At 41.6% G+C, this 140,434-nt stretch overlaps 5 protein-coding genes and 1 long non-coding RNA gene across 8 annotated transcripts; 3 read left to right on the top strand and 3 right to left on the bottom strand.

Annotated features, from left to right (window-relative positions):
* Window positions 1-39,356: 39,356 nt before the first annotated feature.
* Window positions 39,357-40,016, bottom strand: LOC106412705. Its single transcript, XM_013853613.1, has one exon. It carries the CDS (start codon window positions 40,014-40,016, stop codon window positions 39,357-39,359), a length of 660 nt encoding a protein of 219 aa, XP_013709067.1.
* Window positions 40,017-40,052: 36 nt separating this feature from the next.
* Window positions 40,053-43,208, bottom strand: LOC106412704. Its single transcript, XM_048766747.1, has 5 exons — window positions 42,804-43,208; window positions 42,455-42,617; window positions 42,331-42,350; window positions 42,123-42,233; window positions 40,053-40,280 (listed from the first exon to the last, which is right to left on the bottom strand). Exons 1-5 carry the CDS (start codon window positions 43,206-43,208, stop codon window positions 40,053-40,055), a joined length of 927 nt encoding a protein of 308 aa, XP_048622704.1.
* Window positions 43,209-69,287: 26,079 nt separating this feature from the next.
* LOC125591461 lies at window positions 69,288-71,396 on the bottom strand. Its single transcript, XR_007327485.1, has 3 exons — window positions 71,299-71,396; window positions 71,162-71,236; window positions 69,288-71,089 (listed from the first exon to the last, which is right to left on the bottom strand). It is a non-coding gene; the product is annotated as an uncharacterized LOC125591461 (long non-coding RNA).
* Window positions 71,397-93,328: 21,932 nt separating this feature from the next.
* Window positions 93,329-96,205, top strand: LOC125591862. Its single transcript, XM_048766746.1, has one exon. The coding sequence runs from the start codon at window positions 93,329-93,331 to the stop codon at window positions 96,203-96,205; it is 2,877 nt and encodes a 958-aa protein (XP_048622703.1).
* A 29,212-nt stretch (window positions 96,206-125,417) lies between these two features.
* LOC106413957 (FHA domain-containing protein PS1-like) lies at window positions 125,418-128,284 on the top strand. Its single transcript, XM_013854678.3, has 6 exons — window positions 125,418-126,041; window positions 126,117-126,322; window positions 126,409-126,978; window positions 127,049-127,175; window positions 127,492-127,805; window positions 127,890-128,284. Exons 1-6 carry the CDS (start codon window positions 125,765-125,767, stop codon window positions 128,157-128,159), a joined length of 1,764 nt encoding a protein of 587 aa, XP_013710132.2. The 5' UTR covers window positions 125,418-125,764; the 3' UTR covers window positions 128,160-128,284.
* A 3,402-nt stretch (window positions 128,285-131,686) lies between these two features.
* LOC106415625 (protein SENSITIVE TO PROTON RHIZOTOXICITY 1) lies at window positions 131,687-134,201 on the top strand. Of its 3 annotated transcripts, XM_048765732.1 has the most exons (4): window positions 131,826-132,059; window positions 132,306-132,364; window positions 132,521-132,970; window positions 133,081-134,201. In XM_048765732.1, the coding sequence occupies exon 4, from the start codon at window positions 133,168-133,170 to the stop codon at window positions 134,035-134,037; it is 870 nt and encodes a 289-aa protein (XP_048621689.1). In that variant the 5' UTR covers window positions 131,826-132,059; window positions 132,306-132,364; window positions 132,521-132,970; window positions 133,081-133,167; the 3' UTR covers window positions 134,038-134,201. The 3 variants fall into 3 exon arrangements, with proteins under 3 accessions (XP_013711832.2, XP_048621689.1, XP_048621688.1); XM_013856378.3 differs by having other exon boundaries at window positions 131,687-132,059; window positions 132,521-134,201; XM_048765731.1 differs by having other exon boundaries at window positions 131,828-132,059; window positions 132,268-132,364; window positions 132,521-134,201.
* Window positions 134,202-140,434: the final 6,233 nt, after the last annotated feature.

Raw genomic sequence — 140,434 nt, 5'->3', positions numbered from 1 at the left:
TGCAACATCGATCAACAGTCCTTCATCTCCTCGACAGCTTCCTCTCACGAGGCAGACTGACCACTCTTCAGTAAAACGGGTATAACATCTGCTACAGGATGCTGATTGACCTCAAACCGGTGGCACTGGAAAGATAACTCAAATCTATATCCTGTGTAAAAATATGAGCCTAATATAACGGTGGGAAGGTCTCCATCTATAGCTAGATATCTAACGCGTCTGTGCAGTTCTGCACCTCAGAAGGCTCCAAAATCAATATATTTCTCTAGAACGTACCTGAACCTGTAAATACTATAAATAGACTCTATATAGTAGTAAATATATATTAAAACACTTACAGACCATGGCTAAAATTGGGTAAAATCAATGGTCTATAACAAATGTCGCCTGACCCAAGAAACCCACAAAGAACCGCCTGCCGCAAGTATCAACTAGATCAATTTTAATTCGAGGACTTGGTTCCATTCCTCCAACCACCTAAGACCCAAGCCTCCTTCTTCCTTTGGAGTGCATACTGATATCCAAGATACGTTTACTCCTCTGGCTGTTGTTGGAGCTCCTCTACAGAGAAATGCATTGCACATTTGTTCCAACAACTTTATACATTCTTTTGGAATGATAAAAATTGATCTCCAAAAGGAAATGGTTGAGTAAATTACTTCTTGGATGAGTTGAAAACGACCTGCAAAAGATAGATGGTGGACCGTCCATGAATTGAATCTTAAGAGGATTTTATCTAACAGTGGTTGAAAGTCGCTCTTCTTCATTTTCTTTGAAGACAGCGGGACTCCCAAGTATCAAATGGGTAAGGACCCTTGCTTGATTCCCATTCTCGCTGCCAACTCCTGACATCTGAATGTACATCCTCCATCTATCAAAATCTCAGTCTTTTCATTATTAATCTTAAGCCCTGAGACCGTTTTGAACTCCTCTCGTATACTCATAATACCATTAAGAAACTCCTCAGAACTGTCAAAAAAGATTAAGACATCATCAGAAAAGCTAAGACGAGTGATAAGAGGGGCTTCACATGATGGATGCGGCTTGAAAACCTGATTGATATTCCCTTTACCTAGCATCTTGGAGAGCACGTCCATGGCCATTACAAACAAAAGTGATGATATTGGATCTCCTTGCCTCAACCCTTTCTTCCCTTGAAAGTGACCATTCATCTCACCATTAACGATCACAGAGTATGTTGGGGTTGTAGTACATTCCTTGAACCAACCAATGAACTACTCCGGAAAATCAAAAGACTTGAGCAAGTTCAGCACAAACTCCCAATGCAAATTATCGTACGCCTTCGAAAGATCAATTTTCAGACAACCCCTCCGAGTTTCTCCCTCTTTATGAAAATATGTTACCAACTCAGAAGCTAGTAGCACATTTTCACACAGAAGCCTCTTCTAGATAAACCCTACCTGGTTCCTTTGAACTATGTCCTCAACCACTAGCTGGAGCTTTTTCTCCATTGCCCTCGCTATTACCTTATAGATAGTAGAGCAGAGAGAGATAGGTCTAAACAGATTTAGCTTATCTGCCCCCACTACCTTCGGAATGAGCGATATGGCTATCTCATTGAACCCTTTCAGCATCCTACCACCTTGAAAGAACTCCTTCACTGCCTGAATCAAATCATTCCCCACTACGCTCCAAGTCTCCCAAAAAAAATCCACAGGAAACACATCCGGCCCTGGAGCTTTACTCTTCGGCATAGAGAAAAAGATACCTTTAATATTTTCCTTGGAGGGAATCGTGATCAGTGCCTCCTTAACCCCTTCCGAGCACCAAAATTTCGTCATACTCCTTAGCTCTTCCACTGACATGGGAACTACTTCTCCATTAACAGCCCCAAGTAAATTCTAAAGAAGGAAACCACCATGTCCTTTATCTGAGCTTTGTTGGTGATTTTCACCCCCTGCGTGTCAACCAGGTACCTGATAGCGCTTCTCGCTTGATGAGCCATAACCGAGTTATAATAGAACTTGTATTTCTATCTCCATCCTTGAGCCATCTGACTCGAGATTTCCTGATGAAGAAAATATTTTGAGCAGCCTCGAAAATCTTACATTTCTTTCTTGCCACAAACTCTTCTCGGAATAAAGAATCTGTAGGCGCAGTCAGAAGACGCTCCTGAACACTCTTAAGACTCAACATAGCATCTTTCGCTTTCTGCTGAATATTTGCAAACCTCACTCTATTAATCTCTCTGCAAGCCTTTTTCGCTGCTTTCAATCTCTGCTTCAGTGAAAACATCTTCGAACCCGTTAGGATACTCTCACTCCAAGCTGATTGAATATCACCCAAGAACCTTGGATGAGTAGACAGGAAGGAGAAATACTTGAAGCTCGTTTTCCTTATTGTAGGGACCACATCAAAATCCACTACACACGGAGCATGATCCGAATCCCCTGGCACTTCAAACATTGCTATAACATCTGGGAACCTTTGTCTCCACAAATCATTACCCAGAGCTCTGTCTAGTTTCCTAAGTATAGGATCTTCTGGTCTTACGTTCGACCAAGAGAAGAATACCCCTCAAGTTTCTAGATCATCCAGTCCTCCATCTAACAAGCACTCCTGAAAATCCCCCATCCCACTCACCGGAAGCGGATATGAAGCAATAGAGAAATGTTCTGACGCTGTTCTGATCTGATTAAAATCTCCCAGGACAATTAAAGGCGCCTCCTTAACCACGCCCATTCCTGCAACCGTGACCAACTCCTCCCATAAATTTCTTCTTTGAATCTCAGTATTGTAGCCATAAACAAATATCGCCGTATATGATACACTTGTCTCCGGCCCAAACACCCCACAAACTACCATCTGATCCGATTTACTGTAAACCACCACCGAAACCACTGGGTCACAAACCACCCAAATACGACCTCCTCTGTACTCGAAAAATTTGTTTCATACCTCCAACCTGGAGCCACTGCCTCAAACACTGCAGCAGCATTTTCATGTCTGACACGAGTCTCAAGAAAGGCTCCAACTGAAAAACGACAACTTCTTACCCAATCTTTTACAACTCTCTGACGATCCGTACTGTTTAAACCCCTTACATTCCAACTAAAAATCTTCATTATCGTAAGCTTTAGGGGTGGGAAACTCGAACCAACAGATCAAAGATTTCGTTTCCTCCCTGAGGTTCCCCTTCGGTTTGGAAACGATAGAATCTTGCTTTTCATCAACTGTCCCGCTGAAGCATTCCACGTAGCTCTTTGCTCCCTTTGCTTTTGAGCTCGTCTTGCCGCCTTTGGCAATAGCCAAATATGCTCCTCAACCTGAGTATCCAAGAAGGTGGACTTCTCTATTTTGCCACTCAAGCCACTTTTATCTTCTAACTTCTTTCCCGAGTCTTGCATTTTCATTTCTCTCAATGGAATTTGTTTCGAACCTTCCGAGACCTCAGACACCACTAGCTCATCTCTGTCACTTCCAGAGGAATGGAAACGATGTGAAGGAAGCTGCGAAAGACTTCTTCGTCTTGCCCTGGCTCTGGAACGCGAGCGGGCTCTACTTTGTGTGTTTTGGGAAGCACCAGATGTTTGAACTAGATCAATCTTGCTCCCTTCTTCCACTTCCTTACCTTGAGGCTCCACTGGAGCGCATGATCCTGAGATAGATACTGAAGGCGGAGCCAGAGCAACTTTAACCTTCTCTTTCTCTTGGACTTGTGGCTGCGGCTTCCTCTTCATCAAGGGCTTGGGACAGCGATTCATAAGATGCCCAAACTTTCCGCAGTTACAACACTTGGGAGGGAGTTTCGGATACTCAATCCTAATTCTTACAGAGTTGTTCTCTGAGTCCCTCACCTCGACCACATCCGGAGGAGGAACAGACAAGTCAATCTCGATTTTAACTTTGGTATCCCCAAAATGTTACGGGTCCAGTCTTGACTTTTCAGTATGCAGTGGTTCTCCAACTGCACTTGCGACAACACTGATACCGTCCAGAGAATACAGCTGTGGCGGCACGTTCTTGAGAATTGCCCAAGTTGGTGCAAACCTCAGCTAAAGATCCTGCAGAGACCCTTCGGCAGACCAAGGGAATCCAGAAACTGCACAGTGGTCGACTTGCCAGTAACCAACTCGCAGAACCCACTCTCTCGATTGAACATTTGGAACCAAAATCAAGCATGACGTCTCCGACACCATTCTTACTGTGATGTCTCCAAATTTACCCTATACCGGATTCAAATCTGCGAAAATCTTTCCCGGTGGAGGACATGTTCCATGGAAGTGAGCCACAATATGGTCTTTCCATAGCTCAGCTGTCTTGAGAAGGATAGAGGCTGGCGCTTGGACCACCGGCGTTCAGTCTTCGGAAAAGGTAAGGTTCGAGATCTTTCTTAGGTTTCTGAGTGAGGATTTGAATCTTTGGGCGTTCGAGGGGACCGACGCTTCCGATAACGAGCCCTGAGCTGAGAAAGGTTGTTGCTTTGAATTTGTACCCGAGTTTGACAAGATGACTTTTGTGGGAGAAAGGGGGATTCCTTCAGGTGCTACCGTTGGTGGCGTACCAGAAATAGGCATCGATTTTGGATTCATGGGGACGACAGAGGATTTTCTCGGCCACCGACGTGAGGTCAGTGAGCGGCGCGACTCGGAAGAAGCCCTGATCACTGTTTTCGTCGCAGGAGAGAGAAATGACTTTTTCAGGAGCGAGAAATCCTTTGCTTTTCTCAGGTTAAATGTTTGAATTTTTCTTCTCTCTTTTTCCCTTCTCTTCTTATAGCTGTGTCTTCCAAAGATTGTCTCAAGCGCCCCCGGAGATCGTGCAGGACACCCTTGACCATACCACCTCGCTTCCTTTTTGATATTGGGCCCAATACTTCTCTTCAGCTCGATTACGGCCTTGCTATCGGTTTGACCAAATCATGCCCAACAATTATCACAAAGTAGTACGTGGTTCTTAAGTACATATGTACGCATAGACTGGTAGTTGTCCATTTATTTAAATCAATTCTTAAATATGTATTCTTGCTCATATATATAATTTTTAGATATGCGTATAATTGGAGACTAGTATGGGGATTCACCAGCTGCTTTGCATACTTACACATAACAGGTAAGAGGTGTCACCAAGTAGGAGATTGGTTCACTCACATGAACAATCGCCTCAGATTTCTTAGTGTAATGTTGAGATGAGACTTGATTAGTTGGGTGCTAGTGGGAGCTTGTTTTGTAAGAGTTATCAGTGTCTCCTTAACAAGAGGTTAAGATAAGATATGTTTTAATATCAATCATGATTATCCCAAAATCATGAATACTTGGGAGAATTGGATAAGTACATAATCAGGCGCTAGAGAGCGAGCTGATAGTAGCTTGATTCACATAGTGGTAATTGGTTTATGTAATTGACACATGCTAGTAAGGGAAGAGTTTACCACTATGACATGTGTGCCATACCACATGTTCTATTTACGACTATATAGGAAACAAGCGATTGTTTTATTTTTTTATCCATGTCCCTCGCATGTGAGTTTTTATTAACCTATTTATGGTTACAAAGTCACCCTTGAACCTTCAGCTATGTTCTTGAAGGAAAGAACTAATATTTACTACTTTAGTATTTTTTTCGACGGCGATGAAAAAATTAGCCTTATGGAACAATGCTAGGAAAGAAGTTAGTTCGGAACAGATGGACATGAGATTGCAAAGCCACTATATCACTCAGTTGGACTTTGGATATAGTGACCACATGATGTAGGAGAAGTCTAACATATGCTTTAGGGATCAGGTATATTAGACAATATAAAAGACAAGTGAGTTTGGGGAACAGAAAGACATGCTTAAAAGCAAAGTTTTTTCTAAGGGTTGTAGCTTGTATGCATCCCTAACAGGTGCATATAATTTACCTCTCAAGTTCATGTGTACTCAAAATGTCGCACGGTTCATTTTCCGTATGATTTATGAGTTAGGATTCTCGTGCTCGATCTATAAGACTTCTCTAGTATTAGACATGCTCCCTATCATGTGTAACTGGGACATATTAGTTCTGTTTTCGCCCATGATTAGGTAGCATACCAAACTGGTTTGTTTAATCGGTAGTGAAATCCAGAAACGAACAAACGCAACTCTTCGTTGAACAGATTTTTCTTTTTGTTGAATATACACGCTTTTCCTTGAACATATGTGACTCCTTACATAATGTTTTTTTGGTTGTCTATATATATGAGATATTGAAAAGAGAAGTGTAGTCAACTGTGATAATCTGTTCATAACAAGCATAATTCTAGAGAGAGAGTAAAATGCTTTAGATAAAGAAAGCTTCAATGAATCAATTAGAAGGGAATTTGAACAGTGACAAGTGGTTGATTTCCATCTGTGATTTGTTTCCTGACTATTTCATTCAATTTCATATTGTATCAAACAATATTCATCGCTAAACCGGGCTAAGGTATGTTTTCGGTTTAAGACGCTTCCGCATTAGAATTTCTAACAGAGGGTTTGGCAAACAAACTGATATAAAGTCCATAAAGACGAAGAGTTTCAGTTACCATCCTTTCAGGCACTTTTATAATGTTATATATTGAATTTGTTGCTAGGTGTGAAACAATATAATTTGACTAGGTGGGTATGTCAGCAGATGTTAAAATACAGGCTCTTATCGGATATTCTAAACTTATAACATTTTGATGTGAACTAGCTATAGATTAGGGAAAACGGTTCAGTTCGACAGGCTGCTTGGAAGGAAGCTAACTTGGTCTGCTTGTGAAGGAAGCTAACTGAATCTCTCATCCGAGGGTATGGAAAGAAGCTAACTTGGTCTGCTTGTGAAGCTAAGATGAAAGACTCGAATTTGTTGTACCTTCGTTCACCGTTGACATCAACTACACCGAATTTGTTAGACCGAACACCTCTGTTGACGACGGGGTCGAACCATTCACATTTGAAGAAGACGTATTTCAGCTTCAGTATCCCCGGAAATTCGACTTCAATAATCTCCGTCAAGATCCCGTAGAAATCTGTTTCCCCTTTCACACATATTCCATAGTTACTGGTCGCCCGCTGTCTACCATACTCATATGTGTGAAAAGTATAGCCTCGTGTGAAATACATCTGTGATGTGGTGACCTTTACAAGTGGAGATTGAATTACTTCGTGTAACCACTTTGGATAATCTGCATCGTCGTCATAATCAACCTGCAAAAATAAAGAGAATGTTAATGAAATACAGATCATGTATGAAAAAAGAGTTTGAGTTAATACCTTATTCCGCAACTACTTAATGAAGTGCTGATCTTTCCTTTTGTCTACGTCACTTGTGGATATACCAAGAAATGTTTCTTCGACTTGAGAAACAAATAGGCTGTAAAATCACATTTTATAGGAATGAATCTCTCGCAATTATATAATTAATTATACTTATATGTGTTTTGAAGTGTCCATATATGTTACCTTTCAAAATAACACATCAATGGATCCTCGCAATTGAGTAGAATATAGGTGTGTGCACTATGAGCGTCTTGTTCACTCGACCACCAAACCTCTTTAGACTTCCCACCGAGTCGCCCAATCTGGCTAAAGATGTCTGGAACACCAGCAACTGCATATGTTGGCGCAGCACCACCATCATCATATCTTCTTGGAGCTCTTCTCCGGGTACGTACTTTTGACGCAAAGTAGTACGATGTGAAGTGAGAAACTTCTTCCGTCAAACTTCCAGCAATAATAGAACCTTCAACTTTGGCGAGGTTCTTTGCTTTTCCCTTCAAATATTTCATGGTTCGCTCATACTGATACATCCATCCGTAATGTACAGGTCCACGAAGAAATGCCTCATATGGGAGGTGGACAGCTAGATGCTCCATGACGTCAAAAAATCCGGGAGGAAATATCTTCTCCAAGTTGCACAATAAGATGGGAATGTTCTCCTGAAGCTGTTCCACAACTTCTTCTTTAAGAGTGCGTGTGCTCAGATCCATGAAAAATGCTTCAATGCCTTTTATATTCCAAAAAAAATTAAACACATTGTTAGTCATATATTATTTTACAAATTAGACCGTTATAAAATTATTGTGATATAATACACTACGTACCTGCAAGTGCTTCATGTACGTTTGTTGGAAGTAACTCCGCAAATGCAAAGGGCATTAGTCGTTGCATAAAGACATGACAATCATGACTCTTCATCCCGGAGAACTTTTGACCATTTTTAACACATCTAGAGAGATTCGAAACATACCCATCGGGGAACTTCACTTCTGATGCCACCCAATTGAACAACACCGACTTTTTTTTCTGAAGATAATCTGAATATCGGAACGGGAACTTGTCCATTGCTTTTAATATGTAACTCGCTTCTTGAGCAAATATCCGGCAAGTCCAACCTCGATTTTATGTTGTATTTTGTCTTCCCTGGGACATTCAATATTGTATTCATGATGTTCTCAAAGAAATTCTTCTCTATATGCATCACATCGAGGTTGTGGTGCAGAAGAATATCCTTCTAATATGGCAACTCCCAAAATATACTCTTCTTGTGCCAGTTGTGATGAACACCGTAAGAATCAGGCATATTACGAGGGACATGCCAATTACCACCCCAACGAACTGTTTCGTTAGCTCCGTAGTAGTCGATTTGCGCTTCAATTTGTTCTCCAGTTAGATATGGAGGAGGAGTGTCTCTCACAACCCTTTTGTGCCTAAACAAATTCTTGTTTCTTCGGTAAGGATGGCCAATGGGAAGAAATCGACGGTGATAATCAAACCAACTTGTCTTCCTACCATTCTTCAGTTGAAACGCATATGTCGTTCCATTACAGTATGGACAAGCTAATCTCCCATGCGTAGTCCATCCAGACAACATCCCATAGGCAAGAAAATCACTTATGGTCCACAAAAGCATCGCTCGCGTCGTAAAATTCGTCTTCGTTGAACAGTCATACGTCCTCACCCCTGTTGACCACAAATCCTTCAACTCTTTTATCAGTGGTTGTAGGAAAACATCCAGGGACCTTTTTGGATGGTTCGGACCAGGTATTAATATGGTCAAGAATAGCAACTCCCGTTGCATGCACATCTCCGGTGGTAGGTTGTATGGTGTAAGAAAGACTGGCCACAATGAATATTGTCTCCCTGACATTCCGAACGGACTAAATCCATCTGTGTATAGTCCGAGATACACATTCCGGCTATTGCTAGCGAAATCCGGATGTACTTTGTTGAAATGTTTCCAGGCTCTTGCATCTGATGGATGAGTCATCTCACCATTCGTCTGAGTATGCTCGGCATGCCATCTCATCTTTCCAGCAGTCTGCTCTGATTGATACAATTTTTTCAATCTGTCTGTAATTGGTAGGTACCACATCCTTTGGTACGGTACCCTATTACGTCCCCGTCCTTGCGGCTTGAATCGTGGCTTCTTGCAGAATCGACATTCTTCTAGCTTCTCATCATCTCCCCAATAGATCATGCAGTTCTCGGTGCAAACATCTATCATCTCCGAAGATAACCCAAGACTATAAACCAGTTTCGGAATCTCATAATAAGAATCAGCAGACACATTGTCTTCCGGCGAATACTCTTTAAACAAGTCTGCCCATTCGTTCATGCAACTTTCAGGTAGATTGTGTTTAGTTTTAATATTCATCATTCTAGCAGCTAACGACAATTTAGAGATACCTTCTCTACAACCACTGTAAAGTGGTTGATTCGCTGCGTTTAACATTTCGTAAAACTTTTTTGCATCTATATTAGGTTCTTCATCTTCATCATGAGCTACGAATGCATCAGCTACCATATCATGAACCCTATCATAATCTACCATCTCCTCCTGATGGTAACTATGTTCATTATGCAAATGATGATCAACCGGTTCTTTTTCCTGAAAATTGCTATTACTATTACTAGCTTCATTCTAATCATAATTAAAACCTTCTCCATGTTGAAACCAGATATAGTAATTTGGCGTGAAACCTCTATTTATTAAATGCTTCCAACCGGTTGCATTTCCGACAAGGACAGAACATCTTACCACTTTCTTGGGCGGGCGGTGTTGAATTTGCTTGATGCATAAATGTCTCCAGGCCCGCAAGGTATTCTTTCGTCACTCTCCCGTAGCATCTCTATGCATATACATCCACTTTCGCAACTCGTAAATAGTCCCGGAGCCAGCCATTTTTTTTTCTTTCACTTTTTTGTTGTTGGTGTGTTTAAAATGATGTTCAAACATCCATATTTATAGAAAATTTTGAATCTGGTAGTTGTAATTTTCCTATGAATTTACAACGAAAATTAATTAGGTGGCAAAAAAAAACGTGTAACACCTACAAAGTTGGTGGATTCAAAATTTCCTCGCTAAATACACGTAAATTAATTAGGTGGCAAAACAAATGTGTAACACCTACAAAGTTGGTGGATTCAAAATTTCCTCGCTAAATATACGTAAATTATTTCTTCGTAAATAACACACGAAGTTTACGTCGTATTTACGAGGAAATAGTATTTCCTCGTAAAAGACACGTCAAATTACATCGACTTTACGAAAAAACGCTTTTGTCGTTACTTTACGAGAAAATAACGATGACATTAGTTTTCCACATAAGTTTCTCGTAAAATCGACGTAAATTTACGAGGATTGTTTTTCCTCGTTAAGCATGTGTTTTTTTGTAGTGTAAAGATAATTTTGGAAAACGGTATACACTACTGTTGTAAATCCATAATCATGATATCATCTCTACCTCTAGTTCCACACCTATTACTGACATTGACATTTACATGTATGGGTTAATATTATTTTTGATAATTTTTTTATTAATAAATTGATTTGATAAATTTTTGTTTGCTATTAGTTTTGTGGTGTGTACATGTATATAAAAATACCAAGAAGAAAAAGAGAGGAAGAAAGAGAGAGATGGAGAGTATATTGCTAAAAATAATTTTGACGTCGTTAAAACGTCAGCTAAACTATAAATTATAAGCTCTAAATCTTATATCCAATGGTTCACCCTCTAGAATTTAGGGTTTATGATTTTATTTTTACCCTCTAAGATTTAGAGATTATAGTTTAGGGTTCACCCCCTATAGTTTTGCTAACGACATTTAGGGTTCAGGTTTTTGTGTGTTAACATTGTTAGAGTTTTTTTTCATAATAAAACAGAGTATGATGTGGTAAATTTTTATTGGATAGCATTTTAACGGTAAACGCACCATGTTTGGAATTCAACGATTTCGATTGAACCCAAGAGTTGAAAAAAAAACTCTATCGTTTAGCTTCAAAAATACAGAACAATACTTAGGTTTTTGGGTTTGGGTTTAGAGTTTAAATTTAGGGTCTAGGATTTGGATTTAGGATTTAGGTTTAGGGTTTGGATTTTGGGTTTAGATTTTAGGGTCTAAAGTTTGGGTTTAGGATTTGGGTCTAGGGTTTAGGATTTGGGTTTAGGGTTTAGGATTTGGGTCTAGGGTAAACCATAGGGTTTAGGATTAAGGGTTTAGTTTTTCCAAAATTTAGTGTTTTATGATTTAGGTTTTAAGATTTATCCAAGGGTTTAGAGTTTATCAAATAGATTAGAGTTTATCCAAGTGTTTAGAGTTTACCCAAGGGTTTAAGATTTAGTGTTTTGCTGACGGCATTATTATATCCAGATTACTTTTTAATATCCGGTGAAAATTTATACATACATGTTACCTTTTTTGTATTAACTCAACCTGAATCTATAATACATTGTCCAATTATATTATCCATTTAAAGTACATATACAAAAACCTTATAGTATTATTTGATTATAATGTGCATTCATTAATATTATTGTAGCTAGTGTATTTTGACAAGGTCAACTCAAGATTTATTCCATGATTTATTGAAGTATAATTTCTTATTTTCGAATCAATATATTTACGAAAAGTTGGAATTTATGAATCTGGTTTAGTGTTTAGTTGTTCTTTATAGCCAGTTAATATTTTTGTACCATAGGTTTTAGATTTATTGTTCAGTGTTGAAAGTTATATAAAACCATGAATAAACACTTTACAGCTATTCCTTTTTTAAAGCCGGTTATTAATTTGGCTTCATAATTTGTGGATTGATAGACCAGTGATTTTGGTGTTGGGAAATCAGGCTGAAAGGGTTATTTATAGCGAACTGTAAGGTAAGCATTCGGCTTTATGTATACTTGTATGTAGATATCATATCTTTTTTTTTTTTTTTTTTTTTTTTGATATGTATACTTGTATGTAGATATCATATCTTTTTCATTTCATCTCATTAAAAGCTACAACCTTTTCTACATGTATCCATCATCACCATATAAAAAATCTAACAATATCTCTGAACGAAATAGTGACAATTCACTAATATCCACGCAAAGCAACAAAATATCTCATTTTATGAATTTGTAGTTGTCTTTGTCAAAACATATGCATGTTATCAGAAGATGACAAAATAACTGGCAACGGAATAAAAGTATTTCATTCTCAACGTAACGCGAGGATACTGGAGTCATTTTACCCTTGTCAATCACCTTGTTCCCAAATTAATTTAAAATATACACACTTTGTCAATTTCAAAAAAAAATTTCTATATTCACCTGATTAACCCTATGATCAAATCTTTCACAAGCTTCCTATCACCCTTATTAATCCCACCATAAATTGGTTTAAATTATTTTTAAATGTTATATTCATTCAATCACTTAGCTTGATTCAAATAAATTAAGAAAACAAGTCTACTCTGATTTTTGGTTTGCTGCTGGTTTGGTTTATCAATATAAATTTACACATAAAATAAAATTATATTCATAGTAAAAAAATATTTAAACAAATTAAACACATTGAAATATTTTAAAAATTAAAATGAAATCACATCACAGCAGAATTTGTCTCATTTCAACTACAAAATAGACAAAAATGTTGTTTCCGTTGTGAATAGAGAAAGAAGAAATCGGTTATTCTTATTATTATTCCATAGACAACATACATATATATATATGAATACATAACTAGGGTTTAGAACCGTCTATAACATGGGTTTATGGGCCTATGATGGACATCCACATAAATATTCATAACACTCCCTCTTGGATATCCATTATACAAAATATTTCCTAAAGCGCAGCGCATAAGATTCTGCCTCATTAAAAACCTTTCCAGGAAAACCCAGTGAGAAAAACCGTGGTGAAGGGAAAAAGAGTGTAGGTGCGCATCTACTCCCCCTGATGAGAACACAACTTGATATATCTGATAGGACTCAATCCAATGTGATGAATTAACTTCTTCTTCTTGGGGTTGGACCGGTTTACTTCTCTTGGCAGATTTGACACTCCTCATTAAACTTGAATATCTTGGTGACCGTAGGACAAAATGACTTCAAACCACTTGGAAATCGAAGCTAACATCCATGTATAACTTTAGGCACCGATCTGGCTCTGTTAAGATGGAAATATCGAGCGGTATTTTGAATATCATACGATATTAGGTATTCTGAGACAGCTTGTACATGTCCCACGAAAACAGCCATATCTCAAGTTCTGTAATGGAGAATGACTTGATTCAAATTGGAGATGAAAATAGATTGAAAGATCTTTCTCTGGACATCAATTTCATATTTTAATTCCATCTAGAAGGTCTCCTTTGATTGGAAAACTTTTGACCTTCGATTCTGTCTCAAGAATGGAATGTGTTCATACATAGATTCTTCTTCAAGTATGATTGATCTATCTCATTTTCTCCTGCTTCATAAATCTCAAAAAATACTTTGGAAGATTGATGACATTCCTCTTTAGGTGTCTATCATTAGCGTGTTATTTGTTGCCTCGTTAAAACCTTGACATGGAAAACCTGTGGGACAAAACCAATGATAAGGAAAAAGAGTACAACCACACGCATCATCATATTCTCCCCCTGGAAGCATCATCTTTGGGAGATGTATTCTCATCATATATATCATCCTTTTAGGAATTGCTATAAGCATATACTTAGTCAATAAACTCGTTTGATTGTCAGATAATCTCTTAGACCATTGGACTTATGGTTCGTACAAAATATCATATTTTGGTCTATTTGGTTTCCATGTCCAAATTTTGTTTTTATGAAACATTCATATTGTAATAATTGTACATACGAGTTATTCTCCCTCTAATAAATTTTACTAGTATGACCATTCTTCTTGTCATACAAAATCACATCTTTCATCATGAATGAGAAATCAGTAAGTTTATTACATCACACTTTTCACTACAAGAAAACATCAAGGATCTGAGGGAAAAAATCGTCGGAATTTCGTCGGAATATCGTTATTCCGACGACATACCGACGAAACACGTCGTCGGAAATAATTCCTCGGAATTTCTTTTTCAATTCTCGGAAATCCCTCGGAATTTTCCGACGGAATTCCGAGGAAATAAATTTCCGAGGAAATTCCGAGGATCACTATTTTGTCGGAAATGTTCTCGGAATATACCGAGGGAGAACTTCGTCGGTATAATTCCTCGGAAGTTCATCGATCGATGCGTGTTTGGACATATACATCGATCGATAGGAGTATACCGACGGACATTTTCCTCGGTTTATTCCGAGGAACTTTTCCCTCCGGTATATCCGAGGGACCATTCTCCTCGAATTTTCCGAGGGAGATGTCCCTCGGAATATACCGAGGGAAAAGTTCCTCAAATAAACAGAGGAACCTGTCCCTCGGTATAGCACGAACGTTTTTTAAAAACGCATCGATCGATGCGTTTTTGTTCAAAACGCATCGATCGATCAAGTGAAAAATATAATTAATTTCCTCGGAATGTAAAAAATATTAATTTTTTTAAAAAATAAAATTTCTGAAATTTAAATTCGAAAATATGAAATTAAAAGTAAAATTGAAATCATATTATTAATATTCAAAGTTTCACAAATAAAAATAAAACATTCCGAGTTTTTGGGAAAAAAAAACTACGGGTCTGGCACGTCCGGGAACACCTCGTTCGGGTACATCCTCTGCATCATCTCCATCATTTGCTGGTTCAGCCTCCTCTGTGCCTCATAGCCCGCCTGTTGAGCCGCCATCTGGGTCTCTAACAAAGATATACGATCATCTTTGTCCTTCAACTGGGCCGTAAGTACTTCTGGATCAACAAGGGCGGTGGTGCAGAAGAAGGGGAACCGACCGGGTGCGACGACCCAAACCGACCAAACGTCCCTTCTTCTTTGGAACTGACTGAATAGAAAAAGCCAAATTTAGAAATTTAAACCAAGAAATAAATGAATTGAACTTTTAAAAAACAAGAACTTACGGATTCAACGATTTCGTTGATTCGAAACCGGGACAAGTTGGTCGAGAGCCGTCGAAGCGTCATCCTCGGTTGAAGCTGAGACACTTCGTCTACCACCTGAGTTTGGACCAGGTCGACCACGTCCCTCACAAGACCGTCATCAATCTGGCCGGTCTTCTTGTTGGTATACGCCCTCCTCATTAGGGCGAGATCATCAACCGGCTCGCCATCATTTCTTCCGCCTTGAAAAAAAACATAAATTAAAGAAACATTAGAAATTAGAAGAAATGCACAATAAATTTAAATTCTGAAACTCAAATAATTGAAGAAAAAGCGTTGAACTTACCATGCGATCTCCGAGAGTGGCAATAGATTGAGCACCCAAGTTATGCTTGTAGATGCCCTTCCCTTTACGGTCGCTCTGCGGTTGGTGGAGTTGGTGGAAGAAGTTTCTTTCGTCTCTTCCTTATCCACATGCGCACACAACTCCTTCCAGACCGTGTCGTTCATCGACTTTGGGACCTTTTAATAAAAAAAAAGAAAAATTTAATAAATTAAAAAATAGTTTAATAAATTAAAAAATGGTTTAATAAATTAAATCGAACCTTATTGATTTCGCACTTCTTCCTCCACTCGTGGATCTGCTTCCCATAGTTGTCCATTACTTTATGGACGAAGTGGTGATAGATAAAGAGCGTCTCATCGGAATTCCAGTTGAACTCTTGCTGAAAAAAAAACACAATTAGTAGAAAATTTATATTAAAGATTAAAAATATAAGTAAAAAATTAGAATACTTACCGCAAACTGACGAAACCACAGAACCTGCTTGTCGGTTGGGAAGTGAGTGAAAGTCGGATGTCCACTGTCGAGGGCCGAGTACATCATACGGTTGATCCATGCGCTGATCCCGTTCCCGGATCGGTTGAACCTTATTAAAAGAACAAACGGTTAATAATGAATCCAAATTTAAAGAAAAAAAATGTTTAATTACCATGTTTGACCCCGTCCATGTGGATACGGAGTGAGATACGGAAGATGGTCACGACCGGGCTGTTGAACCAACTCCGCAACACGCATCACTCCCGGAGGACCCGGAGGACCCGGAGGAACAGGAGCGGATGCAGCAGCGGGAGCGAGAGGAGCAGGAGCGGGTGCAGCAGAGGGAGATGTATGGTTGGAGCTGTGGGGCGAAGGGGAATCCTGAAAATGGCTGGAATCCCGAGACTGGCTCCCCGTACCACCACGACCACGACGCTGTCGAGGCCGGGTCTGATCATCATGAGACCTGTAAATTTAAAAAATATATTTAATAAATACAGAAATATATAAATTAATTTTTTTTAAAAAAAAATTCCCAAATAATTTAATCACAAAAAAAGATTTATATATATTTAAATTTTTTAATAAATATATAAAAATAGTTTTAATAAACAAAAAATAGTTTTAATAATATATATATATATTACAAAAAATAGTTTTAATAATATATATATATTAAAAATATTTTTAAATCCCAAATAATAGTTTTTAATCACAAAAAAAGTTTTATAGATATTTAAAATGTTTTGTAAAATCCAAAAAATCGAATTTATATAGAATTTTTTTTTTTGTAAAGTCCAAAAAATCGAATTTATATAGAAAAATCGTTTTGTAAAATACAAAAATCGATTTTATATACAAAAATCGATTTTATAAATAGAAAAAAAAAATTATAAAAAAATTCTAAATCAATTCAACAAAACAAATCATTCAACCAAATCACAATTCTAAACCTATTATACAACCAAATCACAATCCTAACCAATCACCCTAAAAAAATCTATCAAAACCACACAAAACCTAACAAATAGAACCTAAGAGAGTGGGATAGGGTCCTTACATGATTTGTGTAAGAGAAGAGGGAGATCGCCGGAGATATCGTCGGATTTCAGGGGGAAATCGCCGGAGAGAAGAGAGGATTTGCGCAGAGGAAGAAGAAAGAAATGGGGAAGAAGAAGTGGCTCGTGGTTATAAAACCTAGGGTCCGACGGATATTATCCGTCGGAATTCCGTCGGAATTCTAATTTCAATTTTCGCGAAATATTTGCCCGGTAAAATGAAAATATTCCGAGGAAATACCGAGGAACTAGTGTTTGGGGTTTCAAAACATCAATTTTTTTTGCCGTATTTCATTTCTTATACAATTGTAATGCATACCATTGAGGATTCTTTGTATAGATGAGCATAAACCATGAAATAAAAAATTTCAAAACTAATTGAAAGTATTCCCTTTACCGTTCATTAAAAGGTATAAGTGTTTGTCTTATGTTGCGAGATTTCGTTCTTACAATCGGAAAAGTGTTAATTATACGGTAAGGAACAAATTTTTGACTTCATAATGAACGTAAGACACTTAATAAGGGTTATATAGGTGTTATTCAAATGGCAAAACGTTGTTTTCAGTTTAAAAACCCTATTTCCTCGGAATTTCCTCGGATTATTCCGAGGGAACTCCGAGGAAACCCTCTTCTTCCTCGGAATTTCCTCGGAATATTCCGAGGAAATTCTGAGGAACTAGTGTTTGGGGTTTCAAAACGTAATTTTTTTTAAATAAACGCATCGATCGATGCGTTTTTGAACAAAAACAAATCGATCGATTACAAAGATGGACCGGGCCGTAAGATTGTGATCGATCGATGAAAGAATCCCATCGATCGATCGAGAATCTCAATTGTTCCTCGAAATGTCCTCGGAAAATCTTGTATGTTTTTTTAAAACGCATCGATCGATGCGTTTTTGAACAAAAACAAATCGATCGATTACAAAGATGGACCGGCCGTAAGATTGTGATCGATCGATGAGAGAATCCCATCGATCGATCGAGAATCTCAATTGTTCCTCGGAATGTCCTCCGAAAATCTTGTATGTTTTTTTAAAAACGCATCGATCGATGCGTTATAGAACAAAAACGCATCGATCGATTACAAAGATGGACCGGGCCGTAAGATTGTGATCGATCGATGAGAGTATCCCATCGATCGATCGAGAATCTCAATTGTTCCTCGGAATGTCCTCGGAAAATCTTGTATGTTTTTTTAAAAACGCATCGATCGATGCGTTATAGAACAAAAACGCATCGATCGATTACAAAGATGGACCGGGCCGTAAGATTGTGATCGATCGATGAGAGTATCCCATCGATCGATCGAGAATCTCAATTTTTCCTCGGAATGTCCTCGGAAAATCTTGTATGTTTTTTTAAAAACGCATCGATCGATGCGTTTCTGAACAAAAACAAATCGATCGATTACAAAGATGGACCGGGCCGTAAGATTGTGATCGATCGATGCGTTATAGAACAAAAACGCATCGATCGATGCGTGTTCGGAAAACAGAATTATAAGGCAAAACCCGACCTTTTCTGGATCTAAACCTTAGAACTCTCATCCCCTCCGATTTCCCCTATAATTCGCCCCCCCCCTTTCTCTCTCTATAATCATCCGATTTGAACAATTTTGGGCTCCATTCCACTTGATTTTTCGAGCTCTACCTGATTCCTACACTCGTCTTCACCCTAAGACAGGTATACTCCGCGAATCTCCACATTCTGAAATCGTGTTCTTGAGCAATTTTTTGGGTTTTGTGAATTTCTTATTTCCGTGTTGATTCCTTGATCAAATATGCATGAAACAGATGTTTAAACATGGAATAGAACACAATTGTCTGTGATCAACGAGTTTGGAACAGGATTTGAGATGATTTAGGGATTGAGAATTTTTTTCAATTTGGTTTTTTTTTTATCACAACTCGATTTCGCTTTTCATTTTCATGTTGCTTTGAGTTCTTAATTGATTATAACCATGTTGAGAGCAATGATTCTATTTTGTAGAGAATGAAGCGCACGAAAATGTCAGCAAAAAAGAACACACAAGAAGAGGGTTCGTCTCAGCGAGAGAAGCAAAGGCCAAAGAAGTGGGATAAGTCTGATACCACCCACTACAACAACATGAAGAAGGTAGCCGTTCCGGCTACACAACTAGCATGTCCTGAGACGATGACAATATTGGGAATCCAAGCAGACATTGAAGGACTGTTCCAGAACATGGGTCTAGGCCAACTATGCAACCTCAACGAACCCACTTATCCGGAGTTGGTACGCCAGTTCATAGCATCCGCATACGTCACCCGTCCCGATGATAGCCATCAGGAAGGTTTTTTGGCATTCGTAGTGCAGAAAGTATACTATGAGGTATCTTTCACAGACCTCTGCAGACTATTTGGATTGAGTGCAGGGGAGAGGACATCTGGTCTTTATTGGACTTCAGAGCTGTTGAACTTCTGGGAAACGATTGGCACAGGGGTTTATAGATCTTCTCAGGCAAAGGAGTCACTTATCCGGAGCCCAGTACTGAGATATGCCACACGCCTCATTGGCTCATTGCTATACGGGACAACCACAGCCGCATCAGTCACGCAATGGGAGTTGTGCCTCCTGTACCAAGGTGTGAGGCATTTGCTACCGGCATTTGGAAACTCTACATTCCCACCTGCTACTGCCTTCAACATGGGAGCGGTGCTGGCCGCAAACTTAGCAGGATACAAGGGGAAAGTAACCAAATACAAGAGCAATGCATGTGGATTTGGTGCAGTGATTACTCGGATCCTTAGACATGTGGGTGTAGACTGCAAGAACCAGCAGGTAGCACTGGACAGATCGAACAACATTGCTTGGAACTACCTGGATGTCATTTCTCTAGTAAGTAAGGAGTTCATAGCTGGTCCCCACTCGAGGATCCATCGGGATGGTCCTTACGTCTACGTATTCCAGGACCGAGCGAAGAAAACACTCTACTGCCACCTACCTCAGATCGGTCTGACTTCTCTACTTTCAGAGGCTGCAGTTGAGTTCCTACCCCCTGCTACCGCACTAGTAGACAAGCCATCCTTCTTCACGCCAAAATATCAGACCAAAGGCAAGGGCGTGGTTGATGAAGAAGGAGAAGATGAGGCTGCACAAGCCATTCCAGATGATTCACAACCCCATCAGCTACTCCCATCAGACTCCAGCCAGTACAAGCTGCAAGAGCTTCCACCGAACGCCACTTCGCGCCAGCAACAACATTGGAGAGATCAGAGCATAAAGACAAACAACGACATGCTACACAAGATCTGGGCTGCCATTTCACGTATCAGGCCGTGTCGTTGCCAAAAGGATGATGTAGTTCATCGGGACAACTCTCCATCCAGCTCTGGTTCGGGTTCGAGTGGTACACACAGGGTAAGAAAGAGGTCCAAGAGACCCAACGATGCAGGAACATCTGGAGCAGGAGACGAGGAGTAGGAGCTATCACCGGCTATTTTATTTTCTTTTCTATTCTAACGTTTTATGGTCTTATTTTCTGTTAATTTTGAACTGAGTTTTTTTTTGGGTTTCTTAATTATGAGTTCGTATTTCTTTTACATGGTTTCTTCGTTTTATTTGGTTGTGTTCTGAGTAGTTTTTAATTCGTATTCAGCTTTGCCTTGCTAGATAAACCAAATAACTATTATCCGAGGAAAGAGGTTATATCAAGTGTTCCTCGGAATTTCCTCGGTATTTCTTTAAAAAAAAAAAAAATAAGTTCAATGGTAGTCTGTTTCCGAGTCATCATCACCAGATGAATCTGAATCTGGATCTTCGTGAAACTCTCCAATCACTGGTTCATCCTCTACGTGAACGACGGCTTCCTCTCCAAAGTCGGTTAAATCGACTACAAGGCCAACTCCAGCTAAATCTTCTGCTGCACTTAAGTTGCCGGATGTGCTTGGTTGTAGTGGGTCTTCCAGCTCAGAACTTCCCTGAACTCGGCCTCTCGGGTTGAGTCTTGTAACAGTAACCCATGGATCATCTCTGTTCCTTACCCGGGGGTACTTGATATAACAAACCTGTAACATTTAGAAAAATTATAAATTAATACACATGATGATGAATCATTCTGAATAATTAACATTTAATTACCTGATCGGCCTGAGAAGCAAGAATGAAAGGATCATAATATTGCAGCTTTCGCCTCGAATTTACTGATGTAACACCAAATGCATCTGTTCTCACACCTCGATCTGGGGTGTTGTCGTGCCAATCACAATAGAAAACAGTACAGCGCAATCCAACCATGCCCAAATACTTAATTTCCAAAATCTCATGTATGTGTCCGTAGTATACATCATCTCCTGATGCAGAACAAACGCCAGCATCATAAGTCGTACTCGAACGTCTCCTCTTCTGAGTTGTGAATGCATATCCTCGAGTACAAAATCTCGGATATGACTTCACAACAAAGTTTGGTCCAACGACCATCTCACGTATCCAATCGTCAAATGTTTCACCTCTGGCCAAACCAGCAGACACCTATTAATAGCACATATATATATATTATATCAATAAATGTGAATTAGTATAAATATGTGATAAAATATATTTTAATTTGTTTAAAGCACTCACATAAGTAAACATCCATCCACTAAATTCTCTCTGCTTCATTTCTTCTAGTTCGTCCTCTGTGGCGTATCTATACTCGAACCGCTTTTCTGCCATGAAAATCCTGTATATGATGACAATAATGTAATTAATTAAGATTTAAATTTCAACTTGTTAAAATAAAAATTTGTAAGCTCATTTATTTACCTCTCATATTGAAGAACGTCTTCGCAGTTGGTGAGCAAATATGTTTGCAAATGACTGCGCTCCTGCTCAGTAAGTCGACGGTCCTTTGGTTTTCCGCTAAGTCGTCCAACATCTGTGAAAATGTCTGGAACCGTAACATGATATGCTGCCCGTTCGCCTCTATCATCATGCCGAGCAGGTCTTCTGTTTTTGGTCTGAACTTCTGCTGGAAAGTAGTACTCGGCAAAGTTTGAAGTTTCTTCATTGATCATCTGTGCGACTATAGAACCTTCCACCCTACTTAAATTTTTCACCATCTTCTTCAAATGGAACATATACCGCTCATACAGATACATCCATCTATACTGCACAGGACCACCAAGTTCCAATTCTCTTGCCAGGTGAATAACAAGATGCTCCATAACATCAAAAAATGAGGGAGGAAATATCTTCTCAAGGTTGCACTGAATCACGGCTATGTTAGTCTTCAAATTTTCAATACCTTCAAGAGTCACTGATCTCGTGCATAAATCGCGGAAGAAACCACTTATCCCTGCAATTGCTTCATGAACATTTCGTGGTAATAGTTCCTTGAAGGCGAACGGAAGGAGGCGCTGCATCATTACATGGCAATCGTGGCTTTTCAAGCCAGTAAACTTTCCTTCCTTTCTGTCGATACAGTTACGCAAATTTGATGCGTAACCGTCTGGAAATTCCACATCGTTTGAAATCCAATCAAAGAACGCATCTTTTCCCGCTGCATCAAGTCGGTATATGGGAAAAGGAGCCCTACCATTTTCATCAACATGAAGTTCTGAACGAGCACATATATCGACTAAATCCAGTCTTGACTTCAAATTATCCTTTGTTTTACCTTGAACATTAAGGATCGTGTTCATGAGATTGTCAAAAAAGTTCTTCTCAATATGCATGACATCTAAATTATGCCTTAGCAGATGATCCTCCCAGTATGGCAGATCCCAGAAAATACTTTTTTTGTGCCAGTTATGTAGTTCTCCAACAGCATCTACCGGAAAACGCTCATGTCCACCGACTTCTGGCGTCCTTTCTGCACCAAAATCTCTTAGTTGTATCTTCAAATCTTTCCCACAAATTTCCGGAGGTGGACTGTCAAACACCCTCTTGTTCTTCGTAAACAAATTCCTACTCCTACGATATGGATGATCAGGTGGTAGGAATCTCCTGTGACAGTCAAACCAACACGTTTTCCTTCCGTGTTTTAGTTGGAAAGCATCAGTGTTATCTTGACAATATGGACATGATAGCCTTCCATGCGTTGTCCATCCAGACAACATACCATATGCTGGAAAATCACTTATTGTCCACATTAGTACTGCCCGCATTTGAAAGTTTTCTTTACACGAAACATCGTATGTTTCAGCACCTTGAGCCCATAGTTGTTGCAACTCATATATTAGTGGCTGAAGAAACACATCAAGTGATCTCTTAGGATGCTCTGGTCCGGGAACGAGAATCGAGAGAAACAAAAACTCTCGTCGCAAGCACAAGTTTGGGGGAGGTTGTATGGTGTAAGAATGACGGGCCATAGAGAATACTGTCTTCCACTCTTGCCAAACGGACTAAAACCATCAGTACATAATCCAAGGTAGACATTTCTTCTCTCATACGCAAAGTCGGGATACTTTGATTGGAAATGCTTCCACGCTTTTGCATCTGAAGGATGTCTGATCTCACCATCTGTTGAGTGCTCCGCATGCCATCTCATTGGTTGCGCTGTGCGTTCAGACAGATACAACCTCTGCAACCTTTCCGTCAAAGGTAAATACCACATCCTTTTATATGGCACTGGAACTCTTCCACTCGTATCTTTATAACGAGGCTTTCCACAAAATTTGCATGTAACCCGCTGTTCATCCGCCCTCCAATAAATCATGCAGTTGTCGCTGCATACATCTATTACCTGATACGATAAACCAAGACCAGCTACGAGTTTCTGAACCTCGTAGTATGAACCAGGAGCTACATTATCCTCGGGTAGAATACCTTTTACAAAATCAGCAATCGCATCCACACAGTCTTCAGCCAAATTATAATCTGTTTTAATGCCCATCAATCTTGTAGCAGATGATAAAGCTGAATGACCATCTCTGCAACCTTCGTACAATGGTTGCTTTCCAGCATCCAACATATCATAAAATCTCCTAGCTTCTGCATTGGGTAAATCTTCCCCTCTAAAATGATCATTTACCATCTGCTCAGTACCTACACCATAATCTACATCCGTTCTAATTGGTTCTTCTAATCTAACCGCTGGCTGAGGTTCGCTAGTACTACCATGTTCATAATCAGTTTCCCCATGATGATACCAAATTTTGTAACTTCGTGTAAACCCACTCAAATATAGATGAGTCCAAACATCCCACTCTTTAATAACCTTTCTATTTTTACAATTAGAGCAAGGACATCTTAACTTACCTGTTTTTGCTTCCGGTTGTCGGTGAACTAACCCCATGAATTCGGTTATACCTCGTTGGTATTCTTCCGTAAGCAATCTCGTGTTCGGATCCAAATGAGGTCGATCGATCCAAGAACGAAAATAATTTGAAGAAGACATATTTTTTATGAATCAAATTCGTGTGTAAATAGAGTAAGAGGGAGGATGAAGATATGGAGTAAATGAAGAGGAAGAGGAGTGCTTGTATATATAGATTAAATCCTGCCGACATACCAAGGAAATTCCGACGGAATTCCGACGGAAAAGGCTAGTTCGTCGGAATTCCCTCGGAATTTTGTAAAATCCCCCAACGGCTCTCCAACGGCTATAATATTTCCTCGGAATTCATCGGTTTTTTCCGAGGAACACATTGTTCCTCGGAATTTCCTCGGAATATTCCGACGGACTGAGGTTTCCTCGGAATTCCGTCGGTATATTCCGAGGAAATTCCGAGGAACCCCAATTTTGTGTTTCCTCGGAATTTCCTCGGAAATTCCTCGATATATTCCGAGGATTTCATTTTCCGTCGGAATGTCCGTCAGAATACCGCTGTTTTCTTGTAGTGTTTGTCCGCGCTACGCGTGGGATGTTTGCCATTTGTATTATTTAACAAAGAACATTTGTCATTAGATTCATTTGTTTTAATTCGAAAATCAAAGTTTGTAGTTGTTTTCTATGTTGATGTACTTCTTTTTATTAGTTTAATTATTGATCGGTTAATGGATCCGCTAGTTTTAGAGAAGCGAGATTATGAAATTAGTTCAATATATGGTGGCAGTGTGTATAATACAAAATGTATTTTGTTTTTTGTTTACATGCAGTTCAGGATTTATTTTAGTGCTAGTTTGAGTTTAAACGGGGTCGTGTTGACCTATTATTCAATGTTCTATTCATTCCAACAAAGAAAAGTCATACATTTAACCAAAATATTTAAGATGTATCAATAGAAAATAAAAATCTGAGACAATGATCTTGTTGTTAGGGATGGAACCGATATACCTATTTAGTCGACTAATATAACCGGTGGAAATGGGAGATCCCTGGTGGTAGCAGAGGTTTTTGATAACGTTAGAAAAACCGACCAAGGATCACATTCTTATAAACACTTCTTCCACCAACAACGGAGATTTACCTAGTTATGTAAATATTCGATTATAGAAATCTACATCTTCCCACCAAATTCTAGAAAGTGCCTTTTTGCGTTTACTTAGGCCTTGATTGGTAACCTTGCGAAATGGTGGAATGACATCTTAAACGCGATTCTGCAAGTATTTTACTAAAAAAAAAAGTTGCGGAATAAAAGAAAAAAAAAACTAAAACACAAAAAGTTTCATTAACTGAAAAAGTGAGTTTTAGTTGGTTATTTACAAAATTAAGACTTTCATATTATTAAGTTATATGATAATATCATTTTAAAATTTAAATAAATAGCGGTAATTTTTTTTATGCTAAATAGTTATGTTGTATATAAAGTTATTCTATAAGTTGTTTTAAAATATTATAAAATGTTAATCTGTTATTAAAACGTATTGAATAGCAAGTAAAATATTTATAATAAAAACTAAAGTATTTTTTAATAAATTTAAGTTATTTTAACATTTTGTAATAATTTGTTTAATTATTGATATTTGTATTTTCTTATAACAAAATAAATACCATATGAAATATTTTAATCCATTTATCATGTATTCTGTCAGTCTCATGATTACATGAATATTTGATATCATCTACAAAATGATTATGTTCGCACATTGCTGATTTGCCATTTTCTCTACAATTTTTGGCTAAGTGAACAGTTTTTTAATTTTATATATGTTAATAATAAACAGTTTTGGAAACATCATAATTACCATATTTCAGCTATGCAAATATTTGATATTATCTTATTTATTAATGTATTAAAATTTCTATTTGATTTTAGGTGAATCAATTATTTTAAGAAATAATTTAATAATATTTTATTAGATAATACACATTTTTAAGAAAAAGATGATAATTATCATTTACACAACTATTTGATATTATCTTATTAATATTATATAAAAATATTATTTTCTTATATATCATGAAAGGATTGTATCTATATTTTTGGTAATAAAAAGGTTATATATTTTTGAATTTAATATAAGCTCATCGATAGCATATACAATTTATTTTTATTTATTAGGGTTTAGTTTTTTAAAAATATGTTTCTACTAATTGTAAATTTTGCTAATATATGTTACCACAAAAGCTCATATTTATGTGCTACCAAATCAATATTGGATTACATGTCGTATGAGAAACATATAGAAAAAAAATTTGCAAAGAAAAAATTGAATCGTTTAAAACATAAGAGTTCTCCTAAATATTTTGAAAATATTGGAGGAATTATTTTTTATTGTATATTATATTTTTTTCTATAAGATAATTCTTATATATTTATTGGTGTTATTTGAAAAAAATATTTTTTTTCTGTTATAAAAATTTAAGAATTAAGATAAAAATATTTTATAATTAAATATTAATCAAAAAAAATTCTTAAAGAAAATTTTAAAAATACTTTTAATATGTGAATGTTTTAAAAGTTTTGACTCAGTAATAAGTATATATATTTTGATAAAAAACTTTGTCATATAGAAATAATTTGATGTTTGATTTAAGCCTTTCGAGAACATTTAAACTAATAAGATATAAACTAATAAATATGCGTAAAGTAATTAGACCCGCATGTGCGAGCAAAACACCTAGTTTATATATATATAAGCAAGAAATAAAATTGTCTTTTGGCTCTTTAATAAATTTTTTTTTGGTGATTTTCCTTTTTGATAGTTTTTTTTGTGAGAAAAATTTAAAGTGTCTATTTGGGAGAGTTGCCAATAAACAAATATATACATATATTAAAATAAACAGCAATACAAAACGACTGCAAAAAAAAAAAAATACTACACAAATTACTGCTTTGTATTTGTATTAGTGAATATTAACAATCTGACTTTATCAGTTGGATAGTATCGTCATTATTGAGCTTGCTCAGAAGCTATCGATGTTCGTCATCAGATATTTCCAACTCTTTACGCAAGTCTGATACCAAGACTTCTTTCTCCTAAGTTGTCAAAATGGTACGGCCAATAGAACCTATAGAGGTAGTCGTCATGAGACTGACAGAACCTTAATTTTCAAACCTTCATCTCCCCACCAAATTCTCTTAGTTAGACATCTACATAGCCACCATTTGATCAAATATCCTCATATTTCAACTCCGTCAAACCATTAACAAATACTCTCCAATTATTCAAGTGTTATTTAGTGTGTTTGCGTGTGTTTTTCTAAACTGAGAGGTTCAGGAAATGGAAAAAAAAGCAAAAGATGATCGCATGAGCTTCTTCCTCTTGAGCTTTCTTGAACCTGAATGGCTTGGACCCGTACTACAGATCCCTCGAGACTCTCCTCTGTTTGTGTCTAGAGGCTCCCCATTTTGATATAGGACAACATACGTAAAGTTTATTTCTGAGCATTAGAACAGTATAAAGATTCGAACGATGAGTTTTGGATGTTTTAGTTCTCTAAGAGCTTGAGTATTGTCTCTCTTCTTTATTTACTTCGTTGTGCTTGAGACAGAGGATCTCACTCCTGGAGAAATTGATGCCAAACGTCTTAAACGGTTTCTATTTTTAGCTCATTTTTAACTGATGCTTCATACTTGAAGCTATCAATGCCAACCGCAGCAACTACAGGTGGCGTTAGTTGCTACTTACCTCACAAATCAACGTTTCGAAAAAATCACCATAAATTAGCGAAATAAAAGAAAAAATATTTGTATTTAACTTTACTGCATCAACTGTTTTATGTTTTGACGGATCATACCTAGCTTGAGGAAGATGAAGAAGGTTCCCAAATAAAGAATACAGCATTCTCCTTGTACTTTGATTGCCTTCTTATGTAATAGATTTCTGTATGCTTTCCTATAAATGAAAATTTGCTCAATTGATATGTTTCAAAGAAAATGTTATTGAGAAACATTAAGGGTCAAGTATCAACTGGATTCTTTTGCATCAGATTGTTTAGTTGGATGGATTCAGCTCACCCGAAACCTCCAAAATTTGAGTGAGAAGTTTTCCATATAACTCCTCCTGTTTGAATACATGAAAACCGAGAAAAACGAAACTCAGCGAGAGAACTTGTGAATTGATTAGGAACATCAGACTAAACATGAATAGAGCTAAAGGACAGAAGTAGAGTAGTGAGTTACCGAGAGAGTCTATGTAATTGTTCCACATGTAATTGTTCCTCTCAGAAACACGGTCTTCTTTACCTCACTGTCATTTCACGAGCTTCTCCTGAGTACCATCTGCATAATAAAAAGTAAAAGATGCAACTTTATGGTTTTGAGATTTATAGAGCAACTAAAATATTATTTAAGCATGTGTGTGCGACGGTGGAACCTTGAATCAAAGGAAAAAAAACAAAAGAAAAAGTTTCTAAGTTGATAATGATTACGCAATAACAACAAATAATATGAATTAAGCTTTATTATGCATACCTTTTCCGTCTACTAAAACCATATAAGCTGGCCGCTTTTCTTCAGGTCTCTGGCCACCCAAAAGCATAGCAGACATGTGACCATCACTTGTTCACAACGGAGAGCCTTCATATCGGAAAGTGCTTTGGAATTATTTCTTCGATATGCTATCGAGAATTTGCAGTCGGCTTATGTAATGATGGTGGAATCCTGAAACAAATTCGAAGGGATTTCGTTTTGTAATTAATTGGTGGTGTTTATTATTGGAGTTGTAACCGAGTCGGCATTGAGACGATGAAGACGAAGTGGAAGAGTCAAGACGATAAAAATGAACATTAGGGTAAGACCAGATGAATATGGGCCATTTTGTTTTTTTAACAGCCCATAATTTTTGAATTTAATCTATTTTGCGTGAAGATGAGATGACATGGCAAAAAAAAAAGTATCTAATTGGGTAATTTACTTGGCTGACGTGGACACCCTCTCCTTTGAGCATATTTTCCTTTTATTACTTGTTTTATGCTTTTATTTTACGAGCCAATATTCAATTCTCCAAACAATAACTAGATGACGTATACCAATTTTTTTTTCATGCACCTTCTTTTATCTTATCGGTAACTAATTATATATCGATATGAAACATAACATATAAATGGTACTTATCTCAGTAAGAAGAACTATGGTAGGAGATGAGACTGCGGAAGAACTACGGTGGGAGATCTGACATGGTTTGGTTAGAATCTCATACAAAATCTCATCTCTTATAATGAAAATAATCCTGAAATATTCAGATTTACTCATGAAACATGGCTATTTATTCAATATAAGACATCAAATAGTGTAACCCCGTATAATTTCATGTCTAACGAGAAGCATTAATGTCAAATAACAGAACCAACATCTATAAAACAAACCAGCCGTAAATCAAGTAAATAAATTATAATCAAAGCTTTATTAATTAACTACTTAAAGACGAGCGGTTTCACTAAACAAACGATTTATCACAAACCGTAACCAAACCAAACAATAAAAATAAGTTTGTAAGTCTTTTGTTTTTTTAATTCTTAAGCAAACGTAGTCTATAAATCCTTCTAGCGTACTAACATCAATCTATCAGATAAATATATTGACAAATGGTAGAAGACAATACAATATGGTTATTTAAACTTATCTGTTTTGCGTTTGCGAAGGAGACATCGTTGGACTTGTCGTGAAAGATCTATATTCTACATCTCGATCTTGATTAGATAGACCTACGTTGTTGTTGATCTATTCACATCCTCAAACAATTGTCAATCCAATTTAAACAAATGAACCAATAAAAATAATATATAGATCAAGCAACTATAATAACAAAATCAATGAAATATACAAATATGTTTTATGGAGCAAGAGGAATGATAACACGATCACTACTAAACCAACAATTTGGCAAACTCTTAAAATATTGATTACGATAAGATATGATCTCTGAAAAAACGTGTCTTACTTGCTAACAATATTAAACAATGGATTCACGGTCATGACTTTATCAGAATTTATAATATCATATTTGATAGAATCTATGGTCTATAAATCAAATGATAAACCAAAACTATCCATATCAAGCGGACATGCATAATCAACACTTTGCTCTTATATGATCGTATGGTAAAACAATATAAAAATTAGCACTTATCTCGATTATAATGAAGGTGAGGAGATCGGAGGTACGACGACTATGGATAGCCACGCCGGTTAAGATCATTAGGGTGTTGTGAATAGAGAGATTTAAGAAATCAGTTATTTTTATTATTATTCCATAGACAACATACATATATATATATATATATATATGAATATATAACTAGGGTTTAGAACCGTCTATAACATGGACTTATGGACCTATGATGGACATCCACATAACTATTCATAACAATTTCTATTATTTTGTAATTTTGACTCTCTATTTTTATATCGAATAAGAAAGTCTTTTATAAATTTCAGTAATTTCAGAGGATTTTGATGACTTTGCGTGAAAGGTCTCAAGTTTTTGGGGCTCATCTTATCTCGCGAATTCATTAATTACATTTGTAATTCTCTATCTAGAAATTTTGACCCATTTAAATATAAAACAAAGTTCTAAAACGTGTGAAATATAGGAGTCGAGCAACAAATTTAGATTTAAAGCGTCAGACACAAGGAAAGTAAACATACAATACTAAAATATTGAAAATTAACATCAACTACAAAATATAGATAATAAGAGAGCAATAAAAGTATAGTTAAATTAATTAAAATAAACATAGACTGGCTTTGTATGTTTAAATTAAGGAAATACAAGAAACTAGAAAATCATGGAAATTGAGAAACTTTTTTAAACATTTGAACAATATATTTTACCAATACATCAAATTCTTCATAAATAATCTTAATAGCTAACATTAATATATCAAATATTTATTTATTTTTTGTTAATTTTTTTGGGTTAACCTAAATTTTCGTGGTCAAAAAAGAAACAATTGCGGAATTGCTTATTTTGTTTTTTAAAAAGATACTAAATTGGCTTTCTTTTCAAATTGTTTAAATTATAAAATTTAAGAAGAAATGTATTAAAAATCTATCAAATTCAGTAAAAGCAAATATTGTGAATAAGGTACAATATTTATATTTTAAATGAATTGTTTTAATATAGTAAAAAATATAATTTGTATAAGAAATAGAAAAAATAGTAATAATCATAATTAAAATAAACTAAAAATTTCATTAAAATTTAAAATATATTTTCATTATTTCATTAATTTTCTTACCCGCGACCCTAGTTACTAATATACTTTTGTTTTGATTTAATCATATGTTTAATATAAATTTAACTATGTTTGCTTTTATTATTTAGTATGAAATATACTATGTTTGCTTTTATTATTTAGTATAAAATATATTTACACTAGAATTATTTTAAAATTAGCATTTTGACATTTATAAATGTTTATTTATTTGCATTTTGATATTCATAAATACATAAATTTATAAGTTTCAAAATATTTAAATCTAAAAGATGAGAACCCACAATAGAATGTGATATAAAATTTCAAAATATTTAAATCTAAAAGATGAGAACCCACATAACAATGTGATATAAAGTTTCAAAAGCGACAATAACAATGTTTCGAAAGCATCGGTAACAAAGTTTTAAAGATAACAAGCTTAAGATATATCAGCTCGCAACCAATATTTCCATCATCAGTACTATCAAAACCAGTACATCTGCGCAACACTCAAAATTAACATTAACAGAAGTCTGAAAACCATGTATGTAGCTACATCATAGAGTCGAGATCATAATTCTCTACTGAATCTACACTAAACCTAAAAGAGATAGACAGAGATATATCAGCTCTCAACCAATATTTCCAGACAAGATCACCAGTTTCAAATGTTTGATCAAATTATATCTCAAGTCATATTGATATGCCATGGATTATATCAATTTTCAGCCATGGTGTATAAGTGTTTTAGTTATGTTTTGGAGTGTTTTTTAGAGTATTTACAAGTTTATGTATGTTTTGGAGAAATATGGTGATTATAGAGCATTTTGAAGATAAAGACAGAAGAAACTAGTAGCTGTTCTTTGAACAAGCCATGGTCGACATTCAGAGTCAACCGTTGATTGACAAACATCACTTGTCGTCGATCGACAGCGAAGCGCGAAAGCAGACTGCTTGTTCATGACTTGAAGTCCAAGTTCCACATAATTATAAAACTACCTTTGGCCGACTTTAACCTAATATTTATGTGCTCTGCCATTATATTGGATAACACACGTTTTTTATTTTCAATCACTCACAACATAAGGTTTTTAGGGTTTTTAATAGTTTGGAGAGAAGATCATCCAAGACTACTTCAGAGCTTTATATAAGAATTCCAGTTTTTCTACCTTATTCTATCCATGCAATTTATTCTGATATTTGCTATGATCTGCTTTGCTATGTCCGAGGAGTTTTTCTTGTTAGATTTAGAGTTTACTAGTATTCTGTCTCGTACTGCGTACGGGAAAAGAAAATGATTGGAGTTAAAATAGTATTATTTGCAGAAAAAAATTGATTGTCGATCGGATGTTAATTCTCCGAGTGGTACAATACTTGAGTTCTATTAGAATGATACTAACAGTATGTTCTTCTTTTTCATGACGGACAAAGTGATATTATACTTTTCAAATTCATTTTATTTGATTGCAAGGTTTGTGTAGTCTTTGGTATGTTTCTCTTACAACAGTTTACAGTGTTAGTTTCCGTGATCATTATGCTTATATATACATAAACTAATTCATGTATTATAAAACATTACTAACTGTGGAATTACATATACACACACGTTGCCGATGTACTTAAATTTAACTAAAGAAGAAAAAAAATTGATTTTCAGCTCCACCAAAGAGTTGATTTTTTATTTGTTCACACCACCAAAGAATTGATACGTACTTGCTTTATAGATACAAAGCCATTTCCCTCTAACAGTATAAACTTTTGGTTCTTGGGCCAAAAAAAACACTATAATACGGAAAATTCATTTCCCGTCAAATCTTCAAATGTCTTCTACTTTGGACTCTTCGTATATTCTTGAATTTTGTGTTTTGAACGTTTGAAGACATTATATTTTATATAGAAAGGAATATATTTCTAGTTATATAGTATAATTTAAAAAAAAACAATAAATAAACGAATAAATATATACTTGATATTCAAGTAGCCTTTCAAGAGAAATCACAAAATGATACTCTAAGTGTTATCTCATGACTTTTATTTTAATTTTGCAAAAAGCAAATATTAATCAGAATGAATTCATGTAAAATATGATACTTTTTTAGATAAATGTTTAAGTAGAATACAATACTAATACCTGTAATTTTATTTTGTTAATAGTATTTTTTGTATAGAGATTTTCTACTCTTTCCACATCTTTTGAAATCTGCATGAATCAATCATTATTTATTAGCCATGTAATATAATTTCTTCTAGCATGCAAATGCTACAAAATAAATAAGAGATTTTTGCAGACCAGCATAAGAGACATAAAATTTGTAGTAAATCCAAAATTATTTGCGTAAGCCGATAACATATAGAAACAAAATTATTCACTCTTCTTTTGAAAATAAGAGATTAAAGAAGCAAGTGAAGATGAATGATGAGTAGAAGTATAGGACACTTGGAGCTGTCAATTCATCCATTCCAATAGATTCAACTTCACAGAAACCTGAAAGTCATTCAAAAACCTAATTGAATATGCTGCGACGTGCAAAGTTTACAGAAGTCAGAATGTTAAATAGTTGAGAAAGAGCACTTAAGATTATTCAAAAAGACTGAACATAAAACCAATCCAATGTCTGAAAAGTACATACCTACTATAAATTGGTCAGACCAAAATACCTGAGACTGCTCAGTCGCGCCTGCATCTGAAAATTTCCACTCACCATACAAAGCACCTTCTCGTTCTTTTACACTGCACACAAAGTAAAGAAGTTTTAAGAATGATCAATTTCCTTGTCTGGTGTCTCCTATTCATTAGCACATTTACAATTAAAAGATTGTGTACATGACGAAAAAAGTATAACCTTGACCTTTTCGAAGAAAACATTACATGTGAGCAAGTGACGCCTAAACGATAAAAACCATAGCAGAAATAGAGAAAAGAGTGAGATCTAAAGAGATTAATGTAGAGTAAAATAAGATAAATATGATATGAATTAACAAATTTTCTCTGAGAATAAGCTTTGCATGTCCACATCGAGTTTGTGGATTACTGGATTAGAGAAGGAGAAGATCACCCAAGACTACTTCAGAGCTTTATATAAGAATTTCAGTTTTTCTACCTTATTCTATCCATGCAATTTATTCAGATATTTGCTATGTTCTGGTTTGTTATGTCTGAGGAACTTTTCTTGTTAGATTTAGAGTTTATTAGGGTTATGAAGGATTAGCCAAAACTATAGAATTGCTAAGGTGATAATTAAACAACCATCAAAGAATTGCTATTAATGTCTATGTTCTAGAGTAGCTAACTAGGACCTTGATTTTAGGATTGTGGACAACTACGATGGTAGGTTCTGCACCATAATAGATTCTCTTGAGGTAGAATTGCTAGAAACAAGCGACAACTAGTTTAGTTAAGACTAGTGAACATATCGATCATCTCACTAAAGCTTGTCTAAGGTAGCATCGATCGACGCTAACTCAATAGCATCGATCAACGCTAACTCAATAGCATCGATGACGATTGATCCGTATCAACGAGCGACAACTAAGATATTGGACTTAGTCAACCGATTTGATTTGCTAAGAAAGCTGGACATCTTATGCATTAGACATTTAGTTCTAGGGTTGTCATCTGCATACCTTAAGCATTCTATATCATTATAATCATGATTACCTGAACCCTAGATCTAGCTATTTTCTCTTATTGTTTACAAACCAACCAACCAATCAATCTGCTTAGTTATGAGTCATTTATTGCATTGTAATTTACTGCCTAGCATAATCATTGACTGCTTTAGATCTATTGTGTGCCATCGCTCCTTGTGGATTCGATCCCTATGTACTGCAACCGAACCTCTTATTTGAGAGAATAAAAGTCGATATTGGGTAATTTGAATGATATCAAATTTGGCTCTGTTGCCTGGGAACTTTGATCGCCATTAGACTTAATTAGTTCGATTTAGTCTAGGTTATTTTAATTGTATAAATTTTTCTCAAAAACAATTTTCTTGATCTTTTCAGGTGCATGTACAGTAGTATCAGAAGCAACAAATAAAAATCGCTACTATTCCCAGACCCTGCACTCGTGGAACGCACAATCCGCAAAGAGAGATGTGTCGCGTCGATCGACAACAACTCAACTCCGTCGACCGATTCCTGTGAGCTACTGCATATCGACACTTCTACCCAAACATCGATCGACACTAATCCGTGAGAAGACATGGTTGTGACTCTAGTTCTGGTTCAGCATGGAAATGGAGACCTGCATGACCAGGACGGTCATCTGTGCAAAGCAACAAGTCAGAGGTTAGACGATCATGGGGGTGTAATCCCTGATCCTGACGCAGCTAATCAACAAGCTGCTAATGCTGAGGAGAATGTTCAGGCCGTTCGACCCAGATCTTTGGCTGACTACAACTGTCCAGACAATTACTATGCCAATAGATCTGCAATTCGTCCTCCTACTTTCAGAGGAACAATTTCGAGCTGAAACTTTCATACTTCACTCTAGTGGGACAGACACCCTTTTATGGTGACCCATATCAGCATCGTATGGACCATCTCGAGCGGTTCGAGGATTTGGTTTCTACAAAAGCCAATGGAGTCCCTGAGGACTACCTTCTCTTCAAGCTCTTCAAGTACTCACTTGGTGGAGATGCTTCACATTGTCTTAAGCAGTTAGCACATGATCTCTTACATCCTGAACTTACATCAAGACCACATTCTTGCGTAACTTCTTTGATGATGCACGTCCTGAGGACTTGAGGAGCATAATTGCTACATTCACACAGGAGCCTACGGAGTCTTTTAGAAGCTCATGGATCAGATTCAAGTTATATCAGAGAGACTATCCACACCATGGATTCAATGAGGTACAACTACTTAGTACCTTCTTCAGAGGCATCAAATAGTAGATAGCTCTAGACATTGTTAGTGAGGAAAACCTCAACACTAGGAATTCAGAAGAGGCTTTGAGACTTATTGAGAACTTGATATCTAGCAATAGCACCAAGATCACTTATTTCAAGAGGAGAAAATTGGTTATTGTCTTCGGAAAAAGAGCAGATGGATGATGTTAAATCCAAACTGGACAGTATTCACAAGCTTCTTAAGAAGCATATTAGCTTTGCAGAGGATGTAGAAGTTGTAGACGTCGACGACGACGACAAAGGTGACGACAAGGATGTGAACTTCATCAGTGGTACCTGTTTTCATAATCAGATATATGAGAAGTAGAGTGGAAACAAAAAACTTCTATGGCAACAATCAGAGGGGTAACTACAACCAGAGTTCACAGTACCAGAAACCCTACAACAACAACAAAGCTAATGATATATCCTACTACCAGAATCCACAACCACAGACTCAAGAAAGCAGAATCAAGAAGATGCTCGATCAGGTTCTGGAGAGTCAGCAAAAGCTGACAGTGGATTTCAATGGGAAGATAGATGATGTCTACACCAACCTGAGCACAAAGTTTGAATCTTTGAGCACACATGTGAAGAAGTTGTAGACTCAAGTGGTTGCAACAAGAGAAGTTGTTAAGAGGCCGGAAACCTTGACCAAGGGCAAAGGAGAAGAAGCACTGAAACACCACGTGAATGTCATCATATATGATGATTTCTGTCAAGGGGTTAAGGAGGAGAAAATTCAAGAGGGATATTTCAAAGTTAAAGGCTTTCTGAGTTCTGATAGTTCACGTTGGTGTCGACCGACACCACAAGAGAAGGACCAGCCGATGGAGTCAGATGAGAACCGACCAACACATCTTGTCTAGCATCGATCGACACCATCTATGGAGTCAGTTGGATCGTGCGAGGCAGTGAGGATCATGACCCATGAAGAGTTCGCGGCTTGACACCCTCATCCACCCCAGCCTTACCATGTGACCACGGATGACCTCGATCGGCAACAACAAACAGTCACCGATCGACTGAAGGAGTCAAGCGACGAACGACAGCAGTTCTCCAGCAGCGATCGACACCCGTCTTCCACCTACCGAGTGCGGCTACCTAGCATCGATGTGGCCAGACTGAATGCACTCAGACACACATCTAAACCTTCAGAGAAACCAGTTCAACAATTTAAAAATGCAGTAGAGCCTATGATCATTGACCAGACTACTGAGGGACATACCTTGAGGAGAAGGAAATAAAAGTTTCCCAAGCATATAAGAAGATAAGCTAATGAGAAGGAGATGGATAGCTTTAAAAAAAAGGTTATAAGGATCTCTTTAGACAAGCCATTCGATGATGCTTACTTTACCCACATATTGTGGATGTTTTTCAGAGAAACCAAAGAGACTGAGGGATGTTTTGAGTTTACCACGGTATGAGGGATGTTTTGAGATGCCTATAAATCATCCTAGGGACAAGCTATTTGACGAATAGAAAAACTAAGTCTAATAGATTCAACCAAATTTAACACCCAAAACAAAAACGGCCATAACTTTCAATCAGTACCTAGTTTTGATGATCGGAAAGATGATCTGGAAAGTGGACAGCAAAACGTTTCCAATGATATCTCTCAAGTTTTCTGAGTCATTCTGGATCATGGGAAACCTCTAATGAATTTTACTGTTCACGGATCTGATCTGCAGAAATGAGTCTCGGAGAAGCAACAATAACTCTTAAAAATTTCCAAATGATGATCCGTTATATACATATATCTATTAGTTTAGAACATAACCTCAAAATTTGGCTTTGAAATTTTTGGTTTTGATCAGTCATACTTCTGTTCTCCCAAAACGTGTTTGATGTGCCTTAATCTCTCTTTACAGATGGTGTCATGGCGCTCCTTCTTCATTGTAGCTATTGGTGGCTTATCCAGTGATTTTCCAGCAGAGTTTCGCCATGCAAAATTCTCTTTCCATAAGGATCACAAAATCCTTTTTTAAATAAAAAACTTAGGGTTTTCTGCAATTAAATTGGGCATTACTGGGCCAAAGTTAATGGATCGTTACATGACTATTCTTTGTGTTATCAACGAAGTAGTTTACGCTTAACGTGATATACCGATACTGATTTGGACAGAAATATGGATAAGCGTATATCAACTTAAGAATATGTCTTCTTGTTGAGTAATAGTGTGATTACTAAGGAAGCAAGAAGTGATATTGTACAGCTACATTACAATGAAGATTGAGTCTATTCCATATTCTGCATAAATTTGAGAGATTGTATGGCTCATGAGATTCTTACATAGCTTACAAGACACGAAAGAGCTTTGTGTCCTATGACTAATTGTGATAGTCAAACTAGTATCTCTTGTGTGAAGAATCCCAAGTATCATGAGAGGATATACCACATTAAAATTGAACGTTAGTTTATAAAAGACATTATTGTGGATCATAAAATTCACACTAGGTATTTGGTAGTGATTCTTTTGTAAAGGATTAGGGATGAAATAATGTGGACAACGATGTAATCAGATTCCAGTTGACAAAAATGGACTGTTATTGATAAGGATTGATCGAATACAATGATAGAAATGAGATTGGGTTACAAATATTACGAAATAAGGTTTAAGTGAAAAGTATTAAGAAAGAGAGCGTGAGAGTTCGAGGTCGAGGTCGTTGTCTAGGGTGCTAAGTATCTAGGGTTTCCCATGTTCTTCTCTTTTTTTTTAACTACTTTTACTCCATTTAATATAACAGGAAAAAAACAACTTAACACCTCACAAGGCGCCCACACTAGGAAAATATTCAAAAAGCTTTTAACTGTACACAAACCTGCAAGTTACTCCCAAAAATTTACCTCATTCTTATCCTCACACCTTCAACGCTTCTACTCTTCAAAACTCTTCATTCTATCTGCTGCTAGAAAAAACTGAACCAAGTACCAAGCAAGGTGATGTCAGTCCTTCTAGAATTATGAGCTCTTGACAGCGGGTCTAGTCTCGCTTGTACTGTTTGCTTCATCTCAAGAATCACAGCCTGAGCCGGACGAGAAATCTGATTATGAATCCGAGCATTTCTCTCCTTCCAAATACTGTATAGAGCGGCTTGATACACAAGCTTTACTATCAACTTCACAAACTCTTCAGGGGAAGGATTCCTTAACCATCTTAGCCCATCTTCGAACAGAACAGGAGGGTTTATACTCAACCTAGAGCAAAAGAACACCCATACCTCCGAGCTGTAGCTACAGTCGAAGAAAGGGTGTTTTCTTGTCTCAGCCGCCTTGTTGCATAAAATGCACGTTGGTGGCACCTGCAATCCCCAACTCTTCATTCTATCTCGTGTCCCCAATCTGTTTCGAGCAATCACCCAGGTTATAAAGGCGTGTTTCGGAATCCTCCCTTGAAACAAAACCTGCCTATGCCTGAAAACTGGCTCTCCTTGCGGATGTAAAGCCTCCCAAGTATCCGCAGTGGAGAAAGAGATTGATGCAACTCTGTTCCCTGGCTTCCACATGTATATATCGTCCACTTCAGATGAGCAAATAGGATTTGCATCTGGTAGACTATCACGAATCATGGTGATTAGTCTATTTCTGCTTCTACTCCTACTTAATCACCAATTCCCGTCACGCAACGCTTCCGCAACAACCGCATCCACATGAAGACCAGTGACTCCTGGCCCTCTAGGTCCCGTTAAGTCAATCAAGGGGCCATGAGATGTCCAGTTGTTGTGCCAGAAACGAGCTAAATTTCCATTGCCTACTTCGCATATTATTATAGGTCGAGCAATATGCCTCAAGTTACAGAGACTCTTCCAAATCCAACTGTCAGATCTCTGCGGCTGTAACTCCAAAAAGTTTCTATCTCTGATCAATTTGATATCACTCAAATTACCCTAAGGAGTGATTTATACTCTCTCAAATAAGAGGCCGAGTTGTAGTACTTAGGGATCGAATTCACAAGGAGCTAGGAAACCAATTAGATCTAAATAGTGATTAAGCTAGGCTAATAGTTTATAAAGCAGTAAATAAATAGTAAACAAGTTGAACAAGACAATTGTTCAGCTTGGCAGGGAGTTGTTTGATGGAATGATGGTTTGCTAGATCTAGGGTTTCTATTCAGGAAATTAGGATTATAATGATATAGATGCATAAGATGTTTGTTGGATGCACAAGAACTCAAACAATAGCAATAATCTACCAGCTCTTGCATGTCTAGATTATCTATCACTAGATCTAAGATCTCAACTCTCGCATGTTGATCTGTAGAAAGTGTTGATCGACAATTCGATTGGAATGTCGATCGATACACCTTTCAGACCGTCGATCGATACAACTACCGAGTTGTCAATCGACGATCCTTCCAGCGAGCTTTACCGAGCAGGTTTGAACTATGTTCACTAGGTTCCTAGATCAACTCTCGTCTTTCTCTAGGAATCCTAGCACAATATGAATTATCAAAGGAGATAAACCATGCTCTCGCGTGCGCCTATTCATCCTAACATCATGGTTCTAGTTTGCGACTCTAGAACACAAGCAATAAGTGCAATTCAATTGATGGAGATCCTAACAACTTAGCAATCTATATTTGGGGCTAATCCTTCATCCTATCTGAACCCTAAACCTAATAGATGGATCTATTCAAGCATGAAGTTGTCACAGAAAATCAAAGATGAATAGATATAAAACTGATAAAAGCAATAAAGAAACCAAAGGAGTTCCAGGAGGACTCTGAAGGATTTCCTCCTTTCTCTCCTAACTAAGAACAATGAATCAAAGAAAAGCGTAGATAGCGTAGCCGTCAACAATGGCTTATAAATAACATAAATAGAGTTTCAGGTCGTCCAAGGGTATTCTGGTAATTTGGGGTTGATTCTGGGCTTCAGCAGTCATAAAATATGCTCAGCCCATATTCTGGCATCACTGTCGATCGACACCAATGCTGCAACATCGATCAACAGTCCTTCATCTCCTCGACAGCTTCCTCTCATGAGGCAGATTGACCACTCTTCAGTAAAACGGGTATAACATCTGCTACAGGATGCTGATTGACCTCAAACCGGTGGCACTGGAAAGATAACTCAAATCTATATCCTGTGTAAAAATACGAGCCTAATATAACGGTGGGAAGCTCTCCATCTATAGCTAGATATCTAACGCGTCTGTGCAGTTCTACACCTCAGAAGGCTCCAAAATCAATATATTTCTCTAGAACGTACCTGAACCTGTAAATACTATTAATAGACTCTATATAGTAGTAAATATATATTAAAACACTTACAGACCATGGCTAAAATTTGGTAAAATCAATGGTCTATCACAAATGTCGCCTGACCCAAGAAACCCACAAAGAACCGCCTGCCGAAAGTATCAACTAGATCAATTTTAATTCGAGGACTTGGTTCCATTCCTCCAACCACCTAAGACCCAAGCCTCCTTCTTCCTTTGGAGTGCATACTGATATCCAAGATAAATTTACTCCTCTGGCTGTTGTTGGAGCTCCTCTACAGAGAAATGCATTGCACATTTGTTCCAACAACTTTATACATTCTTTTGGAATGATAAAAATTGATCCCCAAAAGGAAATGGTTGAGTAAATTACTTCTTGGATGAGTTGAAAACGACCTGCAAAAGATAGATGGCGGACCGTCCATGAATTGAATCTTAAGAGGATTTTATCTAACAGTGGTTGAAAGACGCTCTTCTTCATTTTCTTTGAAGACAGCGGGACTCCCAAGTATCAAATGGGTAAGGACCCTTGCTTGATTCCCATTCTCGCTGCCAACTCCTGACATCTGAATGTACATCCTCCATCTATCAAAATCTCATTCTTTTCATTATTAATCTTAAGCCCTGAGACCGTTTTGAACTCCTCTAGTATACTCATGATACCATAAAGAAACTCCTCAGAACTGTCAAAAAAAGATTAAGACATCATCAGAAAAGCTAAGACGAGTGATAAGAGGGGCTTCACATGATGGATGCGGCTTGAAAACCTGATTGATATTCCCTTTACCTAGCATCTTGGAGAGCACGTCCATGGCCATTACAAACAAAAGTGATGATATTGGATCTCCTTGCCTCAACCCTTTCTTCCCTTGAAAGTGACCATTCATCTCACCATTAACGATCACAGAGTATGTTGGGGTTGTAGTACATTCCTTGAACCAACCAATGAACTACTCCGGAAAATCAAAAGACTTGAGCAAGTTCAGCACAAACTCCCAATGCAAATTATTGTACGCCTTCGAAAGATCAATTTTCAGACAACCCCTCCGAGTTTCTCCCTCTTTATGAAAATATGTTACCAACTCAGAAGCTAGTAGCACATTTTCACACAGAAGCCTCTTCTAGATAAACCCTACCTGGTTCCTTTGAACTATATCCTCAACCACTAGCTGGAGCTTTTTCTCCATTGCCCTCGCTATTACCTTATAGATAGTAGAGCAGAGAGAGATAGGTCTAAACAGATTTAGCTTCTCTGCCCCCACTACCTTCGGAATGAGCGATATGGCTATCTCATTGAACCCTTTCAGCATCCTACCACCTTGAAAGAACTCCTTCACTGCCTGAATCAAATCATTCCCCACTACGCTCCAAGTCTCCCAAAAAAACTCCACAGGAAACACATCTGGCCCTGGAGCTTTACTCTTCGGCATAGAGAAAAAGATACCTTTAATATCTTCCTTGGAGGGAATCGTGATCAGTGCCTCCTTAACCCCTTCCGAGCACCGAAATTTCGTCATACTCCTGAGCTCTTCCACTGACATGGGAACTACTTCTCCATTAACAGCCCCAAGTAAATTCTAAAAGAAGGAAACCACCATCTCCTTTATCCGAGCTTTGTTGGTGATTTTTACCCCCTGCGTGTCAACCAGGTACCTGATAGCGCTTCTCGCTTGATGAGCCATAACCGAGTTATAATAGAACTTGTATTTGTATCTCCATCCTTAAGCCATCTGACTCGAGATTTCCTGATGAAGAAAATATTTTGAGCAGCCTCGAAAATCTTACATTTCTTTCTTGCCACAAACTCTTCTCGGAATAAAGAATCTGTAGGCGCAGTCAGAAGACGCTCCTGAACACTCTTAAGACTCAAGCATCTTTCGCTTTCTGCTGAATATTTGCAAACCCCACTCTATTAATCTCTCTGCAAGCCTTTTTCGCTGCTTTCAATCTCTGCTTCAGTGAAAACATCTTCGAACCCGTTAGGATACTCTCACTCCAAGCTGATTGAATATCACCCAAGAACCTTGGATGAGTAGACAGGAAGGAGAAATGAAGCTCGTTTTCCTTATTGTAGGGACCACATCAAAATCCACTACACACGGAGCATGATCCGAATCCCCTGACACTTCAAACATTGCTACAACATATGGGAACCTTTGTCTCCACAAATCATTACCCAGAGCTCTGTCTAGTTTCCTAAGTATAGGATCTTCTGGTCTTACGTTCGACCAAGAGAAGAATACCCCTCAAGTTTCTAGATCATCCAGTCCTCCATCTAACAAGCACTCCTGAAAATCCCCCATCCCACTCACCGGAAGCGGATATGAAGCAATAGAGAAATGTTCTGACGCTGTTCTGATCTGATTAAAATCTCCCAGGACAATTAAAGGCGCCTCCTTAACCACGCCCATTCCTGCAACCGTGACCAACTCCTCCCATAAATTTCTTCTTTGAATCTCAGTATTGTAGCCATAAACAAATATCGCCGTATATGATACACTTGTCTCCGGCCCAAACACCCCACAAACTACCATCTGGTCCGATTTACTGTAAACCACCACCGAAACCACTGGGTCCCAAACCACCCAAATACGACCTCCTCTGTACTCGAAAAATTTGTTTCATACCTCCAACCTGGAGCCACTGCCTCAAACACTGCAGCAGCATTTTCATGTCTGACACGAGTCTCAAGAAAGGCTCCAACTGAAAAACGACAACTTCTTACCCAATCTTTTACAACTCTCTGACGATCCGTACTGTTTAAACCCCTTACATTCCAACTAAAAATCTTCATTATCGTAAGCTTTAGGGGTGGGAAACTCGAACCAACAGATCAAAGATTTCGTTTCCTCCCTAAGGTTCCCCTTCGGTTTGGAAACGATAGAATCTTGCATTTCATCAACTGTCCCGCTGAAGCATTCCACATAGCTCTTTGCTCCCTTTGCTTTTGAGCTCGTCTTGCCGCCTTTGGCAATAGCCAAATATGCTCCTCAACCTGAGTATCCAAGAAGGTGGACTTCTCTATTTTGCCACTCAAGCCACTTTTATCTTCTAACTTCTTTCCCGAGTCTTGCATTTTCATTTCTCTCAATGGAATTTGTTTCGAACCTTCCAAGACCTCAGACACCACTAGCTCATCTCTGTCACTTCCAGAGGAATGGAAACGATGTGAAGGAAGCTGCGAAAGACTTCTTCGTCTTGCCCTGGCTCTGGAACGCGAGCGGGCTCTACTTTGTGTGTTTTGGGAAGCACCAGATGTTTGAACTAGATCAATCTTGCTCCCTTCTTCCACTTCCTTACCTTGAGGCTCCACTGGAGCGCATGATCCCGAGATAGATACTGAAGGCGGAGCCAGAGCAACTTTAACCTTCTCTTTCTCTTGGACTTGTGGCTGCGGCTTCCTCTTCATCAAGGGCTTGGGACAGCGATTCATAAGATGCCCAAACTTTCCGCAGTTACAACACTTGGGAGGGAGTTTTGGATACTCAATCCTAATTCTTACAGAGTTGTTCTCTGAGTCCCTCACCTCGACCACATCCGGAGGAGGAACAGACAAGTCAATCTCGATTTTAACTTTGGTATCCCCAAAATGTTACGGGTCCAGTCTTGACTTTTCAGTATGCAGTGGTTCTCCAACTGCACTTGCGACAACACTGATACCGTCCAGAGAATACAGCTGTGGCGGCACGTTCTTGAGAATTTCCCAAGTTGGTGCAAACCTCAGCTAAAGATCTTGCAGAGACCCTTCGGCAGACCAAGGGAATCCAGAAACTGCACAGTGGTCGACTTGCCAGTAACCAACTCGCAGAACCCACTCTCTCGATTGAACATTTGGAACCAAAATCAAGCATGACGTCTCCGACACCATTCTTACTGTGATGTCTCCAAATTTACCCTATACCGGATTCAAATCTGCGAAAATCTTTCCCGGTGGAGGACATGTTCCATGGAAGTGAGCCACAATATGGTCCTTCCATAGCTCAGCTGTCTTGAGAAGGACAGAGGCTGGCGCTTGGACCACCGGGGTTCCGTCTTCGAAAAAGGTAAGGTTCGAGATCTTTCTTAGGTTTCTGAGTGAGGATTTGAATCTTTGGGCGTTCGAGGGGACCGACGCTTCCGATAACGAGCCCTGAGCTGAGAAAGGTTGTTGCTTTGAATTTGTACCCGAGTTTGACAAGATGACTTTTGTGGGAGAAAGGGGGATTCCTTCGGTTGCTACCGTTGGTGGCGTACCAGAAATAGGCATCGATTTTGGATTCATGGGGACGACAGAGGATTTTCTCGGCCACCGACGTGAGGTCAGTGAGCGGCGTGACTCGGAAGAAGCCCTGATCACTTTTTTCGTCGCAGGAGAGAGAAATGACTTTTTCAGGAGCGAGAAATCCTTTGCTTTTCTCAGGTTAAATGTTTGAATTGTTCTTCTCTCTTTTTCCCTTCTCTTCTTATAGCTGTGTCTTCCAAAGATCGTCTCAAGCGCCCCCGGAGATCGTGCAGAACGCCCTTGACCATACCACCTCGCTTCCTTTTTGATATTGGGCCCAATACTTCTCTTCAGCTCGATTACGGCCTTGCTATCGGTTAGACCAAATCATGCCCAACAATTATCACAAAGTAGTATGTGGTTCTTATGTACATATGTACGCATAGACTGGTAGTTGTCCATTTATTTAAATCAATTCTTAAATATGTATTCTTGCTCATATATATAATTTTTAGATATGCGTATAATTGGAGACTAGTATGGGGATTCACCAGCTGCTTTGCATACTTACACATAACAGGTAAGAGGTGTCACCAAGTAGGAGATTGGTTCACTCACATGAACAATCGCCTCAGATTTCTTAGTGGAATGTTGAGATGAGACTTGATTAGTTGGGTGCTAGTGGGAGCTTGTCTTGTAAGAGTTATCAGTGTCGCCTTAACAAGAGGTTAAGATAAGATATATTTAATATCAATCATGATTATCCCAAAATCATGAATACTTGGGAGAATTGGATAAGTACATAATCAGGCGCTAGAGAGCGAGCTGATAGTAGCTTGATTCACATAGTGGTAATTGGTTTATGTAATTGACACATGCTAGTAAGGGAAGAATTTACCACTATGACATGTGTGCCATACCACATGTTCTATTTACGACTATATAGGAAACAAGCGATTGTTTTATTTTTTTATCCATGTCCCTCGCATGTGAGTTTTTATTAACCTATTTATGGTTACAAAGTCACCCTTGAACCTTCAGCTATGTTCTTGAAGGAAAGAACTAATGTTTACTACTTTAGTATTTTTTTCGACGGCGATGAAAAAATTAGCCTTATGGAACAATGCTAGGAGAGAAGTTAGTTCGGAACAGATGGACATGAGATTGCAAAGCCACTATATCACTCAGTTGGACTTTGGATATAGTGACCACATGATGTAGGAGAAGTCTAACATATGCTTTAGGGATCAGGTATATTAGACAATATAAAAGACAAGTGAGTTTGGGGAACAGAAAGACATGCTTAAAAGCAAAGTTTTTTCTAAGGGTTGTAGCTTGTATGCATCCCTAACAGGTGCATATAATTTACCTCTCAAGTTCATGTGTACTCAAAATGTCGCACGGTTCATTTTCCGTATGATTTATGAGTTAGGATTCTCGTGCTCGATCTGTAAGACTTCTCTAGTATTAGACATGCTCCCTATCATGTGTAACTGGGACATATTAGTTCTGTTTTCGCCCATGATTAGGTAGCATACCAAACTGGTTTGTTTAATCGGTAGTGAAATCCAGACACGAACAAACGCAACTCTTCGTTGAACAGATTTTTCTTTTTGTTGAATATACACGCTTTTCCTTGAACATATGTGACTCCTTACATAATGTTTTTTTGGTTGTCTATATATATGAGATATTGAAAAGAGAAGTGTAATCAACTGTGATAATCTGTTCATAACAAGCATAATTCTAGAGAGAGAGTAAAATGCTTTAGATAAAGAAAGCTTCAATGAATCAATTAGAAGGGAATTTGAACAGTGACAAGTGGTTGATTTCCATCTGTGATTTATTTCCTGACTATTTCATTCAATTTCATATTGTATCAAACAATATTCATCGCTAAACCGGGCTAAGGTATGTTTTCGGTTTAAGACGCTTCCGCATTAGAATTTCCAACAGAGGGTTTGGCAAACAAACTGATATAAAGTCCATAAAGACGAAGAGTTTCAGTTACCATCCTTTCAGGCACTTTTATAATGTTATATATTGAATTTGTTGCTAGGTGTGAAACAATATAATTTGACTAGGTGGGTATGTCAGCAGATGTTAAAATACAGGCTCTTATCGGATATTCTAAACTTATAACATTTTGATGTGAACTAGCTATAGATTAGGGAAAACGGTTCAGTTCGACAGGCTGTTTGATGAGATAGATTGTAAATAACATTTTGCTGCACATTTTGGGGACATGAATTACAACGGTTTGCTGCTCTTACTAAATTAAGCCATATAAAGGAAGTAGGGATCGGCCAGATGGTCATCCATCTACTACACTATTTTGATAGACATTCGGAGTCGTGCAAGGAATCTAGAAGGGTGCAAGTACTTCCTAGATGAAATGGTGAAAAACGGGTGCACAACAGATTTTAATTGTTACACGTGGGAACCGAAATTCACACCGTCAATTTCTGTAATCGGAGGAAAGTCAGGAAACCCTAACTTTCTCTGAGGTCCCAGACTCTCTGCGAGAGCCAACGATAAGTGACCAAATAAATGCGAAAAATATGAAACGATAACAAAACGAATTTATAGAAAAGGTAGATCTTATTTCGAATCCGCGTAAGAGCGTTGCGATCATTACAAGAGATTATAAAAGCTTCGGCCGCAAGAGCTGTAAGCGAATTACCTAGTTCTAGCAACCTAAAACCTTAAACCTAGTTGAGTCGCAGCTCGATAACAGAAGAGAAAAAGATATGAAAACGGTTTTGATTGATTTCGGACTGAACCTTATGAAAAGCTGCCTACGTACCCCTTTCGAGGATCAAGCCAAACGTAGTTCAAGAGTGAACCAAGAGATCGAGCTGCTTGTGGCACTCGTCTGGTAATCTGGTGCCAGTCATAGAAACAGAGCATGTTGAGAATAATGCCTCAAAGTTTCTAAGTGCTGAAAGTTTTCTGTGTCTCCCATCCCCTTTGCCTCTCACCTAGGACTCCTTATATACTTGCTCCTAGGTTGATTTGCGTCTTTCCCCTTCTACCCTTACGCCGTCATAGCTCAAAAATGGAGATATTTCAATTTTCCCGACCTTCGTGATTATCTTCGGAAACTTCACATTTATCTGCAGAAACTTGACATTTATCTTGCCTTACGAACCAAGCATAAACCGTCATAAGGCTTATGGGTTTTCAGTTAAGAAATCGTAAGTGGGCTTCGAGTTGCGTTTTAGGTATCTTTGGGCCGTCTTTGACTCGAAACGTTTATTACGGTTTCTTCGATAAAAACAAACTTCCCGCGGTTTTTATCATAAAGTTTGACTGATGACTTCGAGTGATGAGAAAGAAAGAATGGCTTAGCCATGACCTACGGGAGATAGCATTAAAGAGTAGACGAGAATGCATTGATTCATGTCGTATCGACGTTTTGGGAAAGTTCGGTCGCTACGTAGAGACCGAGCCGTGTACGTGCTCGGTCGCTACATTGCGACCGATCTTGGCTGGAGCTCGGTCGCTACGTAGCGAGCCGTGTTCGTGCTCGGTCGCTACGTAGCGACCGAGCTTGGCTTGAGCTCGGTTGCTACGTAGCGACCGAGCCGCGTACGTGCTCAGTCGCTACATAGCGACTGAGCTTGGCTGGAGCGTAGCGACCGAGCCGTGTACGTGCTCGGTCACATGGCTCGGTCGTTACGTAGCGACCGAGCTTGGCTTGTGCGTGGTCTGATGGTCATACTTGAGCTTGTCCGTGGCCGATTTGGATACGTGTCCGTTGCCTTCGGACAATCGGTATTTAGTGGTTCGATTGAGATTAGAACAAGATTTTACCGCAACGCTCTTCGTAAAGATTTCTTTACGTAGATTACTTTTCGTCAAAACGTTCATGCTGATTTTTACGTACTTTCAGACATTGATTCCGTTGTGACCGATTTTGACCCCAACAGTTAGCCCCCCAGCTTGTTAGAACCATGAGCTTCTAGCGTGAGGTTTTAGCGAGTGGCTGGGCAAGTTAGGCAAGTTAGGTGAGTTAGGCGGAATTAATGGTTGAAAAGGTCTGTGGTAAATGGTCTTCTCGCTCTTCTAAAACTGGAACGCGATAAGATAGGGGCTGCGCCTTATGACGGCTGCCTACGTACCCTTGTTGATGGGATCAAGCCTTTCGTTGTTCGTCTTGGAGTTAAGGTTCTTATGACTAGTTTTCCAGCGAGACCTTTACGGTCTAGTTTATATGTAGAGGTTATCAGGCGTGTTGCTGCCGATGGCATTTTATATGGGTGTAGAGGGAAGACTACGAGTTGTCATCTCGTAATCTAACTCTGTGTGAACTGCTATATCCGTGATCTATTTCGAGAGTTTTCCGCAGTGAGTAAACTTGCGGGATTTCTGAAGACGCTCGAATATTGGCCAATAGACAAATTTTGGGATCTCGTATCAGGGTGTTTGATACTATGCCTAGAGATGTTAGAGACCAGTGTGTTGGGTTTAGGGCAAGACATAGGTCTAATCATGGCTTTAGGGGGTGCGATGACTACTTCGACTTACGTTTCCTGTATCGTTTTTGACCTGATTCCATCCCGCTTTAAAGTCTGCGATATGTTCTCGGCTTACGTGACTTGTATGGTAGGAATCAAGCATCTCTTCCAGGACAATTTTTAAGTCTCCCGAAAGTGCTGACCAAAATTTCGGATTTTTTTATATAGCGCTATTACCCTTGTGTCGGGTGTACGAGAGCTATCTCTACGAGATGGCTAAGTTTGTTTAGGACGTTAAGAGTTTGTTGTGATCAGCAACAAACTTATCAGTAGATATTACCGTTTTTGAGTCTTTGCAAAGAATACGTGTTTTAGAAGATGTTAGTATGTATGACTGTTTGGTCTTCAAAGAAGATGCCTTTATCGAGGAAGGTAATTTTGTCAAAAAATGATTCTTCAGGCGTCTGCGGCGTCTCGCAATGCTGAAAATTGATTTTTTCTTTCGTATGTCGCGTTTCGTGCTTGAAATGTTCGCGGGCTTGAAGATGCTTCGCGATATTGCAAGGGTTTAGTCTTAGCCCTGCGTTTGAGAAAACTTCTGGTCTGTCTACGGATGTTCGCAGCCAAAATTGTTGTTCCTGTTTGGATGCTAATAATTTGATTTGCGATAGAAATTAAGACTGAGGGGTCGCGTAAATTTGTCCACGGGAAGAAGCGTTTTCCTTCATAGTGCATTGTGAAGGTTGGCCTTCCGAGATATATTTCGTGCATTTTTGAGGATGTTTCGTATAGCTCTAGAAGCTTTGATACAATATTTCCTTACATGCCGCGTATTATGGGTAAAACATAGCGGACTTAAAGTGAATTGTGGAATGTATCGAACTTGGTCGATTGTCGACAAGTTTTTCGTTTTCCGTTAACTGTTTGGTTGTTAGGACTGAGTTTCGTTACGAAGAATTTATCATATGATTTTCGACCGTGGGTTATACGATAGTTATTCTCTTAAAAGTCTCACGACGTTTTTAGACAAATCGTAGATTGTCGTTTAGCCGTTAAGTGATGGAGCGATGGTTTCTCAAATAGTTTAGCTTGGCGTGAAGGATGTGTTCACTCAGATAGCCAAGGATGTTGTAGGTCGAGGATTAGACCATGGTACTTTAACATTTAAGGTCATGTTAGTTTACGATCGTCCTTAAAGGGGATGGCAAATTCTAGTTTGGACCTTTACTTGAAGGCGTATTGACCGAGGGCCAAAGAGCGCTTGTCGTGATTTATAGGCCAAGTTTGCCAAAGGTATCCGTGTTAAGATGGCTGATAGTCATAGAAAACGATTCTATGCTTTAGGTTTCAGTTATACGATGAATGTTTCGTATAATGTTACCTATAGTCTTATGAAAATTGATTCGTTTTTGTTTGAGGAAGATGTAGCCTACGAGGTTTGATACAGAACCAGTGCGGAGTCAGTTGGGGGACGATTGCCTGCTAGAATGTGACCGAGGGGAATGAAACGCAGAAGCCAGTGAGCCACATGGCTAAACTATGAGATCTATTAAATCGTAATGCGAAGAGATCTCTCTTTAGATTGGTCATCCAAAGTCAGATTTTACAGCTTTGTGTTTGCTATACAAAATATACTTCTTCGTAAAACCAGTTATGTTTACTTTCAAAAGTTTCTTCTTAAGACTTGGTCAGGTTGTACGAAGGATTTTTCGTGTAAGTAATGGGGACCGGTTTTACGAAGATTGTAAATCGGTAATATGTATACACATGTCAAAGTAGCGTTGTTTCTGCGGGTTTTACGAGAAACATTTCTGATGTGATTTCGATCTTAGGTGAAAGTTGCTTGGAGTTACACATGGAGTGTTACCGAAGTTTATTTCACTACGATCTAGTCGCAGAACGTTTTTCATTGATTTTTTGAGAGGATTCTCATGACACATTCGTTTCTTAAATGAATTGGTCAACCAGAGGTAGATCTAGCCAACGATCGGGAAGAAAGTGTTCCCTTTAATGTGCTCGATTCTACATTTATTCTCGATTTTTCTTCGTCACAAATGTTCTCGATGCTTTTCCGTGACTCACTTGGTTCAATGGAAACTGAAAGAAAAGCTTTGATGCTTGAATATTTCTCGTAGAAAATTTTATACAAAAATGGCTTTAATTAAAGCCGGAAAGGGCTTCAAGACTTTGGCTAATCGTCGAGTTTCAGTTTGATATTTGTACAGGTTTTCTATACGCATGATTGCGACAAGAAATGCTGTATAGTCTTTGAGATTATGTTCATGATCGTCTGGATATGTTGCTAGCGTTTAGACGAATTTTGGATTGCCGTTTGCCTACTTGGGACGATTTACTTTGACGAAAGCGTTTTCTTGACGATTTGCAAAAGTTTTTGAAGTTTGAGAGTATATGAGTATAGTATATGCACCTACTCCCCCTTTTTTTTTAGGAAAGAAAATGGCTGAACTGATACTTTGAGAGTTGTGTACGCTTCTTCTTCCAAGGTTTGGAATGATCAATAATCCGGGACGATTTACAGACGACGCTGGGACTGTGATTAGGTTGTTTCCAGGTTGACGACTTGGAATATGTCGGTTTTAAGAAAATCGCTAGAAACGAATCGGTTTTAAGACGACGTTCGTGTCTCTAATTTTTTCTCTCTTTAGGAAGCGAGCTGGATATGCGTGGCGATCGTTTCTCGATTTTCAGAAAGTTTAGATCAGTTTGCAAGATCTGGCTGAACAGTCATGGAGCAATATACTGGGACAGGAAAAATCGCCTAAGACTTAGTTCGCTGTGGGAACCAAAATTCACACCGTCGAGTTTTGTTAATCGGAGGAAAGCCAAGTTAACCTAGCCTTCCCTGAAGGTCCCGGTTATCTGCTGGGCCACGCACAACACAATCAATATGAAAGATTCGAAAGTAATAAATCGTAAAAGAGCGAAAAGAGAACAAAGAGGTCTTATTTCTGAATTCGCGTTTGAGCGTGAACAACAGGTGAGATCCTAGGCCACGAGAGCTGTCGGTATGTTCGCTAGTCTAGCCACCTAAGTTCTAACCTAGTCGAGTCGCAGCTCGATAGTAAAAACGGAAAAATGCCTAAATTGCTCTAAGTATTAAGTTTGCTCTTAGAATCCTCTCCCTTATGCTCTTCGTCCTAGGTCCTCCTTATATACTCCTCCTTAGGTCGGTTTACCTCTTCTCGGGCCGGTTTTGTCGCGAAGCGGGCTTTTCCATATTTCCTTCTTCTTTGTGATTATCTTCGGAAATTTGACATTTATCTCTTCCCGCGGACGCGATAAACCGTCATACCAGTTTTTGGGTTCAAGTCTTTTGGGACCAAAGATGGGCCGTTGTCCGCAATTCGGACCCTCTATAGGCCGTATCGAGACTTAAGCGTTTTTACGATTTTACTCGCGAAGTAGCCGCTGGTATAGGCATGGTTCTTCGAACGAAACCCTGTTTCTTCGCATAGCCGAGGCAGTTGGTGTTAAGTTAACCGTAACCTGATCTACTACGAAGATTATGAAACTGTTCGAGAGACATAACCTTCCCAACTTCCCGAATACTTTCGACGATGTTTTTTAAACGGAACATTGGTGTCGTATCCACGGACCCGAAGACTGAGTTACGGAAACTTTGGACGAAGATGCATGGTTATGGGATGCGGCCGGGTTCGGAATGGTCCACGAAGAATTGGCCGCGCTCGCCGGGCGAGCCGATCCGTTGCACGATCGAGCGAGCCGACCGGCAACACGGCCGTGCTCGCCGGCGAGTCGACCGGCGACACGGCTGTGCTCGCCGGGCGAGCTGGCCCGTGTCACGGCTGAGCTCGCCTGCGACTAGACCGGAAACAAGGCCGTGCTCGCCGGGCGAGCTGGCTCGTGTCGCGGTCGAGCTCGCCGGGCGATCCGTTTTGGCTGTTCGTTTTCTCGGCTTTTGAAGTTTTGACCGAGATTCGGTTTTTCTAAGGACTTTCGGACATCTATTCCGTCGTGACCGATTTTGACCCCAACAGTTAGCCCCCCAGCTAGCTAGGATCCGTGGACATGGGTGTTAGGTCCTAGCTTGCAGTATGGTCTGTTCTAGGTGGAATTTAGACGTAATCGTTTGCCGAAAGATCGAAGATGAATAGTAAAAAAGAAAAAAAATTGTATAAGTAAGGGAAGTAAGTTTTTCAAATTCTTTACTCACTTCTTCCCCTAAGAAAAGATTTCTCCAAGATAGAAGTTTTTTCTCCAAGATCTCTCTTTTCTCAAAGAAAATGTCTTCAAGAAAAGGATCTTCAAAGAGGAATTCTTCCTCACACTCATCTTCGGCGAAAGAAGAGTTTGAAGTTGAGGAAGAAGCAAAAGATGCGTACTACAAAGCTCTTTGCGGCTCGCCTCCGCCTTCGCAAGCCTCCGCCTTCGCAAGACCTTCCGATTCCTAAGAGGCCCGTGAGGTCGCCAAACGCACCCCTTGCACCGAGCATGGTCTCTTCCGACTACCTCACGACTCTCAGGAAATTTTTACCAGATCCCAAGTGGAGTCGTATTTTGGATCCCGAGTGGCAACGAGAGTGCGAAGGACCCTCCGGAAGGTTTCTTTACTTGCTACGAGGCCTTCCTGGTGTATTGCCGTATTTGGTTTCCGATCCCTGGTACCATTGACCACGCGCTTCGCCACTTTGGGCTTTCGATCAGCCAGCTAAGCGTTCCGGCCTTGCAGCATTGGCTCGGCGTGTTGATCTTGAGTTACGAGCTAGGAATGGACCTTAATCCTGGCGACATCGAGGGATTTTGGTTTACGAGAGGAACGGGGATCGACGGCTCATACCGCATGGCGCCAAAGAAGGGTATGGCTATAATTCAGGGGCACACTTCACATCCTAAGGCATGGTTCGAGCGCTTTTTCTTCGTCCGGATAGATGGGGAGTCTGTCGAGGAGAGCTACCTCCACCTATTCCGTCGGGAGTGGAACTTCACCCGTGGTAATACGAATAGCTATATTTTTCGTTTTGATTTTTTTTTTTTATTATCTTGCAGTGAACAGGATCCTTCCGCCGACTCCTGCTGACCTTTTTGCCAAGCGAGATCTTCTCTGCAGCAGGCCGTTCTTCTGGAATTCCTTCACCATCGAACGGATTCAAAGCGCGGTGGAGCTCCATCGATCTCGAGCCGTCTCTCAGCCTCTGGACGTTCCGTATGGCGTAGAACCGGTCATCGATGTCTTGCCTGCTCAGAGGCAGAGAATCAGGTCTCAGAAAGGCAAGGGAGTTGCCTCCGAGAACGTCTTGGGAAACCTTCCGCTGCCAGAATGGAACCCTGGTTTCTCCCCAGGGGAAAGGAGTGGAACCAGCGAGGTTACTCTTCCCATCGATTTTTTTGCCGACCTCCCTCCCGGTTTTACTACTCATAAGTCGCTGGACGAAGAGTCGAGGAGGAAAGTAGTCGCCGAAGGCTCCAGCATAATCAACGAGGTTTATCCTTTGAACTTTGATCTAATTTTTTTTTTCCCTTTCCGATCTTAAGTTCGTGCAGGGGATGAGGGTGTTCAATGCGGTGCTCGTCGGAAGTTTCCGGGAGTCGCGTATCTCTCACTTCAAAGCCGAGGAGTCTGAAAGGGAACTCTTTCGGTTTCGGAAGGAGGTCGAAGAACTGAGCCGGAGACAGGCTGAGCTCCATTCTCGGGCCCTTGTCCGTGCGGAGAGGAGAGGAAAGAGAGCGATTGTCGCCGAAATGAAGCGGAGGGCTGCTTTGTTTGCCACCGAATTCGAGAGCTTTAAGGATGCTCAAAAATTTGTGGGCGATTTTCGCGAGTGTCGTGGCTCGGTTGCTACCCTCTACGAGTCGCAGAAAGAGGACTTCTCTTTTCCTGCCGAGGTCGCCGAGATGTCGGGTCTTATGAACGGGTGTGCCCATGCTGAATCCTTGGTTCCTCCGATCGAAGGAAGGGTCCGACAGCTTTGGGACTCCATCGAGGACACGGCGGAAGCAGGAACCGGTGTCGGTGATGAAGGTGCCGGAGTTGCGGACGGAGAGGTGGATAAGCCCGTGAGCTCGTTCGGGATCTCCATGTTCGGGTTCCTCGACTTCGAGCTTTGAGGATTGTTGGGATTATTTCCCTTAGTTTTATTTTGAGGTTTGATGTATCTAGGCCGAGTGTGGCCGTATTTGATTTATGTGTGTTATGGCCTTGATGTGAACTATGTGTTTGAGACCGGCTGTTTGGTGGCTTTGGGTCCTAGCCATTTTTTAAGGCTTCTATAGATATGATGAATGATTGACATTATTTCTGTTTTAGTTTATACTTCTGCCAAGTGTGAGGGAAAGATACGAGTAGTCACTTCGTATCTTAACTCTTAGTTTATCGTCTTGTTCGTTTGCTCTTACTGAACGAGGGCGTTCGGAAACGTTTAGGAGTTTCGCGAAGTTTCGTGAGCGTATTAGATATAGAAGATGGGACATGTTTTTAAGATCTCGTATCATGTCTTGAGATGTTAGTGGACCAGTAGGACTGGGTTTAGGGCAAGACCTAGGTTTACTTTCGGCTCTAAGGCTGTGCGACGACTGATCGGCTCTCGCTTTGTCTGTGGGCGATTTCCACCTGGTTCTTTCCGATTTAAAATCCGCGACTTGGCGCTGTCTTATATGACTTGTATGGAACGAACCGAGCACTCTCCAGAGACCGTCTGGAGTGCTGACCAAAATTTCAGATTTTGTGTATAGCGCGCTATGGTATCCTCGTCGGATGTAAGAGAACTTTTACTTTTACGAAAGGTTAGACTACAAGTTCTTTTTTGAGAACGTTTTTGGGTTTGTCTGTCGGGGCCAATCGACGGGCAATTTTTAGAGTCGCGGACGGACCGTGTGTTTGGATAATATCTCTCGAAAATATTTACGACGTCTTGCTTTTTCCGAAAGGTATATCCTTTGTAGTGAGAAAGTTACGATCTTTGTTTTTAGAGAAGATGTATTTGGTCTTGCTTGACCATTGATACGCAGTGATTGTTGTTTAAGTTAGTTCCCATCCAAGGACTGCTTGAAAGGTATGCGTGTTTGGAGACCCTTGTCTTGGGTGTTTCTCAGGTTAATATCCGATTGTTGTGGCTTTTTGCAAGTGAATGGAGAGACCGTAATAAAATGAGTTTTATTGGAAAAGTTTCGAAAATATCGAGTACATGTGTGGATATTTCGAACTTTGTGGGAGTATACGAGTATACGTACCCACTCCCCCCCCCCTTTTGGAGAGGGGGATAGCTGAACTTGTCAATAGGACAAGCTGCCTACGTACCTCTTTCGAGGATCAAGTCATCTTGTAGTTCTGCTTTGTTGTTGCGGGCGTTCCTACTCGTTGGATAGGGCCATTTCTGTTACTTCGGCCGTTGAGGCTTTAATTAAATCGGCGGCCGTTTCGTGAGTCGGGTTTTCCGCTGGTAGGGCGATGGACTCCGGGATCGCGTCGCTGTCCGGAGTCGTTGCCTGGGCGAGTGATTCCAAATCGCTCTTTGTGGAACCTTCAGGAGTACTCTGAGTTTTCTTGACTCGCTTTGGGCTAACCGCAGGGGTGTTCCGAGTTTGTCGTAGCTTATGCTCGGCCAAAAAGCAGAGCCTAGATTGTTTCTGGCATCCCCAGATTACTGCTGTTCCGTTTGGTGTTAGGAACTTGACGCTAAGGTGGTAAGTCGACAGTACCGCCTTCATTGCGTTGATCCATGGGGTTCCCGTGATAACATTATAGATGGCCGGGTTATCGACTACGGCGAAGTCAACGATTTTCGTGACTTCCTTTGCCATGACCGGAAGTTTGATCGATCTGAGGGTCATTGATGTTGTGCCCAAAAAACCGGTCAGCGATTTTGGTTCCGGGATGATTTCCCCGAGTTCGATGTTCATTCTCCGGAGAGTGTCGCGGAAGATGACGTTGACCGTGCTGCCTGTGTCGATGAGGATTCTTCCCACTTCGAGGTCTCGAATCACCAAGTCGATGACTAGCGGGTCGCAGTCAGGTTTATCGAGTCCGACGGTTTCGTCCTCCTCGAAAACAATCGTATGAGCGTTGTCGGTCAGGGACCAAGTCGTCCAGTTAGAACTTGTTTCCGACTTTCTTCCGTATACGTTGATGGATGAAACAGAGTCGCTGTAGAATTGCGATTCTCCAATGATAATGTTTATCCTCCGGCGGGTACTATTGTCTCCAAGGTCATCCTGCCTTCTTCCGCGTTTTTCGCCAGACTGATTTGCGCGTGCGTCCCTCTCGGGAGACTCTTTATCAGTCCTGGGAGGGCGGTCGGAATCCAGGATGAGGTCTTTTATGCTAGTGACCTTCGAGAGGTCGCCAGCGAGGAGTTTTGCGGCTAGCCTTGCGCCGAGAACTTTGCAGTTCGTAGTGGAATGACCTTTGGTCGGGTGGAACTCGCAGTAGGAGTTATCCTTATACTGGTTCCTGGACCAGGTGTTTCCGGAGGTCTTCCCTTGTTCGGAATTGATAGTGTAGTTGTGCTCGCCCTGGATATCTTCTCCCTCTTGGTGGACATACTTGTCGTTTCGAGAGCTTTTTTTTCTCGTGGGCGTCTTCTGCGGGTTGTACTTCTGGGAGAGGATTTTCATCTCCTCTTCCATTACGATGAAGTCCGTTGCCTTATGAAGAGCATCCTGAATCGTTCTCGGTTTTTTGAGGGATACCCATTGCCGGAATTTCAACCGGTACCAGAGAGTTTTTTTCAGAGCATCGATCACCACTTTGTCGCTGATCCCGGTGACTCTTGCCATTACTAGCTTGAATCTGTTCATGAACTCGCGAAGTGGCTCGTCTTCTCTTTGAGACAGGCTCCATAGATCGACGTCCGAGGTTTCTCTGTCCATGAACATGGAATACTGCTTGAGAAACTCTGAAGCAAGTTGGCGGAAACTTCCGATGGAATTTCGTTTTAGGCGAGAAAACCATTCGAGCGCGGCTCCTTTGAGGTTTTCGACGAAGAGGATGCAGTAGCCAGCGTCTCGTTCGCGTTCCTTGAGTTTGTACCTCTCCATCGCGATCTGGAAAGAGTGCAGGTGCGCTTTCGGGCCGGTGGTGCCATCGTAGATGGAATTTTGATCTTCCCCGGGTCCGAGACGTTGGTCTCAGTAATCCGGGCAGTGAACGGGGTTTTGCGTGCTTCATCGAGAAGTCTGTCGATCTCGGGTGCAGCGCTTGTCGCGTGGTGGATTTGTGATTTCACCGCTTTCACCTCCGCTGCGGTTTTCGTGATGTACTCGCGGAGATCGTGGATCTCATCAGGATTTCTGGCAGCCTTGCGAGCTTGTCTGTGTTGGCCGCGGTGGATCCTGGCCTGCTTCTCGGCCAGCTCCTCCTGTTCTACCCAATAGAAGTTTTCTTCTTCCTCGGCCATGGGTTTTTCGAAGGACGCGTCTTGCCAAGCGGCCTGGCTTTGCGTTCTTCTTGGGTGGATGTCAGCACCGTCGTCCGAGTGATCGGACTGGTCGCTTATATCCAGGTCGATGCGCTCGATTTCTTCTCCTTCGTTGCTCCCGGTAGGAGGTGGAAGGTTTTCTGCAGTTGGCTGTGCACCTGGCTGGAGCGTTTCATCAGGGTTTTGGCCTGAGGAAGCCTTGTCCGCTTGTGCAGCTCGATTGCCCGGAGTTTCGAAATCAAGTCTTCTGCCGCTGCGGGCTCTTGTGGTTCCGCGCGGGGCTTTGCTCCTGGCCTTCGCCGTTAAGGTTTCCACCTGTTTTGTGAGAGAGGCCACGAGTTTTCCTTGTTCGTCCGTCTTTTTCTGAGCGGAGGCAAACATTTCCTTCATCTGGTCTAGTATCGCGGCGTCGGCAGTGACCGTTGATACGTTTCCAGCTGGAGTTTTATCAGCGTTGGCATCGACAGGAGTCCCGTCGTACGTTTGCGGGTCTTTGTCAGCGTTGGTCATCATATTGGACTAAGCGTGTGTGGTTGCGAGAGAGATAGATCCGTACCCCCCCCCCTCCTTTTAGCGCCAAACTGTGGGAACCGAAATTCACACCGTCGAGTTTTGTTAATCGGAGGAAAGCCAAGTTAACCTAGCCTTCCCTGAAGGTCCCGGTTATCTGCTGGGCCACGCACAACACAATCAATATGAAAGATTCGAAAGTAATAAATTGTAAAAGAGCGAAAAGAGAACAAAGAGGTCTTATTTCCGAATTCGCGTTTGAGCGTGAACAACAGGTGAGATCCTAGGCCACGAGAGCTGTCGGTATGTTCGCTAGTCTAGCCACCTAAGTTCTAACCTAGTCGAGTCGCAGCTCGATAGTAAAAACGGAAAAATGCCTAAATTGCTCTAAGTATTAAGTTTGCTCTTAGAATCCTCTCCCTTATGCTCTTTGTCCTAGGTCCTCCTTATATACTCCTCCTTAGGTCGGTTTACCTCTTCTCGGGCCGGATTTGTCGCAAAGCGGGATTTTTCATATCTCCTTCTTCTTTGTGATTATCTTCGTAAATTTGACATTTATCTCTTCCCGTGGATGCGATAAACCGTCATACCAGTTTTTGGGTTCAGGTCTTATGGGACCAAAGATGGGCTGTTGTCCGCAATTCGGACCCTCTTTAGGCCGTATCGAGACTTCAGCGTTTTTACGATTTTACTCGCGAAGTAGCCGTTGGTATAGGCATGGTTCTTCCAACGGAACCCGGTTTCTTCGCATAGTCGAGGCAGTTGGTGTTAAGTTAACCGTAACCTTATCTACTACGAAGAATATGAAACTGTTCGAGAGACATAACCTTCCCAACTTCCCGAGTACTTTCGACGATGGTTTTTAGACGAAACATTGGTGTCGTATCCACGGACCCGAAGACTGAGTTACGGAAACTTCGGAGGAAGATGCATGGCTATGGGATGGGGCCGGGTTCGGAATGGTCCACAGAGAATTGGCCGCGCTCGCCGGGCGACCTGGCTCGTGTCACGGCTGAGCTCGCCGGGCGAGCAGGCCCGTGTCATGGCCAAGCTCGCCGGTGAGTCGACCGGCGACACGGCCGTGCTCGCCGGGCGATCCGTTTCGGCTGTTCGTTTTCTCGGCTTTTGAAGTTTTGACCGAGATTCAGTTTTTCTAAGGACTTTCGGACATCGATTCCGTCGTGACCGATTTAGACCCCAACATTCGCTAAACTATCCACCTAGATTTTAAGTTCCCTAAAGTTCTACGGCAGTCTCAAAGGCGTTTCTATTTCTTAGTAATTTTCTACAAAAGTTCCAAGCCTGATTTCAAGTCGGAAATACCTTATTTCTCTCGAAGATTCGGGTTAGCCTCTTCTCCGTTTTGCTTGCTCATTTGCCCTTACTCTTTTCGTGTCTGTTTGCCCATTTAGAATAGCAAGAATATAGATTCTTCCTGGACTTCTCTGCTTTCCTGGCCGTGTTTAGGCTGTTGTCAATATTTGCGGTTTTCGGGATCCATGTTTCAATCTGAGTATCATTGGATTTACGAAAATGAATGAGCATCTTGTCGAAAACATTTTTAGAATTTAAGAATAGCCAGGGATGATCAGGAGGTGCCAAGGATGATCAGGAAGATTTGCCAGTTGATGAGATTTTGGCGACAGATCGAGGCGCGAGAGGAAGGATAGTGAGACCGTGGAGAGAGGCGGATGGGCGAATTTTGATTCTCGGATTTCGCTCCATCTCTTTCCTTATCCGAGATTCTTTTTCTATGATTGTTGTTAGACTTTCGAAGGTTGTCAAATGTTGCCAACTTTAGTTTTACGAAAGTTTTTTCGAAAAATAATATCGAGTTTAATTTTACGAAAGTTATTCCGCACAATGTTATTGATTTTAATTTTATGAAAGTTGTTTCGTAAAAAGTTGTCGAGCTTTATTTTTGCAAAGGTTATTTCGCAAGATGTTGTCGAGCATAATTTTACGAGATTTGTTTCGTAAAGAAGTTTTCAAGTTTTGGTTGTACGAGAACCGTGACGAGCTTAATTATTGCAACCAAACTTAATCAGAAGTTTTTCTCATATCCATGGGATTGATCCGTGGAAGTTTCGAGTAGTTTTTTCCGAAGTAAGATTTAGGTGACAAACATCGACAACTCGCGAATTTGTTACTATGGAATTGATACTTGAATTCTTACGAAACTTTAGGCTTCAGAAAACGTTTCAGCGGTGGTGATATGATCTCCCGTTTTGCTTTATTTAGTCTTCGTCAGCTGTTTTAGGTTTCGAGTGATTCTATAGAAATTAACTTCGTTTCTCTGAAAGTTATTTGGAAGAAGTACATCAGTGGGGGTTTCATAACCGATTTGCTGCGCTTCCTTTTTATACGATAAATCTAAGGTTGTTCCGAAAGATATTCGGAAGAAGTACAGCGGCGAGTTATGTACCAGATTTGGTGTGCTTCCTTTTTTCCGCGACCGAGCTAGGGTTTTTCCGCAAGATATTCGGAAGAAGTACAGCGGCGGTGTTATGTACCCGATTTATTGTGCTTCCTTTTTCCGCTATTAACCTAGGGTTTTTCTGCGGTTTTGGGGAGAGGAAGTTTTACTTTTCCGAAAAGTTTTCGGAAAAGTTTTCGGAAAACGTGTTTTGGAAAAACCCTTACATGTTGAGATTTCTTTAGTTCGGTAATGAGCCAAACTTACGGGGTTTGATAAGATTTATCGTTTCCCTTTATGTTTAGAAAGAGAAATTGCGAGCTCGTTTCATTGCACTTCCTGTGGCGAAACGTCGCGGCAAGGTTTTTGATTCTCTCAAGAACTGTGGCATTTGCGTAAGCGTTGGCCATAGGCGCAGTGGCGGCTGGAGTTTTCTTATCAGCGTTGTTACGAACTGCGATTTTGTCTTTCGTATTTCCAGACATTGGTTTGATCAAGCGTTTTGCGGCTATGAGTTAGAGTAATCCGTACCCCCCCCCATCCTTCTAGCGCCAAACTGTGGGAACCGAAATTCACACCGTCCATTTCCGTAATCGAAGGAAAGTCAGGAAGCCCTAACTTTCCCTGAGGTCCCGGATTCTCTGCGAGAGCCAACGACAAGTGACCAAATAAATGGGAAAATATGAAACGATAACAAAACAAATTTATAGAAAAGGTAGATCTTATTTCAAATCCGCGTAAGAGCGTTGCGATCATTACAAGAGAATATAAAATCTTCGGCCGCAAGAGCTGTTAGCGAATTTCCTAGTTCTAGCAACCAAAAACCTTAAACCTAGTTGAGTCGCAGCTCAATAACAGAAGACGAAAAAGATATGAAAACGGTTTTGATTGATTTCGGACTGAACCTTATGAAAGGCTGCCTGCGTACTCCTTTCGAGGATCAAGCTACGTACCCCTTTCGAGGATCAAGCCGAACGTAGTTCAAGAGTGAACCAAGAGATCGAACTGCTTGTGGCGTTCATCTGGTAATCGGGTGCCAGTCATAGAAATAGAGCATGTTGAGAATAATGCCTCAAAGTTTCTAAGTGCCGAGAGTTTGCTGTGTCTCCCATCCCCTTTGCCTCTCACCTAGGACTACTTATATACTTGATCCTAGGTCGGTTTGCACTTTTCCCCTTTTGCCCTTAAGCCGTCATAGCTCAAAAATGGAGATATTCCAATTTTCCCGATCTTCGTGATTATCTTCGGAAACTTCACATTTATCCGCAGAAACTTGACATTTATCTTGCCCTACGAACCAAGCATAAACCGTCATAAGGCTTATGGGTTTTCAGTTAAGAAATTGTAAGTGGGCTTCGAGTTGCGTTTTAGGTCTCTTTGGGCCTTCTTTGACTTGAAACGTTTATTATGGTTTCTTCGATAAAAACAAACTTCCCGCGGTTTTTATCATAAAGTTTGAATGATGACTTTGACTGATGAGAAACAAAGAATGCTTTAACCATGGGCTACGGGAGATAGCATTAAAATGTAGATTAGAATGCATGGATTTGTGTCGTATCGACGTTTTGGGAAAGTTCGGTCGCTACGTAGCGACCGAGCTTGGCTAGAGCACGGTTGCTATGTAGCGACCGAGCCGTGTTCGTGCTCATTCGCTACGTTGCGACCGAGCTTGGCTTGAGCTCGGTCGCTATGTAGCGACCGAGCCGACGGATGGTGCATTAATTTTTCTAAGGCTCGAAAGTCTTGTTTACTGACCTTGCAATCACCACATGACATTTTCCCGTGTTTTGGCCTCATTCGCACGATATCGCGAATCACTTCCCGATAGATCACCCATCCTTCTACTACTCCAGTTCAAGCATGCTTAACTGTGGAGTTCTAAATGGATGTGTCGCCGGTCGACTCGCCGGTGACTCGACCGGCAACACGGCCGTGCTCGCCGGGCGAGCTGGCTCGTGTCGCGGCCGAGCTCGCCGGGCGATCAGTTTCGGCTGTTCGTTTTCTCGGCTTTTGTAGTTTTGACCAAGATTCGGTTTTTCTAAGGACTTTCGGACATCGATTCCGTCGTGACCGATTTTGACCCCAACATTCGCTAAACTATCCACCTAGGTTTTAAGTTCCCTAAATTTCTACGGCAGTCTCAAAGGCGTTTCTATTTCTTAGTAATTTCCTACAAAAGTTCCAAGCCTGATTTCAAGTCGGAAATACCTTAGTTCTCTCGAAGATTCGGGTTAGCCTCTTCTCCATTTTGCTTGCTCATTTGCCCTTATTCTTTTCGTGTCTGTCTGCCTATTTAGAATAGCAAGAATATAGATTCTTCCTGGACTTCTCTGCTTTCCTGGCCGTGTTTAGGCTGTTGTCAATATTTGCGGTTTTCGGGATCCATGTTTCAATCTGAGTATCATTGGATTTACGAAAATGAATGAGCATCTCGTCGAAATTTTTTTTAGAATTTAAGAATAGCCAGGGATGATCAGGAGGTGCCAAGGATGATCAGGAAGATTTGCCAGTTGATGAGATTTTGGCGACAGATCGAGGCGCGAGAGGAAGGATAGTGAGACCGTGGAGAGAGGCGGATGGGCGAATTTTGATTCTCGGATTTCGCTCCATCTCTTTCCTTATCCGAGATTCTTTTTCTATGATTGTTGTTAGACTTTCGAAGGTTGTCAAATGTTGCCAACTTTAGTTTTACGAAAGTTTTTTCGAAAAATAATATCGAGTTTAATTTTACAAAAGTTATTCCGCACAATGTTATTGATTTTAATTTTATGACAGTTGTTTCGTAAAAAGTTGTCGAGCTTAATTTTTGCCAAGGTTATTTCGTAAGATGTTGTTGAGCATAATTTTACGAGATTTGTTCCGTAAAGAAGTTTTCAAGTTTTGGTTGTACGAGAACCGTGACGAGGTTAATTATTGCAACCAAACTTAATCAGAAGTTTTTCTCATATCCGTGGGATTGATCCGTGGAAGTTTCGAGTAGTTTTTTTCCGAAGTAAGATTTAGGTGACAAACATCGACAACTCGCGAATTTGTTACTTTGGAAGTGATACTTGAATTCTTACGAAACCTTACGCTTCAGAAAACGTTTTAGCGGTGGTGATACAATCTCCCGTTTTGCTTTATTTAGTCTTCGCCAGCCGTTTTAGGTTTCGAGTGATTCTATAGAAATTAACTTCGTTTCTCTGAAAGTTATTTGGAAGAAGTACAGCTGTGGGGGTTTCATAACCGATTTGTTGTGCTTCCTTTTTATACGATAAATCTAGGGTTTTTCCGAAAGATATTCGGAAGAAGTACAGCGGCGAGTTATGTACCAGATTTGGTGTGCTTCCTTTTTTCCGCGACCGACCTAGGGTTTTTCCGCAAGATAGTCGGAAGAAGTACAGCGGCGAGTTATGTACCCGATTTGTTGTGCTTCCTTTTTCCGCGATTAACCTAGGGTTTTTCTGCGGTTTTGGGGAGAGGAAGTTTTACTTTTCCGAAAAGTTTTCGGAAAACGTGTTTTGGAAAAACCCTTACATGTTGAGATTTCTTTAGTTCGGTAATGAGCCAAACTTACGGGGTTTGATAAGATTTATCGTTTCCCTTTATGTTTAGAAAGAGAAATCGCGAGCTCGTTTCATTGCAATTCCTAGGGCGAAAAGTCGCGGCAAGGTTTTCGATTTTCTCAAGAACTGTGGCGTTTGCGTAAGCGTTGGCCATAGGCGCAGTGGCGGCTGGAGTTTTCTTATCAGCGTTGTTGCGAACTGCGATTTTGTCTTTCGTATTTCCAGACATTGGTTTGATCAAGCGTTTTGCGGCTATGAGTTAGAGTAATCCGTACCCCCCCCCCTCCTTCTAGCGCCAAACTGTGGGAACCGAAATTCACACCGTCCATTTCCGTAATCGGAGGAAAGTCAGGAAACCCTAACTTTCCCTGAGGTCCCGGATTCTCTGCGAGAGCCAACGACAAGTAACCAAATAAATGCGGATAATATGAAACGATTACAAAACGAATTTATAGAAAGGGTAGATCTTATTTCCAATCCGCGTAAGAGCGTTGCGATCATTACAAGAGAATATAAAATTTTCGGCCGCAAGAGCTGTCAGCGAATTACCTAGTTCTAGCAACCTAAAACCTTAAACCTAGTTGAGTCGCAGCTTGATAACAGAAGACGAAAAAGATATGAAAACGGTTTTGATTGATTTCGGACTGAACCTTATGAAAGGCTGCCTACGTACCCCTTTTGAGTATCAAGCTACGTACCCCTTTCGAGGATCAAGCCGAACGTAGTTCAAGAGTGAACCAAGAGATCGAACTGCTTGTGGCGTTCATCTGGTAATCGGGTGCCAGTCATAGAAATAGAGCATGTTTAGAATAATGCCTCAAAGTTTCTAAGTGCCGAGAGTTTGCTGTGTCTCCCATCCCCTTTGCCTCTCACCTAGGACTACTTATATACTTGATCCTAGGTCGGTTTGCGCCTTTCCGCTTTTGCCCTTAAGCCGTCATAGCTCAAAAATGGAGATATTCCAATTTTCCCGATCTTCGTGATTATCTTCGGAAACTTCACATTTATCCGCAGAAACTTGACATTTATCTTGCCCTATGAACCAAGCATAAACCTTCATAAGGCTTATGGGTTTTCAGTTAAGAAATTGTATGTGGGCTTTGAGTTGCGTTTTAGGTCTCTTTGGGCCGTCTTTGACTCGAAACGTTTATTATGGTTTCTTCGATAAAAACAAACTTCCCGCGGTTTTTATCATAAAGTTTGATTGATGACTTTGAGTGATGAGAAACAAAGAATGCTTTAACCATGGCCTACGGGAGATAGCATTAAAAAGTAGACGAGAATGCATGGATTTGTGTCGTATCGACGTTTTGGGAAAGTTCAGTCGCTACGTAGCGACCGAGCTTGGCTGGAGCTCGGTCGCTACGTAGTGACCGAGCCGTGTTCGTGCTCATTCGCTATGTTGCGACCGAGCTTGTCTTGAGCTCGGTCGCTATGTAGCGAATGAGCACGAACACGGCTCGGTCACTACGTAGCGACCGAGCCGACGGATGGTGCATTAATTTTTCTAAGGCTCGAAAGTCTTGTTTACTGACCCTGCAATCACCACATGACATTTTCCTGTGTTTTGGCCTCATTCGCACGATATCGCAAATCACTTCCCGATAGATCACACATCCTTCTACTACTCCAGTTCAAGCACGCTTAGCTCAGGAGTTCTAAATGGATGTGTCGCCGGCCGAGCTCGCCGGCGACTCGACCTGCAACACGGCCGTGCTCGCCGGGCGAACTGGCTCGTGTCGCGGCCGAGCTCGCCGGGCGATCCGTTTCGGCTGTTCGTTTTCTCGGCTTTTGAAGTTTTGACCGAGATTCGGTTTTTCTAAGGACTTTCGGACATCGATTCCATCGTGACCGACTTTGACCCCAACATTCGCTAAACTATCCACTTAGGTTTTAAGTTCCCTAAAATTCTACGGCAGTCTCAAAGGCGTTTCTATTTCTTAGTAATTTCCTACAAAAGTTCCAAGCCTGATTTGAAGTCGGAAATACCTTAGTTCTCTCGAAGATTCGGGTTAGCCTCTTCTCCGTTTTGCTTGCTCATTTGCCCTTACTCTTTTCGTGTCTGTCTGCCCATTTAGAATAGCAAGAATATAGATTCTTCCTGGACTTCTCTGCTTTCCTGGCCGTGTTTAGGCTGTTGTCAATATTTGCGGTTTTCGGGATCCATGTTTCAATCTGAGTATCATATGATTTACGAAAATGAATGAGCATCTTGTCGAAAACATTTTTAGAATTTAAGAATAGCCAGGGATGATCAGGAGGTGCCAAGGATGATCAGGAAGATTTGCCAGTTGATGAGATTTTGGCGACAGATCAAGGCGCGAGAGGAAGGATAGTGAGACCGTGGAGAGAGGTGGATGGGCGAATTTTGATTCTCGGATTTCGCTCCATCTCTTTCCTTATCCGAGATTCTTTTCCTATGATTGTTGTTAGACTTTCGAAGGTTGTCAAATGTTGCCAACTTTAGTTTTACGAAAGTTTTTTCGAAAAATAATATCGAGTTTAATTTTACGAAAGTTATTCCGCACAATGTTATTGATTATAATTTTATGAAACTTGTTTCGTAAAAAGTTGTCGAGCTTAATTTTTGCAAAGGTTATTTCGCAAGATGTTTTCGAGCATAATTTTACGAGATTTGTTCCGTAAAGAAGTTTTCAAGTTTTGGTTGTACGAGAACCGTGACGAGGTTAATTATTGCAACCAAACTTAATCAGAAGTTTTTCTCATATCCATGGGATTGATCCGTGGAAGTTTCGAGTAGTTTTTTTCCGAAGTAAGATTTAGGTGAAAACATCGACAACTCGCGAATTTGTTACTATAGAAGTGATCTTATTTCGCGAATTTGTTACTCGATAACAAAACGAATTTATAGAAAAGGTAGATCTTATTTCGAATTCGCGTAAGAGCGTTGCGATCATTACAAGAGAATATAAAATCTTCGGCCGCAAGAGCTGTCAGCGAATTACCTAGTTCTAGCAACCTAAAACCGTAAACCTAGTTGAGTCGCAGCTCGATAACAGAAGACGAAAAAGATATGAAAAGGTTTTGATTGATTTCGGACTGAACCTTATGAAAGGCTGCCTATGTACCCCTTTCGAGGATCAAGCCGAATGTAGTTCAGGAGTGAACCAAGAGATCGAACTGCTTGTGGCGTTCATCTGGTAATCGGGTGCCAGTCATAGAAATAGAGCATGTTGAGAATAATGCCTTAAAGTTTCTAAGTGCCGAGAGTTTGCTGTGTCTCTCATCCCCTTTGCCTCTCACCTAGGACTACTTATATACTTGATCCTAGGTCGGTTTGCGCCTTTCCCCTTTTGCCCTTAAGCCGTCATAGCTCAAAAATGGAGATATTCCAATTTTCCCGATCTTCGTGATTATCTTCGGAAATTTCACATTTATCCGCGGAAAACTTGACATTTATCTTGCCCTACGAACCAAGCATAAACCGTCATAAGGCTTATGGGTTTTCAGTTAAGAAATTGTAAGTGGGCTTCGAGTTGCGTTTTAGGTCTCTTTGGGCCTTCTTTGACTTGAAACGTTTATTATGGTTTCTTCGATAAAAACAAATTTCCCACGGTTTTTATCATAAAGTTTGATTGATGACTTTGAGTGATAAGAAACAAAGAATGGTTTAACCATGGCCTACGGGAGATAGCATTAAAAAGTAGACGATAATGCATGGATTCGTGTCGTATCGACGTTTTGGGAAAGTTCGGTCGTTACGTAGCGACCGAGCTTGGCTGGAGCTCGGTCGCTACGTAGCGACCGAGCCGTGTTCGTGCTCGTTCGCTATGTTGCGACCGAGCTTGGCTTGAGCTCGGTCTCTATGTAGCGACCGAGCCGACAGATGGTGCATTAATTTTTCTAAGGCCCGAAAGTCTTGTTTCCTGACCCTGCAATCACCACATGACATTTTCCCGTGTTTTGGCTTCATTCGCACGATATCGCGAATCACTTCCCGATAGATCACCCCACTACAAGAAAATAAATGTATTGTGACGAAATTTTCCGTCACGATAGCAAAGAATTCGTAACAATATTATCATAGTTACGTTTTTGTGACCAATTATTAATGGTTGCAATACGTGTGTCATAAATTTTCTGGAGTAACAAAAATGTCACAATTTCTTGCGACTAAATTTTTTGTAACAAATCGTCACACATAGTTACGTTGTATATTAATAACAAAACTGTAGTAATTTCTTACTTATTAAATTGTATCAAACTGTCTTAATTTGTGACTATTTAATGTGACAACTATATCACTTCTAGTAACGGATCTATTGTCACAAAATGTCACTAATATTGACGACATTATAGTTTTTTTACTGTGTCACCGATACTGACATTATATATATTGCCCCAAACTGTCATTATTTATAACTAATTTAAAATATTAATTGTGTAGCCTTTTTTTTGGTCAATCTTTTTTGTAGCCTATTATAATCAAAAATTTAGTCACAAAACATAATGATCAATGACGAACGAAATAATATTTATCCGTTACTATAATTGTGTAACAAAATATTTGTATTTTGTAACCTTCATTATGTTATTAATTTGTCATAATTAAACCTCACAAAGTATGACAGTAGTAGTAACATCTCAGTTTCAATTGGTTACTCTATAAATCGAAATAAAAATAACTCGGTTTACAAAATGAAATTGGTTTAAAATAAAATTAGGTTTAGATAACTTAACCAAATCATTAAAAAAAATTCAACCCTAAAAAAATAAGCGGCCATGCCTGCCTCGCCTTGCCTCCTCCAGCCGCCATGTGTGGCCTTGCCTCCGCCGTACAACAGCCACTACGACCACGGCTGGTCTTGTCTCCTCCACCATCAAGCTTCTTCTGCATCCTCCACCATCAAGCTTTTTCTGCATCCTCCACCCTCCTTTACAAAAAACAAACAAAATCAGATTCAAAGAGAGAGACAAAGACAGCGACAGAGAGATATATGTCAAACCGTGGAGTGGTGGTGAACGGTGAGCGTGACATCAAATGATGGAAGACAGAGATACCACTCATTCAATTCTTCAACCTGCACCAAAGTCAAAGTCACGCAGAAGAGAGATGATGGAAGTAAAATTTATAATAAACGACCATTAACGGAGGTGGTAGAGAAGATGGAGAGCGATGAAGGCAGAGATCTTGCGAGGGTGGAGAGATCTTCTGACGAAAGAGAAGAGAGGAGATGCGGAGGCCAGCAGTGAAGAAAGCTATGTATGGAGATCTGAAGAAAAGGAATAACTTTGGTCCCTTGGATCCAATCTCATCCGACGGTGAAAAGCTTGATCCTTGTGTTTGTGAATCAGCCAATAGGAATTTTTTTAGTTGTTATACTTTTTTTCTCAACTGACAGAATACATTTTATTCTTTAATGTTAGTTGTTTTAGAATTTTTGTTTCTAATCTCATTTTCGTACAGGGATAGAATTTTACTTTCTAATTTTTCTTTAGTTTTTATGTTTATTATAAGTTTTATTGTTGATAAAAAAAAGTTATTAAAATTATAAGTTTACTTCACTTAGAGTACATGTTATATAGTTCTAGAAATAAAAAATAGATTTAGAAATGAAATTTATGATATATGATTTGGAGTTTGAGGTTTAAGTTTAAAATTTAGAAAATATTTAAAAATAGTTTGAAGTATGTAATATGACTTAATGTCTTAAGATATAAGGTTAAGTATGAATATATGGTTTGAAGTATACGTAAGGTTAAAAGTTTAATTTTAAAAACTAGGGATTAAAGATTTTAAAAGAATAAATTCTGGTAAGAGTTTCTTTCCTTCCTTCAAGATTCAACATATACCAAGAACAACTAATCTAGTGGCGGACAAGCTTGCACGAGGTGCTCGGAGTCCCCCTTAAGCTGTGTTCTATGTTGATTCCACCCCACCGGCTTGGCTTTCCGAGTCGGTAGGACCTTTATCTTAGTTTAGTTATTATAGTTGTCAAAAAAAAAGAATAAATTCTGAGTTTATGTCAAAGATTTAGATTTTAAGTTTAAACTATTATATTTGAAGTTTAAATTTATGATATAGGATTTGGTGTAGTTTAGGGTTTAGATTTGAGATTTGGACTTAACTTAGGGGATTTGAGATTAAGTGTTTGGAGTATATTGGTTTAAATTTTAAAAATATATATTTGAATTGAAAGTTTAAGAATTAATTTCTAAATTTTAAGAAGATCAAATTAATTGTTTTGTATGTAAATTTAAATTTAGTGTTTATGTTTAGGGAATAGTGTATAGAAAAGTTTCATATTCAACCTCAAAAGAAAAATGATAAACAATGGTTTCTTTTTAAAACTCAAGATAAACCATTGTTATCAACGGGAGATCGTATGCGAACATGGGGCATTGCGCAGGTTTGCGGCTTTTGTGGTGAGAGAAATGAAACAAGAGATCACCTGTTCTTCGCCTGCCCATATTCTTACACGATTTGGGAATCTCTGGCAAGACCACTTGTCGGACGGAACATCAACCCAGATTGGGAATGGACAGTCAATCGGTTACGTACTATGGGAGAGAAAACACTGGACTCAATACTCGCAAGGATGCTATTCCAAACAACCGTGTACTATGTCTGGAAGGAAAGAAATTCAAGGCGTCACCAGCAACGAGAGATACAGGGGGATCAACTAAGAAGATTCATAGACAAGGCGGTTCGTAATCGCATTTGCTCTCTGCGATACACTCATGGCCACAAATTGGAAGGGTTACTAAGGAGATGGTTTACAGTTACTCTTTAGAATTCGATTAGTTTCAAGTTTGCACGTAAGACATTAAACTACTTTTAATCGTTTGTAAAAATTCCAATGTTTGATCAATAAATTTCAAATTTCATCAAAAAAAAAAAAACTTGAGCTACATAAATAAACCTTGCAAGATCACCCAAATAATTTTGCGCTTGAAAAGTTACGACATTTTTTATTTGTTATCCTTTTCAATGCATCCGTCACGAACATTTAGTTTATATATCTTCATAAACGGAGTCATAGCCTTTAGTCACATAGTTGTCGCTATGGTAACAATAAACATAGTTACAATTATGTCACATTTTTTGTCTCATTTATTTTTGTCATATTTATGTCACTAAATGCGACATAATTTGGTTACGACATAACCGGTCACAATATTATGACTAAATAGCTACTCTTTTTTTGACATAATAGATCAGTTACAAATCAGTGTATGTTATGTCACAAATATGTGACTAAGAAATCTAGTCTCAAAAAATCGTAACAATAGCTCCTTTTTCTTGTAGTGCCCATCCTGCTACTACTCCAGTTCAAGCACGCTTAGCTCTGGAGTTCTAAATGGATGTGTGCCGGAAAAGGTAAGCACACTTTGGCGACATGGGTAGCCAAATCAATTCTCTTAAGTCTTCCAACATATACCACAAACCGGAATGTTACAATTCACCTTCTCTCAAAGAACGCCACGTTCTCGTTATGCTCCACGAAAGGTCACAAGACGCCTCTCGGGTCAGAACCGAGATGGCTAATCAGCTCTGATACCACTTGTATCGTCTCGTCCGGCTACGGCTAATGGGCCACCCACACCCGCTCATTCGGCCCGTGGGCTCCATCCTATCTGACGGGTAGTGCATTAGTTTTCCAAGACCCGAAAGACTTGTTTACTGACCGTGCAATCACCACATGGTGCATATAACTTGTTTCGTTTTTTGTTACATTTTGTATGAAGATCGCTCCCTCTTTTTCTCTCTAACTTTACCAATAGAAAGAAAAATATTCTGCGTCGAGATGGTTGTACTATAAATGGTCCTTTGAAGACTTTTCCCTCTCTCAGGCTCGCAAAGCTCCAAAATCATCTTTCTTCAGAGTAAATCTATTTTTTTTTTGAATTGGTAATATCTTTTCTGAGTTCTCCTAATTTTAATTTTTTCTTGATTTCGATTAATAAATTTACGATCAACAATTTCTTTTTGAGTTTCTCAACAATTGTTCTTCTTAATGGCTTGATTTGGTGTTTTCTTGGTTATTTCGAGTTCACCTCTAGGTTCGTTAATTTTTTTTATTATTATAATTGCTTAACTTATTCAGGGATTGATCATCACTCATCAGCTATCGTTTGTTTTATAAGGTTAATTCGGATATAAGAAGTGATTTCATGTATTGCCTTTTGATTTCGATTAACAACTCTAAAATTGATAATTCTTTTGAGTTTTCTCTACAATTGTTCTATCTATTGGGCTGATTTGATGTTTTTCTTGTTCATTTCGAGTTCGTCTCTGGGACCGCAAACTTTTCTGATTATAATTGCTTAACTAATTCCAGGTTGGATCATCACTCTTAGGATTCACAATCATTTCTTGTACAATGTTTGTTCAGATATTAGAATTGCTTTCAAAGCTTTCCTTTTGATTTTGACCAACAAATCTATGAACAACAATTTCTTCCTAACTTTCTCAACAACTGTTATTCTTAATGGCTAGATTGATATTTTTTTTTTTTTATCACAAATTCTTCCTAATTGCAGTGTTCATAAAAGAAAAAAAACAAACAAATTACAGTGTTTTGATGGAGTTTGGTTATTTCTGTTGTAACAATTGTGAGAAGAAACAGATGCGGAAACAGATGAATAAAAACGATGTAACAACGACACATAGATTTAACGTGGTTCACCAACTTGGCTACGTCCACGGGCAAAGAGAGATCTTATTATTGGAGGCGATTTTGAGTTTACAGAGTGCAAGTTCAGGGTTACTTCGAATACAAGATATATATAGTAACATCTCGCATCTAAAACCCTAGACTAAACGGACTCATGGGCTTAAGCCCACGATCAGATGTAACATCCATAATAACTTGATGAAACGCTCTTGATGCAACCGAGTTGGTATGATGAACGTGATGTAACATCCATCGCCTATATGTAACATCCAGATTCAAGGCATATCAACAATTCTCCACCTTGACTTGAATCCTCTCAATAACGGATGTACCAGATGCAACTTCAAGTGCCAAATGTACCAGATGCGCTTCTCTGCGCTAGATGTACCATCGCTCTCTTTGCCTCAGATGTCCCTTCGGACCAGATGTGCTGCTTAGACGAACCAGACGCCATTTAATGGCCAGATGCTCAACTAGAGCCAGACGTTCGTTATCAGCCAGATGTCCCAATAGACCAGACGTCCTTACGGACCAGATGTCCTTACGGACCAGATGCCCCGACGAGCCAGATGCCCCAACGGGCCAGATGTCCTTGCGGACCAGATGCCCCTTAGGGCCATACTAACAGTTTGAGATGTTTAGAAAGTCTAAGCAATGCTTAAACTTGCTGTGAGGAACCGACTTTGTGAACATGTCAGCAGGATTATCTGCAGTTCCTACTTTCTTCACTTCAATTCGCTTCTCATCTCTCAAGAAGTGATATCTCACATCAATATGCTTCGTTCTCTCATGATGAACCTGATCCTTGGCTAAGCATATAGCGCTCAAACTGTCACAATACACAGTAGCCTGATCTTGATGCAAACCGAGATCATTAACCAATCCTCCAAGCCATATTCCTTCCTTCGCAGCTTCTGTCAGTGCCATATACTCTGCCTCAGTAGTAGACAAAGTCACTGTAGACTGTAAAGTCGCCTTCCAGCTAACCACAGAGCCGCCCATGGTGAACACATAACCGGTCATAGATCTTCTGCTCTCCACATCTCCAGCATAATCAGAATCAGAAAACCCTGTTACCAATCGCGGATTTTCGCATCCATAGATGAGACCAACATCAGATGTACCCTTCAGATACCGGAAAATCCGCTTCACAGCTGCCCAATGCTCCTTCTCAGGTTGTCCCATAAACATGCTAACCACACTGACTGCATGTGCCAGACCTGGTCTTGTGCAGACCATTGCATACATCAAGCTTCCTACAGCGCTAGCATAAGGAACTCGAGATATATACTCTGTCTCTTCTTCAGACTGAACATCATACATGGTAAGATGAAGATTTGATGCACACGGAGTACTAATAGGTTTACATGAAGACATTTCGAACTTTGTCAACACCTTATTAATGTAGGCCTTCTGTGACAAGCACAACTTCTTCTTCTCCCTATCTCTAAAGATCTCCATCCCTAGAATCTTCTTTGCTGCACCCAAATCCTTCACTTCAAATTCAGAACTCAGAAGCTCCTTCAGCTTCTTGATGTCACACATCTTCTCTGCAGCTATCAGTATGTCATCCACGTAGAGCACCAAATAGATGAAGGTGTCATCTTTCAATTTTCTCATGTAGACACAACAATCATAAGGACTTTTGATGTAGCCCAACTTGATCGTATAGCTGTCGAATCTCTTGTACCATTGTCTGGGAGACTGGTTAAATCCACAAAGTGACTTCTGAAGCGTACACACATAGTCATCCTTTTCAGGAACTCGACAACCATCTGGCTGAGTCATGTATATCTCCTCTAGCTCTCCATGAAGATACACTGTCTTCACATCAAATTGCTCAAGCTCCAAGTCCTGACGTGCTACCAGCGCTAGCAACACTCTGATGGACGTATGTTTGACCATCGATGAGAATATCTCATTGTAGTCTACTCCATCTCTCTGACTGAAACTTCTTGCAACAATCCGAGCTTTATACTTAGCTCCTTCTGCCAGTGATGCTCCATCCTTAATCTTGAAGACCCACTTGCATGTAACATCCCTTCTCTCCGATGGTAATGTGACCAGGTCCCATGTATGATTCTTCTGATGAGACTCCATTTCGTCTCCCATTGCTGCATGCCATTTCTCATACTCGGGACAAGAAACAACTTCCATGTAAGTGGATGGTTCATACGTATCCACTTCCTCTGCAACCTGAAGTGCACAATCCACCATATCATCAAAACGATATCTCTCTGGTGGCCTGACATCAGCCCTTCTTGGTCGATCCTTCGCGATTCTACGCTTCGTAGCATCAGGCAGTTGAGTCTCTGTAGACTCCAACTGAACTTCTTCTACACGCTCCTCTTGATTTTCTGTGTGTCCTTGCACATTGATCACGTCATGATCATCTCACAGCTCCACATGTTTATCAGTGCTACCTTTCTCTGCTTCAGAACTGGACCATGAGCTTCTAACCATAGATGCTTCATCGAAAACAACATTCCTGCTTAAAATCACTCGGTTTTTTTATGGAGACCAGATCCTGTATCCCTTGACTCCATCGCCGTAGCCCATAAAAACTCTCTTCCTTGCTCTCGGCTCTAGTTTACCTTCACTTACATGATAGTAAACAGTGCAACCAAACACTCTTAGAAGTGAATAATCAGCAGATCTACCTGACCACACTTCAGAAGGTATCCTTCACTCGATGCCTGTGTGGGGACCAGGATTTATCAAGTAACAAGCCGTTTTGACTGCTTCAGCCCAAAACCGCTTCTCCAGACCAGCATTCGAGAGCATGCACATCGCTCTCTCTAGCATTATCTGGTTTATCCATTTTGCAACACCATCTCGCTGTGGTGTTCCCCTGTCTGTAAGATGCTTGGCAGATGTTGCTTCCTTACAAAATTGTTTAAACTCTTTCGAGCAGAGTTCCAAACCAATATCAGAATGAATCATATCTTGCTTTGACAGATGTTGCATCCCACGCTCACCTATATGTCCAAGCCTCATATGCCACAGCTTAGTCATATCTTCCTCTGAGATCTTTGGTGATGCAACATTTGCTGAACCTGTAACGGTAGTACCCTTCAGCAAATATAGAGTACCGTTCATGAAACCCTTCAGAATCACATCAGAACTCTTGCAGACATTCATAACTCCATCACCACCCGAATATTTGAACCCTCTACTGTCCAAAAGACTCATGGATATTAAATTCTTCGTCATTGATGGAACATGCCTAACCTCGTTCAATGTGCAGAATCTACCATCATGTGTCCTGAGCTTGATTGAGCCGATCCCAGCAATCTTGCAGACAAAATCATTTGCCATCTTAATCTTGCCGTCAAGTACCTCTGTGTACTTCGAAAACTACTCTCTCCTCGGTGTCATATGGTAGGATGCTCCTGTATCCAGAACCCACACATCAGAAGAGTGTGTGTGTCCGTGCACAACAAGAGCGATGTCACTATCAGACTTGGCTTCATCCTCAGCTACTGCAGCAGATCCAGACTGTTGCTCCTTCTTCTTCTTGGGACAGTCTGACTTCCAATGTCCCTTCTCTTTGCAATAGTTGCAAATATCAGTTGGCTTAGGACCTTTTGGAAACGATTTTCTGTCTTTCGACTTCCTTTTGTTCCCATGTCCCTTCACACCACTGACAAACAATCCCGAAGCTTGATTGACTGTCCCTGAGCTGGATGCCTTATGGCATAATTCCCAACTGTGAAGCGCCGACCTAACTTCTTCCAGTCTCACTGTATCTTTGCCAACAATGAATGATTGCACGAAGTTCTCGAAAGAGTTCGGCAAAGATACCAACAGGATTAGTGCAGCGTCTTCATCCTCCACCTTAACATCGATGTTACGCAGCTCCATTAATATCGAATTTAACTTGTCAAGATGGTCGCGAAGCTCAATACCTTCTTGAATACGCAAGGCAAAGAGGCGTTGCTTCAGAAGTAGCTTGTTCGTTAGAGATTTTGTCATGTACAAGCTCTCCAACTTCTGCCACAAACTAGCAGCAGTTTTCTCATCCGACACTTCGATGATGATCTCGTCTGCTAGACACAACAAAATTGTTGAGAACGCCTTCTCTTCTAGAGTCTCCAAATCAGCTGCTTCAGATTTCTTCTCTGACAATGGTCCCCAGATGCCTTGTTGCTTCAACAACGCCTGCATCTTAATCTGCCAAAGACTGAAGCTATTTCTCCCATCAAACTTGTCGATCTTCGCTCTTATTCCAGACATCTTCTCACTAGATCACAACCCGAAGCTCTGATACCAGTTTGTTGTAACAATTGTGAGAAGAAACAGATGCGGAAACAGATGAATAAAAACGATGTAACAACGACACAGAGATTTAACGTGGTTCACCAACTTGGCTACGTCCACGGGCAAAGAGATCTTATTATTGGAGGCGATATTGAGTTTACAGAGTGCAAGTTCAGGGTTACTTCGAATACAAGATATATATAGTAACATCTCGCATCTAAAACCCTAGACTAAATGGACTCATGGGCTTAAGCCCACGATCAGATGTAACATCCATAATAACTTGATGCAACGCTCTTGATGCAACCGAGTCGGTATGATGAACGTGATGTAACATCCATCGCCTAGATGTAACATCCAGATTCATCATACCGACTCGGTTGCATCAAGAGCGTTGCATCAAGTTATTATGGATGTTACATCTGATCGTGGGCTTAAGCCCATGAGTCCGTTTAGTCTAGGGTTTTAGATGCGAGAGATATATCTTGTATTCGAAGTAACCCTGAACTTGCACTCTGTAAACTCAATATCGCCTCCAATAATAAGATCTCTCTTTGCCCGTGGACGTAGCCAATTTGGTGAACCACGTTAAATCTCTGTGTCGTTGTTACATCGTTTTTATTCATCTGTTTCCGCATCTGTTTCTCTCACAATTGTTACAACAAACTGGTATCAGAGCTTCGGGTTGTGATCTAGTGAGAAGATGTCTGGAATAAGAGCGAAGATCGACAAGTTTGATGGGAGAAGTACAAGATGACATGCTGATAGCTGCAGAGAAGATGTGTGACATCAAGAAGCTGAAGGAGCTTCTGAGTTCTTTCATGAACATCCAATTTAATTTTCTTCCATCTTTTCACAGATAATCATGGCATAAGCTCCGGTTGTTCGAGTTTTTCCTAGACGCGCTTTTAGACAATATTACTTATGGGATTGTGTGAGGGGATCTCTGCCCTATTGCAACACTGATCACCAATAAATGGCACTAACTGAAGGATTGAACTCTAAGCAGGAAGATCTTTTGATTTTTAAAATACTTAATCTCAAGACTTAAAATCAATTTTGTGGTGTGGCTTCGATCGATCCAGAGATTCTCACACATCTACCATGGCAATGGGATGAGTTTGACATTACTGGAGAGGATGGAGAATCTGCCAGCTCTTGGGTGTTCATCTCAGAAAGCGTCATATCGACTGATTAGAGAGAGAGATATGTGAACAAAGAATTGCGTTGGTATTACATGTACCTCTATTAAGAAAATATTTGAGTTGGTTAAGTTCCAGTAGAATAGATTTGGGTAGCTGAAAGAGGTTCATAAACAAATACTAAGACTAAGAGTGCTCAAAAGAAGATGATCGACACAATGGTATATTAATTTTTATGTTTTCTTCCTTTTTTATCTGAATAATAATTGATGTTACTAATCCGTGTTGGTTTCTCACGATGATAATAGGTATAATGCTGGAAGAAAACGCTTATCTTACACTGAATCATGTAGATAATCTTGTCGATGAACTTTTAAGTAGCATCCCTTTTTCTCGAGATTACTACTCAGAACTTTGACTACATAGAAATCATGATTACGAGATTATTTTCTGGTTCTAACGATGTAAGGATCATGCAGGATTTGACATTATTGGAGCCTGATCGATGAAATAGAAGAGTCATCTTGAGAGATCTTGAGAGTAAGGATACCTAATCCATAATAATTAATAAGAGATGATAATATAGTGAGATGTGAAGTACGGTGTCGTAACAGGTCTGGGCTCAACGTGCCTTATGTTTTCGGTTCAGAAATGGTCAAAGAGTGTTGGGCTTATCTGGTAACATGAAGAAGAAACGAGTTTAGCTCGTTAAGCTTTGCACAGCAGGTGAAGCGAGTTTGTAACAAAAGGGAGTAGGTCCCACAGGCCGTTAGATCGTCGTCTTCATCATCGAAACAGAGAGTGAAAAGAGCAAAGTTTTACAGAGAGAAAAGGGAGAGGTTACGAACACCGGAAGAGATTGAAACGACTGAGATAGAGGAGATCCAGTAGTTGATCGCAACTCTTGAAGTCACCGTACAATCTCTGGTTCAAGCTACGAGCCTTCTTCTTCGTAGGATCTGGAGGTTGAAAGACTGTCATCTCCCTCGTAGTCGGTGACATACTCCTCTCCGGTTACTGCTTCGTGTATCTGCTTGTAATAGCTACACAGAGAACACGATCGATATCAGGTTGTGATATCTACACTTGTAATCAAACTGACTCTAGTGGATTTCTAGCTGAGCTAGCTCCGGTGAGTATAGCGGCTTCTTGTGGGAACCGAAATTCGCACTGTCGATTTCCATTTAAATAAGGAAAGTAGGAGAACCCTAATTTCCCAGAGGTCCCGGATATCTGCTAATACCACACGCCAAGCAATAAGAACATGAAACGAGAACAGTAATAAAATAAGAAATCGAAAAAGAGAGCAAGCTAGTTCTTATTCCGAATCTGCGTTTGAGCGTTTACAACAAGGTAAGTGCCTGGGCTACGAGAGCTGTCGGCGAGATTCCTAGTTCTAAAACCCTAAGACGGCAAAAACCTAATTGAGTCGCAGCTCGAATAACAAAAACGGAAAATTGCCTAAAATCACTCTAAGTGCTAAGTTTGTTGTGAAAAAGTCCTCCCCCATGCCTCTCGCCTAGGACTCCTTATATACTGGCTCCAAGGTCGGTTTACGCTTTTCCCCTTCTGCCCTTAAGCCGCCATAGCATAAAAATGGAGATATTTTATTTTTCCGATCTTCGTAATTATCTTCAAAATTTCGTATTTATCCGCGGAAACTTGACAGTTATCTTTCCTTGCGAACCAAGCGTAAACCGTCATGCGGCTTACGAGCTGTTGGTTAAGAAATCGTAAGTTGGGCCTCGAGTCATGTCTTAGGTCCCTTTGGGCCGTCTTCCGACTCGAAGCGTTTATTACGGCTTCTTTCGATAAAGAACGAACTTTCCGCGGTTTTTACGGTAAAGTTTGATCGATAACTTAGAATGGCTGGGAATCGTGAAATGGGTTCGCTACGGTCTTTGGGAGATAGCATCGAAGGGTAGACGAGAACGCATGGACTAATGTCGTATCGACGTTTCGGAAGAGCTCGGTCGCTACTTAGCGACCGAGCGCTCTATCGCTATGTAGCGACCGAACTTCGGTTCGAGCTCGGTCGCTACGTAGCGACCGAGCAAACGCTCGAGCTCGGTCGCTACGTAGCGACCTAGTTCCGGCTCGAGCTCGGTCGCTACGTAGCGACCAAGAGGAATGGACGTTCGGTCGCTACGTAGCGACCGAGCCTTGGCTTGAACTCGGTCGCTACGTAGCGACTGAGCGGAGCACGTGTTCGGTCGCTTCGTAACGATCCTTTTCGAGCTCTTGTCCGATTACTCGCGTTTCCTCCGCGATGCTTTTCGTAAAGAAGAATCTATTTCGGAAAAGTATTTGTCGAAGAAGGATTCTACGTTTTTCTTCTTCGGAGATTTGGACGTTAACTTCGTCGTAACCGTTTTTTCGACCCCAACAGTTAGCCCCCCAGCTCGTTGGGAGCGTGGATTTCTAGCGAGATCCCAATGCGCGGTATGGCGAGTTCGGACGAGATTGGTGTATTTGGGCGAAGTTCGTGTCCAAAAATCCGCAAGTAAATAGTAATTTCTCATGCCTATAAGAAGGGAGGTAATTTCTTCACTATCTTCACACTTACTCATTCTCATAGAGAGGTTTTCTTGAAAAGTTCTTTCTCTTTCTCTCTATCATTTCCTTCTTAATTAAAAAGAAAAACACGAGATGTCGAGTAAGAAGAGGAGTTCGAAGAAAGGGTCCTTGCCCGCGAACGTTTCTGAAGAGCTTCGAGTGCCGAAGATGGAATTCGTTCCTCATTGGGTAGACCCAGCCGAGAACGAGGCATGGTGGGTGGCGTGTTATGGTTCGATCACGCCTCCCAAAGAAAAATCGTTCCTGGTCATGAACCATCACCCGGTGGAGGCAGGTGCACCGAGTAGGAGTACTAGTGAATTCCTCGAGGTCATGCGGTCATTCTACCATATTTCGGACGCGGTGTAATTCAGGGTTCCTCCTCAAGGAGAATGCGCTAGTAGTCCCCCGGAGGGCTACTTTACTTGTTACGAAGCATTCGTGGTGTGCTGCCGTTTGTGGTTCCCGATCCCCGAGATTATCGTCCGTGTGATGGGTCGTTTCGGGGTGGCGATAAGCTAACTGAATCCTCTTGGCATCCAGCACCTCATAGGAATCCTGATCTTGAGCTACGAGCATGGTCTCTCTCTCACCGTCAATCACTTCGAAGCGCTTCTTCGGTTACAGATCATCAGGGATACGGACACGTACAGACTGGTTCCTCGGAACTTCATGTCAGTGGTAAAGGGGTTTACTTCAAACTTCAACTCGTGGAAGAAGTTTTTCTTCTTCGTTCATGTAGACGCAACGTCCGTTGAGGAGAGTTGTATCCCACTGTTTCGGAGGTTGCCGAACGATCGTCCCTTTATCAACCCTCTTGCTCCGTTTCCTGAGGACATTATTGCGATGAGGGATCTGCTCAGGAATGGTCCTTTTTTCTGGACTTCCTTTACGCCGAAGAGAGTTCGAAAGGCGCTGAGGTTCGTGCATCCTAGTCACGCTTTGGGTGGAGAAACAAGGAGCGATTCCGAACCTGAAGACCAAGGTCCCAACGCCGCTCCCACGATTGTGACGGGGCTGAACTCTTCGAAGGGGAAAGATATTGATCTCGGTGACCTGGAGTTTTCAGTGGACGATTGCATGCTTCCAGGATGGAATCCGAACCTTGCTTTCGGCGATGGAAGGGTACGAGCGAGGTCCCTATTCCGGACTTTGATGATTTCTTCGCTGGTCTTCCGTCGGGCTTTGATGCTTCTCTGGCCACGAACGAGTCGGGGAGGCCGAAAGTCATCGCGGAAGGATCTCGTATCATTAACGGGGTATAAACTTTAAGAATTTTGACGATCATTATTATTATTTTTTGCTTATAACGTGTCAATCGGTTTTATAGGGTTTGAACTTGCTTGGATCGGCCATTGAGGCGAGCCATAGAGAGGCCATGATCTATCGCTTTAAAACGAAGAAGGCGTAAAAGGATCTTGCTCGCATGCGAGACGAGATGTTGGCGCGGGACGCTCAACTCGCTCGTGATCATTCCAGGGCTGTTCGTAGGGTGGAACGGAAGGGCAAGAGGGAAATTGTCGAGGTGATGAAGACTCATGCTTCTCAATTTCAGGTTGAGTACGAGAATCTTAAGGGCGCTTTCAACTCACTGGGCGACTTCCGTGAGTGTCGCGGCTCCGTCGGGAGCCTTTGGAAGACGCAGGCGGATGACTACGTTTTCGAGCGGGAGATGGAGTTAATGAAGGGTGGCATGAAGGATCATGCACACGCTGAGGCGATCATTCCTCCGATCGATGGGAAGATTCAGGGATTCTGGGATCCCATCCCGGTTTCTCCTGTTACCGTAGAAACCGCGACTGATTTTGCCGGTGACGATGAGGAAGTGAATTTTCCCGCGGATGCATTCGGAGCTTCATTGTCCGGGAATTTTAACTTTGATCTGTGAGCGTTTTGACGGGAAGGAGTTTTTCCCTTTATCTAGTATTTAGCGGCCGAGTGTGGCCTTTGTTCATATATGTCTGGCCGAGTGTGGCCTTCGAAATTTGTATGGGCCTATTTTGGCCATTTTTGTCGGGACTGGCCGTTGGTGGCTTTGTACCCCTACCGCTATGCGGTTTATATAATGGAAGTTTGTTTGAGTTACTTTGTTTAGAGTGGGTTTGAAGTAAACATGAGTTGTCGTCTCATATTTAACTTCGTTGAGGCGTTCAATCTGTTAGTTTGTTCGAGACGTGAGTTTTCGTAAAAATTATTTACGATCTTTCGGGAACGTTGAGATACGAACGAAGAGACATGTTTTAGGATCTCGTATCGTTTAGATATCATGTCTTTGAGATGTCTGAGACCAATGCGATGGGTTTAAGGCAAGACCTAGGTTTACTCTCGGTTTTAAGGTTTGTGCGGTGACTAGCCGGCTATCGGTTTTCCTGTTGCTATTTCTACCTGATTCGTAACGATTTAAAGTCCGCGATAGGTCCTCGGTTTATACGACTTGTATGGTACGAATCGAACATCTTTCCAGAGACAATTTTTAAGCCAACTGGAAGTGCTAGACCAAAATTTCGGATTTTTTTTGTAGCGTGCTTTCGTCCTTGTGTTGGACGTTTGAAGATCAAAAGAGTGATCAAGTTGTGTTTGTTTAAGACGGCTGATGTGTTCATCGGGGCCAATCGACGAACGGAGTGTAAGATTGGTAGTGGTCGCGTTCGGACAATTTGTTCGTATCATCTCGATTTTTAACTTGGCAACGTCTCGCAGTTATTTCGAAGACTATACGTATATTTTCGGTGCTGAAGTGAGATTGTTTTGCGATTTTGGGCCGTACGAGGCTGCTGGCAAGAGAATTAACGTTCGTAGATTTTCTAGGCGTGTTCTGAGACTTTTGCAAATGTCTTAAAAAGGAGCGACGCATATTGATCGTAAAAATTTTCGAAATCTCTATAGAATTCGATTACAATAACGCATCTTTTCCTATGTGCGAGTATACGAGTATACGCACCCACTCCCCCCCCCCCTTTTAGAGAGGGGGATAGCTGAACTCGTCTTTCAACGAGCTGCCTACGTACCCCTTTCGAGGATCAAGTCATCTCGTAGTTCTGTTTTATGCCGCGAGCATTTTAACTCGGCGGTTGTTGCCGTGCTGACCGCCTTGATCGTGATGATCGTGGCTGGGTCAGTGTTCTCTTCCGGATGTTCCGGTTGAGTTGTAGTGTCGGCTTTGGACTCATATTGAGTTTCGACACCCGAAGCGTCTGCGACAGCAGACGATGTTAAATTGTCTTTTCTTGAAATGTTGTCGGTCGAAGATTTATCAATCTTCGTGCGTTTGCGATTTGCCGTCGCAGAGGTCGTCATCTGTCTTAACTTGTGTTCCGCGAGAAAGCACTGTCGCGACTGTTTCTGAAATCCACAGATAGCTGAGACTCTGATTGGGGTCGAGAATTTGACACCCAGGTGGTATGTCGATGGAACGGCTTGCATAGCGTTGAGCCATGGGGTTCCCATGATCACGTTGTAGATGGCAGGATGATCGACTACCGCGAACTCGACGATTTTTGTGATCTCCTTGGCCATGACTGGTAGCTGAATCGATCTGAGGGTCATCGATACTTCGCCTGAAAAGCCTGTGAGCGGTTTCGGAGTTGGAGTTACTTCTCCGAGTTTGATGCTCATCCGATTGAGAGTGTCGCGAAAGATTACATTGACTATGCTTCCTGTGTCAATGAGTACTCTTCCAACTTCTAGATCTCGTATGACGAGGTCTATGACGAGCGGATCGCAGTGAGGTTGATCGATTTTGCCGGCTTCCTCCTTTGTGAAGGTGATTGAGCAGTTCTGATCATCTCGGGTAGGAGACCATGTAGGCCAGTTTGCGCTTGACTCCGCCTTCCGCTGGTAAGCCTTGATGGACGAAACCGTATCGTTGCAGAATTGCGATCCTCCGATGATCATGTTGACTCTACGACGATTGTTATCGTTCCCTTTGTCGTCTGGCCTCCTGCCGCGTTTATCCACAGATTGGTTTCTTTGAGGAGATCTCTCCACGGGAAGATTTCTGTCCGGCTTCGGGGGGCGATCGGTCTCGAGGATGAGATCTTTCACACTGGTCACTTCCGAGAGTTCTCCGGCTAGTAGCTTCGCGGCCAGCCTTGCTCCCAAGACTTTGCAGTTAGTTGTGGAGTGTCCTCGGGACTGGTGGAACTCGCAGAAGGTGTTTTCATCATATCCTTAATTGCGAGTCCACGTATTACCCGTGGTTCGGCCCTGGTCTGAGCGATCGCGTAATTGTGCGCTCCTTGGAGTTCTTCCCCCTCGTGATAGACATACTTGTCGTTACGAGGGTTCTTCTTCCTTGTTTTTGGGTCTACATCTTTCGAGGATGATCTCGCCGTCTTATGTTTTTGCGATAAGATTTTCGTTTCTTCCTCGATCATGATGTAGTCCATCGCCTTGTGGAGGGCGTCTTGGATTGTTCGCGGTGTTTCGAGGGATATCCATTTTCTGAATTTCTACTTGTACCAGAGCGCCTTTCTGAGCGCATCGATGGCCACCTTGTCGCTTATCCCGCTGACCCTAGACATTACCAACTTGAATCGGCTGATGAACTCGCGGAGGGGTTCGTCTTCCCTCTGGGACAGACTCCAGAGATCGACATCGGAAGTTTATCTATCTATGAACATAGAGTATTGCTTGAGAAATTCTGATGCGAGCTGTCAGAAACTTCCGATAGAGTTTCGCTTAAGACGCGCGAACCATTCGAGGGCTGCTCCTTCTAGATTCTCGACGAACAGGCGGTAGTAGCCGGTGTCTCTTTCGCCGTCCTTCAGCCTCGCTCTTCCCATCGTGATGTGGAAAGCATGAAGGTGCGCTCTCGGATCGGTCGTACCATCGTACTTCGGTACTTTGATTTTTCCTGGATCGGATACCCTCGTATCTGAGATGCGGGCGGTGAAAGGGGTCTTTCGAGCCCCTTCCAGTAGCCTGTCGATCTTGGGGGCCGCGCTGGTAGTGTGATGGATTTGGGATTTTACGGCTCTTACTTCTGCCGCAGTCTTGGTGATATAGTCGCGAAGATCGCGTATATCCGACGTCTCATCAGCAGATTTCTGCACTTGTCGGCGTTTACTGCGAGTGAGCTTGGTTTGTTTTTCAGCCAGCTCTTCTTGTTCGTTCCAATCGAGGATTTCCTCCCCTTCTGTCATTGGTTTGTCGAACGGAGAGCTTTCCCGAGTGAATCGGCTTCTGGTCCTCCTTGGATGCCTGTCGACGTCCTCATCAGTATTGTTGGAGACATCGCTAGGATCCAGGTCGACTTGCTCGACTCCTTTGTCCTTCGAAGCCTTCGCGGGAGGCGGAGGGTTTTCAGAGTTTCCCTTTTCAATGGGAGATTTCTCGCTAGGGTTTTGACCTGAAGGTCGTCCCTGCGCAGCTCCAGGCCTGTTGAGTGGGGTTGCAAAGTCGAGTCTTTTCCCGCGGACTTTAGTGGTTCCGCGGGGGTGGATTGCTCGAGTCCTTGCCGTTAAAGTTTCAACTTGTTTGGTCAAGGTGCTCACGAGCTTACCCTGTTCTTACGACCTTTTTTTGTAGGTGGCGAACATCTTTTTAAACTCCTCGAGCGCCGCGGCGTTGGCTGGTGCGTTGGCCGCAGATACGTCTGCCGCGGGAGTGTGGAGATCAGTGCCACTGGCTCCGTTAAGAGGAGTCTGCACGTTATCCGTGTCGTCAGTTGACATGTCTGGTTGAGCGTTATGTGGTCGAGAGTTAGATTGATCCGTACCCCCCCCCTCCTTCTAGCGCCAAACTGTGGGAACCAAAATTCGCACTGTCGATTTCCGTTTAAATAAGGAAAGTAGGAGAACCCTAATTTCCCAGTGGTCCCGGATATCTGCTAATACCACACGCCAAGCAATCAGAACACGAAACGAGAACAGTAATAAAATAAGAAATCTAAAAAGAGAGCAAGATAGTTCTTATTCCGAATCTGCGTTTGAGCGTTTACAACAAGGTAAGTGCCTGGGCTACGAGAGCTGTCGGCGAGATTCCTAGTTCTAAAACCCTAAGACGGTAAAAACCTAATTGAGTCGCAGATCGAATAACAAAAACAGAAAATTGCCTAAAATCGCTCTAAGTGCTAAGTTTGCTGTGAAAAAGTCCTCCCCCATGCCTCTCGCCTAGGACTCCTTATATGCTGGCTCCAAGGTCGGTTTACGCTTTTCCCCTTCTGTCCTTAAGCCGCCATAGCATAAAAATGGAGATATTCCATTTTTCCGATCTTCGTAATTATCTTCAAAATTTCGTATTTATCCGCGGAAACTTGACATTTATCTTTCCTTGCGAACCAAGCGTAAACCATCATGTGGCTTACGGGCTGTTGGTTAAGAAATCGTAAGTTGGGCCTCGAGTCATGTCTTAGGTCCCTTTGGGCCGTCTTCCGACTTGAAGCGTTTATTACGGCTTCTTTCGATAAAGAACAAACTTTCCGCGGTTTTTACGTTAAAGTTTGATCGATAACTTAGAATGGCGGGGAATCGTGAAATGGGTTCGCTATGGTCTTCGGGAGATAGCATCGAAGGGTAGACGAGAACGCATGGACTAATGTCGTATCGACGTTTCGGAAGAGCTCGGTCGCTACGTAGCGACCAAACTTTGGTTCGAGCTCGGTCGCTACGTAGCGACCGAGCAAATGCTCAAGCTCGGTCGCTACGTAGCGACCAAGTTTCGACTCGAGCTCGGTCGCTACGTAGCAACCGAGCGGAATGGACGTTCGGTCGCTACGTAGCGACCGAGCCTTGGCTCAAACTCGGTCGCTACGTAGTGACCGAGCGGAGCACATGTTCAGTCGCTGCGTAATGATCCTTTTCGAGCTCTTGTCTGATGACTCGCGTTTCCTCCGCGAAGCTTTTCGTAAAGAAGAATCTATTTTGGAAAAGTATCTGTCGAAGAAGGTTTCTACGTTTTTCTTCTTCGGGGATTTGGACGTTAACTTCGTCGTAACCGTTTTCGACCCCAACACTTCTCCACATTGGAGAAGTGCGGTGAACACCGGGTAAACATTGCGTGTTGTTCTTTGTGTTGTGAGTTTTGATTGCTTGATCACTAGTTAAGAAACGAAGGAATCGATCTTGAACCTTAGGAGTTAATCTGATTAAGATCAAATCGAACCTAGCTGATACCTTAACAAGTAGTATCAGAGCCAGGTTCTTGGTGAAGAGAACTAGGTTCGATCGGGATTGGCTCTGCGACGTAGCGATTCAGATCTGTGCAGAACGTAGTTGTGTGAATTGATTAACTGCGTGTGGGATCGTTATCAGGAATCTTGAAATGGAGAAGATCCATACTAAGTTCGAGATGGAGAAGTTTGATGGTTCTGGTGATTTTGGTTTGTGGAAGTTTAAGATGTTGATGCAGCTTGAGTTGCAGGGACTTGGACACATCTTAAGTAACGAAATCGTCTCAACTCAAAGAAGGAAGATGATGGTGGTGATGGTGACACTGTCACTGAAAAGGAGGTCAAGATAGATCCTCTAGCTAAGGAAAAGGATACTCGAGCAAGAAATCTCATCTGCTCAAGCTTGACAAACATTGTGTTGAGAAAGGTCATGAGAGAGACTACAGCCATGGGAGTTTGGAAAGCTCTTGAGGAAGATTATCAGACTAAGACGCTTCCGAACAGGATCTATCTAAAGCAGTGGTTTGCTAGCTAGATGATGATCGAGAGTAAGAGCATAGAGGAGAATCTCGACACATTCTTGAAGTTGGTTGATGATTTAGCAAGTCTAAACATTGAAGTGTAAGATGAGGATCAAGCAATTCATATTCTAACGAGTCTACCTCCTCAATATGATTCACTGGTTCACAGCATCAGCTTATGCCAAGGAAGCTGAGCTTGTGGAAAAGGGGCTTGGCAAAAGATCCAAGTCGACTTCCGAAGGGTTAGTAGTTTCCAGGGGAAGAAGTGACAAGAAACCAGGAAGTCAGGGAAGAAATATATCAAAGAGTAGAGACTACAGATCTAAGTCTAAAGGCAAGCCTCAACAGAAGACGAGAGAGTGTTAGGTGTGTGGAAAGGAAGGTCATTTCAAAAGAGATTGTCCAGAAAGAAAAGAACAAAAATCTTCTAGTGCTGCAAACATTGTGGAGGAAAACGAATTTCCTATGATTCTAAATGCCAGTATGCAGGACACACAAGAAGAATGGGTTCTTGATTCTGGTTGTACCTTTCATATCACGCCAAACAGAGAAGTCTTATTTGATCTAGAGGAGTTTGAGGGAGGCAAAGTTCTAATGGGAAACAACACTGTCAGCCAGGTCAAAGGAATAGGAAAGCTGAAGATTGTTAATCATGATCAGTCTACTGTGGTGTTGACTGGAGTGAGGTATATGCCTTCAATGGTGAGAAACTTGATCTATCATGGTCAACTAGAAAAGAACGGGTGAAAATATTCTGGAGAAGACTACAAGGTTATGTTCTTCAAAGGAGGAAAGAAGGTTCTTTCAGGGAGATATAAGGATGGTCTTTACTATCTTGATGGTTCAGTAGTAAAAGCAGAAGTGAACGTGGTTAGACAAGGCGTGAACATAACTAATTTGTTGCATTCTAGGCTGGGGCATATGAGCTTGAAGAACATGGATATTCTGGTTTAGAATGGTTATCTAAGTGTTGGGGTCAAAAACGGTTATTTCGAAATCAACGGCTATGATTGTTTCTTATTCACAGATTTCTCACAAAACATTCACTGAAAGAAAGATCGAAAGTGAACGAACAAGCGAATCCCGCACAAAAGCCACTCGCCGGAGAGCTGAACCGCCATGTGGTTGCACTCGCCCGGCGAGCTCAGCCATCGCGCCGGTCAGCTCGCCGGCGAGCTCAGCCATCGCGCCGGTCGCGCCATCGCCCGGCGAGCTCAGCCATCGCGCCGGTCAGCTCGCCGGCGAGCTGAACCGTCGCGTGGTTGCTTTCGCCGGCCAGTTCGGCCATCACGCGAGTCAGCTCACCCGGCGAGCTCGACCTGATCCCGGCCTGTCCGACTTACTTCGACTCCTGTATCTTCTGTATAGCTGTGATATCCGACCTTCGGGACCATATACTTCTCGTTTCATTTCGATTAAAGTTATTCTCGAAGTTTTATGACCAAAACCGAGAAATAGTATAAACGCCAAAAGGCCTAAGAACGGTCCGCAAGGATCCAGACTGGTCTAGAGGTCCATCTACGCTCTCAGAAGGGATTCGAGCCCATAAAAGTTATGACGGTTTGTCACTCGCAGAAATACGATAAATGCTAAGTTTCCAAAGATAAATGTAAAGATTCGAGAATAACTATCAAGATCGACGAAAAATGGAATATGCCCGAAAGAGATAGACTTGGGCCCGAAGGTGAAGGATGGGCCGCCGACCTAGAGCGACTATATAAGGAGAGCAGGGGCAGAAGAAAAAGGATCCGAGAATTTAGACTTAGAGAACCCCTGCAAGCTTAGAGAACTTAGGGCTTAGGTGGTTAGACTAGCACGGCAAGGCTTAGGACGTCTTGGCCGCCTCTTGTTCTGTTGTTCCGATAGTTAGCATATCTCTACTCCTCTCAGAGAAATCTTGTATTCATACTATTCAATAAAATGCCTCTGAGAGATTATCTATATTTTTATCGTTCTAAAGTGATTACGCAGAGAATTCGGACCTTCAAGGAAAAAGGGGTTCACTTGGTTTTCCTCCATTATTATTTGTTATAATCGACGGTGTGAATTTCGGTTCCCACAGTTTGGCGCTAGAAGGGGGGGTTTGACGAATTCTCTAACTCAAAAATCACTAAACGATAAAAGACACAGGATGTCCGCTCCAGCAGCTAACGATGTTGTTTCTTTCAAGGACCAGGCAACGGCCGATCAGGCCAAACCCCACAACGATCTCCTTGTCATCGAGCTGACGATCCAGGACATCGACGTAACGAGAGTGTTGGTCGACACCGGATGTTCGGCCAATATTATCTACAAAAGCACCCTCGAAAGAATGGAGATCGATCTGTGTGCCGTTACGGAAAGACCCAGCCCGATATTCGGACTCTCGGGAAATGCTACTATGACTCTCGGCTCGATTGACCTCGTTGTCAAAGCCAGGAGCGTCACCAAAGTCACGGAATTCTTAGTCATCGACCGCCCAACATCGTACAACGCGATCGTCGGTACTCCATGGCTGAATTCCATGTGAGCGATCCCTTCGACATTCCATCTGTGCCTTAAGTTTCCAACCCCTCGTGAAGTCGAAACTATACAAGGAGACCGCAGGATGTCGCAAGTATGCTTTGCCGCCGAGTTAAAAAGAAAGAACTTGGCGATCGAAACTTCCCATAAAAAGAAAAAAAAGCTGACTCTTGATGAAAATGCCCCGGAACGAGACTCGGAAATCTTCTGGCAATCTCAAAGGGCCGAAGCCCTAGAAGGGAAGCGCGAACCGACTTGCGAACCGGTAATTTTGATCAGCCTCGACGAATCCTCTCCGGAATGATGCGTCGAGATTGGAGCCAACCTCCACGAGCCACTAAAGACAGAGCTCATCGCCTGTCTCAAAAAGAACCTCAATGCGTTTGCTTGGGCCGCGGAAGACATGCCAGGGATCGATGTCAGCATAACGTGTCATGAGCTTAACATCGATCCGACTTACAGACCTGCCAAACAAAAAAGGCAGAAGCTAGGACCAGAGCGTGCCACCGCGGTAAATGAGGAAGTCGAAAGACTCCTGAAGGTCGGATCAATAATAGAAGTTAGGTATCCAGAGTGGCTCCTTAACCCGGTCGTGGTCAAAAAGAAAAACGGCAAATGGCGAGTATGCGTCGATTTTACCGATCTCAACAAGGCCTGTCCAAAGGATTGGTTCCCACTCCCGCACATCAACCGACTGGTCGAAGCAACAGCAGGGAAAAAACTCTTATCATTTATGGATGCCTTCTCCGGGTACAATCAGATCATGATGAATCCCGACGATCGTGAGAAAACTGCTTTCATCACCGATCGGGGAACATATTGCTACAAAGTAATGCCTTTCGGTCTCAAGAATGCAGGTGCAACTTACCAGCGACTTGTCAATCGAATTTTCTCCGAACAGCTCGGCAAGACTATGGAAGTATATATCGATGGCATGCTCGTAAAGTCTCTTGACGAGCACGACCACGTCTCCCATTTGGAGGAGTGCTTTGCAAAACTTAACGCCCACAACATGAAAATGAACCCTGCAAAGTGTAGATTCGCGGTGGCATCAGGAGAGTTTCTCGGGTACCTAGTCACGTGTCGTGGGATCGAAGCAAATCCTAAGCAGATAAACGCGTTAATAGAGATGGTCTCGCCAAGGACGAAACGGGAAGTCCAAAGGCTAACCGGAAGAGTCGCGGCCTTGAACCGTTTCATCTTGCGCTCGACGGATAAGTGTCTACCTTTCTACGACACGCTCAAAGGGAATAAGAAGTTTGAATGGTCAGAGGAATGTGAGAAAGCTTTCCAACAGCTAAAGCGTTACCTAGCCACTCCTCCCGTCCTCGCAAAACCAGTGGACGGAGAGCCCTTGTTCCTGTACATCGCAGTCTCCACAACAGCGGTAAGCGGCGTTTTGATTAGAGAGGAACGCGGTGAGCAAAAACCAATCTTCTACATAAGCAAAACGTTACTGGACGCTGAGACCCGGTATCCCCTGATGGAGAAACTAGCATTCGCAGTTGTGACATCGGCAAGGAAACTCCGGCCGTACTTTCAATCGCATACCATAATAATCCTCACCACCTTCCCCCTACGAACGATCTTGCACAGTCTGAGTCAGTCAGGACGACTCACAAAATGGGCAATCGAACTAAGCGAGTACGACGTGGAGTACCGCCCAAGAACCTGCGCAAAATCTCAAGTACTAGCGGACTTCTTGGTAGAATTGCCCACGGGGGATATGACAAACACGGAACCGGACTCAACGTGGATCATTCACATCGACGGATCATCGTCCAAACAAGGATCCGGGATCGGAATCCGGCTCACGTCTCCGACCGGCGAAGTCTTCGAACAATCGTTCCGATTGGAATTCCATGCGTCGAATAACGAGGCCGAATATGAAGCACTCATCGTAGAATTACGATTAGCCCATGGGCTTAAGATCCGCAACATTAACGCTTACTGTGACTCTCAGTTAGTCGCAAATCAGTACAGCGGAGAATACGAAGCGACGGACGAAAGAATGGATGCATATCTAAAACTCATCCAAGATCTCTCCCGAGACTTCGACCACTTCGCCCTCACTAGGATTCCTCGCTCGGAAAACACTCAGGCGGATGCCTTGGCCGCACTCGCATCAAGTTCGGATTTTGGACTAAGACGAGTAATCCCCGTCGAGTTCATCGAACACCCAAGCATCGGACCACCAGTGGTCGCCAATCTGATTCGAGCACAAATCAAAAATGCGGAGGAAGTCGAAGACCCACCACAAGAAAGCGTGGATCAGTCGGAATACGGCTGCGACAGCCCATGGCTGGAGCCAATCCGAGCATACATTATCAACGGAACGCTTCCCACTGAGAAATGGGCGGCCCGCAAAATCAAGACCCAGGCCGCGCGATGTGTAACGGTTGAAGGAGAAATCTACAAATGGACATTCTCCGGCCCACTCATGACCTGCGCCGAAGGCGAAAAAACAAGAAGAGCAATGGAGGAGGTTCATTCCGGATCATGTGGGAACCACTCCGGCGGAAGATCTCTCGCCGTAAAAATAAAACGCCATGGTTATTACTGGCCAACTATGATCAAAGACTGCGAGAAATTCGCACGGAAGTGCGAGAAATTCACACGGAAGTGCGAAAAATGCCAAAGGCACGCGCCGACAATCCATCAACCCGCGGAAGTCCTCTCGTCCATCTCGTCTCCGTATCCCTTCATGCGATGGTCCATGGATATCGTCGGGCCATTACACAACTCGAAGCAGAAACGCTTCCTCCTGGTCCTCACGGATTTCTTCTCAAAGTGGGTAGAGGCAGATTCCTACGCAAGTATCAAAGACGTACAAGTCGAGAACTTCGTATGGAAGAACATCATCACCAGACACGGGGTCCCTTACAAAATCGTGACAGACAACGGATCTCAGTTCATCTCTACCCGATTCGAAGCATTCTGCGAGAAGTGGAAGATACGACTGACCAAGTCGACTCCCAGATATCCCCAGTGCAATGGCCAGGCAGAGACCATCATCAAAACCGTCCTCGACGGGTTAAAAAAGCGCTTAGAAGCCAAAAAGGGGCGATGGGCAGAAGAGCTCGAAGGAGTTCTTTGGTCGCATCGTACGACCCCGAGACGGGCAACGGGTGAAACCCCATTCGCCCTTGTTTACGGAACGGAATGTATGATCCCCGCGGAAGTAGAATTTCCCGGAGTAAGGAGAATATTCCTCCCCGAACGAGAAGATCTTAACAGCGCAATGCTGCTAGACGAACTCGATCTTATTAACGAGCGGTGAGATCAAGCTCTCATACGGATCCAAAATTACCAGCACGCCGCCACAAAATACTGTAACTCAAACGTTCGCCATCGCAGGTTCAAAGAAGGCGACCTGGTACTGCGCAAAGTCTTCCAAAACACTGCCGAACGTAACGCAGGAAAACTGGGAGCAAACTGGGAAGGTCCATACAAGGTCATAAAGGTGGTCCGACCAGGATCATACCAAATCGCAAACATGCAGGACGTCAAGATCCAAAGAACCTGGAACGCGATGCATCTTAAGAAATACTACCACTAATCGTAAAGTGGATCCAATGAACTACGAGATGGCTTGATCCCCAAAAAAAAGGTACGTAGGCAGCTCGCCCAGCGAGTTCAGCTATCCCCCATCTTAAAAAAGGGGTGAATGGGTACGTATACTCGTATACTCCCACAACTTTCAAAAAAGTCGATCTTTTCAGAACTTTTTACAAAAAAAAAAAAAACGCGACGCTACAATCGCTAAGCCTACTACCCGACAAACGGCCAAAACGGCGGTCCAGAACTCGCCCAGAACGCCTAAATCAGCTATCACGCTAAAACCAACAAACCCACGAATGCTCATAAAAAAAACCATCCTTGGAAAAAAGCCCGCAAGAAAAACGCGGCTCAAAACAAAAAAAAAAGATTAACTTCTGCCACTGTGAGACATCGCAACACGCTTGAAGTTACGGACTTTCCAAAACTTATGGAAACAACACTCTTGTTTCCAAAATCAACATACCTCTAACGGTGAAATGCCTTTAAAATGGCATCGCTTCTTTGTTGCTGATCACAACAAACAAACCCTAACGTCCTAAACAGACACTAGCCGCCCTCGAAAGGATAGGCTCTCTTACATCCGACCAGGATACCATAGCGCGCTATACAAGAAAATCCAAAATTTTGGCCAGCACCTCCAAACGGCCTTTGGAAGTAGCTCGATTCATGCCAAGACAAGTCATATAAGCCGATAACACTTCGCGGACTTTATATCGGTATGAATCAGGTAGAAATCGCAAATAGGTAAAACGAAAGCCGACTTGTCATCGCATAGCCTTAGTCCGAAAGTAAACCTAGGTTTTGCCCTAAACCTAGTCATGCTGGATCCTGACATCTCAAAGGCATAATATCGACATCCCGATATGAGATCCCAAAACTTGTCTCTTCACTTAAGTCTATATGTTTTCACGAGTCCTCGCACAAAGCAAAAGCTGTGCGCTCAACAGACTATGGATACGGTGATCGTCCGGGGGCAAGGAACGAGACGACAACTCACTCCTTCGCCCTCTAACTTCGAAAAACCCGGAGTTCTCTCGATTTATAATAAACCGAAAATATTTTATAGATTGAGCGAAGCATTATACAAAAAGCCCAAACAAGGGCAGGGATTCAAAGCCACCAACGGCCAGTCCCGAAACATGCAAACTGTGGCCTCACAAGCAGGCCGAAACAGAAAATAAAAAAAATCCCCGAAAGTATCATTACCCTAAGCACTCCTCGGAGCACTACCTTCATCCTCAATCTCACAGCCATTGCCTCCCTCGGCCGCTTCGTCATTTCCTCTCCCGCTCGCAACATCTCCACCTTCTTCAGCCACGAGGCCATGCCCCTCGGTCTTTCCCAAACACGGCGTGAGGGTGCACTCGAACTGCAGTTGAGAGAGGATCGAGTCGAAGTCCCCGTCGGAAGCATTCAATTCCTCCTTGCGAGACAACAGCCTGGTTTCTTCGGAGTCCAGAGTCGGAACCATGTCGCCTTTAAGCAGGTGGATCTCGTTCATGCTTCCCTCGACGCTCGCCAGAGCCAGGTCCTTCTCATGGACCGCCATGAGGGAATCGAACAGAACAGCCATCCTTTTCAGGCGAGCGTGAAAATCATCCCTCGAAACGACAGTCCTCGACTCTTCTCGGTTCTGAATTTCACGCTGGAGACGACGGACTTCGGAAGGCTTGCTCTTCTTCTCTTTCTTCAGCTTGAACAATGCACTCGCCGACTTTCCGAGGTCCCGCTCGAGATCGCTGACCCGAACCTCCAGTTGAGAGAGCTCAGCAGCACGAGCGGCTTCAGTAGATTTCAACGCGGCCTCGGCTTGCTTCGACGCCTCTCGCGATTCAGCCAGGCCCCTTGTCGAACGCTCTATCTCTGATCCGCAGTCGCTGAGCATCCCGTCAATCAGGGATACAAACTATACATGAAATAAGGGTCAGGATAATCGTAGAGCAAGGTGGATCATGCTGAAAATAGTCGAAACAAAACTTGGCACAATGTTGCGACAAAGGTCCCGAGGGCTCCCCTTCCGCGCCAGCGGTACATCTCCTCTTCTTGACAGTCTCGGTCGCAGCGCCAGTCCTCTTGCGGCTTTTGGTCAAAGGAGCAGCACTGGACGCAGGAAGCCCTAGGACGATCTCCTTCCTATCCAAAGGTGGAGGCATCAACTCTGTCACCTTCTCCTCCTTAGGATCTGGGACTGGTGTGGTCGAAGAGCCCAAGGGTTGAGCCGAGACCTCCGAAACTTGAACAGGAACCACGGCCGATTCTACGAGGGGTGTGGCATCACCAGGGGACTTGTTTCCTCCTGCCAAGGTCGATATCGCAGGCGAAGAAAGGATAGCTGGCACTTCAGGCTGAATCCGACCCCCTTCCTTCTCGGCACTGCGTCTGGACAGTCTCTCTTTGAATGAAAGAAACCCGGCGATGAAGGTTGGAGTAGCTTCGTGCATGGCCGGAGTCGGAAGTACCGAGTTAGCCTCACCCATCTCGACGTCGGAGCTTTTCTTTTCACTTGGGGAGGAAGAAATTCTTGATAGGTAGTTTGACGAAAAGAGAATGTAAGAGAAAGAGATGTGTGAAGAATGAGGAGTGGTGAATTGCTACTTATAAGGACATGAGGGTGACGTGGATTTCCGCAATAAATATTCTTAGCCAAAGATTTCGATTTCTAATTCATATCACTCGCCCGGAAAATCGTCTCCGAGTCTTACGGGCTGGGGGGCTAATTGTTGGGGTCAAAAACGGTTATTTCGAAATCAACGGCTATGATTGTTTCTTATTCACGGATTTCTCACAAAACATTCACTGAAAGAAAGATCGGAAGTGAACGAACGAGCGAATCCCGCACAAAAGCCACTCGCCGGAGAGCTGAACCGTCATAAGGGTCAGCTCGCCGGCGAGCTCAACCATCATGCCGGTCAGCTCGCCGGCGAGCTCAACCATCATGCCGGTCAGCTCGCCGGCGAGTTCAACCATCACGCCGGTCAGCTCGCCGGCGAGCTGAACCGCCGTGTGGTTGCACTCGCCCGGCGAGCTTAGCCATCGTGCCGTTCAGCTCGCCGGCGAGCTGAACCTCCGTGTGGTTGCACTCGCCCGGCGAGCTCAGCCATCGCGCCGGTCAGCTCGCCGGCGAGCTCAGCCATCGCGCCGGTCAGCTCGCCGGCGAGCTGAACCGTCGCGTGGTTGCGTTAGCCGGCGAGTTCGGCCGTCATGCGAGTCGGCTCGCCCGGCGAACTCGACCTGATCCCGGCCTATCCGACTTACTTTGACTCCCGTATCTTCTGTATAGCTGTGATATCCGACCTTCGGGACCATATACTTCTTGTTTTGTTTCGATTAAGGTTATTCTCGAAGTTTTATGACCAAAACCGAGAAATCATATAAACGCCAAAAGGCCTGAGAACGGTCCGCAAGGATCCAGACTGGTCTAGAGGCCCATCTACGCTCTCAGAAGGGATTCGAGCCCATAAAAGTTATGACGGTTTGTCCTAACTCGCAGAAATACGATAAATGCTAAGTTTCCAAAGATAAATGTAAAGATTCGAGAATAACTATCAAGATCGACGAAAAATGGAATATTCCCGATAGAGATAGACTTGGGCCCGAAGGTGAAGGATGGGCCGCCGACCTAGAGCGACTATATAAGGAGAGCAGGGGCAGAAGAAAAAGGATCCGAGAATTTAGACTTAGAGAACTGCTGCTAGCTTAGAGAACTTAAGGCTTAGGTGGTTAGACTAGCACGGCAAGGCTTAGGACGTCTTGGCCGCCTCTTGTCATGTTGTTCCGATAGTTAGCATATCTCTACTCCTCTTAGAGAAATCTTGTATTCATACTATTCAATAAAACGCCTCTGAGCTATTATCTATCTTTTTATCGTTTTAAAGTGATTACGCAGAGAATTCGGACCTTCAAGGAAAAATGGGTTCATTCGGTTTTCCTCCATTATTATTTGTTATAATCGATGGTGTGAATTTCGGTTCCCACACTAAGTGACAAAGAAGTGCATACTCTTGATTTCAGTGAAGAGTGTCTATTGGGTAAAGCTCATAAGCTTCCATTTCCTACGGCTAGGCATACTACTACTGAGATTCTTGGGTATGTTCCCAGTGATCTTTGGGGTTTGTGGGAACCGAAATTCGCACTGTCGATTTACGTTTAAATTAGGAAACTAGGAAAACCCTAATTTCCCAGAGGTCTCGGATCTCTGCGAGAGCCAACGGCAAGTGACCAAATATATGCGGAAATCGTGAAAAGATAACAAACGAGTTTAGAGAAAACAGTAGATCTTATTTCGAGTCCGCGTAAGAGCGTTGCGATCATTACAACAGATCATAAAAGCTTTGGCCGCAAAGGCTGTCAGCGAGTAACCTAGTTCTAGCGGCCTAAAAGCTCAAACCTAGTTGAGTCGCAGCTCGATAACAAAAGACGAAGAAAATACAGAAAAGGTTTTTGATTGATTTCAGACTGAACCTTATGAAAGGCTGCCTACGTACCCCTTTCGAGGATCAAGACGAACGTAGTTCAAGAGTGAACCAAGAGATCGAACTGCTTGTGCGCGTTCGTCTAGTAATTGGGTGCTAGTCATGGAAACAGAGCATGTCGAGAATAATGCCTCAGAGTTTCTAAGTGCCGAGAGTTCTGAGTCTAAAAAGTTGTCCCCCCTCATGCCTCTCGCCTAGGACTCCTTATATACTGGCTCCTAGGTCGGTTTACGCTTTTCCTCTTCTGTCCTTAAGCCGTCATAGCATAAAAATGGAGATATTCCATTTTTTCCGATCTTCGTAATTATCTTCAAAATTTCGTATTAATCCGCGGAAACTTGACATTTATCTTTCCTTGCGAACCAAGCGTAAACCATCATGCGGCTTACGGGCTGTTGGTTAAGAAATCGTAAGTTGGGCCTCGAGTCATGTCATAGGTCCCTTTGGGCCGTCTTCTGACTCGAAGCGTTTATTACGGCTTCCTTCGATAAAGAACGAACTTTCCGCGGTTTTTACCGTAAAGTTTGATCGATGACTTAGAATGGCGGGAAACATGAAATGGGTTCGCTACGGTCTTCGGGAGATAGTATCGAAGGGTAGACGAGAATGCATGGACTAATGTCGTATCGACGTTTCGGAAGAGCTCGGTTGCTCTGTAGCGACCGAGCGGAACGGACACTCGGTCGCTATGTAGCGACCGAGCTTGGCTCGAGCTCGGTCGCTATGTAGCGACCGAGCGGAACGGACGCTCGGTCGCTACGTAGCGACAGAGCTTGGCTCGAGCTCGGTCGCTACGTAGCGATCGAGCGGAACGGACGCTCTGTCGCTACGTAGTGACCGAGCGGAACGGAGGCTCGGTCGCTACGTAGCGACCGGGCTTGGCTCGAGCTCGGTCGCTACGTAGTGACCGAACGGAACGGACGCTCGTTCGCTACGTAGCGACCGAGCGGAACACGCGTTCGGTCGTTGCGTGGCGACCTTTTTTGAGCTCTTGTCCGATGTCTCGTGTTTCTTCCGCAGATTTATTTTTCGTAACAACGTTCATGCCAATTTTTACGGACTCTCAGACATTGATTTCGTCGTGACCGATTTAGACCCCAACAGGGTTCTGTTTCTATGCCGAGAGTTTATCAGGTTGCAAGTATTTTCTCACGCTGATTGATGACTTCTCTAAGAAAGTGTGGATTAGATTTCTAAAGTTTAAAGATGAAGTTTATGAGAACATCGTTGAGTGGAAAAAGCTGGTTGAAACACAAACATGAAAGAAGGTTAAGTGTTTCAAAACTGATAATGGATTGGATTTCTGCAACAATCAGATGGAAAAGATGTGTGAGGATGCAAGAATTAAACGGCACAGAACATGTACTTATACTCCACAGCAAAATGGAGTAGCGGAGAGGATGAACAGAACTATAGTAGACAAGATCAGATGTATGCTGGCTGAAGCCGGTTTAGAGAAAAGGTTTTGGGTAGAAGCAGCGTCTGCTGCGGTTTACTTGATAACCAGGACTCCTAGTGCTTCTATTGGGTTCAAGATTCCTGAAGAAGTGTTGTCTGGTGTCAAAGTGGAGTTTACTCATCTTAAACGATTTGGATGTGTTGCTTACGTGCACACAGTTCAAGATAAGATGAGTCCAAGAGCTATCAAGGGAATATTCATGGGGTATCCTCAAGGTACTAAAGGCTACAGAATGTGGTTGGATGATGAAGGCAAATCTACGATAAGCAGAAATGTGGTTTTCGATGAAAATGTGGTTTTCGATGAAGTTCGAAGGAAAGAACTAGAGAGTGGCTCTAAAGTCAAGAAGGTTACTTCCAAAGCTGATCTGATTCAAGGGCCGTTTCAGTGTGTATCTTCAGTTGAAGTTGGTTCAACGTTGGGTTCGAATAATACAGATGAAGGTGGAGTTCATTCAAACTCGAGAAGAAACACAGGAACAAAAAAAGGTGAAGAAGAGTCAGAACAGGAGTTTGGAGGAACTGAGGAATCTCTCAGTGACTATCTTCTTGCTCGAGACCGTGTAAGGAGACAGACGGAACCTCCAGCTATCTTTGAAAGTGGAGACTTTGTCGCTTATACGTTGGTTAGCGTGGATGACATTTCTGTTGATGAGCCTAAGTCTGTAGCTGAAGCTATGAAGAGAAAAGATTGGGATAAATGGAATACCTCTATGATAGAAGAGAAGGATTCTCTATATTGGGGTCAAAATCGGCCACGACGGAATCAATGTCTTAAAGTCCATAAAAATCGGCATGAACGTTTTTACGAAAAATAAATCTTAGAAAAAGATTTATTTTTACGAAGAATCTTGCGGAGAAAATACAATCACGAAAAATCGGAGAAAGACGCGAACAAGGTTGCCGCGTAGCAACCAGCGCAAAAGCTGGTCGCTACGTAGCGACCGAGCACGTTCATGGCTCGGTCGCTACGTAGCGACCAAGCTTTGGGGAGAGCTCTAACTCATAGCCGCAAAACGCTTGATCAAACCATAGCCGCAAAACGCTTGATCAAACCAATGTCTGGAAATACGAAAGACAAAATCGTAGTTTGCAATAACGCTGGTAAGACAACTCCAGCCGCCAATGCGCCTACGGCGAATGCCTAGGCAAACGCCACAGTTCTTGAGAAAATCGAAAACCTAGCCGCGACTCTTCTCCACAGGAAGTGCAACAAAACGAGCTCGCGATTTCTCTGTCTAAACGTAAAGGGAAATGATAAATTTTATCAAAACCCGTAAGTTTGGCTCATTACCGAACTAAAAAGTCTCAACGCATAAGAGTTTTACCAAAACACGTTTTCCGAAAGCTTTTCGGAAAAGTAAAACTTGCTCTCCCCTAAACCGCAGAAAATCCCTAGGTTAATCGCGGAAAAAGGAAGCACATCGAATCGGGTACATAGCTCGCCGCTGTACTTCTTCCGAATATCATTCGGAAAAAACCCTATATTAATCGTAGAAAATGGAAGCGCATCAAATCGGTCGGTCGCTACATATTGAGCGACCAAGACTCTCAGTCGGTCGCTACGTATTGAATGACCAAGACACTCAGTCGGTTGCTACGTATTGAACGACCTAGCTACTCGGTCGGTCGCTACGTATTGAGCGACCTAGCTACTCGGTCGGTCGCTACGTATTGAGCGACCAAGCCACTCGGTTGGTCGCTACGTATTGAGCGACCAAACACTCGGTCGGTCGCTACGTATTGAGCGACCAAGCCATTCGGTCGGTAGCTACGTATTGAGCAACCAAGACACTCGGTCGGTCGCTACGTATTGAGCGACCTAGCCACTCGGTCGGTCGCTACGTATTGAACGACCAAGCCACTCGGTCGGTCGCTACGTATTGAGCGACCAAGCCACTCGGTCGGTCGCTACGTATTGAGCGACCAAGCCACTCGGTCGGTCGCTACGTATTGAGCGACCAAGCCACTCGGTCGGTCGCTACGTATTTAGCGACCAAGACACTCAGTCGGTCGCTACGTATTGAGCGACCAAGACAATCGGTCTGTCGCTACGAATTGAGCGACCAAGCCACTCGGTCGGTCGCTACGAATTAGGCGACCTAGCCACTCGGTCGGTCGCTACGTATTGAGCGACCAAGAAACTCGGTCGGTCGCGAAATATTGAGCGACCTAGCCACTCGGTCGGTCGCTACGTATTGAGCGACCAAGACACTCGGTCGGTCGCTACGTATTGAGCGACCTAGCTACTCGGTCGGTCGCTACGTATTGAGCGACCAAGCCACTCGGTCGGTCACTACATATTGAGCGACCCAGACACTCGGTCGATCGCTATGTATTGGGCGACCAAGACACTCGGTCGGTCGCTACGAATTGAGCGACCAAGCCACTCGGTCGGTCGCTACGTATTGAGCGACCAAGACACTCGGCCGGTCGCTACGTATTGAGCGACCAAGCCACTCGGTCGGTCGCTACGTATTGAGCGACCTAGCCACTCGGTCGGTCACTACGTATTGAGCGACCTAGCCACTCGGTCGGTCTCTACGTATTGAGCGACCAAGACACTCGGTCGGTCGCTACGTATTGAGCGACGAAGAAACTCGGTCGGTCGCTACATATTGAGCGACGAAGAAACTCGGTCGGTCGCTATGAATTGAGCGACCAAGCCACTCGGTCGGTCGCTACGAATTGAGCGACCTAGCCACTCGGTCGGTCGCTACGTATTGAGCGATCAGTCCACTCGGTCGGTCGCTACGTATTGAGCGACCAAGACACTCGGCCGGTCGCTACGTATTGAGCAACCAAGCTACTCGGTCGGTCGCTACGTATTGAGCGGTCTAGCCACTCGGTTGGTCGCTACGTTGCAACCGACCCGCGAACGAGTCGATCGCTATTATCTTTTCGGAAAAACTTTTTCAACATATGACAACCTTCGAAAATCTAACAACGATCGTAGAAAAAGAATATCGGATAAGAAAAGAGATGGAGCGAAATCCGAGAATCAAAATTCGCCCAACCGCCTATCTCCATGGTCTCACCATCCGTCCTCTCGCGCCTTCATCTGTGGCCAAAACTTCATCACCTGGCGAGTCTTACTGATCATCCTTGGCATCTCTCGATCGTCCCTGGCTATTCCTAAACGCTAAAAAGTTTTCGATGAGATGCCTATTCATTTTCGTAAATCCAATGATACTAAGATTGAACCATGGATCACGAAAACTGCAATTGTGGGAACCAAAATTCGCACTGTCGATATCCGTTTAAATAAGGAAACAAGGAGAACCCTAATTTCCCAGAGGTCCCGGATATCTGCTAATACCACACGCCAAGCAAATCAGAACACGATAATGACAACGAAGAAGTATAAAAATCGTAAGAAGAGAGCAAAGAGAAGTCTTATTCCGAATTTGCGTATGAGCGTTTACAACAAGGTATAAGCCTGGGCTCGAGAGATGTCGACGAGATTCTTAGTTCTAGCAACCCTAAGACGGCTAAACCTAATTGAGTCGCAGCTCGAAATAACAAAAATGGAAAGTTGCCTAATTTCTCTAAGTGCTAAGTTTTCCTGAAAAAGTTTGTCCCCCATGCCTCTCGCCTAGGACCCCTTATATACTGGCTCCAAGGTCGGTTTACATTTTTCCTCTTCTGCCCTTAAGCCGCCATAGCATAAAAATGGAGATATTCCATTTTGTCCGATCTTCGTAATTATCTTCAAAATTTCGTATTTATCCGCGGAAACTTGACATTTATCTTCCCTCGCAAACCAAGCGTAAACCGACATGCGGTTTACGGGCTGTTGGTTAAGAAATCGTAAGTTGGGCCTCGAGTCATGTCTTAGATCCCTTTGGGCCGTCTTTCGACTCGAAGCGTTTATTACGGCTTCTTTCGATAAAGAATAAACTTTCCGCGGTTTTTACGGTAAAGTTTGATTGATAACTTAGAAATGGCGGAGAATGTGAGATGGGTTCGCTACGGTGTTCGGGAGACAGCATCGAAGGGTAGACGAGAATGCATGGACTGATGTCGTATCGACCTTTCCGGAAGAGCTTGGTCGCTACGTATCAACCGAACGCTCGGTCGCTACGTAGCGACCGAACTTTGGTTCGAGCTCGGTCGCTACGTAGCGACCGAGCGGAATGGGCGTTTGGTCGCTACGTATCGACTGAGCTTTGGCTCGAACTCGGTCGCTACGTAGCGACCAAGCGGAGCGCGTGTTTGGTCGCTGCATAATGATCCTTCTCAAGCTCTTGTCTGATGATTCGTGTTTCTTCCGCAAAAGTTTTTCGTAAAGAAGAATCTATTTCAAAAAAGTATTTGTCGAAGAAGTTTTCTACGTTTTTCTTCTTCGGGGATTTGGACGTTAACTTCGTCGTAACCGTTTTTGACCCCAACAGTTAGCCCCCAGCTCGTTAGAGTCGAGACTCTTGCGGGCGGATTAACGATTTTGGCGAAGTTAGGCGTATTGAACGAAGTTTACTTCAAATTCCGCGGAAGAGAATTCTCGAGAAAATGTTTATTTAAAAAATATGAAATTCTGAGTCCCCATTTCTATAAGTAGTGAGCTCTTGTCATTCATTTGCCTCACACCTTTCCTTTTCCAAGCCTTCAAAAACTCTACTAGCTCCAAATCTCTTATTTTTAACATGTCTTCTTCCCATGGTGACAAGCGAAGTTCCGATGTGGAGATGGGCGAGGCTACATCTCTGGCGCCGATTCCGACTTCTCCGGTCGAAGCGCCGACTTGTGTTGCCTATCATCTTTCCTTTCGAGAGACATTAGTTCGTCGCCAAGCCGAGAAAGAAAAGGCGCGAGCTGGCGCTGAGTTACCGTCCTCTCCTGCACTGGCCGTTGCTTCGGATCATGGGACCGAGGGCGTAACTCCGCGAGATACGGGAACTCTCGCAGGCTCGGTTGTTCCGGATGCTTCGGCTTTACCTGCTGGGTCGTCCACGACTTCGATTATCGTCAAAGATAAGGGGAGGGCCGCTGACTCTATGCCGCCTCCTCCTGCCAAGAAGGAGATCGTTCTAGTGCTGCACGCTCCTAGTGTTGTTCCGGTTACTCAGCCTAAGGGCCAGAAGAGGAAGTTTACCAAGGGCGGTGATGGGGAATCTTCGCAGCAAGGAGGCTCGAGCATAGCGTCGGGGCATCGCGGAAAGGTTTGTCGCTCACTCACTTTCTTGATCGTTGTATTTTTTTCTAAAAGACAAAGAATCTCTAACTTTCTTTTCATTTCGCGGTTCATGTCGTTGATCGACGGGATGATCAGCGAGTGCGGTTCTAAGACCAGTCGTCTTGCCGGGGAGTTGTTGGAACTTCAAGGTAGATGGTCCGAAACTGAAGCCATGCTGACGGCCGTCAAGGGTTCTCACTCCGTGAAAGTGTCGAAACTTGAGATCGCGATAGGGGAGCTCGAGAGGGACCTCGGGAAGACGGCGAGTTCGTTGTTCAAGGAGAAGAAAGCCAGGAAGGCCGAATCTTCAGAGGTCTGTCGTCTTCAGCGTCAGATTGAGAATGATGCAGGATTAGTGAGCCGCGGGATTCAGGAGGCCAAGGACGCTCTTTGTTCTAAGTTCCAAGCTCGCTTGGCGAAGATCTCCGCCTTTCTGGGCTCTCTCGAGTGCATTCGGAACAGGGATTTAGCCTTGGCGACGATCGAGGGCGGGATGGCAGTGGTTCAGTTGTTCCGAAGTGAGACCCCTCCGACCTTAGAGGCCAAAGAGGCCCGACTGTCCGGCTGCAAGGGAGATTTGGCAGTCGTGGATGGAGATTTCGATCTCATCCTAGCTGATCTGAAATCCGCGTGCCTCCTTCCGATGTGTTCAGAAGGCCCTGAGGGGAAGGATCCGGTACTCGGGGGTTATGCGGCTCCAGGTTTAGATGAAGCCACAGGTGAAGAGGGAGCGTGAGCTCTGAGGATGACTTTGGTTAGATCTCTTGCGGGAGATTTTTTTTTTTATGTTTGATGTTTCGGCCTTAAATGGCCTTATTTCGTGCTTCGGGACTGGCCGTGTGTGGCTTTGAATCCCCGCCGCTCTGCGGCTTTTATGACAAGATGGTCGAGTTACATTTTTCATAAGCTTACGTATGGTGTGGAAGAAGGGTGATGAGTTGCCGTCTCATATCCTTTTTTGATGTGAAATGTTTTGTTCGAGATCTGTTTCGGGAGTTTTTCCGCGAGGTATCGACTTCGCGGGATATCTGAAGATGTCGAACATAAACATAGAGGCATGGTTTTGGGATCTTGTATCTCTTGGATATCATGCCTTGAGATGTTAGAGACCAGTGCGCTGGGTTTAGGGCAAGACCTAGGTTTACTTTCGGTTTAAAATTTTGTGCGGTGACTAGCCGGCTATCGTTTTATCTGTCGCGATTTTAACCTGATTCGTACCGATTTAAAGTCCGCGATAGGTTCTCGGCTTATATAACTTGTTAGATACAAATCGAGCATCTCTCCGGAGACAATTTTTAAGCCAACCGGAAGTGCTGGACCAAAATTTCGGGTTTCTTTTATAGCGCTATAATCCTTGTGTCGGATGTACGAGAGTCATCTTTGTAAGATGGCTATGTCTGTTTAGGACGTTCGAGAGTTCGATGTGATCAGCACCGAACTTGGCGGCGAATGCCATTGTTTAGAGTTTTTGCGCAAGATATGTGTTAAAATGTTCATCATTTTTTGAAGGAGTGTCCGTTTTCGTCGTTCGGAAGAAGTAATCCTTGAAGCATCTCTCGCAACGTCTCGCGATGCCAATGGCTGCTTCTTCCTAACGGCTGATTTATTTTCAAAATTCAAAAATGTTTTGCGGATAAAAGATGATTTGCTTAGTCGAAATATGTCGGAAACATCGAAGGCTTGGTCGGATTTTTTCGAGTTTGAGAGTATACGAGTATACGTATCCACTCCCCCCCCCCTTTTTTGATGAGGGGGGGCAGCTGAATTTGCCTTTTGACAAACTGCCTACGTACTCCTTATGGAGATCAAGCCATCTCTTAGTTCGGTGATTGCGAGTTGGTCAGTGATAGTATTTTTTTAGATGCATCGCGTTCCAGGTCCTTGGAATTTTTATGCCTTGCATGTTGGCAATTTCGTAGGAGCCTGGTCGGACGATTTTTTCGATTTTATAGGGTCCTTCCCAGTTTGCTCTGAGTTTTCCCGCGTTTCGTTCAGCGGTGTTTTGGAAGACTTTGCAAAGGACTAGATATCCCTGATTAAATCTGCAATTCCGTACGTTGGAATTATAGTACTTCGCGGCTGCGTGTTGGTAATTTTGGATCCGGATGAGCGCTCGATCCCGGCGCTCGTTAATGAGATCGAGGTCGTCGAGGAGAATTGCGTTGTTGAGCTCCTCTCGTTCGGGAAGTAATCTTCTCCGAACACCGGGGAACTCTACTTCTGCGGGAATCATGCATTCCGTTCCGTACACCAGAGCGAAAGGGGTTTCTCCTGTTGCTCGCCTCGGGGTGGTACGGTGGGACCAGAAGACTCCCCCGAGTTCCTCGGCCCACCTGCCTTTTTTGGCCTCTAAGCGTTTCTTCAGTCCGTCGAAAATGGTTTTATTAATCGTTTCAGCTTGTCTGTTACACTGCGGATATCTGGGCGTCGATTTGTTAAGCCGTATCTTCCATTTTTCACAGAACGCCTCGAACCAGGTGGAGATAAACTGAGATTCGTTATCGGTTACGATTTCGTAAGGAACTCCATGCCTGCAGATGATGTTTTTCCATACGAAACTTTTGACTTGTACATCTTTTATACTTGCGTACGAATCTGCCTCTACCCATTTTGAAAAGAAATCAGTGAGGACTAAAAGGAAATGCTTTTGCTTTGAATTATGAAGGGGACCGACGATGTCCATGGCCCAGCGCATAAAAGGATAGGGCGATGTGATGGAGGAGAGGACTTCGGCTGGTTGTCGGATGGTTGGAGCATGTCTCTGGCATTTTTCGCATTTTCGTGTGAACTTCTCGCAATCTCCGATCATCGTTGGCCAGTAGTATCCATGGCGTTTGATTTTCACTGCCAGTGATCTTCCGCCGGAATGATTGCCACAGGACCCCGAATGTACTTCTTCCATCACTTTTTTCGCTTCTTCCCCTTCCAGGCACGTCATGACTGGTCCGGAGAATCTCCATTTGTAAATTTTTCCGTCTACTGTTACGTAGCGTGCGGCCTGTGTTCGGACTTTACGGGCTGCCCATTTCTCGGTGGGCAGGCGTCCGTCGATAATGTAGTCTTGAATCTTCTGCAGCCACGGGGTATCGCAGCCGTAATCAGATTGCTCTGATTGCGGTTGTATTGCAACTTCTTCTTCTTCGTCGTCTTGACCTTCTATGAGGTTGACGACGATTGGCGGTCCGATGCTCGGGTGTTCGATGAACTCGACCGGAATTACCCTTTTGAGTCCTGGATCAGAACTTGATGCTAAGGCCGCGAGAGCATCTGCCTGGATGTTTTCGGAACGGGAATTCGCGTGAGGGCAAAACAGTCAACTTTTGAGCTAGTTTTCGGACCAGTTTAAGGTACGCATCCATCCGTTCGTCCCTGGCTTCATACTCTTCGCTGTACTGACTTGCCACTAATAGGGAATCGCAGTAAGCGTGGATGTTTCGTATCTTCAAGCCGTGAGCCAAACGCAGTCCTGCGACGAGCGCTTCGTATTCGGATTCGTTGTTTGAGGCGTGGAATTCCAGCCTAAACGATTGCTCTAAAATCTCGTTCGTTGGAGATGTGAGGCGAATTCCGATGCCTGATCCCTGCTTGGACGAGGATCCGTCGACGTGAAGGAGCCAAGTGGAATTTGGTTCCTCGTTGGTTATGGTCTCTGTCGGTAATTCGACCAAGAAGTCCGCAAGCACTTGTTACTTTGCGCTTGTTCTTGGTCGGTACTCGATATCGTATTCGCTAAGTTCTACCGCCCATTTGGCTAATCGGCCCGATTGACTCGGGCTATGAAGGATCGTTCGTAGGGGAAAAGTCGTGAGGACGACGATCGTGTGGGATTGGAAATATGGTCTTAGTTTTCGGGCCGATGTTACGACCGCGCATGCTAATTTTTCCATCAGCGGGTATCTAGATTCGGCATCCAGCAAGGTTTTACTGATATAGAAAATAGGATTCTGTTCGCCGCGTTCTTCCCTGATTAGCACGCCGCTCACAGTTGTTGCTGATACAGCGATGTACAAGAACAAAGGTTCCCCCTCCACTGGTTTTGCGAGGACTGGGGGGAAGCCAAATACCGCTTCAGCTGTTGGAAAGCGTTTTCGCATTCTTCCGACCATTCGAATTTTTTATTTTCCCCGTAAGACATCGTAGAAAGGCAGGCACTTGTCTGTCGATCGCGAAATAAAACGGTTAAGTGCCGCGACTCTACCGGTCAACCTCTGGACTTCCCGCTTATTCTTCGGCAAAGCCATCTCGATCAGTGCGTTGATCTGTTTTGGATTAGCCTCGATGCCACGGAATGTGACTAGGTAGCCGAGGAATTCCCCTGATGCCATGGCGAATCTGCATTTTGTCGGGTTGAGCTTCATGTTATGCGAATTTAACTCGGCGAACCATTCCTCGAGATGTGATACGTGATCCTTTGCTTGGAGGGATTTGATGAGCATGTCGTCGATATAAACTTCCATCGTTTTACCGAGTTGTTGAGAGAACATACGGTTCACGAGTCGTTGGTATGTTGCGCCAGCGTTTTTGAGGCCGAAGGGCATTACCCTGTAGCAATAGGTTCCGCGATCGGTAATGAACGCAGTCTTTTCGCGATCGTCAGGGTTCATCATAATTTGGTTGTAACCTGAAAAGGCGTCCATGAAAGACATAAGTTTGTTTCCTGCCGTTGCTTTTACCAATCGATCGATGTGTGGCAGGGGTAAACTATCTTTTGGACAGGCCTTGTTTAGGTCGGTAAAATCCACGCAAACTCGTCATTTTCCGTTTTTCTTTTTGACTACTACGGGGTTGGCGAGCCAGTCTGGATACCTCACTTCTGTTATTGACCCGACTTTAAGCATATTTTCGACCTCGTCGTTGACCGCGGAAGCTCGTTCAGGTCCTAGCTTCCGCCTTTTTTGTTTAACGGGCTTGAAAGTCGGATCGATATTTAATTCGTGACACGTTATGTCAATGTCAATCCCCGGCATATCTTCCACGGGCCATGCGAAAGTATTGAGGTTCTTTTTTAGACAGGTTACGAGCTCTGTCCTCAAAGGCTCGCGGAGATTGGCTCCGATTTCGACGCATCATTCCGGAGATGCTTCGTCGAGACAGACCGTGACCACAGGCTCGCAAGTTGGTTCACGTTTTTCCTCTAGGGCCGCGATGTTACGAGACTGCCAGTAGAGTTCAGCCAAATCTTGACTTCGCGAACCTTGGTCGGAGACCTTTTTCTCCGTTTTTCTAGGAACGGTCTCGAGATCTGGTCTTTTTCGTTTTTGTCCTGCGGCGTAACACACCTGTGATACTCTCGGGTTTCCCCATATTACCTCGATTCCGTTAGGGGTTGGAAACTTGAGGCAAAGATGGTACGTGGATGGGATGGCACGCATGGCGTTCAACCATGGCGTTCCCACGATAACGTTGTAAGATGCAGGACGATCAACCACTAGAAACTCTGTGACTCTTGTCACGGTTCCGGCTTTGACTGCGAGATTAATCGATCCGTAGGCCACGGTCGTTTCTCCTGAAATTCCCAGTAGTGGGCTAGGGTATTTCGCGATTTCGAATTGATCGATGCCCATTTTCTCGAGAGTATCTTTGAAGATGATATTTGCAGAACTTTCGGTGTCGACTAGCACCCTTGCGACGTCGATATCTCGGATCGTTAGTTCGATAACAAGGAGATCGTTTCGAGGCTTGGCTCGATCGACCGTTGCTTCCCCCTTGAACGAGATGACGTTCGCGCATGTTGAGTCTTGCATATCGTCCCTGATCGTTGAGTGGTTTTTGCGGGTTAGATTGATCCGTACCCCCCCCCCCTCCTTCTAGCGCCAAACTGTGGGAACCAAAATTCGCACTGTAGATTTCCGTTTAAATAAGGAAACTAGGAGAATCCTAATTTCCCAGAGGTCGTGGATATCTGCTAATACCACACGCCAAGCAAATCAGAACACGATAATGACAACGAAGAGGTATAAAAATCGTAAGAAGAGAGCAAAGAGAAGTCTTATTCTGAATTTGCGTATGAGGGTTTACAACAAGGTATAAGCCTGGGCTCGAGAGCTGTCGGCGAGATTCTTAGTTCTAGCAACCCTAAGACGGCTAAACCTAATTGAGTCGCAGCTCGAAATAACAAAAACGGAAAGTTGCCTAATTGCTCTAAGTGCTAAGTTTTCCTGAAAAAGTTCGTCCCCCATGCCTCTCGCCTAGGACCCCTTATATACTGGCTCCAAGGTCGGTTTACGCTTTTCCTCTTCTGCCCTTAAGCCGCCATAGCATAAAAATGGACATATTCCATTTTGTCCGATCTTCGTAATTATCTTCAAAATTTCGTATTTATCCGCGGAAACTTGACATTTATCTTCCCTCGCGAACCAAGCGTAAAACGACATGCGGTTTACGGGCTGTTGGTTAAGAAATCGTAAGTTGGGCCTCGAGTCATGTCTTAGATCCCTTTGGGCCGTCTTTCGACTCGAAGCGTTTATTACGGCTTCTTTCGATAAAGAATGAACTTTTCGCGGTTTTTACGGTAAAGTTTGATTGATAACTTAGAAATGGCGGAGAATGTGAGATGGGTTCGCTACGGTATTCGGGAGATAGCATCGAAGGGTAGACGAAAATGCATGGACTGATGTCGTATCGACGTTTTGGAAGAGCTCGGTCGCTACGTACCGACCGAACTTTGGTTCGAGCTCGGTCGCTACGTATCGGCTCGAGCTCGGTCACTACGTAGCGACCGAGCGGAATGGGCGTTTGGTCGCTACGTAGCGACTGAGCTTTGGCTCGAACTCGGTCGCTAAGTAGCGACCGAGCGGAGCGCGTGTTTGGTCGCTGCGTAATGATCCTTCTCAAGCTCTTGTCTGATGATTCGTGTTTCTTCCGCAAAGGTTTTTCGCAAAGAAGAATCTATTTCGAAAAAGTATTTGTCGAAGAAGTTTTCTACGTTTTTCTTCTTCGGGGATTTGGACGTTAACTTCGTCGTAACCGTTTTTGACCCCAACAGCAATATTGGCAGCAGCCAAAACGCGGCCAGGAAAGGAGAGAAGTGCATGAAAAGTTAATATTCTTGCTATTCGAAGTGGGCAGACAGACACTAAAAGAGAAGGGCAAATGAGCTAGCAAAACTGAGAAGAGACAAAACTGCATCTTCGAGAGAACTAAGGTATTTCCGACTTAAAATTTTTGAAATCAGACTTGGAGTTTTCGTAGGAAATTACTAAGAAATAAAAACGCCTTTGAGACTGCCATAGAACTTTAGGGAACGTAAAACCTAGGTGGATAGTCAAGCGAACTAAGTCTTAGGTGATTTTTCCTGTCTCCATATATTGTTCCATAACTGTTCGTCCAGATCTTGCAAACCGATCTAAACTCTCCGAAAATCGTGAAACGATCGCCACGCATATCAAGCTCGCTTCCTAAGGAGAGAAAAAACAAGAGACATGAATGTCGTCTTAAAACCGATTCGTTTCTGGCAATTCTCTCGGAACTGACATATTCCAAGTCTTCAACCTGGAAACAACCAAATCACAGTCCAAGCGTCGTCTTCAAACCGACTCGGACTGTCGATCATTCTATTCCTCGAGAAAAATGGGACGGAGTAGGTGCGTATACTATACTCGTATACTCTCATACTTCAAAAACATATTCAAACAATGCGGTGTCTCGTCAAGGTCATCCTAAAAGTAAACGTAAATCTGAGATTCGTCTAAACGATAGACTATACAGCATCTATCATCGCAATCATTCGTTTAGAAAACCTCTGCCAAACTTCAGAATGAAAGTCGATGATTTGCTGAAGTCATAAAGATCTTTTCCGATTTGATAAAACGAGTTTCGTATAAGAATCATTATACGAGAATTCTTCAGGCATCAAAGCATCACTCTCATTTTCCGTTGAACCAACCGACTCACGGAAAAACATCAAAAACATTTGCGACAAAGCAAAATCAAGAACAAAAGTAACAGAAAATACGACAAAGAGAACACAAACAATTATCGTACCACCCAAAAACGGGAATCATACGGTAAATTCGTCATAACAAAACTCAGTCCTAACAACCAAACAGTTAATGGAAAGGTTCCACTTGTCAAAAATCGACCAAGTTCCATATACTACAATTCACTTTAAGCCCGCTGTGTTTTACTCGTAAAATGCGGCATGTATGAAAAACTCGTAACAGAGCTCCTATAGCTATACGGAACATCCTCAAATAGACACGAAAAAAATCTCGGAAGGCCAACACCACACAAAGCACGGTATAGAAGGATGCCTATTTCCGGGACAATTTACGCGACCCCTTGGTCCTAACTCCTCAATCGCAAATCAAATCCAAACAGGAACAACAGTTCTGGCTGCAACCATCCGTAGTCAAACCAGAATATTTCCCAACCGCAGGGCTAAGACTAATCCCTTGCAACATCGCGAAACATCTTCAAGCCAGCGAACAATTCAAGCACGAAACGCGGCATACGAAAGAATAACAAATTTTCAGCATCGCGAGACGTCGTAGACGCCTGAAGATTTGTTCTTCGACAAAATTTCCTTCCTCGATAAAAACACTTTCTTGGAAGACTAGACAGTCATACCCACTAACATCTTCTCAAAACATATCCTTCGCGAAGACTCGAAACGGTAATTTTAACAATTAAGTTTGTTGCTGATCACAACAAACTCTTAACGTCCTAAACAGACTTAGCCATCTCATAGAGATGACTCTCGTACATCCGACACAACGATAATAGCGCTATAAAAGAAACCCAAAATTTTTTGTCAGCACTTCCAGGAGGCTTAAAAATTGTCCTTGGAGACTTAGCCATCTCATAACGTCCTAAACAGACTTAGCCATCTCATAGAGATGACTCTCGTACATCCGACACAAGGATAATAGCGCTATAAAAGAAACCCAAAATTTTTGGTCAGCACTTCCAGGAGGCTTAAAAATTGTCCTTGGAGAGATGCTCGGTTCCAACCATACAAGTCGTATAAGCCGAGAACCTATTGTGGACTTTAAATCGGTATGGAATCAGGATGAAACTGAAACGGGATACGTAAGTCGAATTAGTCATCGCACCCTCTAAAACCAGAAGTAAACCTAGGTCTTGCCTTAAACCCAGCACACTGGTCTCTAACATCTCTAGGCATAGTATCAAAAACCTTGATACGAGATCCCAAAATTTGTCTCTTTGCCAATATTCGAGCATCTTTAGAAATCCCGCAATTTTACACACTGGGAAAACTCTTGAAACAGATCACGGTAGCAGTTCACACAGAGTTAGATTACGAGATGACAACTCGTAGTCTTCCTTCTACACCCATATAAAATGCCATCGGCAGCAACACGCCTGATAACCTCTACATAAAAACCAGACCGTAAAGGTCTTGCTGGAAAACTAGTCATACGAACCTTAACTCCAAGACGAACTACGAAAGGCATGATCCCTCCAACAAGGGTACGTAGGCAGCCGTCATAAGGTGCAGCCCCAATCGTATCGCGTTCTACTTTTAGAAGAGCGAGAAGACCACTTACCACAGACCTTTTCGACCATTAATTCCGCCTAACTCACCTAACTTGCCAAGCCACTCGCTAAAACCTCACGCTAGAAGCTCATGGTTCTAACGAGCTGGGAGGCTAACTGTTGGGGTCAAAATCGGTCACGACGGAATCAATGTCTGAAAGTCCGTAAAAATCGGCATGAACTTTTTTACGAAAAATAAATCTTAGAAAAAGATTTATTTTTACGAAGAATCTTGCGGAGTGAAAAAGATTTATTTTTACGAAGGATCTTGCGGAGAAAACACATTCACAAAAAATCGGAGAAAGACGCGAACAAGGTTGCCGCGTAGCAACCAGAGCAAAAGCTGGTTGCTACGTAGCGACTGAGCTCTCACTAAAGCTCGGTCGCTACGTAGCGAACAGCACGTACACGGCTCGGTCGCTACGTAGCGACCGAGCTCTCACCAAAGGTCAGTCGCTAGGTAGCGACCGAGCACGTACACAGCTCGGTCGCTACGTAGCGACCGAGCACTCACCGAAGCTCGGTCGCTACGTAGCGACCGAGCTCTCCCCGTAGCTCGGTCGCTACGTAGCGACCGTGCTTTCTTAAAAATTGATTCGACACAAATCTATGCATTCTCGTCTACTCTTTAATGCTATCTCCCGAAGACCGTAGCCAACCCATTTCATGTTTCTCGTCATTTGAATTCATCAATCAAACTTTATGATAAAAACCGCGGAAAGTTCGTTTCTATCGAAAGAAGCCGTAATAAATGTTTCGAGTCAAACAACGGCCCAAAGAGACCTAAGACGTGACTCGAAACCCACTTACGATTTCTTAACCAAAAGCCCATTAACCGTAGGACGGTTTATGCTTGGTTAGCAAGGAAAGATAAATGTCAAGTTTCCGGGGATAAATAAGAAGTATTCGAAGATAATTAGAAAGATCGGGAAAAATGGAATATCTCCATTTTTAAGTTATGATGGCTTAAGGGCAGAAGAGGAAAAAGCGTAAACCGACCTAGGAGCGAGTATATAAGGAGTCCTAGACTAGAGGCACGGGAGACAACTTTTTAGACTCAGAACTCTGGGCACTTAGAAACTCTGAGGCATTATTCTCGACATGCTCTGTTTCCATGACTGGCACCCGATTACCAGACGAACGTGCACAAGCAGTTCGATCTCTTGGTTCACTCTTGAATTACGTTCGGCTTGATCCTCGAAAGGGGTACGTAGGCAGCCTTTCATAAGGTCCAGTCCGAAATCAAAAACCTTTTCTGTATTTTCTTCGTCTTTTGTTATCGAGCTGCGAGTCAACTAGGTTTGAGCTTGTAGGCCGCTAGAACTAGGTAACTCGCTGACAGCCTTTGCGGCCAAAGCTTTTATGACCTCTTGTAATGATCGCAACGCTCTCACGCGGACTCGAAATAAGATCTACTATTTTCTCTAAACTCGTTTGTTATCTTTTCATGATTTCTGCATATATTTGGTCACTTGCCGTTGGCTCTCGCAGAGATCCGGGACCTCTGGGAAATTAGGGTTTTCCTAGTTTCCTAATTTAAACGTAAATCGACAGTGTGAATTTCGGTTCCCACGCTCTAGATAAGAATCACACTTGGGATTTGGTTGATAGACCTCTAAGGCAAAGAATCATCGAGTGCAAGTGGATTCATAAGATCAAGGAGGGGATTCCTGGAGTAGAAGATCCTAGACATAAGTCTCGACTAGTGGCTACAGGCTACACTCAAGTGGAAGGAGTAGACTATAATGAGATCTTCGCTCCGGTGGTAAAGCATGTGTCAATACGAATCATATTGTCATATGTGGTGAACTTTGATACGGAGCTTGAACAGATAGATGTAAAGACTGTGTTCTTACATGGTGAACTTGATGAAACAATCTATATGGAGCAACCAGAAGGCTTTAATAAGAAAGGAGATGAGGGGGAAGTCTGTCTTCTAAGAAAATCTCTCTAAGGGCTGACGCAGTCACCATGGCAATGTAATAAGAGATTTGACTCTTTCATCAAGACATTGGGGTTCAAGAGATGTATTAAAGATCCGTGTGTCTACATGAAGCATATAAGTTCAGGAGAAAGAATATATCTTATGCTTTATGTAGATGATATGTTGATAGCAGCAAAGAGCATGCGAGAGATTCATAAGTTAAAGGAAAGTTTAAAATCTGAATTTGAAATGAAAGATCTAGGGGCAGCTTCGAGGATTCTTGGAATGGATATCATAAGGAACAGAAAGAAATGAACTTTGAAGCTGACTCAGAGTAGATACATTGGACAGATCTTGAAAACGTTTGGAATGGAGCACTGCAAGTCAGTGGTAGCTCCTTCTAATTCTCAGTTCAAGCTCAAGAGTCTAACATATAAAGAATGGCTAGTTGAGTCTAATAATATGGATAAGATTCCATATGCGAGCGCTGTTGGAAGTCTAATGTATGCTATGGTTGGCTCTAGACCTGATCTCGCATTTGCTGTTGGTTTGGTGAGTATGTTTATGTCCAAGCCTAGCAGAGAGCACCGGGAAGCTGTGAAGTGGGTTATGAGATATCTTCAGGGAGCTAAAGATGTGTGTTTGACATTCACAAAGGCATGACATTTTGATATAGAAGGCTTCAACGATTCTGACTATTCTACGGATCTCGATAAGCGAAGATCAGTGACCGGTTATGTGTTCAAGGTGGGAGGTAATACTATCAGTTGGAGATCATGTCTTCAGCATGTTGTGGCTTTGTCAACAACAGAGGCTGAGTATATGGCCTTATCAGAGGCAACTAAGAAAGGATTATGGTTGAGGGAGTTTTGCGGTGAATTGGGTTTTAAATCATAGTTCTTTAAGCTACATTGTGACTCTCAGAGTGCTGTTTGCCTAGCTAAGAACTCGGTTCATCATGACAGGACCAAGCATTTTGCTAATAAGATTCATTGTATCCGTGACATTATTGATTTTGGGATGGTAAAAGTTCTAAAGATTCATACAAATCTAAATCCTGCTGATATCCTAACGAAGAGTTTACCTGGTAACGCGTTCGAGAAGCATCTCGTAACGCTGGGGGTCATTGCCTGAGCGTACGTTGAGATACCTCGAGATGGTTATGTTGTTTGATCGTCTCGTTGGAAGGAGTTCATGGAAAGTAAGAGACAAACTTGTTAGTGGTTTGATCTTGACAAAATAACAAGGGTAACTAACAGATTAACAAAAGACTTACGAGGGGGTTACTGGATCTTCGTCAAAGAGGTTCAGGTTCTCGTTGTTTGCAAAAGATTAGAGTGTTGTCTCGAGTATATTCTCAAAGCAAGTATGAAGAAGAACAAAGTACTTACAGTATTCAAGATTGGTTAATCTTCGTGGCTGGATGGCTTAGGGATCAGGAGGGTTTGTTGTTGTCTATTGTTATGGGATACTCTGCAGAGGGGCAGGGAGTGAATCCGAGACTGTGAAATCGGCTGGGAGTGTAAGCGTCAGAGATGGTTCTCGATATGGAACGAACAAGAGAGGGTCTGGGCTGTTCACCGGTGAAGGTGGAGCAAGACTGAGTCCATGGTTTGTTTGGTTGTGGCTGTTTGAGCCGGTGTGACTGTTCTGTGGTGATTCCGACATGATTTGTCGTTGTCTCAGGGATGAACAGTATTCGGCGGAAGGTTTTAGTTTGAAAGACCTAATCGACAAGGGGGAGATTTGTGAAGTACGGTGTCATATCAGGTCTGGGCTCAATGGGCCTTGTGTTTTTGGTTCAGAAATGGTCAAAGAGTGTTAGCTTATCTGGTAACAAGAAGAAGAAACGAGTTTAGCTCTTTAAGCTTTTCACAGCTGGCGAAGCGAGTTTATTACAAAAGGGAGTAGGTCCCACAGGCCGTTAGATCGTCGTCTTCATCATTGAAATAGAGAGAGAAAAGAGCGAAGTTTTACAGAGAGAAAAGGGAGAGGTTACGAACGCCGGAAGAGATTGAAACGACTGAGATCGAGAAGATCCAGTAGTTGATCGCAGCTCTTGAAATCACCGTACAATCTCTGGTTCAAGCTACGAGCCTTCGTCTTCGGAGGATCTGGAGGTTGAAAGACTGTCATCTCCGTCGTAGTCGCTGACGTACTCCTCTCCGGTTACTGCTTCATGTATCTGCTTATAATAGCTACACAGAGAACACGATCAATATCAGGTTGTGATATCTACACTTGTAATCAAACTGATTCTAGTGGATTGATAGCTGAGCTAGCTCCGGTGAGTATAGTGGCTTCTCCACATCGGAGAAGTGCGGTGAACACCGGCTAAACATTGTGTGTTGTGAGTTTCGATTGCTTGATCACTAATTAAGAAACGAAGGAATCGATTAAACATTGCGTGTTGTTCAATCTTTTCAATTTCATTTTGGGTTCACTCATCTCCATACGGTTGACCCCCAAGGTAGAAGTGGTGCCCTGGCGTTGTATTATGACTCTAGTTATAAGGTCACTATTATCTCGTCCAGTAATCGACTTATAGATATTGAAACGGAATATAAAGGAAAACGAATTTTCTTGTCATTCGTTTATGGTGAACCAAATCAAAATATAAGGGGGGACGGTTTGGGAGAGAATAACAAGAATAGGTATGGCCCGCTTGGATCCGTGGTTTATTATTGGCGATTTAAATGAAATTAGAAGAAATCATGAAAAACAAGGCGGTAGCCTTCGGCATGCAGATACAATTGTAGATTTTAATAATATGATAGAAAATTGTGGCCTTATGGAATTTCCTAGTGTTGGTAATACTTTCTCATGGAGTGGTCGGAGATATCGACAGGTGGTAAAATGTCGCCTCGACCGGGCACTTGGGAATAATGATTGACATAATCTGTTTCCATACTCTTTCGTTGAGTATTTACGTATGGTAGCCTCAGATCATCGACCGATAATCGCAACGATTGATGATAAAGTTATTAAATTTAGGAAATCTTTCCGGTTTGATAAGAGATGGGTAGGGGAAGAAGGGCTCATGGATTCAATTACACGAGGTTGGAACTCTAGACGTGTAGGGGATAGGAGTGGAATTGTGGATAGAATTCATTGGTGTAGACATGAGATCTCAGCCTGGAGGAAACAGAATCCACCATATGGGAAAGAAAAAAATCGATTCTCTCCAACAGGCTCTTGAAGAAATTCAAAATGATTTTTCTAAAACCAATGATGAGGTCCTAGAGGTGTCACGGAAATTGCAGGATGCGTATCGTGATGAGGAACAATATTGGGAGCAAAAATCTAGATCTAAATGGCATACATGTGGGGATTAAAATACTAAATTTTATCATGCTTTGACAAAACAAAGGCATATTCAGAATAGGATTATAGGACTCCATAATGAGGACGGAAATTGGGTGAACTCTGAGCCGGAAGTGGAAGAAGTGGCGGTTAAATATTTCACAGATTTATTTCGGACCACTGTGCCAACAGAGTTCGATGGTTTTCTGGAGGAAGTACCAACCTTAGTGACGGAAGTCCAGAATATTCGGCTAATGGCCGCTGCCACAGAAGATGAGGTTAAGGCTGCCTTATTCATGATGCAGCCGGAAAAAACACCAGGTCCTGACGGAATGACTGCGTTTTTTTACCAACAGTCTTGGTCGATAATAAAGAGGGATGTGGTTAATATGGTTAACGACTTTCTGCGAACGGGGTGTTTTGATGGAAGACTGAATTTGACGAATATATGTCTTATCCCAAAGACTGCGAGACCAAACAGAATGACTGAACTTCGACCGATAAGTTTGTGTAATGTTGGGTATAAAATTATTTCAAAGGTGTTATGTCAGAGGCTAAAAGGATTGCTACCAAATCTTATTTCAGAGACCCAATCGGCATTTGTCTCTGGGAGGTTAATTTCGGATGATATTCTCATTGTGCAGGAAATGTTTCATGGGTTATGCACTAACAATTCGTGCAAGGAAAAAAATTTAGCTATCAAGACGGATATGAATAAGGCGTATGATAGGGTTGAGTGGTCGTTTTTACAGCGCCTTCTATTGAAAATAGGGTTTTTTATGGAGTGGGTGGCTTTGATGATGCAATGTATATCATCAGTTAGTTATAAGGTTTTATTAAATGGACAACCAAAAGGATTTATAGTTCAAGAGAGAGGTTTGCGGCAAGGGGATCCGTTATCTCCATATTTATTTATTCTTTGCACAGAAGCCCTTATTGCCAATATTAGGAAAGAAGAGAGGTTAAAACGCTTAACAGAGTTGAAAATAGCACGCGCAAGCCCATCAATTTCTCATCTTTTATTTGCGGACAAAAGTTTATTTTTTTGCAAGGCGACGATGGAGGAATGTAGGGTTATACTAAAATTACTTAGAGATTATGAAATGGTGTCAGGACAACAAATTAATTTTTCTAAATCATCGATTCAATTTGGGCAAAAGGTTCCTGCGGACCGGAGAACGGATATCCATAATCTCCTAGGTATTACAAATCTGAGGGGAATGGGGAATTATTTGGGGATTCCGGAGAGCCTTGGAGGTTCAAAAATACAGATATTTGGCTTCTTAAATGAGAGGGTACACAATAAAGTGAATAGTTGGACAGTTCGCTTCCTTACAAAAGGGGGTAAGGAGGTCTTAATAAAATCAGCAGCCTCACCCATGCCGACTTTTGTGATGTCTTGCTACAGGCTTCCCAAAGGGGTTACAAGGAAAATTACGAGTACCTTAGCTCATTTCTGGTGGAGCAGGGAATAATAAAAGAGGGATTCATTGGTTCTCCTGGGATAAAGTCTGCATCCATAAAGATGAGGGGGGTTTGAGCTTTAGGGACTTGCAAGACTTTAATACGGCTTTGTTGTCTAAACAATTATGGCGACTGGTTGATAAACCGGAATGTTTATTCTCTAAGGTTTTTAAAGGTCGTTATTTTCGGAATACTCATCCTCTGGATGAACACAGATCTTTCTCCTCTTCTTATGGATGGAGAAGTATATGTTCAGTTAGACCTCTGGTTAAAAAAGGACTAATCAAAAGAGTAGGAACCGGGAAATCGATATCCGTATGGAATGATCCCTGGATCCCTGCTCCTCGCCCGAGGTCAGCATTACCAAAAACTCAATCTCAAATTTTAAATCGGTCGCTTATGGTGGGAGATCTGATAAATCCCATTGATTCTTCCTGGAATGAGGATCTGCTGAATGAATTTTTTCATCCAGATGATGTGAAGATTATTCGAGGTATAGCAGTTAGTAGAACGCTAAGGCCAGATACATATGGCTGGATGTTTACGGATTCTGGTAAATACTCGGTTAAATCAGGGTTTAGGACAGAATCCTTATACCCGGATCGAGGCCCAAGAGTGTTAAGTTATGGACCTAATGTTAAAACCCTTTTGGCGCACTCTTGGAAACTTAAATGCCCACCGAAACTAAGACATTTTGTTTGGCAAATTTTATCGGGGACACTGCCAGTTTCAAAAAATCTGAAGGCTCGTGGTATAGAGTGTGATCTCTAGTGTGGTATTTGTGGGGCAGAAGAGGAATTCATCTATCACGTTATGTTTGAATGCCCACCAGCACTTCAAGCATGGGCTTTATCTTGGTTCCCTTCCCCTTCCGGAATCTTTCCATCTTCCTCAGTTTTTACCGGTTTGGATCATCTTTTTTGGAGACTCCCAAAAGATGTTGATTCGGAGTATTTTCCATGGATTATGTGGTATATATGGAAAAATAGGAATGCCAAAATTCATAATAATAGGACTGCAAATCCTCAAGAAATTTTGCGCAGAGCAGAAGTTGAAGGATCACTTTGGGCTGAGGCCCAGCTATTGGTACATGAAAGTCATGGGTTTACTCCGCCAGATGTGAGTTGGCAGACATTGGGGCCCTCTCGAGTGTGTTATATTGATGGGGCGCGGAGAGAACAAGATGCTTTCACTGGCCAGGGCTTGTATTTTCGGAAGATGAATTCAGAGGACGTAATGATGGGCGCAATGAACCTTCGACGTAGCCTATCACCTTTACATGCTGAATGTGAAGCACTGATTTGGGCGATGGAGTGCATGAAGACCCTGCAGTTCTCAGACGTAGTATTTGTGACGGATTGTTCTCAACTGGTGAAGATGGTGTCTTCACCCGACGAATGGCCGGCGTTTGCTACACACATGGAAGAATTTTCCCGAAGTAAGACTTTTTTCCCCAACTTCATGATCAGACATATCTCAAGGGCACAAAATACAATGGCGGACAAGCTGGCACGTGGTGCGAGGAGTTCTCCTTCAGCTATGCTATATGTCGATTCTTTACCTCTGGTTTGGCTATCTGAACCGGTGGTTTCATAGGCTTCTTGCCTCTTATGTTGTAAAAAAAAAAAAAAAAAAGACTATTATATTTTTGTTATGAATTGTGTTTAAAAAAAAAAAGATTCTTTTGAACTGAAAGAACAAAACCAGAGTAAACCAAGCAAGAGTATTTTATTTCGGTTTGTTTTGAAACAGGGAACTAAAATTGAAAGAAGTAAAGAATCCCAAGTCCCTAACCGGTATATAAATCAACAATTGAGTTTGGTAAAGTTTTGAATCCCCGGATTTGGTTCTGGAGCACACGTTAACCATACTGTTCAAAAATTTGAAATGGTCGGAGATGACGAAATTAGCCGTTCGAAATCAAAACTGGTCCAAATCAGGAAGGGATGGAGACTATAGATTTGGGTCTGTGAATCGTCATCTCCGATGATGGCGGAGCAACAAGTGCGGGAGAAGACGATCCCTGTGTTCACTGTGCTGAAAAACGACGCCATTCTCAAGAACATCTTCGTCGTCAACAGTCGCGATTTCTCGTCGCCGGAGAGAAACGGTAACGCTGAAGATGAGGTAGAGCAGATTCTGATCGTAGGTCGGCATCCAGACTGCGATATTCTGCTGACGCACCCTAGCATTAGCAAATACCACCTGCAGATCCGATCTCTTCCCTCTCGTCAGAAACTCTTCGTCACCGATCTATCCTCTGGTATGAAATCCGAAATTTAGATTGTTTCAAGCGGGAATTTTTTCTCATTTACTTGGAATCTTGATTTGATTTTAGTGGATGGGACATGGGTTAGGGATGAGAAAGTTGAGGCAGATGCTTGCGTTGAGGTGGAGGAAGGTGATGTCATTAGGATCGGTGCTTCAACAAGGCTCTATAGACTGCATTGGATTCCCCTTAGCCATGCATATGATCTCGACAATCCATTTGTTTCATCTACAGTGATGGAGCAAGATGAAGATAATAGAATTTTTGAAGCAGAGGTTTCAACTTCTCTTTCTTTTTTTTTTTGGCTATTAAATGTTTGTTGTTAGTTTATTTGTCCTTAGCCTGAGAGTATTATCTGCAGTCACAAGCGGACACTGCGTCAGGTGATGATGGAGATGGACATTTGGATGTGACTTCTCAAGTCCTTAGTGAGGACGAGGATACATACATTGATACAAGGGAATTTTCGTTGCCGCTTGCATCTCCAAGTGCTTTGACATTAGCTAGAGATTCTTCTATCGATACACAAAAGCTACAATCTGATGAAGATTCTCAGTCTTTAGCGCAATGTGCTTTAGAAGCCGCACCAGAAAAGCCAAGTAAGCAGCACAGTTTGGAGGATGATGAATGGTATGTCAGAGGAGATGGAGGTCATGTGATGTCAGAGATGGAGTCATCAGACCCGGAGACAGAGGATGTTCAGGTTTCACCCGAGTTGGCCATTAATAGTGTAGAAGCCAAACCAGAAAATCCAAGCAAGGAACAGAGACCAGATGTTCACTGCATGAGCAGCAAATCAAAGGTGAATCATGAGCCGGTGGCACCAAAGAAGAAAGCTGAAAACTCCTCCTCCCAAAGCCAATCATACATCGATGCATCTTCTACTGCATCAGCAAGAAACAACATATCTATGGGCATTCATTCTTCTTCTGTAAGTCATAATTAGTTTTGTTGTCATTGTGTACTTGTTATAATAACCATAAGTGTCACTGTGTATTTAGAATGGAAAGAACAAGATGAAGTGGACCATTGTGTTGGACACTTCTTCTCTCCTCCACAAGGAGTCTAGGAAGCCACTGCGCTTGCTGCAAGGTCTCAAAGGGACACATCTGGTCGTACCACTAACAGGCAAAACCCTTTTTTACTTTTCTATTCTATCAATAGTTTCTAGCTTCACGTAAAGCTCTAATCACAAACCATAAAATCATTTACTTTTTTTTTTTTTACTTTCTATACGGCTGTAAATTGCATACAGCATAAGCAGATGAATCTATAATACAGTTCTGGAAGAATTCTCTTTGACAACATAAGTTGTAGTTGATTCTTATGATAAAACAATTAATATATCCTTTGCGTTAATCACCCAAATCTTTACTTCTTATATGATCAATTGCTTTTGGATAATCTTTTTACCATCATCACCCCCTTTGATTTCGTTGTTCAGTGTTAAGGGAACTAAATGAGACTAAGCGCAATTGGAATCTTCTCTTAAGAAGAAGAGCAGAGATTGCTTCCTCAGCCCTGGATTGGATCGAAGAGTGTAAGGTTAATACCAAATGGTGGATTCAGCTCCAAAGCCTATCAGAGGAAACCAAAGCAACTGCTGCACCAACCCCACCAGTAACTCCTCAGTCAAATGGCTCTACATCAGACGATCAAGTTCTCGAATGTGCACTTCTTTACCGAAACCTTAACATCTATGAAAACCTCGTTCTTCTTAGCAATGATGTAACTCTCAAGATCAAAGCCATGGCAGAGGTAATATATGAACAAGTTTCTATATTCAGTGTGTTTTTTTTCTTTAAAACTAAGTATTGTGTTATAATAACGTTTTGGATCCAGCATGTGATTTGCGAGACACCGCATGAGTTCTACGAGAGTCTGAAGAATCCGTTGTCGGAGAGGTTTATGTGGCCAGAGAGTTTGCCGAGAGGAAGGACTTGGAGTCATTTTGACCACGTCGTGGTGAGAGAAAAGTACAACAACCGAACTTGTTTCCCTTACAGGAAGAAGCCAACGCTCAATGGTGGACGAGAAGAGAGTGCTGCAGCAGCAGCAAAAGGTTTGAAGCTCATACTGCTCCTTAACTCTCATTATGGCCACATTCATTAATGATTCAACATCCATTGTTGTTCCTTCTTTTCAAGTAAGCCAAATAAATTAAACTCGCTTACACATGGAATACTTTTTTAGAATAATGACATTTTCCATATAATTAGTACTTTTTTATTGTGGAATTGTATTTGTCTTCCAATTATGGCGATCGTCATTCCCACGAATGTTAGAATATTGGGGGTTAATCGTTAAGCTGAAATATAGACCACATATAGTTTGGGAATGTGCTTTGTAATAATCACTTACTGTTATGGACCCATAAGGTGGTAATGACTCTTCAAAACATGAAAGCATATATATATTGGAAGGGACATTTTATGTAACACAATTAGAAGTTGATGATTAGTCTATATCCAGATGTTAGCATTTGCACAATGCAACAGCTTACGCATATTCCACCCATGGTGGCTCGATAAACTTTGTGACACGTATTTTCTGGTGTAGCTTTGATAATAAATGAAAGGACTAGACTTGAATCGGAAAGTAAATGTTTTTGAAATATGGAAGGAAATAATAATAGCCGTCAAAACATCATCGTTCATGTAATTAATCAACTTTCTATTATTAATATTTTTATTATTATTGTGTTTGTATTTAAAGACGTAATGAGATGTGGTTATTTCTCCATACTCTATGGTAGAAACATTTGGTAGTGAAGTGGCGCTTATCGTGTTTTGGTATTAAGGTTATTAAATCAAATTATAAATGATTATTTTCACTTTGTCTAGAATGCAAATATTATCGAGAGTTATAGACACTACCAGAATTAGAGGTTCCACCACTTTTAATGGGTGTAATCATCCTTGTCCATTTTGCCCCCAACACTTGATTCTTGTTTCCTTCATAAGAAATCAAAACCATATTTGGTTTTGAACTCTTCTCCTAGTAGCTAGTATCGACGGCCACCTTTTTCTTTTTCAAAATTGATCCACGCTATTCCGTTTATCTTTGGCTTTGTTTGAATTTTTTTTATTAATATGCTAAAGATTGTTAAATATGCTAAATACATTAAACATGTTAGTCAAGATCGAATCGGAGATTAGAGGCTCATATGTTCAATTTATTGGAGGGACTAACATACTTTCATATTGCTTATATTTAGAGAAAGTTTACACTTTGATCAATAACATACATAACCATCATAAAGTGTACTAAGAGTATCTCTAGAGACAAGTTTGACAAAACTTTAAATATGAAGTTTAGGGTATTTTCTAAAAGATAAACTCCGTATTTTCCTTTTTTCAAAACAAAAATAAATAAATCCAATTTTTATATTTTAGGTTATACTAGTTTTTAATATTAATAAAAATAAAATTTATACTAGAAAAGTGTTATAAATAGTAAAACATGCATATTTAAAAGCTACGGTGAACATTATAGATTATTAAAATGAACATTACATTAAATGATAACTAGAACACACATACTAAATCATAAATTATAAATAAAATATTAAAAGAGTCAATAACTATTTTATATTTTTATATATGATTAATTAATGAATTTAAAAATAATATATATTATTTTTTGTTATTACAGATAGGTTATAAACTAAAAATGATTGAATATGATATTTTTTATATCTAAAATATTAATAAAATATAAGATTATGAAGACTAAAATAGTAATTAATAAAACTATTTGATAAACATATAATTAAAACTTTTTATAATTATAAAAACTTAAAAATATGAAGTTTTGAAACCGTTTGTTTGACACTAAAGATGACAGTCTTAGTTAGCTCGTAAGGGCATCTGCATTAGTAAAACTTAGGAGGGGTTCACCAATTTAATTTTTTATTATTATTTTTTTTCGTTTGATTTCTTAAAAAAAAAAACGTAAAAAGCCCAACCAATTGCAGACCGCCACGCGTCGTGAGGCCCACGAAATAGTTGTGAATCCGTCTCTTACGCGTGAACCTGCAAGACCTTGTGTTCCTTTTTTTGTTTTGGGAAGCGTGTGAACCTGGGTTTAAAACCCTCCATGTGGATGGCCTAAAGGGGGTCTGGCATATGGGGGTCTTGTGCTTGCTCAATCAACGACCTATTATATTTATTAGAATCTATTTTGTTATCACATACTCTAATTAAAAACAATTCCTTGGTTTTCAACTTTGGCTTTCCAGTGAGTGCATGAACGAAACGAACCTTCGTGGCAGGTGACTCCACGTGGCAGATGTAATTGCACTTTGAACTTGGAGGAGGTTCCTCACAATTTAAGTAACTTTTTAATTTCTTTTGTCGTCTACTAGTTAAGTAACTTTATCCTCATTTCCCGACGTACAAAAAAAACTTGGAAAATTTGTTCTTAGGCCAAAAAAAAATAATAACTATGTCCCAGTTACGTTAATTTTTATTTTATATTATTTTTACTTCTAACGTTATTTAATTTTTTAAAAATAAATCAAATAAATATTTTTGCAAAAAAAAAAAGGAAATAGTAATTAATGATAAAATACATATATTAACTTAGTGGTATTTTTTTCCAGCTCTAGAAATATTTAAATCATAATTTCAGATTTTGTTTGATAAAAAAATAGAATTGGCGTTCTACGAAGTAAAAAATAAAATCAACTTGTTTCATTAAATCTAATATGTTTAGAATATGTAATCTACGTAAATAATAGTAATATAAAAATATTTGGATTACATATTCCGCGTTTAACTTATCGCTCTAAAATCGATAAACATCAGAATTTGCACATTACTATAAATCTAAAACCCGTAGAAATAAAATCTACACATTACTATAAATCTAAAACCCGTAGAAATCGAATTCAAACATGTTTACTGTATTTTACATATAGTAGAATACAGATTCTACGAATAAGGATAATCAGTTTCAAAAATATGGGAAGAAAATATTTAGAAAAATTCAATTTTCATCTATGAAAAATCGAAAATAAAATTAAAATATATCTAAATATATTATAATATATTTTATTAATTTTTATTATTAATTTTAGTTATAATAATATTTTATTATAATATTAAATATATCTAAATATATTATAATTATTTATTAATTGTAATTACGAATTTAAAATTAAAATTTTAAAAGTTTTATTACCATTTTGAAAATAATTAACCTAATGAAACATAGAAAAATGTGAAATTAGTTTAATAGGACATAGTTATCATTTTTTTAACCTAAAATAACAATTTTTCTGAATTTTTTTTTCTAAAGTAGGTTTTTCTTATATTGCTTGGAATTTTCGGTATATTACAAAACTGTATAAAAATTAGTTCCCAATCTATTTAAGAGACGAAGAGTTGTTATTTTATAAGAAAACTACGAGTTACCTATGTTTGTTTCTACGTGAAACTTTTACACGTATAATTTTTTTTTAAGTTAAAAAAAAACTAATTTACAAAAAAAAAAATAGTCAAAAGAAACAAAATTTAGCAAAAAAATCTATTGGCCAATATTAAAAATGTATTGGGTGTTAATTAATGATTAGTTTCAATTTCGAGTTGCCAAGTCAAAATATGTAAAAGAAGCGCATGGAGAATGGAGAGAGAGAGAGAGAAATAAATAAAAATACGACTACTTATTACAGAGGAGAGAGGACTAGTTGCAGATTGGACCCCACCACTCCTTGTCTATTTTTACTTTCCCATAAATCAACGGCTCCGGTTGTAATGTCACAGTGTTTGATGCGATAAAATGCATGGTAGCCGTCAGATGGGGCGGATGCTCATAAAAATGCATCTCAACGGCTGAGATGAATGCGTTGACTTTAGTAGGAGTAAATCACAAAGTGGAAGGAAGGAAGGAGATTTTCGCTAATAAAAAGACGAACCCCGCTCGAGCTCTGCTTCCCTCTTCCTCTCTATCTCTCGATCCTTCAAAGCGGCCATTGGAGGTCTCGAAGAACCATTTTAAGCTATACTTCTGGTGAATCTCTCTCTCTCTCTTTTTCAATTTCTTTACTTTCCGATTTGATTCGTGAAGCTTGTGCTTTGATCGTGTTTTGGGTTGAGAAAGCGTTATATGATTTGGGCTTTTACTTATTGTCCGCGGCGAGTGATGATCCATTCGATAAAAGTTAGGATTTTTTTTGTTTGACCGTGTATGTTTTTTTTTTGTTTTCTTGTGGATGTTGTTACGTTACGTTACGCGTAAGCTTATCATCGTTTGCAGATCTCGAGATTCGTGCGAGAAGATAACTTTCTGGGGAATTATTTGACTCTCTGCTTAAGGTAAAGTTTGGTTTGATTCTCTTACAATATCTTTTGTCTCTGTGTCCTAATTCTGATTCGGTTACAAGATTTCGTGTTTGACTCTCTCCTAAGGTTTTACTTCTCTGTAATATCTTTTGTCTCGTGGTCCTAAGTTATTGATTTGATGATCCGTAGGGTGACCACAAGATCTTGACGAAAAAATGGAAACAGAAGATGATCTTTGTAAGAACAACTGGGGAGGCGCATCTTCTTCTTCGTCTTCCAAAAGGCGTGAGCAGGTATGCTTCACGTCACAGCACAAGTGGGAAGATGCTTCTATCTTGGATTACGAGATGGGTATGGAGGAAGAGCCTGCTTTCCAAGAAAACAGCAACAACAACAACGGTGGTCAAGTTAATGTTGATTTCCTCCAAGGCGTCAGGGCTCAAGCGTGGGATCCGAGGACGATGCTGAGCAACTTGTCTTTTATGGAAGAGAAGATTCACGAGCTCCAGGATCTTGTTCATCTGATGGTTCGCCGAAACGGGCAGCTTCAAGGTCGTCAAGAACAGCTCGTTGCTCATCAGCAGCAGCTCATAACCACTGATCTTACTTCCATAATCATACAGCTGATTTCAACTGCAGGTAGTCTTCTTCCATCTGTTAAGCATCATAATATGTCAACAGCGCCGGGTCCATTCACCGGTTCAGCCTTGTTCCCTTATCCAAGGGAGGCTAATAACCTTGCTTCGCAGACCCTAAACAACAACACTTGCGAGTTCGATTTGCCTAAGCCCATTGTTGTCGAAGAGAGGGAAAGCCATGTTGTAGAAGAACATGAAATGAAAGACGAAGATGATGTGGAGGAAGGAGAGAATCTTCTTCCCGGTTCTTACGAGATACTGCAGCTCGAGAAAGAGGAGATCCTCGCTCCCCATACTCACTTCTGCACCATCTGTGGCAAAGGTTTCAAGAGAGACGCTAACCTGAGGATGCACATGAGAGGGCACGGAGATGAGTACAAAACTCCTGCTGCTCTGGCTAAACCCAACAAAGAAGCCGCACCCGGGTCTGAGCCGATGCTGATCAAAAGATACTCCTGCCCATTCCCTGGTTGCAAACGTAACAAGGATCACAAAAAGTTCCAGCCGTTGAAGACGATTCTATGCGTGAAGAACCACTATAAACGCACCCACTGCGACAAAAGCTTCACTTGCAGCCGCTGCCATACCAAGAAATTCTCTGTCATTGCCGATCTCAAAACCCACGAGAAGCACTGCGGGAAAAACAAGTGGCTCTGTTCCTGTGGCACTACATTCTCGAGGAAAGACAAGCTGTTTGGTCACATTGCTCTGTTCCAAGGACACACGCCTGCCATCCCACTTGAAGAGACGAAACCTTCTGCGCAGCGAGGGAGCTCTGCTTGCGAGAACAGCAACAACAACAACAACACAGGAATGGTTGGTTTCAATCTTGGCTCTGCAACAAATGCTATTGAAGAAGTCGCACAGCCTGGATTCATGGATGGGAAGATACGTTTCGAGGACTCGTTCTCGCCGCTGAGCTTTGACACGTGTAATTTTGGAGGGTTCCATGAGTTCCCACGACCCATGTTTGATGATTCAGAGAGTTCATTTCAAATGCTTATTTCAAGTGCCTGTGGTTTCTCTCCCAGGAATGGTGGTGAGTCTGTTTCAAATACTAGTCTTTAAATCATTTGCAATATATGATTAAGCTATCTAAGTTGTTCTTGGCCTTTTTAGCCTCTAGGCAGCTCCTTTTCTGTCTGTAATTTGTTATTTTCTAGAATAATATCAGGAGAGCAAAAAGTGGATTTCCTTTTCTTATGTCATGTAATATAAGAAAGTTTAGTTTCTTTTTTCCCCTTACCGTTAACGGTTCACTTTGGTGGAACCAACTGTTTACAAACAAATTTTAGAAAACGAACTCTTTGATATTTATGGAATATACCAACAAATTTGATATAGCCTAAAGGTGTTACACCGTTAAACTAAAAGTATGCAACTACAATGACGATACACCACGTACTAACGAACTAGATTTAAGTGAGGAAAAACTTGCGATCACTTCTTGAGCATGATTGTGTTGATCTCCAACGAGTTCTAATTTTGAATGGTAAAAAGAAAGCTTCAGTTTTTGAATATCATCTATGCAAGGTTGAGAAAAAACTTGACAGTACTTCTCTTAATCATTGCTTGTATCTCTCTCCATCAGCCATTCCTCTTGAATCTGTACCCTCACATTTCAATGATAATTTTTTTCTTACGAAATCGGAAAAATGTCTTACAAGAGAAGTATCGATGAAGATATTGAAGCCCAAAGAAAAGTCCAACCTCATGATCCATAAGAAGCCTTTATAACTCGTGTAACTAGGATTATAGATTCATATACATATATATATATGTCGTTATATGTTCCGAAGTTGGAACCTTAGCTGCTACAAGCAGCTTCTCCCTATCTCATTTTGAAATACAATTAACGTATGTTCTGTTCTTGAAGACAAGATTATAGTCTCTCCTTTTATTTATATTTCTTGCACTCAAATAAAGCTTTAATAACCTATTATGTTTCTGTTCAAGTAAAGCTCTTTGAGCATTTTCTATATTTTAATCATGGTATCAGAGCTTCAGTCGGTTCATGGGTTTATCTTGCCTCTTCTAGAACTTCCGCTCAAGCTTATCAAGTTAGCTTCAACTTTTCATGGTGTTTGGTTTCTGAAGGCGAAATCCAAAGAAGGGAAGAGACTTTCTGCAATGGTGTTGCAGATCTGTGTTGATACGACAGTGAGGGTTACAGTCCGAGCTCTACTCTTTCCATCAGAGTCGCATGGTAACAAAAGTCAGAAGCGGGGAATCCAATCGAAGAAGAAGAAGTTGGGCTCCAGCAACTCAACATGTTATTGGGCTATCCAAATAAAAGCCCAAATGCAAAAAAAAAGTGGAAACGAAAAGCGTTTGTTTCCCACTTCACCTTTCAACGACAAGAGCAGGGGAAGTTCTTTCATTTCTCTTCATCAGTGCATATCTTCTGGTATGTTATGAATGATTTAGTGCTATAGGCTTGGAATCTGAGAGCTAAATGATAGGCTAGTCAATGGATGGGTAGTAGAGAGTTGTAGATTTTTTAGTAGTTGTGGGGACATTCTCCTTTGTCAGAAGTATTTGTTGAGTTAAACGGGCTTAAGGAAACCCGAACTCTTATTGAGAAAGAAAGGTCACAATGTACCTCTGATTGAGATCGACTAAGTTCTCCAAGTTCAAGAGAAACCTCTGAGTGAAGCCATGCGATACTCTCCAAGTATAGACCAAACAATCTCATACTGATCTCTATCTCTGTGATGAAGTGAGCAATCTACTTACACCTCCATGGGATCCTTCTTACTACTCTGCTCCTATCAAGTACAACATGTGTTTCAAACTGAGCTCCGTTGAGATCCACCTACGCTAAGTTTGCAGGGGAGTATTGAAGCCCAAAGAAAAGCCCAACCTCATGATCCATAAGAAGCCTTTATTACTCATGTAACTGGGTTATAGATTCATATATATATATATATATATATATATATATATATATATATATGTCGTTATATGTTCTGAAGTTGGAACCTTGGCTGCTACAAGCAGCTTCTCCCTATCTCATTTTGAAATACAATTAACGTATGTTCTGTTCTTGAAGACAAAATTACAGTCTCTCCTTTTATTTACATTTCTTGCACTCAAATAAAGCTTTAATAAGCCATTATGTTTATGTTCAAATAAAGCTCTTTGAGCATTTTCTACATTTTTATCAGAAGGGAGAACCTTTTCAGGGCAAGAACTTGATAGTTTCTTCTCAGCATATTTCGTAAGAGCATATGGTCTTCCTAAGGTTCTTACAGCGGCATAGTAGACTCTCCAGAGAACCATGTTCTCTCACAAGTTTCCTCGCTGGTTTTCTTCCAAACGCCGGGACTACATGCTGAATCCCAGAAAGTCATCACCAGTTGTTGTGATCTTATACTCAAACTTATGTGAGAAGCATAAGAATGTAAATGGGATACTTTATATTGAATGAAAAGAGGTTTACAAAGAAAAAACACTCAAGAGACTCTCTCTCTCTCTCTCTCCTTGCTTACAATGATCCAAATGACATCTTCACCTTTACAAAGTTATTAGATGCTTAGGTCATCCACACTCTCACCGTGACTATAAACCTCATGTGCTAATGTCTCTGAATCAGCACAACCATTATTTCTCATCTCCTTTTAGAACCTGCCTATAACCTTGCCCCTCAGGCCCTCACATACCCTTTCCCCCTGGGCTTCCTTAGACATTTGGCGCTTGGGCTTTCCTGCGAGAGTACTTGCAAAGGACAGGAAGGTAACATGATTCAAATGTATCAATACCCCGATCAACGAAATTGACCTTGTCCTCAAGATCTAAAGAAGGAAACTGTTTGCTGATTGTAATCTTCCACTCCCAAGTATAGTCATGGGCTGATATCACTTTCCACTTAATCAGTACCTATGCTTTCTTAATAGCTGCGTTGATCCTTGACCCCTTTACGCTTGTTTAGTAGCTGCCTTGATCCTTGAACCCCCAAAAAGCCTCTGACTCAGCAACAATCAGCCGAGAGATCTGAAGTAATAGCGATTACCTCCGGAGAATCTCCTACAAATTTCTATAGCTGAGAGACATGGAATGTGTTGTGAATCTTCACCTCTAGAGGTCACTTAAATCTACAAGCGACTGTCCCACTCTAGCTTCCACTTCAAACGGCCCATATAACCTAGCTGCCAATTTCTCATTCATGCATCGACAATATGGTTTGATTTTCAAGTAGAACAAATCACCTACCTCAAACATAACCTCACATCCCTTTCCATCAGCTTTTCTTTCATAGCCTATTAAGCTTTATGTAAGTGCTCACGTAGTAAGGCTAAAGCTGCATATCTCTCTAAGAGTTGTTCCTCCAACTCTACGTTGGATGTAGACCCATTTTTGTACTTCGACAGGGATGATGGATTTCTTCTATGCAATGCTTTGAAGGGAGTCATTGCGATGACTGCATGGAAAGAAGAGTTGTAGCTCAATTCAGTCTAAGCTAAGTACTCATACCAAGTTTGGGCTTGTCACTAGAGAAACATCTCAAATATGTTTCCATTCCTTGGTTGGTAACCTTAGTTTTTTCATCGGACTGAGGGTGGTATGCTGTACTAAGACACAGTTTGGTACCAGACAGACGAAATAATTCCTTCCAAACAAGCTAGTGAAGACCTTATTACGATGACACGATGGTGCGACAAGAGTTTTATTACTTCCTGAATGAAGACAACCGTGACTTCAGTATCTGTGAAAAGATGACCCGCCATGATATTCTCAAATTGCCCTAAAACAAACTTTCTCAAATAACAGATTGATTGCAGTACTTAGTGATCGAATCCACAAATATTCAATTTTTCACACAATAGACTTTGATTTCAGATTAAGATAGGTCAAAAATATAAAACAATTGTAAACCGAACAAATAGAAGATAGATCTAGGAATGTCAAATAGGTAATCAAAAATCAGATAAATAGTTGTTAAGGATTTTATTAGGCTCAATTCCAGAACTCAAATTCAACAAGCAAGTAATCCAGCTCTCGCATGCAATTACTAATCAGATGTCTAAATACTGTGGTTCCAATGATTGTATATGAATTTAGGAAGATTGTTGATCGATACTTCTTTTAAACAAACTTTAAGATCCAACTCGATTTGTTCACTAAGTTATCTAAACCAACTCTCGTATGTGCCTAACAACTTAGCTCAACATGATTCGTTTCAGGTATCGGTCACACTCTTGCGCTATTCCAATTATCATATGATTAGGTTTCTAGATGATAAGTCACACTCTCCTGCTATTCCATCACTATAGAAACAAGTAATAAAATTAATCTTGGTAAAGGAAACCATAGATTTACCCTAGCAGTTGTATCAGTCACAAGTTCATAAAAACCCTAGATAATTCCTAAATCTATCAGGGGATCTACTCAGACATGATACAAGAAACAAAAATAATAGAATAAATAGATGTGATAGAAATCAATAAAAAACTAAATGAGTTCCAAGAGAACTTTGAAGGAGTTCCTCTCTTTTCCCCTAGCCTAAAAGAAAACCTAAAAGAAAGTCTAAAATAAAAGCATACCCTCCAAAATTACTTAAAAATATATATATAGGGTTTAGACATGTTCTGGGCTAGTTGATTCTTGATAGCTTCCTCTCGCGAGTCAGACGGACCACCTTCATGTAAAACATGCATAACTTTTGATCCACGATCCTGATTGACCTTAAACTGGTGGCATTGGAGAGCTAACTCAAAGCTGTATCTTGTGTAAAAATATGATTTTAATTTAACTGTCGTAAGTCTTCCATACATAGCTAAAGTTTTGATGCATCTGCACAGCTTTGCATCTTAAAACGCTCCAAAATCTCCAAAGTAACCCAAAACGTACCTAAACTCGAAAAGATTCGAAAACAGACTCAAAACACTATACTGGACTATAAATATGAATTATACCATGGTCTAAAAGTGGTAAAAACCATGGTATATCAATTTCCCCAAACTTATCTTTTGCTTGACGTCAAGTAAAACATAGAATGAACCTGTGAAAGAAGTTTGAAAACGCAGGGACTCACCACTTGCACTGGAATTGGCAATAGCTGCAACAGATCACCGGGACCCAAGGTGGAGTATTTGTCTCAATGGCAAACCTGACAAAAAGCAACATAACGATTGATGTATGTCATCATTCTATCCCAATAAAACATGTCACATTCGTTGTGTTTTGTTGATTTCTCCGTGTCCCCCTATCTTTCCATTATGGAATTCAAACATAATCAGACCGACGAGCGAAGATTGTTTAGGAAACACTAACCTGTATTATCCAACCATTTTTCCTGCACCAACGAGAGGATATGGTGACTTGCTGGATCCTGCTGAATTTCAGAGATGAGTTTCTGCAAATGCTGATCCTTGTCCACTTCCCCTCTAATTTCTTCCAGCTGAATGGCTGCTAGGACTGAGATAGCAAAAAAAATCGCAACCACTGCTTTCCAAGAGAGAGTATCCATAGCTTTATTTTTAACTCGTGTTTGTATTGAATCTCGAAGTTAAATCCCAATAGCTTTATGAGCCATTTACGGTTTTCATTTTTATTTCTCGCTTCTCAAGAAGAAATTTGAGACTTTTATGTTCTGTTCTCACAATAAACCGTCTAACAAGCAAATAGTGACACCACTTCGACAATGAGAATACAATTTTCATGATATTTTGTAATGTTCAATTAGAATTTTTTCCACAATCATATATAGCTGATTAAGATTTTTTTTCCATTAAAAATGAGAATTTCATATTTTAAGATTCTCGTCCATAACATAACATAACATAATATATATATTTATATATATATAGTTTAACAGGTTTGGAGATAAAGTTTTTTTCGTATAATTGTTTTTATAAAAACATGAATTCATGTTACGGATAAACTAACGATTACAACTAAAGTATAAACACCGACAAATTATTAAGGAGGAACATGATTATATATATGTATGGGATCTTGTGGTCGAGTGATAAGGAGAAGGACTTAAAACGCCAACACGTTTTAGGTTCGATACGCTTTCTATGTGAAACTAAGTCACATTACTTTTGGATATCCACATAGATATGAGCCCTTGCTTTCGGAACATTACGAGGAAAAAAAAATTATCTATGGATTGCACCTTCCCTAGAGATTATTTTGGGCTCTTCCACAGGCTACAGATACCTCAATTTAATCAAAAGAAAATGTACAGTTTAACTCTATAATGTTAAATTTTTATTTTAAACAAAAATTTTATGAACTTTTATTTATTTTATAATTTAAACTGATAAAATAATTTTTAATTATTTTGAATGTACTTTTTTTTAAAGAATAATCTTAGTCAATTCTTAAAAATGATTTAAGATAAATTTGTTTTCAATTATATTTTTTATAATAAGAAATCTTCATATAAATTCAATTTATACTGTGTGTTTAAAATGGTATATAATGGCTCTAATTTTTTTAATGTTCAATAAATGTAAAA

Source organism: Brassica napus, chromosome C8 (assembly GCF_020379485.1).
Source record: "Brassica napus cultivar Da-Ae chromosome C8, Da-Ae, whole genome shotgun sequence".
Taxonomy (NCBI): Eukaryota; Viridiplantae; Streptophyta; class Magnoliopsida; order Brassicales; family Brassicaceae; genus Brassica; species Brassica napus.
The sequence above is the reverse complement of the archived record's forward strand: the minus strand, read 5'-3'. Positions and strand labels throughout refer to the sequence as shown.

What these genes read in the sequence shown, in the direction of transcription:
- LOC106412705 (XM_013853613.1), bottom strand. Translation starts at nt 40,016, where the DNA reads ATGATTCGTGATAGTCTACCAGATGCAAATCCTATTTGCTCATCTGAA.
- LOC106412704 (XM_048766747.1), bottom strand. Translation starts at nt 43,208, where the DNA reads ATGTCAGTGGAAGAGCTCAGGAGTATGACGAAATTTCGGTGCTCGGAA. An exon ending in ATATAGTTCAAAGGAACCAG is followed by an intron (nt 42,618 to 42,803) that starts GTAGGGTTTATC and finishes TTTCCGGAGTAG; the next exon opens with TTCATTGGTTGGTTCAAGGA. An exon ending in AAGAGCGTCTTTCAACCACT is followed by an intron (nt 40,281 to 42,122) that starts GTTAGATAAAAT and finishes TTGGAGTTACAG; the next exon opens with CCGCAGAGATCTGACAGTTG.
- LOC125591862 (XM_048766746.1), top strand. Translation starts at nt 93,329, where the DNA reads ATGCCAGGGATCGATGTCAGCATAACGTGTCATGAGCTTAACATCGAT.
- LOC106413957 (XM_013854678.3), top strand. Translation starts at nt 125,765, where the DNA reads ATGATGGCGGAGCAACAAGTGCGGGAGAAGACGATCCCTGTGTTCACT. An exon ending in ATAGAATTTTTGAAGCAGAG is followed by an intron (nt 126,323 to 126,408) that starts GTTTCAACTTCT and finishes TATTATCTGCAG; the next exon opens with TCACAAGCGGACACTGCGTC. An exon ending in AGATCAAAGCCATGGCAGAG is followed by an intron (nt 127,806 to 127,889) that starts GTAATATATGAA and finishes TTTTGGATCCAG; the next exon opens with CATGTGATTTGCGAGACACC.
- LOC106415625 (XM_013856378.3), top strand. Translation starts at nt 132,547, where the DNA reads ATGGAAACAGAAGATGATCTTTGTAAGAACAACTGGGGAGGCGCATCT.